The following is a 118,641-nucleotide window of genomic DNA, read 5'->3' on the forward strand; positions in this document are numbered from 1 at the left end:
GCGGCGACTCCCCTGGTTGCGACATCGACATCACCAGGAGGAGCTCGCCCAGATCCACTTCGGCAGCGGCCGCGCCATCAGCCCCGTCCCCGTCATCGCCGGCGGTCGGCGGCTCAACATCGGCACCGGCTGAACCCTTAGGCGAGAGGCCCGAGGAGGAACCCGAAGCGGCGACCACGGCGACTCTCCTGGTTGCGACATCGGCATAACCAGGAGGAGCTCGCCCAGATCCATTTCGGGCGGCGGCTGTGTCATCCGGGGCGGTGACGGCGAGGTTGGCCGCGGGATCCGGCTCCCAGGTGCGGCTCATCGAGCACAAGGTGTTCGCGCACCTCAGTGAGGAGGAGAAGAACCGCGACACCATGTCGTGGGTGCTCGACACCGGGGCGACGAATCACATGTCAGGTGCTCGAATGGCGTTCATGAAGTTGGACACGGCGGTGCGCGGATCCGTGAGCTTTGGAGACGGCTCGGTAGCGAACATCGAAGGCTGCGGGACAGTGCTGTTCAACTGCAAGAACGGGGAGCACCGCTCGTTCGCCGGCGTCTACTACATTCCCCGCCTCACGTCGAACATCATCAGTATCGGGCAGCTGGATGAGGCGGGGTACAAGATCAACATCGACGACGGCATCCTGAGGATCCGCGAACAGAGCCGGAGGCTACTGGCGCGGGTGCCACGCAGGCCGGATCGGCTGTACGTGCTCGACCTCAACGTTGCACGGCCGGTATGCCTCGCGGCCCGCGGCAAGGAGGAGGCTTGGCGCTGGCACGCACGGATGGGCCACGTCAACATGAGCGTGCTACGGAAGCTGGCGCGGGAGGAGATGGTGCGCGGCCTGCCACCGATCGAGCAGATGGACCAGCTGTGCGACGCTTGTCTCACCGGCAAGCAGCGGCGGAACTCGTTTCGGAGGTGGCGCGGTACCGGGCCGAGCGCACACTGGAGATCGTGCACGGCGACCTATGTGGGCCCATCTCACCGGCAACACCGAGCGGTGGGAGGTTCTTCCTGCTGCTTGTGGGCGACAAGAGCCGGTTCATGTGGCTGTCGGTGATGTCGACGAAGGATCAGGCGGCCGCGGCGATCAAGGCGTTCCAGGAACGTACAGAGGTGGAGTCTGGGCTGAAGCTGGGGGTGCTCCGGACTGATCGGGGTGGCGAATTCACCTTGGTTGAGTTCGCGGAGTACTGTGCGGCTGAAGGGGTGCGACGACAGCTCACTGCCCCCTACAGCCCACAGCAAAATGGAGTCATCTAGCGGCGAAATGGCACGGTGGTGGCGACGGCCCGTAGCATGCTCAAGGCGAAGGGGTTGCCGGGCTGGTTTTGGGGTGAAGCGGTGAACACCGCGGTCTACATCCTCAACCGGTGCCCGACCAAGACTGTGACGACATGACGCCATTCGAAGCTTGGTACGGGAAGAAGCCGGCGGTCCATCACCTGAAGACGTTCGGCTGCATCGCCTATGTGCGGAACACGACAGCACACCTCAAGAAGCTGGAGGATCGTGGGCGCAAGATGATCTTCGTCGGCTACGAGTGGGGAACCAAGCCGTACAGGGCCTATGATCCTATGACGCGTCGTGTCCACATCACCAGGGACGTGATCTTCGATGAGGAGGCGTAGTAGGACTGGTCCCATGGCGAGGAAGGCGGCACGGCAGCCGGGAACGTCGACGACACCTTCACCGTCGAGTTCACCACCAGGTACGCACTTGGTGAACAGGAGGAGATGCCGGGCGAGGAAGCAGCGACGCCGGGCACGCCCCCTGTTGCGACACCGGCCTGGCAGGATGGACCGAACGCGTCGCCGCCAAGAACGCCCCCTGCTGCGATGTCGACATCTTCGACCTCGACACCGCCTGTCCACTTCGTGATGCCTCCACCTCTCCAAGGCGATGAACTAGACACCGACCAAGACGACGATGTGCCGCTGCGGTTTCGTGAAATGGATGATGTCGTGGCGTCGGGATCATCGCCGGGCTATGCCGTTCGTGATCTTGGCGATGGTAGGTTACAGGCGGTGAGCGCGGAGGAACCTGCATCCTTGGCACAGGCACAGAAGGAGGTGTGCTGGCGCCGAGCGATGGAGAAGGAGTTACGGTCGATCGAGGAGAACCGCACGTGGACACTCACTGAGCTCCCACAAGGCCGGCGTGCCATTGGGCTCAAATGGGTGTTCAAGGTGAAGAGGGACGAGCACGGCGCGGTGGTGAGGCACAAGGCGCGGCTCGTCGTGAAGGGGTACGCACAGCGCCACGGCATCGACTACGATGAAGTCTTTGCACCGGTGGCGCGGATGGAGGCAGTGCGGCTGCTCCTGGCCCTAGCTGCACATGAGGGCTGGGAGGTTCACCATATGGACGTCAAGACGGCGTTCTTGAACGGTGATCTGCAAGAAGTGGTGTTCGTGGAACAGGCGCCAGGTTTATCCAAGCAGGGCAAGAACACAAGGTATACCGACTACACATTTACACAAAGCTTTATATGGTTTGCATCAAGCACCTCGCGCCTGGAATCAAAAGCTAGACGATAAGCTGGGTGTTCTTGGGTTCAAGAAATGTCCATCTGAGCATGCAATTTACTGTCGGGGTGTTGGTACTGAGAGGATGGTAGTGGGGGTCTATGTGGATGATTTGATTATCACAGGGGCTAGCTGCAATAGTATCAAGAAGTTCAAGACACAAATGACAGAAATATTCAAGATAAGTGATCTAGGATTACTCACCTACTATCTGGGCATTGAAGTAAAGCAAGGTGTAGAAGGAATCACTCTATCTCAAGGAAGCTATGCAGGTAAAATTCTGGAGAAGGCTGGCATGGTGGAGTGCAATGCTTGTGATGTTCCTATGCAAGCAAAGCTGAAATTGAGCAGGGACAGTAATTGGCCTCGAGTTGATGCTACAGGGTATAGAAGCTTGGTGGGAAGTTAGACATATTTGGTGAATACTCGACCTGATTTGGCCTTCTCGGTTGGGTATGTGAGTAGATTCATGGAGGAGCCATATGAGGATCATCTAGCAGCAATTAAACATATTCTAAGATATATTGCTGGTACTAGAGATTGGGGACTCAAATTTGCAAGGAAGAAGGGAGATCAACCTGCACTTATTGGGTTCAGTGACAGTGATCTTGCTGGAGATGTTGACAGCCGAAAGAGCACCACTGGTATCCTCTTTTTCCTTGGTAAAAGCCCTATCAGTTGGTAGTAAGGGAAACAAAAGGTTGTGGCATTGTCTAGTTGTGAAGCTGAGTACATAGCTGCTGCAACAGCTACCTGTCAGGGTGTATGGTTAGCACGGCTTTTATCTGAAATTTTGGATTCAGTGGTGATCAAACCGGTGCTTAGGGTGGATAACAAGTCCACGATTTCTCTTGTCAAAAATCCTGTGCATCATGACCGGAGTAAACACATCGATACAAGATTTCACCTGATCCGGGAATATGCACAAAATGGGCAGATTGAGGTGAGCTTCATCAGAACTGAAGAGCAGTTGGGAGATGTTCTAACAAAGCCCCTTTGCAAGATCAAGTTCCTGGAGCTCTGTACCAAGATCGGCCTTCAAGAGTGTAAATAGTAATCGTGCACAAGACTTAGGAGGAGATTTGTTGAATAATTCTTGTGCTCAGGTCATTCTGTAGTTAGTTAGCAGCACATGGCTGGTTGTTAGGCCATGCAGATTGTAGAGCTCTGACTCGCGCTGAGTTCGCGAAGGAGCGCGTCGTGTGCCACGTTCCAGGCGTTTGGGATGGCACTCGTCGATGAAGAGTGTGGCGTGCATGTCGGGGTCATGGACTCCAGTTGGTTGTTACGTTTCCTTTTATATATAAGCAATGATGAGAGGAGAAAAAGCTACTAAGATTTGCGGCACAAACAAGACCGTGTTCATCGTTCCAGTTCGCGTGAGTTGTGTGCGTTCTTGAGCTCGCCGGCGTCGCAGGCAACGACGTCTCTCCGGCGATCTCTGACAGTTTGGACTGAATATTTTTCAAATACCACCCTCATTTGGATCGCGATTAATAGTCGCGATCCGAATATTTATATATTACCCCTTCACATTTACGAATAAACCACTAAATTGGATCGTGATTAATAATCTCGATCCGATAGTTTTCACTTCACCCCTGACTATTTTCAGATAGCCCCTTGAGCGTGGTTCCCTTCATCTCCGCCCGTCCGCCGCCGCCCTCCACTCGGAATCGCGAAGCCTCGCCTCGGCCACCAGTCCCTGGCTCAATCCATAGCAGCATCCCCCACCAGGCCACCAATCTCACCACCCGCAGCAATATCGGAGGGCAGCACGCGGCTCGCCGCACCCGGGTCGCGCGGAGCGAGCCGCCGCAGGCCTCGATCTGACAGGCATGGCGGCAGCCGGGTATTGCGATTGTGATCGCGGTAGCCGGTCTGACAGGCATTTCAATTTCACCCAAGCAAGCAAGAACTCGAGCAGCACATGCTCGAGACGATTATTTTGGCTTCATGCAGGTGTGGATGTTCATGTTCTTTCAGAGAATCAGAGGTGAGGATGTTTTTGGCCATTCCGAGTGGAGGATCTTCAGTCTTTCTCCAAGAACTGCGCGGATGCTACGAAATTGTTGCGAGCGGAGCTGATCTGGTAGGCGGAAACTGTAGAGGATCTTCGGTCAGTGAAATCGCCGGCGAGCACCAGCCCAGACAATATCAGATGAGATGCGGAGCTTGGACTCTGCTTCTGTTCTTCCTTCCTGGCCGTCATTTTTTAACCGCACAAACCGTGCGAGTTTCTGCTGATACGGCAGAAAAATATAAGAATACGGTTCTGGCAGAAAAATATAAGAATACAGTTCTAGGAGGCTATAGGCAGGAAAAATAAATGAAAAAAACAGTCTTGCTCGGTTGGACTAGGACACCAATGCAGGTAGCACTCAACTCAAAACCGTCCAAACCGACCGATTAGATTGGGATCTCAATACAGCTGCACAACACTACTCGTCAATAGCAACCGAAATAAAAGCTTCAGTGCAGTACCCACCAACAATCTCATTCTTGTGTAGTCGTTGAAAACCTCCCGGCGTGATCTTGCGATGAAAAGGACCCAAGAGAAAGCAGACGGCACCACACCAAGAAGACCATCATCATGCGGGATCCTTCGCCGTAGTGCCGTTGCAACACGACACTTCATCTGACGGAGTGAAAACCCACTAGATCCGGACCCCATGCAGGCTGTCTTGCAGTCACCACCACGATAACACAACGCGCGGGGACGTCGCCACGCTCGCTGTTGGACTCCACCTCGCTCTCGTCGTCTCAAAGAAAAATCGCACGCCGGAGCTCGCCACAGTACTCCATATCACGGATCCGTCTCTAATATCACCATCAGAATGGAAGGTAAAGCTGCCCCGCTTCCAAGGTTCCCGTCGAACAGCCGAACCGTCACCGTAGGCCTACTAATGCCTCGTTGCTCCACCCGCGCATGTAGCCATCATCACCGAGGCAGTAACTGAAGAAGTCGCTTGCACCGTCTTTCGATGATGTACCACACTGGAGTAGCTCAGCAAAGCTGGGCCACCCATCGTAGTCCGCTGCAAACCAAGTCATCCATCATTGCTGTTGCTGCAAGCACCATCCTCCCATATAGTCCCATGCCGATAGTTGTGAAGCAACGCTGGCCGCCGTAATCCGCTGCACGTAAGCTCAGCAACCCCGTCAAGCTCACCATCCTGCACCATGCCGCCATGCGCCGCCAACGGCAGGGGCCTCCTATGGTCGTCGACACCAGCAATGCCACAAGCCGAATTGGTTCTTACAGAGACAACGTCTCCAAAAAAGGAAACGACGCTGATGCCGCCGTCGCTTGTTCAGAATTTGGACCGGGTTTTCACCTAGAGAAAACCCAGAGAATACCGTGCAGCAGTGATGGAGCTCCGGCTCCCGGCGGGGAGAGCGACACCCAAGGGCCGCCGCCATCGCCACCAACAAGATTGCCGGCAAGCCTTTCGCCGAAGCACACCATCCCCACTGCACGTCTCCAGCCCGGCATTCCAGGACCACGGAAGGAAGCCCTCCTGGTGCAGCGCCGCCGCCGTGCCCTCTCCCGCCGCGCGTAGACCCCCTCGGCTGCGCCACCACGACGCCTGACCGCGTCGGCGGCTGCTGCCGCGCACGGTCGTCACCGCCCGCAGCGACCCGACGAAACGAGCCGGCGCTGCCGGCCTCCTTCACCGTCGCCTGCACAGTCTCCTTCCTGACGCCGCACGGCCTCCTCGCCCCGCAACGGCCGCCGACGCGCAGCACCTTTGCGAGGTCGCAGCGCGCGCGCCCCGCGTCGGGCCGCGCCCTGCAGTCGTCGCCGCGCCTCCGCCTCCCGCTCCAGCTGGGCGCCGTCACGGCCGCGTCGTCACTCCTCGCCGCCAGCAGCCCGCCTGCCCCGTCGACGCCGCTCTGCCGCAACGCCTCGGCTACTGCGGCACTCCGCCGCCGGCTAAAAGCTCGACCGCCGCGCGCGCAGCCACCGGATCCGGCCGGCGCCGTGCCGGATCCGTGGCCCTCGGGCTCCGTCGCCGCGGGAGACAGCCCACGCCAGCGAGCACCCACTGGCGGCTGTGGCGGCCACATCCGCCCAGAATCGCCTGGGGAAGGGGAAGGAGCCCCGCCGCCACCTCCATTGCAAGCCGCACGGGCTTCCGGTGGCGAGAGGATGCAGCGGCGGAGGGGCGGCGGTTGGGGCTTCGGGGGCCGCCCGAGTTGCCTACGCGGGGCGACGCGGGGGCTCTACGGTATCGGTTGTTATTTTCCTGGCCGTCATGAAGGACAACGGAGCTGTGACTCTGTGCTGCGCGGACCTCCACGTCGTGCTCCGTGGAGGCTCCTGTCGCGGTGCTCACCTGGCGGGGCGGAACGCTGACAGCAAGTCGCCCATCATCCCTGCACGTGGACCTCCGGCGGCCTCGTCGCGCCATCGAAGCTGGTGGCCACGCCCGGCCCGGAGGCTCCCGTCTCCGTGCTCGCCTGGCGCGGCGGAAAGCCGCCCGTCACCCCTGCACGCCAGCCCGCGCCGCGCGTCTCTCCCTGCGCGGCGAGCCAGCGCGTTGCTGCTGAACGTGCAGATAGGCGATGTTGCTGATGTTGAACTTCCTCGCGAGATGGTCCTCGTGTAGACATTGCACACGTAACTTGCAGAGATTTCTGTCCTCAATGGCCAAAACCAAAAAGATTACAGTCTCGTATATGTCAGGGTTGTTGCCTCTAGAGCCTCGGAAAGCAGTCAATCTGAAGCTTGATTCCGCCATGCATGGCCAATCTGAAGTCTAAACCTGCAACACAATCCTCTGGTCTGGTTTCTATTTCAGAAAAGGAATGTCTGATGCCGCAACTGCAATGCTCCAATGCGCGAGACAATCTGGACTCTGAAGTCTGAACACGCAGAGCACTCTGCCTGTAAGAGCTGCCTGCTCTGATCCATCGAACCTGCGTCGCACGTGCACCAGGAGGCAGCCGACGCCGGTAAAGGCGGCGGCGAGGCACGAGCTCGCGGCCGTTCGCATCTGCATCTCCCGAACCGAAGCTCGGCACCTACATTTTCCTCTGGCTGTTCGCCGCACTAGAGCACGGGCACGTCGTTCAGCTTCGACGACGACATGAGTGAGCTAACCCAGGTGCTGCTGCGTCGTGCACCGGCGATGTCCACCAACTTCCTCCTCGCCTGTCGCCGGCGCTGACCATGTCATGCTGTCCACGGAGCACGACGTTGGAGATCCACGCAGCGCAGTCCAAGCTCCGGCTCCGCTGTCCTCCATGACGGCCCGGAAGAATCCGAAGCAGATACTTGTTACAGCATGCACTCTTACAGTTCATATGAGTAATATATTTCTTGCGGCTTGTTCTAACAAATTTGAAAAATGGTCAATGCATATGGGCGTTTTCTTATTTCATTTTTTAGTTAACATTATGGCCTATAAGTTGAAACTTACATTTTTAACCCAAACCAATCTGAGTTCCAAAAAAAACAAACAAACCAATCTGAACTACACGGTAAAATCACAAACCTGTACAGGCCACAGATCAGTTGGCCAAAAAAAAATTACGCAGCGCCCTGGTGTATGATCTCTCCAACCAAACCGCACAAGAGATCGCGTCCAAACCACGTATGCACACGAACAGTTCCACGAGCGGGCACGCGGATATCATTCCCCCTCGGCGTCGCGCTGCAGGAACCTGAGCACCTCGTCGGGCGGCACGCCGCGCCACACCCTCGGCCGCGCCGCGCCGTGGCCGAGCTTGGCGAAGCCGTGCGCCACCCGGTTCCCCGCCCGGCGCACGTGCGAGACGGTCATGTCGTCGAGCAGCGGCAGCAGATCCGCGATCTCCCCGCACAGCCTGCGGTCCTCCTCGGCGCGCACCCGTGCGCGGCTCCGCACGGCGTCGACCACCGCCTGGGCGTCGCCCTCGATCCAGACGCTGCGCCAGCCGTTGGCCACGGCCAGCTCGAGCCCGCGCCGGAGCGCGGCGAGCTCCGCCACGGAGCTCGTCGCCGTCCCGATCCGCTCCGCGTAGCCCAGCACGAACCCGCCCTCGTGGTCGCGGTACACGCCGCCGATGCTCGCGCGCCGGGACGCGCGCTTCGACGACCCGTCGAAGTTGAGCTTCAGCCGCCCCGCCTCGGGCTTCCTCCACGCGCTCGCCGACGGCGGCTCGACGCTTGGCGTTACCACCCCGCCGTCGTGCAGGCCCCGCCGCCCGCCGCCTCCTCCTCTCGGCGCTGCCGCCCGGCCGACGAGGCAGGCCGACAGAGGGTTGCACAGCAGCACCATGCCGCCGCCTAGAGGACAGTGCAACCGCAGCATTGTCGTCGTTCACCGGAAGGAGGACTCGCGCGCGATCCTGACGTGTATGTAGCCAGCAGTTTCCTTGAAGCGATCGCTCGCTTGTGAACGAAGCGTGGAGCTCCCTGACCGGCGAATGGCGAGGCGTGAAGAACAGGTCGATCGATCGGGGAAGAGAGATGGCACGGGCCGGGACGGAGCAAGCAACCGATCGACAGGTTTGCTTGTGTTTGAAATGGCTGGAGGCGCGCGGGAGGAAAGCATCTGCCGCCGGGCGGAAGGGGAGGTTGCCGAGAGGGGGTACATGTGCTTGCCGTGCCGCCGTTCCCCGAATTGCCAGCGCGGGAAGCAACCGTGCCGTCCGTTGCTTGCTGCCTCGGAATTGGAGAGCGCTTGCTTTGGGGCTCCTAAACCTAAAACCGAAGCTGACCACGCATGATCCATGCTCGCGGCGTGTTTGAATTTTTCCATTCCTGTGTAACCGCCTGGGGGAATATTCCGCGGCCGAGATAAGAGGAGTTCTTGCCGTGACGGCACGTGCCAATCTGCAATTAGCAGGTTTCGGATTTGTTTCATGTGGGGAGAGGGGATCGCAGTTCTTCTATTTTAGGGCAAAAGGCACCGGATGAAAAACCCCATTTCTAGCAGATTTCTGCAGAAGTAACAATAAGATCTTTTATCTTTATACTTATTTCTAAAAACGGACCGTTTCTTGACTTTGGTCCGTCCTGACATGTGGGTCCCGCTGTCAGTCAGATGCAACGCACAGCCCCGCGCTCCCTTTTTCGCCTCCGTGGCCTCAGCAGTGACGCCATCTCACGATCAGGGAGTATGACAGCAACGGATTATTATAAAAACGAATCCCAGACAATATCCGTCCCAAAAGCATATCTGTCGTGCTCCAAATCAACTGGAGGTAATTAACATGCCCCTCTACAGGCATCTTTGATCTGCACGCGAAGGAAAATTAGAATGGGAAACAAGGTTGCAGGGCACCCTGGGGATTCGGAGTGAAGTAGATCAAGGGGCAACTTGCACAGCGTGAGGAGCTCGACAGGGTACCTGACCGCGCCTCCATGGGACGAACATCAAGCTTGCGCCGGAAGAGACTGGTCACTGGATCCTAGGGGGGCCATCCAACTCTCGTCTGGCCGTCGCTGTCGATCGAGAGAAGGGGGGCAAGAACCGCCGCAGAAGAGTCGACACAGAGAAGCGCAGCGGCAACCTTGCGATGGCGGGGACCTCCGATGCGGCAGGGGAGAAGAAGACTGAAGACTTGTGGTGGAGGACCTCACTGGGGCGTCAGGGGTCGGGGCAGCGGAGCCATTGCGCCGGCGGGGGCCTCTGCGTCGCGAGAGGTCGTGGGTAGGGGAAGGTGCGGCAATGACGGAAGGAAAAACCGGCAACTGAACGGACAGAACGGTCTGATGACCCACGAATCCACGATCTATTCCGGGTGCTGGATGAACTGGATATAAGAGCCAGGCTCGCAGGAGCGCGTGGGCGTGGATTCGCTGGAGGCTGGAGATGGTCTGGTGCTGCTGCTTGGAGATGGGAGTGGATAGCAGAGAGTTAATCAGCACTGCAACAGAGATAAAGGTTGTGCAAAGAGACGCTTCTAGAGACGGGTAGACTGTGGACATGCTCTGATTTGAGTTTTATAGCAATTTGAGAGAGAAATAATAATAGCTATTAAACTTTATGCACTACAGAATAAACATTAATAAACTAAGTGTTGCACATTGCATAATTAGTAGTAGAAAATACTATCATTTAGATTTGAAACTATCAACTTGTTGGTTACAATATATATATGAATAAAATAGAGTTGAGTCTCGTGGCGCTCAAAACGGCCGCCACACCTGCGGCGGAAAAAGCGTGGCACGCCGTGGCGGGTTAGGCGGTACTCCAAACAGCCCCTTAAGAAAGCGTAGTTTCTTTTATTTATCCATTTCTCTTCCATTTAAATGCCCTTATTCAAATGCATCCATTAATTCACTGAGTTTATGAATTTGTAGCTTTCTGTAATTTGAAATGGTCGATTCAACATTTCCTTAAATCTATTCCAACTATTTTTTAACACATGTTCAACATTTTTATGTTCAAATGTTGAAATTGTAAACTCAAAACGTTGAACTTTTAAATTGAAAAGGTTGAAATGATACATTCAAAATGTTAACATTGTGAAACTCTTGGCTCAACGTTTCACAAAAACTAAATCAAAATTTTAAAATGATATTTTTTTTAAAAATGTTGACAAGTGTTGATACAATTGATTTTGAAAAACAAACAAAAATATACATATTGGATCTCATTTTGTTGAGTTTATTATGAGCATCACTATGCATCAAATGGTTCCAAAAACGGACGTAAGAATTAAGAGAAAAAGGTGTTTGAAGTTTCGCATTCAATCAAGATAGCTATGTACACCTGTTGTCTAGTTTTAATCCGCCACCAGTCCCTTCTCAGTTGGTTTGCGTAAATTTCCACTGACTATTTGACGGTCCTTAAGTATCAAATCCGACCGTCAACTCTTATATAAAATAATAGCATAACAATCATCAACATAGAAATAGGAGCTAATCCTAACAACTTCCATAAGCTTTGGTGAATTGTTGAATACAGATGACTATATATGCAAACAAGGAGAAAACACGCATAGAACATAGAAGAGCGCATAGAAGATTACATCCTACGTCACGCAAAGAAAGAAGAGCCCACTTAGCAGAGCAAACTGACTTATCAAGACAGCAAACATCGAGAATCAGGATATGGACCCACCTGCTAGCCTACCACGCGAAGGCGGTGCCAGGGCAGCCCCACTAGGGGTCGGCCGACCCCCTGGTTCGGCCGAACCTGGACGGGATCCCGACACCCCTAGCTTTGGCGGGAATATCTCCACCACCCTCCCTACGTCGGTTACCAATGTTTCCATGTATAACTCGCCTTGGAACCATCCTTGGAAGAGTATAAAAGGAGGAGAACCCCTCTCAATATACAACACAAGTGAAGGAGAATAGACCAGAGGGACTCCACCTTAGGCCTACTTCTATACCATTAGGATGGGGAGTATGTGAGGAGAAGGATGGAGAAGAGCGGGACGTGTCGACCCTCTTTCTACCTTGTATCTCCTCACGTACGAACCATTTAAGTAACTATCTGAGTTTATCTGTAGTGGTAAAGTTCTGTTTATTCTTTCGTTATTATTTGTTTACAGGTTCATCGTCCGTTCTTGTAGCGGATACTCTAGTAGTGGGCCCCTGGTAAAGATAGGTAACCCTTCGCAACGCTAGAGTAGTAATCGACAGCATAGACATGGTGTTTAGGTTTTAGATTGCCTTTGTTTGCTACGAGCACCACGGTGTTGCAGGGGTAGGCGCTAGGCAGTGACATCCCTGTCCATCATTTGAAGTCTCCCATGTTTGGGTTCAGAGTAGAGCTAATAGCCGGAGAGCCTTGGTAGACCAGGATCAAACCTGTGCCTGAAGTAAACCACACTACCCAAGACCATTATATCTCTTATTCATCAGGGTAAACTAGTTAGAAGACCTTTACACCTCCGTTTTCTGAGAAAATACTCTGAATACTCTCCGGAAGAAGTGTTACAACGGTATATCCGTACGCTCGCGAATTTATTTGTGAATGTTAAGAAATACCGACGCTCCCATGAGCTGACAGGTTGTCCTCGGAGCAGCGCACACGTTGTGGAGACGGAGCAAACAGGGGCTGCATAGAGTGCCTTCACTATCTGCCGTAGATCATGCCAGCACGAATCACGAACAATAGAAGATATGGAAGAAAAAAATCTTCCGGAAGATATAAATGATTGGCGGCCCGAAGTAGCTGAAGCAAGAATGGGACAGCCAACTTTGAGCCCATTTAATCTTTGCCATAACCAACATGCTGGGGGCTCCAGGTTCCTATTTCTGGTGTAGGGAGAGACTGATATGAATCAAGTCCTAGATGGAAAAGCCTAGATGGAGTCAGTGGAACAAGGGATCACATGTCAATGGTATAAATTGGACTAAACCAAAAATTAGAAATAGAAACGTTACGTGCTTAGAAATAGGTAAAGATGTGTCATTTCCTCCTGTGTGCGGAGTTGTTTTAAAGAGGCTCCGGGGTGGGATCGTGCACCTAGGAGTTGGGCTGATTTCTTCAGTGTGTGGCTCCCTTTAGGCTGTGCTGATTACGATCTGAAGCTATTTCAGTTCGCTATAGTCGCTTGGGCGCTTTGGGTGTGTAGAAATAAAATGGCTTCGAAAAGAAGTTTCCTTCATCGGCAGTTGATGTGATATACAAATCTGATATGCTCCTGCAGAAATGGGGGATCTTGCTGCGTGAGGAGGATCGAAGAAAGCTGGGAGAAAAAGAGAAGGCGTGGCGAGGTGGATGAAAGACTTTACGCTCAGGATGAGAGCAGGCTGCTGAAGAAACTTTTCTTTGATTTCTGTCTCTGTCGTTGAGGTGTAGTCTGTTCTGTTCAATGTTGTTCTGAGTTTGTTGTACCTCTCTAGTAAGCTGGCAACCCTAGCGGTGTGTAAACTTTATTTGCTTTCTGAAAAAGCAGGATGTGATCTACTTAAAAAAAGATAAAGATTTTAGGTAATATCTATTTTAGTTTCAATTAATGTTGTTCGGTTTCTTGTTTTTAGGGGATGGGCAGTACATAATTATATGGTAAGGTTCACTTGATACATCTAAATGATACCCACAGGCTTATTCGAGGCTAACTAGAGTCTTTCTTTATCTCATCTAAGGACTTTGTTCTTGCAAAAATATTTTTAGACAATAATGGATAAAAAACAATGGTTGCAGCTTTTACACTTACTGTGTGCAGAGTTTGTCAGCAAAAATCGGCAAGAAAATATGTTCCAGCATTTACTCTAAAAGATATTTTTTAGAATTTTATTTCCAAATACGGACAGGGATAAGAAAACACGGGTGCATGTACAACTCTTGAGATTCCCACTGACAAGGGCTAGCGCGAAACTAACTGTCCCGTAGATGGGATCGTGAGAAGCCATCAAAGCATGCACTGGTACTCGCACTCATCAGAAAGCCGGAATTCTCGGCCAAGGCCTGCAATGACGTCGGAACCGGCGGCACGTCCACGGCGACGACTCCCTCCAGCGCCTGTACCACCTGCTCCATCGTCGGCCGGCGCGCCTCGTCGTCCTGCACGCACCAGCAGGCCACCCTGCACGCGCGTTCCAGCTCCCGCGGGTCCACATCGCCGTGCAGCCGCTCGTCCAGCAGCCCGTCGAGCGCCTCCCCTTGGCTGACCTTCCTCGCGGCCACCAGCGGGAAGTACCCCGACAGCGACGGGTCCTGCTCCACGGCCGGCCAGCACCGCGCGTTCCTCCGGCCAGAGACGATCTCCAGCAGCACCATCCCGTAGCTGTACACGTCGGCCTTGGCGGTGATCGGCACGCCGGAGATCCACTCCGGCGCGAGGTACCCGATGGTGCCACGCACCGTGGTCAGGACCCTGCTGAAGTCCCTCGCCAGCAGCTTCGCGAGGCCGAAGTCGGCAACCTTGGGCACGAGATCCTTGTCGAGCAGGACGTTCTCTGGCTTGATGTCGCAGTGTATGATGCAGTCCCGGCACCCCTCGTGGAGGTACAGCAGGCCCCGTGCCGCGCCGAGCGCGATCTGGAACCTCGAGCGCCAGCTCAGTGCCGGCGCCGGCGCCGGCGCTCCCCCGAAGAGCACCTTGTCCAGCGAGCCGTTGGGCATGTGGTCGTAGACGAGCAGCCGCTCGCTGCCGTGGGAGGAGAAGCCGCGGAGGCGTACGAGGTTGACGTGCTGGATCACGCCGATGGTGCGCACCTCGTTCCGGAACTGCTTCTCCCCCACGCAGAGGCGGCCTTCGAGCTTCTTCACCGCGATGGCGACCTGGCCCCCGGGCAGTGTTCCCTTGTACACCGACCCGAAGCTGCCACCACCGAGCTTCTCCGAGAAGTTCTTGGTCGCCCTCCTCACGTCGCCGTACTTGAACGCCACAAGGTTGCCGCCTTCTGATGCTGCCTGCATGAATGTTATGGTCCTCTGCCGTTTCCTATACATCCTAACAACCACGGACACGATGACAGACAAGGCTAGGATCGACGCAACTGAGGCAATGGAGACGAAGACGATCGTTCTCTTACGGCCTTTCGAGGAGGGTACGTCCATGGCGGACACCCGGAGGTAAAGGTCATCCATGCCGGCCGTATCCTGGAAGCGCCGCTCCAAGTTGAGCAAGCTGTCGTACCACAGAGAGCAGTGACTGCCGTAAGAGTACGCGGTGCAGTTGCAGCTCCTCAAGCACGCCAACCTGCAGTCTCGAGCGCTGGATGCCCGTGCAGGCGATGGAGGATTTCTCGGCAGAGAAACACCTGGAGCCACCAAGAAGGCGTCTCCATCGCCCTCGCCGTCAACCGAGCTGCTGTTCGCGCCACCGTCGCACCGCAAGGGATTGTTCCGGCGGCAGCCCATCGAGTGATCTCCTAACTCCCAGTCCGCTACGGAGGAAGGCCGGAAGCCGGCGAGGCAGCTGCAGTAGGGCTCGCTGTTCTCGTTGCAGACGCCGAACTCGCCGCAGACGGCGTAGATGGCGCATCGGCTGTGCGGCTCCATCCAGATGATCTCCCACTCGTCGCGGGACTGCGCCCACATGATCTGCCTCACCTGGCCGGAGACGTCCAGGACTAACCTGGAGATCACCGTGGGGTCCTGCAGGGAGTAGCTGAAGTAGCTGGCGTTCGCGTCGGAGAAGAACATGAAGTCGTACTTGTCGTGCGATATCATCTCCGGGACCCCGGAGAACACACCGTTCTTCCACTCTCCGCTGCTCCAGAAAGTCACGGACCTGTTCCATTTTGCGAAGTACTGGCTGGTCCCGTTGGGGTCGATCCCCAAGGTGAACATGCCGGGAGCCGGGTCACCGGCGTTCTTCCACGAAACCAGCGCCTGCACTTCGCCGGTGATCTTGTTCATGCCGAGGCGGACTCCAGGGAGCCACGTGTCGGTCGGGTGCTCCACGCTCTGCCATAGGACCTCGCCGCTGCTCTCGCGCCAGAGCTTGAGGTTCCCGGTGTCCAAGATGACCGCCACGGCGGCGGCGCCGTTCGAGCTGCTGGCGGAGCTGACGTTCGAGGACCAGACGAGCTTGCCGGCTTCATTGATGAGCACGAGGTTGCCGTCCGCCGCCACGGCGAGCCGAGAGGACGCCGGGTCGGCGACCGGCGCGGCCCTGTTGGCGACCCATACGGGCGTGCGCTGCGACACGACCTGCTTGTACCAGATCCCCACGTAGTAGTTGCTGCCCCCACCAGCGGGACTGAAGAAGCCCAGCTCGAATTTGCGGCCTCTCGACACGACGGTCCGGTCACCGGAGATGGGGGAGCTGGCGGAGATGGTGTCCGACGCGAAGCACCACGCAGTACCGCCGCCGTGGATGGCCATGGCCATGACAAGCAGTAGCGCTGTCGAAGCCATTGGTGAGACTGGGACAAATGACGGAGGCAGCTATCAGTTATGCGTTGCTACTTGCTAGCAACTAGAGAGATAGTGGTTGGTGAATCGTGATCGATGCGTCGACGACTGCATACGAAGTCTTCACGGCAACGAACCAGATGACCATCAATCACATTGATGTCGCGCACTATTGTTATTGGAGCATTTTGACTGTCCATGATAGCATACAGTAGTGACCATTCAGGTCTGTGTTAGCAAGTGCTTCCTCCACTAGAATACTCCAAATTGTCCGCTTCGGCGCCGCAGCCTTTGCTTATTGTCCTTTGTCGCTAGCTAGGGTTGAAAATTAGTACGAGTCTCCTCTGCAGTTCTGTTGTGGGGCCCACACACTGATAGATCGAACTAACTATTAGTTCCTGAAAATTAATGGGAACGGGTGAGAAAAAGATTGGAGGGAGCGAGATTCAAAACAAAAAATGAAGACTAAAAACGTTGACAGTAGTCATGAACCGGAAAGACAGAAAATGCCAACATAATGATAACCACCGTTCATAAATCAAAAGTAAGCCACATGCAAACACATAATACACTTGACTCATAAAGACAATTTATGAGTAGTTCATAGTTTCATCAAAAAAAATAGGGCCTGTTTGGAACGGAGGAATCTAAAACAGAGGAAAGGAAAAAAAAAATGTAGGAAAGGGATACGAAGGAAGTATGAAAACAGAGGATAGGAAAAACGCAGAAAAGAATAGAAGAAGGTTTTTGGGACACAGGAATTGCTACCACAGGAGTTAAAAAACTGAGAATGACAAAAATAATATTACCACCTTAGATTAGTACTTAAAGACATGGAACGTGCATGTGTATGTTTAAGATTGACTGAGATTCTTACAGGTGGGGTCTTGATGCATGAACTCAGTCTTTCTATGTTCAGCACATACCATCGTTCTTATCCATTGCTAGCTTATCTCTCCACTTGTCTGTCGTCTTCATCCCGTAGTTCACTCCCAAGGGCCAAGGCTCCATTCAGATCCGTGATGTCCTCCCCGTCAAAGCAATAATGAGCGACCACAGCTAGGTACGCATGAGGCTTGGGGGAGCGAGCCACGACGGCCGAAACGCCACAAGCTGGACGCCGACACCGCCGGCGCCGATGACCGGAGACGGCAGCCTGCTCGTTGGCTCTTCTCGCTTTCCGCACCATGCACACGCCTCCCCGCTCTCTCTCTCTCTCGGCCGCGCGAGCACACCTCGGGCTTCCGCGAAAACTTTGGCCCAGAGTGGATGCAAAAATTCCTGCGTTTTGTGGTGCAAAGGAAACCTTTCCATAGGAACGGGGAGCTCCATTCCTTTGTTCCAAACGGCATATGACGTCACCAAAACACAGGTTCACCGATCCTTTGAAATTCCTTTGGAAATACTCCATTCCAAACAGGCCCTAAATTAGTCATAGATCTTGAACTTACTCTTATATAAATCGAACTAATTATGGTTATATCCTGACAGGGGGACAATAGCTATGAAAACGATCCAAATAAAGATTAGAATGGTTGTTTCCTTAAGAGTATCTCCAAAAATCTAGGTACGATCCTAGGAAAATTTGGAGTTTTAGAGCACTGTAAAAAATTAGAAAACCTGTTTTTTAGTGGAGTAAACCAACAGCCTCTCTAAATCTTGACTATCTATATTTAAAATGGTCCACGTCATCCATTTTCTCTTCCTCTTGGCCCGCACCGTCGCTATCTTTTCCGACGCCTCCGCCCCCTGCTCGGCCCGCACCGCTACTTCCTCCCGCTCAGCGTCGGCCGCCCCCGCGCCGCGGTGCTGCCTCGCACACCGTGGACACCCCGCCGCCGCTGCTCATCTGCTCATGGAGCCCGTGCATGGAGGCCTCCGCCCCACTTCCTCCCGCTCAGTGCTGACCGCCCCTCGTGCCGCGGCGCCGCCTCTTCCTCCCGCTCGCGCCCATGGACGCCCCGTTCGTCTGCTCGTGGAGCCCGCACATGGAGCCGCCGCCGCCCGCGCATGGAGGCGTCCCGGATGATGGAGCTGCGAACATTGGAAGAAAGCGCACGCACCATGATCAGCTGAGCGAGGCGAATCAATTTCTGTAACTTGTTGCACAAAATACTAAGTTTGATGGGGGCTTACCTAGGAGGTCGCGATGGCGGCCTACAGGCGGTTCGGGTTCGCCAGCGGCAAGCCTCTCCGGCGCAGAATTTTGGCCAGCCGGTGGGTGGATCATGTAGAGGAGGTCACGAGCTATCTCCGGGTGCAAGGAATGATTTCTACGGTTTGGTTGCGGTGTATTCGAAAAAGGGGCGGAGCTCTATTTCTGTCGCCAATGGCGGCCGTGGTGGTGAGCTGCCCTCACCTGCGCGTGCGGGAGGGCGGGATGGCGAGTCCGACTCGCTTGGCAACTTTGCTGAGGGAAGGGGAGCCTTTGCCAAGTCGGATAGCTTGGCGAGGAGGATGCCGAGGCCATTGAACGCTGATTTCAGCGATGCTTGGCGTGGAGATGCTCTAAGAATACGAAAATGAGTGGAATAAATATAGAAACCGGAATGGAACTGGATGGCGTCCGTTTTCACCTCCTACCCGTAGCAACGGTCATTGGGAATCAGCTTCCCGCCGAAAACCTTCACCTGTTGCCGAACCGGCAATGACCAAAACTTCTTCTAGATGTCTCTCTCTCCTTTTTTTTTTAGAAAGAAATTCTGGATCTTCTCTCGCTCCATGGCTTTTGTTGCTCGAGGCCATCATGCCTTTCTCTGAATCGCATAGCTGCCTGGCCACGAGTCACCCTGTGCTTTTCATGGAAGTTTGATTTCCTAAATTTCTCTCATCTGCTGATTGGGCAACCCACCACTTAAGCCAGCATGATCTTTTACTTCCTGGTGCTAAGCACAACTTGGAATCCATGCATGTCTCCAAATATAGGTTTCTTTTGGTAGGCCTCTACGCATCTCCGACTCCACTCGCATCCTCCTCCTACTGTAGCGCTATTTGCGTGTTGCTGTAGGGGCCGTTTGGTGTGGCTAAGCGCGTGTTTGGGAGAGCTTTACCTGGCTCCGGTTTCTTCTGATGAGCCGCTTTTCTCTCTCCTTCCCCCTCCCTCTCGCAGAGCCAGCAGGAACCAGTGGAGCTGCAAAGGAGCCAAAGCCAGGTGAAGCTCTTCCAAACGGACCACTGGCTTCAGCTTCGGCTTCACGGGCGTTGTAGCACACTGTTCATCGAAGCCCTTCCATCCGGCTTCACCTACAGTCACCATGAGGGAGTGAGAAGCCAGTAAATCCAGATTTCGGGGGCTTCACCCGGCTCAGCTACAGTCAACTACAGGGTCGCTACAGTCATGAAGCCGAAGCTGTCACAACCCATACCAAACGGGGCCTAGCTTTTGGGCTTCACCGGCTCCAATCTACGGTGACGCTACATTGCGTTAGCGCTATAGAGAACACATCAATATCTAAAACATCAAGAAAATCTTATTAAAATCCACCATCAAATACGACTTATTTCGTGATGTAGGTTCTAATAGAACGAGCTACAAAATTCTTACATTTGTAACGGAGGTGTGTCTCACTTTCTTCATTTTGCGAAGTTGAGAGGATTTGCATGTGTGATTGTGTGAACGTGTCGTTCCTTTGGAGAGGTGGAGTATCGAAATGGGCTGAATTCTTTGTGCGTGCGGCTCGCTAGGATTTCAGTTGGGCCGGAACAAATGCAGTAGCCGTCAATAAATAAACGGAATTTCTAAACATCCATCGGGTGATTTTTCATCAGATTTCACTCGGTTTTTGTATGGCTATCATTATTCACTGATTGGCGAAAATGGTGAAGCCATGGCGCATGGGTCTTTCTGTTATTTTTTAAGATAGGGTTCTAAACTCTAGTCATATGAGATGATTTAAATCTATGCACACAGATATTTGAACCATGGTTGCTAACTTAACTCTAAAATGAGCTAGCCAACCATGCTAGAGTCCGCTTGCGCCTCTTTATTATCAACGTCAGCCCACCATCCTACCAACACCAACCGACCCCGGCGTCGTCAATTGCACTGTTCCGACTCCATCGAACGCCTTCGTAATTACCCAACCGGCTGCTTTTCAGCACCGCTCGCTTCCCACTCCTAGCTACAGCGTCCGGTAGTCGGAGCTTCAAGCCCTCACCCGAGCCCAGCAGCTATTGCTGCTTTTGCTTCTCATCTCCTTCATTCTCGTCCAGCTGGGAAGGTATTACCTCTGAGAAACGTCTGTTTGTACGATTGTATCGCCATCGTCCATCGTTGCTATGCGCAACATCTGGGTCACGCTTGTCTGCACCTCCCGCTTCTTGTGAGGGCAAGTACAACAGTGCAGATAGCTGCTGTATTTTTATCACAAATAGACAGCTGAACAGACAGCTTGTACAATGTGTAGTCTATTTTGCTGTCTGCAGAGTAATTAATTCATCCTTTAACACACAAACTCATGATGATCTGGTGCATATTTGATCTTTGTAGCCATTTTGTTACATACACGAGACAACACACAATACATTCAAATAATTCGAGCTCTGCTGTTAGAGGCCAACTTTGAGGATGTGCTTGAAAGGAAAAATGTAGCCAAATGTCAGGTCTACAACTTTTATGTTGAGCGTTTTTTATGTTTACATGTGAAATTTGGAGATCCAAGGGCTGCAAGTTTCGGGTTCAGAGAGAGTGCAACTCAAATTCAGAAAATGCACACTAAGTCCGACGTATTCAGAGCCCTTTTTGAGCAAGATATAGGTTGAATTAAGCCATATGTCTGTAACAAAAATTGAAGAGGAATATGAATTCTACAAATCTCCTATTGGCCGATTTCAAAGTTCATACACAAATTTTGGAGATCTTTGGGGCTGAAGTCACGGGTTCAGAAAAGAAAGGAGCAGAACACATCAGAAAACAGGGCAGCTCGAGCTTATCCATGGCCGGCATCGTCAGTCGGTTCCCGTGTAAATTCAAAGCACTCCACGCATCCTGCATGCAGGAGGAAAACACACCAAGCACTAGCATGAGGTGGCCAATCCTGGGGCAGTGCTAATTCAAATAAAAACCACCGTGAGACAGTCATCTTCAACCTCCCGTCATTCTCCCCCTTTGCACGAGCTGTCTTCTCCGGTGAAATTCGCCGTGGTTGCTTGCTCTCCTTTAAATTCCTTGAACACACAGCCTCACCACACCATTAGCGACCCGTTTGAGTTGTTCCCGAGTTGAATCTACCATGGGAGCACCAAATTCCGATCATCTTCTTTCTCAGTCCGCCGCCGTTAAAAAAAAGGCAGTTCCGCCACAAGCAGGCAGGCCGCCGGAATTGACCTCCTAGAGAGGAAATTCCCCCAGCGCGCGGTGGATCCGAGCTTGCGGCGTCTCCCTGCAGCAGCTCCTACAACGGGCTCCGAGTCGTCGCTTCGGCCTCGGAGCACGCGCTCCGCCCGTAGACGAACGAGACGACAAGGGCGCGTTTACCGCAGTCGCAAAGGGGGCATTCTGCAAAATTTCATTGCATGTCTGCGGGTCTCGACGACCCGTTGTACTTGCCCTGAGCTCTCTCCATCCTCCGCCGTCCTTGGAATGTTCTGTTGCTCGTCGACACTACCCACCCTGCTGGGATTTGATGTAATTGCAATGTGGTGGATCGGCATGATGCATGCGTTCAGTGGGTGTTGGGACTAGTGTGGGGAATTCAACTGTTAGGATTTTGTTTACGCTTTCCGATGATGATTAGCTATGCAAGGAGAAATCCGATTTATTTGGTTGTTGCTTTTCGTTTTTTAAAAAAAAATAGGTCGTATCGGTTTATGTTTCTGTATTCAGTCTCCACTTTAGTCTGTCTGCTACGTTCAGTTCAGTACAGATTCATTGTTCAGTTTTGTGAATTTAACTTTCATTTATTCAGTCTCTCATTATTCAGATTTATGAGTTCTATTATCAGTTCAGTCTCTCTTCTATATTCAGTTCAGTCTCTCTTGTATATTCAGTTCAGTGAATATTTCCTTTTGCAATATAAAAATCTCTCTCTCTCTCTCTCTCTCTCTCACACACACACCCCCTTTTCATCCTAGATTTTCGTACTCGACTATATCTGAATTAAGGGTGTGTTCGTTTCCTGGGGTCTAAAGTTTAGATGGGTCACATCAAAGAGAATCTTGTCATTTAGAAGTGTTAAATAAAGTCTAATTACAAAACTAATTGCAGAACCCCAGTGCTAATTCGCGAGACGAATCTAATGAGGTATATTAGTCCATGATTAGCGGATAATTACTGTAGCATCACTGTGGCAAATTATGGATTAATTAGGCTCATTAAATTTGTCTCGCGAATTAGCACCCAGCTGTGAAAAAAGTTTTATAAACAGATTTTATTTAATACTTCTAAGTAGCAAGATTCTCTTTGATATGATAGGTCTAAAGTTTAGATGGTAGAAAACGAACGGGCCCTAAATTTTGGATACAGAGTCTCTCTTGTATGCTCGGTTTAGAGCAACTTCAAGAGCTTAGCGAAATCTCACTCTCTGTATTCCCATTTAGCTATCCATTTAGCCAAGATTCCCTCTCTATATTTCGGTACACTCCAACAGACTAGCCAAATCAGACTCTTCGTATACCTGACATGTGAGACCTCTCCTAAAGATCCTTATTTTTTTTCACCCAGCTCTATCCTAACTCCCTTCCTTTCCCTCTCTGCAGGTGGGACCGGGCCAAGGCAACAAAGCCAACCCACGGTTGCCGCCACCGCCAGGTACGGCGGCGGCTGCCGACGGGGCCGGCACCACCGCGAAGAGGAGGAAAGCGCGAACCCGGTGGGGTCCTTGGCCAGCACAGGTGAGCGGCGGAGGTAGAGGCGCGTGTGGGGAATGGTGTCGGCGGCCAGGGCCGCCGGCGAGGAGCTGTGGCGGGGCGGCGGAGGCGTGAGGGGACGCGGCGCAGCTCGGGAAGGTAGGAGAGGCGCTCGTCGGCGGCGGCGCGGGACGGCGGGAGCGAAGGGACAAGCGGTGGCAGTGGCATCGGCCAGGGGAGCGCGGGAGGGCGGGGCCAGGAGCGCGACGGAGGGAAGGAGCGGGGGGGGGGGGGGGGAGGGAGTGGCAGGACGGATGGGCTCGGTATAGTTGCCGAGCAAGTCTGACGGGAAAGCTAGCGGAATAGATTAGCGAGAAGGATATCGATGTTGTTGGATGATGTTGTTGGATCCGATTTTTGGTGGAGTTTCTTTTTCTTTTTAACTAACTTATCAAGAATATAGAGGCTCTTGGAGATGCTCTTAGTACATATTTTCTTTAACAAACTATGTCTCGCTGTCTCTTTTTTGCCTCCAACCTGTCCTGCTCCATTTGACCCTTAGGTCTGTCTTCCCTATATTTCATTTTCGTGGCTCTGTTTTGTTTGTTGTATTGGCGGGGAGGCCGGAGTCACGTGAATACTGAGCAATGGATCTGACAATGATGGAATTTTGAGTGATTTCTATCTATGTTTTCACTCAATTTTTACTTCGTTCATGTATGTTTCACATTTGGTTGAAAAAATTGGCTCCATCACTTAGTTTTTCCTTTTTCTTTTAGAATTGATTTGTCATTATCTCATTGGTCCAAAAGTGATTGATAACTGAGAACAAAATTACCCGCATGATTCGTAGTCACTTCCATAATAAATCTGCATGCAGGCAAGGGAATCGTAAGGCCCATATTATTCCATCTCACAAAAAAAATTAAAGGCCCATATTATCAAATGGGTCAAGATGTCAGTGCCTGCTGCAGCCCTTGGAGCTTGTCCTCCTCCTTCCAAGGAATCTAGTGCGGTCGTCTCGTCCGAGTCAGAAACTAATCCGGCGTTGCTCGAAAATAAAAAAGAAACTGATCAGCCAACGGACTCTTCCACGACCACCGGCCACTGGCATCTTCAACCCGGGCCTGCAGGAAAGCGCCGTGCGTCCCCGGCGTCACGCCGTCCACACCTCCCGGCAGCCAACGGCGAAAACATGTGGGGAAGCTGCTGCCCGGGGTCTCCCGGCCGGCCGGCCGGCCCGTCGCCGAGAGGGAAGGCTCTGTTTCCATCTTCTTTCTTCCAGGCAACGGGGCAAGCCTCCTGAAGCTTTGCGTGCCCAGGTCATGCCGGCCTTATCTTGGGAGAGTAGCTTCGAATGAACGAAACCGCTCCGTGATCGTTAATTCGTTAGCTTGTTCTATGAGCAAGTGTGCAGTACCAGCGGAGATCACCAGGCGATCCGTGGCCTTGAGGATAAGAACAGGCCGGCGACGCTGAACACTGCGCAGATCCACCAGATTTTTTTTTTTGGAAAGATGATGCAACAGATTTCAGATTCATTTCTCCCGGCATGCAGCCTGCAGTCACGCACTGACCTTGCTAGTCTCGATGCGAAAGCACACTGCTCTGCTGCCTTTCCCCGTCGCTACGAAGCATCTGCAGTTCTGCACGGCACTGGGACACTGACAGCAGCGGCATCGGCCAGTAGGAGCGGCACGCAGAGCGAGTTGCGCAGCGTCAGCTGCTACTGGTCAGGAGACATTTTGACCGCGACGTCACCAGTTCTCAGCATAGCCGCTCGAATTTTTTTTTAAAAAACGGCAGCAGCACGCCAGCCAGCACCGGCACACATGGCGACGGGCGGCACGTCGAGGGTCGGAAGAAGAAGAAGAAGAATCCGAGAAGCCGGGGCGCGCCCAGAATAATGGATGCGCGCAGCAGCTGTGCCCCCGCGGCCACCCGCACGGTGGGTGCGTGGAGCGGACAGCTCAGCCCATTGTCGCTGTCGTATCACCACCGGTTCCGATCTGACTCCCAGCCAATTTGCAGCGGAAACTGTTAAAGATCGGGCAACCGGGCGACCGGGCCTGCACGTGTGCACGGCATCGGATTGACCGGCCGGGTTTATTCAGATCTCAGGCCGTGTGGCAGGCTGTCAGTGCGACACCCCCTCTCTTTGCGGCTGTTTAGATTGCAAATTTTTTGCAACACGTACTGTAGCGCTTTCGTTTGTATTTGATAAATTTTATCTAATCATAAACTAACTACACTTAAAAGATTCGTCTCGTGATGTACAATTAAACTGTGCAATTAGTTATTTTTTACATATATTTACTGCTCCATGCATATGTCCTAAAATTGATGTGATGGAGAGAGAGTGTGAAAAGCTGGAATTTTAAAGATATCTAAATAAGGCCTTGGCCTCTTCAGCGCACTGCGCACACAGGGAATCGCCCGGCCCGGCGCGCGCGGATGCCCCCTGCGCCCCGCCCGCCGAAGCCGGCGGGGTGCCGTGCCGCCGCCGCGGCCGGCAGGGGAGCAGCGTGTCGAGGATCCCCGGCGCGGCACGCGGCACCCGGCACCCGCGCGCCTTGTTTTCGCGAGCTGGCTGCGACTCGGGTGGCTTCTTCTTCGTGCGGGCAGCTCAGCAGTGCGCCAATCATCGGGTTAGTTAATGGGAGCCCACCCATCGTTTGGTGGCCGTGGCATGGGCGCCGGAGGCGTGGCGGGGGCACATCAACGTGCTGCAAATGGCAACCATAAAAGAAGCTAGAGAAGAAGGAAGGTTGCAGCAGCTCGGCCGTGACCTGGCTGCAGTTCATGCCGGCCACATCGGCTAGCATAGCAGAGGCATCTACCCAAGAATCTGCCCTTTTTTTTGCCCAACGTTCTTACCAGCAAGTTGCAGAGGGATACAATGTTTACAGTACTCTATGAATCATGCGTTGGACGTGACAGATCCGAGGAGGACCCGACCCCCGAAGATTTTCCGATAAAAATCCCCCAACGATTTGTTACCGGGCCAGGCGAGGCGAGGCGCCCATCGGCCATCGCGCGTGCATCGGACGAGGCGAGCAGTGGCGAGACCGATCGCGCTGGTTCATGCACGGGTCTCTGTCAACTGTCATGGCGCCTTCCTCCCTGCGGCCCTGCCTGACTTGATGACCCCGCCGGCGGCCGGCCGGTCTCCGTCGGCGCTGCCCCGCGACGTGGCACCGCATCAGCCGGGCCACAGGAACCGTACGGCGAGGATCGGAGGAGAGGAAATGGCACTGTGGTTAGAGAGTCAAACTGGAAATTGGGCGCGAAGCTCACTAGCCCGGCAGCAGCCAAGTTGGATAGGGTAAGCGACAGACCAGGCACGGCAGCGGCCCGGCGCCGACGGCGACGGCGACGCCCAGGGTCCGGATGGAGTCGCCGGCGTGTGGATCGCGCGGTGTGATGTGAATTGTTCAGACTTCAGAGCCTGACGCTGACTTCCGTGCTGATCGGAGAGGCGTAGGCGAAGCATCCCCAGTTCAGCAGCCTGGAGAAGGCGTCGCTTTCGGCTGCCTTTCCCCGGGCCCTGTGCCGTACATACGCGCCCCCCTCGCCGCTTTTGAAGCTTCCGGCCACCTTTCCGGAAGCTCCCGCTCCAGCTTACACGCTCGCCAGCCGAAGAAAAAGAAAAAATGAAAAAAAAGAAAGAAAAGGCAGACGAAAAGCGCCTCCGACGCGGGGGGAGTTTCTGTCAAACGAAAGGGGCGGATCTGGGCTGGCTTTTTCGTTCCGTAGCCAGGACGTTCAGACCGAGTAAACTCACTGCGACGAAGCACTACTAGGTTGAACAATGAACTTGGCGCCCGTCCCATGCTCCTGCCGTGTTGAATTGGGCTCCATGGCTGCGGCTGCTCTGCTTTCGCTCGCTGACCCTGACTGACCGACCTCGGCGTCGGCGGCACAGCCGCACAGGCTGATTTTCTTACGATCCTACGCGTCCGGGCATGAGGTCAGCCGAAACTGTTGATGATGAGAAGACTTCGGGGGTCGCATCTCAGTCTATAATTCGTTAAGGAATTTTGTTTCCTTTTTTTCTGGCACAGTGGCGTCGCCAAGAAGGTTGGAAGAATTTCCTCTTTTGCGAGAAGCAGAGAGCTCCAAAGAGATGCAGAGAGCCAAGCAGCCAATGCAACTCTGTTGGAATGTAGTACGTGTGTGATGGTCAAAAGAGGAAGAAGCATGTTTGATCAATTCAGACTCCAGTTGGGAAGGAACAGATGCGTACACATGACATGGAATCCATCGACCGATCAGCCAGCAGTCCCTTCCTATCCAGCTATGAACAACGAAAACGAAGAAGAAGAAGAAGAAAAGCTCAGCAATTCCTATGCGCCTCGAGCAATCTCCAGCAGCCTAGCTGGTGAAGAGGAACTGGGAGGCCTGCGCCACGGCGTCGTCGAGCCACCTGCGGGGCCCGTCCATGAGCTCGGGGCTGAGGCGGAGCATGAGCACGCAGAACTCCATCTCGCTGAGCGCGCCGTCGCCGTCGAAGTCGCCCTCGGCGAGCATCCCGCGGAGGTCGTCGTCGGACATGGCGCCCAGGCCCAGCAGCGGCGCGCTGCGGCGGAGGCTGTCGAAGGTGATGAGCCCGCGGGCCGGGTCCATGAGCAGGCGGAACCCGCTCGCCAGCTCCCGCATCAGGCCCTCCTCGCCCAGCCGCTCCGCCATCACCGGCAGGTAGTCCTCGAACCCCACGGGCGCCGGCGCCGGCGCCGTGCCCGCCTGCTGCTGCTGCTGCTGCTGCATCTGCCTCCGCTGCGACGCCATGGTCGTGCGATTGAAGCTGCGGGAGGTGGTCTCTGCGCGGGTGCTGCTGCTGAGTGCTGATCGGTTGGAGAGGAGGATGGCGAGGGAAGCGAGCGATGGATGGATGGTGGAGTGGGGTGGGGAAGGGGGAGGAATAAATAGGCGGGGGAAGGGGACGGGAGGGGAGCTGGCTGGGCTTCAGGGAAGGTGCCGAGGCCACGCGGGAAGGCAGCTGGACTGGGGGAGGGGGGGTGGGGGGGTCACGTGTGCGCTGCGGATCGGGCGAGCGATCGATTCGGTTCGCCCCGGTTGGTTGGTTGGGTTCCTTCGCGCGGGTTGGGTTGGCTTTGGCTTGGATGACGAGAGGGGCAAGGCAGACACCGACCGACCGGGACAGGACAGGTTGGCTTGGGGCTGGCGCGGGCTGGCTGGCTGGCTGCGGGCTGGACGGAGCGCGCGCGCGCCTTCCTGCGCGCTTCGGCTGCCGCGGGTGGGTCGCGTCGCCGTGTGATGGATGGATGCGCGCGCGCTGCGCGTCACGGCGTTGCGTGGCCACGGACGGTGACCGGCCGGTCGGTGGTCTCCCGCGGCGACGGTTTTCTCACCGTACGGCGGAGGCTGCGCGGATCCGGGCCGTCCGTCGGAGGAACTCCCGATCCGAGCGTTGTCCTGCCTTCACGATGATTGGATCACTCCGGTAACTAGGGGCGGTGATCATGTCTCTGCCCTCTCTTTACAATCCAATTTGATCCTTATACATTTTATTTTTAATTTAAAATTAAATAAAATTAAAGCTCGACTCTTAAATTATTTAGGCTAAAATTTGAAGTTCTCTATCCACCTACGCTAACTGTCGCGGATGGGAGGATGAGCTCCGTCACAAGCGAAATGTTATCACGAAATGTTCGGTGCTGGTACGTGATTAAATGACTGATGCCTCCACCGAGAAATGTTCAGTACTGGTACGTGATTAGATGATAGATGCCTCCATCAAAAAATGGATCAGATCGAGTAGGTGATTAGATGACTGATACCTCCTGTTATCACAAAATGCTGGGTACTGGTTCGTGATTAGATTACTTAACGCCTCCACCAAGAGCTGGATCAGATCGAGTAGGTGAAACGGGAGGGAAGGTCACTACCACTGGCTCTGAACGGCGGATTATCTTAACGTCTCGTGAACCGCGCCCGCCCGTCCTACTTATCTATAAGAAGTTTCCTGCCCGACTTTATCTGGCGCCTGCGTGCCAGTCGCGTGTCGCCGGATCAGACGGCAGCGCTGCAGCAGCATCTGTACCAGACTAAGTACCACTGACTTTCAGACACAAATTTCCACCGAAGCTTCAGTCAGAACTCCGAATCCATACGAAGAAACCTAAGCTTTCAAAAAAAAGAAAAAGAAACACGAAGCAACCTCACCGGCGCCCGCCCCGGCGGTAGAGTATGAAAACTCTGAGCCCGCTCTGTCCAGTCCAAGTGTCCACCTCGCTGCCCTTTCCGCACGAGGATCTCGTACGGCTCCGCCCCCAAAATAGCTTTGGAGCTCCGAAGCTTGGGCGCCCCCTTTTTGGGTTTTTCCACCTCTTTTGCTGGCGAGCGGCATGGTCCGTGGGGACGGAGCGTCAGCTTCCATCGTCGTCCGGGTCCGGCTGCCCTTTTCCCCCGTCTGCTCGGTCTCCACATTTTCCATGCCTTCTTCCTGCGCGGTTGGCGGTTGCCTCTCCTCTCCTGCCGGGTGATTGGCCGTCCGTCCGTCCGCCGCCCGCCGCGTCCCTTTCACATCGGAGACCAGCATGGGGGCATGGGCGCATGGCGACGCGGGCGCCCCGATGGCGACGCCCACGTCCGTCCGCCACCCATTTGGCACGAGTGGACGGCGTGTAGTGTAGTGTGAGCAGACGACCTGGCACTGGGAAAGCAGAGCGGAGGGGTGCCGATGCGCAATGCCAAGCTGGGACAAAAGGTGTCCGGCGAGGCATGTGTCCGGTGCCGTTGTGGAGTGAAATTACGGCGGATCTTGCGGCTCCTCGGAGGGTTTTACTTGCGAGCACAAAGACGGGTGCTGTACATGTTAGTTGGTGCAGGGAACTTCTGGGGAGGGGACCATTCACCAGTTCTGTCCTGGATGCTGCAAAGCCAAGCTGGTTGGTGCCCTGAAAACCATGCTGGGCTTTACCTTCACTTGTCCAACGCCTGCAAGGTTCTTGGAGAGTTTCGCTGTAGTTTCAGCACTGGGATAGACAATAGAGAGAAACAGTACCACTAGCATGCTGGCTGCATGAACACAGAGGATGCACTGTTTGGGCACTGCAATTCACGATCCCATTGGTTTCTGCAATATCAATGTGGAACAAGCATAGCGACACATTCAACAGTGTCGTTGAAGGTCGCACAAATGGCAGTTATATACATTGAGAATGATCACAATCTATCTACTGTAGCATGTATGCGTGTACAAATGGTGCCTGCGTAATGTACACCACCACACCTAACCAATGGCCATCGTAGAATCTCGCTGCCAGGCAGGCTGACCCCCAAATGGTCTACTACATTATAGCCGTCTTCTGGGTCTGGGCCAAGACCTGGCTGAACCACTCGACGGACGCCTTGGGTATCCTCGTCAGGTTGTTGTTGTAGTCGACGTAGTAGAGGCCAAACCGCACCGTGTACCCAGAGTTCCACTCCCAGTTGTCGAGCAGTGACCACACGAAGTAACCGTGGACGTTGCAGCCTTCCTTCCTGGAGTGGTTCAGATTGAAGAGTGGTTGAGTGAGAAGAATACCAGGTGCTTAATATATAATTTATAATCATACAAACATTGGTGATGGCAGTGTTGGCTGTTCCAGTCGGATGGATGTATGCGCATGGAAGTGGAACTTCACCTTATAGCATCTAGGAGGTTTGACATGTAGTCGTTGTGGTACTGTATCCGTTTATAATCCTGCAGAACACTCTCCAGTCTCGAGAATGGGAGGTTCGATTCATCCATGCCTGCCATATAAACACCTGTTGTGTTAGGGGATTTATTGAGGCAGAAACTCTTATCGGCTGCTAGTAGAATCTTTTCAGCCACCTACCGTTTTCAGTAACGATCACAGGCGGATTCCCATACTTTTCTTTGATGTGCTTCATCAGCTTGAACATGCCCCAGGGAACTATGTGCAGCCATCTTGATGCTGCCTGGAAGTTGATAAACACAGCTGTCGATCAAACATTTGATGACTAGTACAGAAGAAGAAAACTAGACTTTGAACGATTCTGAATAAACTGCTGAGGAAATTGTACCGTTTCTCCTATTTTCTTTCCATGCCTGTATGCTGTCATAGTGAATGCAAAGGAGAATTCAGTAATAATGAAAATAGGAAAAAAAAAGTGCTGAATCGCTTTGTTAAACAAGACTAACCAGTTGGTATGACGGCAGCGTCGGTTGAAGCATCATTCATTATAAGTTTCCTGATCCGCATTCTGTCGTTCCTAGCATACAATGTGGTATAGTGGTTTATGCCCACAAAATCTAGCGAACCCGATACTAACTTTGAAGCCTGAGTTGAAAACTGAGGCAGCCTGTCGCCTGCAAGTTTCTGCATAGAAGGAGGATAGTGGCCAAACATTAAGGGATCCAGGAACCTGTAGTGACACTTGCAAAAATTCATAATTAATATTATGAACAACAGCTATGTACTACAGTTATAGGAATTGAATTGATGTGGTTATATCAAGATGGTGACAGATGTATCACCATCCAAGCTCAAAGTCCATTGCTCGTGCTGCTGCCTCTGTGTCCTCATCGACATCTGACAATGGTTCATACCACTTTGAATCAAGTGCGATTCCAATGAGACCTCCTTGTTCATTCTGCAAGAAATACATAAACAATTCATGGATTTTACTACTAGATACATCTCTTGGCTATGTGTTTATAGTAAATTACCTTGAAACGCTGCTTGTAAGTATGAAAAGCACCAGTATGTGCTAAGAGTATGTTGTGAGCGACAATATATGGTTCAGTTGATGATTCGCCCTCCCTACAGAACATATGCGCCAGAATGGAACATCTCCCAGGTGCTTGGATGCCAAGATCATATCCTTCAATCGCAAAATTATGGGGCTCATTAAAAGTGATCCAGTGTTTCACTCTATCTCCAAATTCCTTGAAGCATGTAGAGGCATAGTGAACAAAATCATCCCTGCATAATTTAGCTGCCAAACATCAGCAAAGCCACTTTTCCTGAATTTAGTTTGATGCTATATAGATGGTGTAAGCAATGGTTTCCTTAAAACGAAGATGATATAATAGTATTGCATACACGATTTGGGAGTGTAACCATCCACCATATCTGTCTTCTAGTGCTTGCGGAAGGTCCCAGTGAAAAAGTGTTACATATGGTTGTATACCTGGCCCACAAATGTAGAGGGAAAAAAAAGACAATCACAAACTAAAAAGTTGGCAACAATTCACGTTTGAGGTACTGAAATTTAGAAGAAATACCTTTGTCTAGCAGAGCATCTATGAGGCTGTTATAGTAATTCAATCCTTCTACATTAGGTTCACCAGTTCCATCTAGCAAGAAAAATCATAAACTATTTAGTTCTTAGTGGAAAAAGAAATAAAATATTTTACAAAGAAATTACTTATTACATACTTGGAAAGATACGGGACCATGAGATAGAGAACCGGTACGCATCCATGCCAATGTCCTTCATCAAGTCCACATCTTCCTGCCAGTCAGTGTTGATTTGTCATTTCTGGAGTTTTTCAGTGTAACTGATGTTCTTACTCAGTTAACAACCTAGTCATAGAAGTTAAACTAATTTGAGGAAAATAGTAAAATTTTGATCTCTGTAAACCTTCTTGTTGATGCAAATGGCACCTCATACTCAGGAAACCTCTTCTCATTATCCTATTTTTTGCAGCAGCATGCCAGAGAAGTGGACTAGAAGTTTGTTTTTTGTGTTTGGTAACTAACCTAAGGAAGCAATTACTAGAACAAGCTGAAGCCAGGATAATTATGTCAAATAACAAATATAATGATTATTACAGACATGAAAGGAACAAGATACAAGAAAATGCATGCATGATTTCAATTTTTACAAATTTAAAATTGCCAGAAGATGGCCAAATGAAAGGTAGCCAACCTTTCGCACAAATGCCAAGAGTTCATGTATGAAGGGATTTACTCATGCTTGAAAAGAAATTTCAAGCTTTCGTTGAACAATTGTATGAATTAAATCAAACAAAATCAAATAGAAGATAGCAAAGAAATATCTCAATCATTGCCAATTTACCTTGTAACGATGGTAGTGATCAACAGCAACATCTGCATTGCTGAAATCTATCACCCGTCCTGCAAAACATATGCTCTGGAGTCACAATTCTGGACAGATTTAGCATCTCATTACTGCACTTTTTGCAACAAATCCTCATTATCACACCAGGTCGTCTTGTGATAGTATCCCATATTGTAGGTCCACGTTGACCCTCGTTGACAGCGCCTTCATACTGGTAACGTATTGGTCAGAGTCAGACATCAAACTAAGAGCACATCAGTTGAAATCAAAAAGATAGCAGCTGTGAACCTGGTAAGCTGAAGAAGCCGTGCCAAATACAAAACCTGGAGGGAAGTCTGCTCTCCTTAGAGCTTCAGCACAAACCGTGAAGCTGATAAGGATATGAACCAGTGTCAGGACACCCATGGTGTTTCCTTCAGTTTGTTGCACTAACTAGTAGTGTTCTTATTCTATGATAGGTACTAGATAGGATCATATGATATTTATAAACCTTGTTCAGTTGGTGAAGCGTGGGAAGCAACTGAAGGCTGAGCTTCACATGTCTTGGAAGCCCTTTCAGTTTCAACGCGCGCCTCTACTAAGTGACTCTTGTGGAGGCCACAGGGTGCAAAATCTCTATCACAGTGGACATTTAATCAGCAAGGGAAGGAATGAAATGTCCAGCTCCGAAAACCTGTCAAAAAAGGTCCACATCTGAAGTATCGCAAGAAAGCAGAGCTTTGCTTGGGTGCAAAAATTTCATACAGATTGGGGATTGCACATCACTCCAGCATTCATGGTCATGGATAATATATGCACCCAGTACCTTAAAAAGTTGCAGTTAGAGAGGATGGCTAAACCCTTATCATTTAGCCACATGAAGTGAAGGCCTTATTATTAGATAGTGCATTTTCTTACAAAATTATCACAGCACCAAGTATCAATTATAATTCATATTATGGACATGTCTACGACGAAACTATCGCAATTATCCTGAAAAAACACACCTTTACTTATCCATTTTGTTTGGTAGTGCCACATAAAAACAAAACTTTGTGTCATGATTTGCAACATGACGTCAACGTGTGTGGTGAATACAAAAGGAGAAAGAAAAAAGAAATACAAGATTCTTAACCAGGATAAGCGACAATTTGTGCTGAGATTTGCACAGTCACATGCTTATCCCATGGGGAACGTTATTGGATTGCTTGCACGGCAGGATCATTTCTGGATTCAATTTAATAATTCCAAATTTCAATGGTAGTTGGATGAAAGCGATAGGACATAGGTGCGCTTTGGTGATTATGATCCAGAAGGCAGCTTGGACAGGGCCAACTGCACAAGAATATATTGCACGTGTTGGCCATGAAGATCTGTCATGGATATTCAATGATTCAAGTATTTAGAAAAAAGCACATAGGTACGAGAAATGAGGAGTCACAGAAACACGTATTGACTTTGAGGGGTCAAACGTAGGCTAGTTTGCAAAATATGCCCAATGTCTCTGAACATTTGACAAAAGCTTCCAACTTGCAACCATTATTCGCACTAGAGAAATCCGATTGACATCATCTCAAAAAGAAGAAATTCGATTGACGTCTCACCTTTGCCTCGGTGTAGAATGGGTCCTGAAGCTGTAAAAGTGCAAACCTTTGATGTCACCGCCATCCACCAACAACACCCTCCCTCCACCGCCCAAAGCTATCACTGCAACGCGACCCTTTTTTTACACAACAGAAAAGTGGAAAACGATGCGGGAATTGCAACCTTCCCATTTGCCTCATGCTTAGGCGCAGCATTGGCATCGGCAACTCAGCAGTTTCACAAGATCCAGGTGGAGTGGAGTAGGGGGGTCGCTTGCCTTGGCAACCGTCGCGTGGCTTGCGCGCCTCGGCGCTCGCGTGGGGGATCTGGAGGCGGGCAGGACACGCCTCTCCCAGCTAAGCATCTTGCGTGGGATCGGGTGGCGTGCGAGGAGACGGGGGGAGAGAGAGAGACCGCCGCCGCCGCCCCCGTCCTGATGCAGTGATGCTGACTTCGACGCGCGCGGCGTGCCGGCGTGCGTAGCGTAGCCGAGGTCACAACAGACTCACCTCAAAGTCGCAGGGAAGAAGATGACGAGCAGTCCATGGGCCTGGCTGATGGATAACCAGGCTTCTTCTAGGCCCATCTACGCCTTACCTGAGGCCTGGCCCGTTTAGTGTCGAGGCCCATGTATAAAGCAACCCACCAGCGTCGGAAGATAGAAGGGCGTGTTATCCTGTTCGGGAACTCGAAGAAGGCGTTCGTTATCCTCTGCGGTTTGGGGTGAGCGAGTCGAGTGAGAGGGAGGGACGGCGAGGATGGCTGGGATGGCGGCGCTGCAGGGCGCCATGGCGTCCCTCTCCGTCTCCGCGCCCGGCGCGGCGAGCACAAGCAGCTTCTGGGGCAACCGGCTCGCTACCTACTCCGCGCCGCAGCCTGGGGTTCGTTGCTGCTGCCTCCCAACTCCGTTCCTCTTTGCTGCTCCAATGTTTCGGCAAATTACTAGCTGTTTCAGGTAGATTAAGTCTGGAGTAGCCGAGTATCGTTGGCGAGCACAGTCGGATACTGTTGTTCTTGTTCTTGGGACATTCCGGCTTACATTGTGAATTAGAGATTTAGAGCTCGTCTATTGCATTGAGACGGAAAATTAGCAGCATTTTGCTTTGTTCAGTGCGCATTTCAAGGTTGACAAACTAATACTATTAGTCTGACTAAAATTTTAGATCACTGCGTTGAATTTCCTTTTGCTTCCAAGGTTTTTTTTGGTTTACTTGTTGAATGTAAGCTTAAATGGTAGGGTCCGAGTAGCCCAAGCTAAACAGATTAGCCGATTGAGACCGAACTGGTTAAGTAGAAAATTTCCTTTGTTACTGGTACTCAGGTATTGTATGGATTCCTTTTTTGTATTTACTACTGCATGTGGGTTCGTTACTGCTAGTATAGAGTATGTTGTGTGTGTCGAATGGGGTTAAGTGTTGTTCCAGCACTCTGGATTTAGTATGCTAACTGAGGAGACTATCCATTCAAAACAAAAGTGAGGAAATTATGCTGTCTCTGATGGGCCACGTTTTAGTTTATATGCGTATGCCTTTTTGTTTTTTGCTGTGCCAAAATATGGTCAGGATCGAGGGCAGTCTTTTCATGCTTACTCCTTGTATTTTTCTTGTATGTAATTTGGCATGGATTGGTTTTCTTTCCCATATGCTGGCACACATCACATATTACTGACCAAGAACAAATTTAAGTGCTAAAAAGGTTTATTATGAGCATATCGTTGGCTGTATTTGATCCATTTATTCTTTTCAAAAGTTTATTGTGGGCATAGTATTGATTGCATTTGAGACATGCATTCTTTTCTATGTTATCTTTAGTATGTCTTACCTCTTCAAATGTTGTACATAACCTTCAGTTGCCCACTTGCTTGAAGTGTAATTCCCAACTGATAAGAAATGGAGGAGGTTAGGCCTTATTCTCTTAACCAGCAAAAGGAAGGGAAAAAAAGATAATATAGGTTAAGTAATCTCTGTTGAAAAAGTGACAGAACTAGTGTATTTAAGTGATAGCTTATACTTATTTCTGCTCAAAGAAACATACATAAAAGAGCAGCCCATAGTCATGTAGTGTCTTGATCAGACATTGATGAACACCACAGCCATTGTGTTTGATTCATGGCATATCTCAAAAAGCATCTGATTAGTATCTCTTTTATTTGAAATGAAATATATTGTGTTATTTTCATGTGGAGCTCTGACACTCTGTATGTGCTTAATACGCAGATAAGATTTATGGTCAAGACATGCCCAATTGAAATGAGAGTGAGTAAAAAAAGGATTAGTCCAAGTTTCTGAACATCTGGTGCTTTTTTGTCTGACGTTAAATGTCATCAGATTTCCCTTTCCACTGCAGCTTAAGAGATGGGAGCGAAAGAAGTGCAAACCAAACAGCCTTCCCGTGCTTCACAAGATGCATGTTAGGATTGGGGACACCGTACAAGTCATCGCAGGCCGTGAGAAAGGTAAGGTTGGAGAAGTTACACGACTCTTCAAGCACAACAGCACTGTGATCGTGAAGGACCTGAACTTGAAGTCGAAGCACAAGAAAGGCACGGGAGATGAGCCGGGTGAAATCGTCATGGTCAGCAAATATTTCTATTGAGCTTCTTTCGGGCCTCTTCATATATCTTGCATAATTCTTTAGGTGCCTGATTGCTATCTCCTGATTAATCTTGAATTTCTTCTGACCAGATTGAAGGCCCCATTCATAGCTCGAATGTGATGCTCTACTCGAAGGAGAAGAGTGTGGCAAGCAGGGTCGGCCACAAGTTCCTCGAGGACGGGACCAAGGTCCGGTACCTGATCAAGACCGGGGAAGTCATCGACAGTGTTGAGAAGTGGGTGAAGGTGTTCAAGGAAGGAGATTCCGAGTAACAATGTTATTATTAGGATGGAAAGCCTGCACACGCTCTGAACCCTGGCTGCTTCCTTCTTGCATGCCGAAATGAGTCTGTTTATTCTTCTGTGTATGTTGTTGCTCACATCCTTAGCTCCAGGTTATTTTTTCCCTGTATAAATTATACAATTATATGAGTCGTATGACCAATTTTGGCAAACCTGATGTGCTCATCTGGCTGGTAGCGTAGCTGGAGCGATGAAACCTGTCGTCCCTTTTTTTTTTCTGACGATGCATATGGGAGTAGTACTTCTCTGGAGACTGGAGGAGCTCGTCCTCGTCGATCGGATACCAGAAAGAGCTACTGCTCTAAACCGGTAGGCGTGCGTCACCCGGCATGGCTCGGCGTCGACGGCGAGCCGGGCGGCACTGTGCAGCGACGTGCTGGGCGGCTCGCTATGCAGGGTCGGAGACAACGACGACGAGGGCCTCGCGTCCGCGTCGGCCTCGCCGGGCGCCGCGCTCCCTGTTCCTACCTGCCGGTGAGGTTGGTGAATGGTGCGGCGGATCCAACCAGCTTCCGTTGCTGCACTTGACCGAGCCAGCATGGTAGACGAGTGGGGCTAGGCCCACACGTCAGTGACCCAACCGCAGACCACCGCACCGCGCCCCGGAGCCCAATCCAGTCTGGCCGCCGCCGCATCGATTGGCCAGCCCTGCCGAGCCCACAAGCTTGTGCCCGTTTGCAGGCCTAATAATCTGGGCCCAGTGACACAATTTCTGACTCGTGCCGCCTAGCGCCCCGGACTCCGGGAAGTGCTTCCCCGGCCAAACCGCCGGCTGCAGTGAAAACGAGTGCACGTGCCCAGAAACCAAACAGCAACGTCGTTTTCTCCCGGAGACGACACGCCGGCCGGCCGGCGACCCTGGAATCCAAAGCGGTCGCCAGCGTACACCTGCGCGGCTGCGCCGCCCGGTCTAGCGCGAACGCCTCGTGATCTCATCGCCTCGCGCCGCCGGGACCCGCCCGCGCATCAGCTAGCTAGCCTCACGGTCCGTTTGGTTGATCCGTGGATTCCTAAGAATCTGATTTCTGCTGTCAGCTGTGGAAAATCAGCTGTGAACTGTCGGCTGTGGAAAAGTTGAAAACCGTTTGGCTGAAACTGCTGCCAGCTGTGGATTTTTGGTACAATTGTCTGTTATACCCCTGTTATGTCCCTGAGTTTAGTTTTAATGTTTATATGTATTCATTAGCAGTGAAGTATTAATATATATTCTTATTAATTAAAATAAGGTATATTTAATAATATATAAAAAATAGTTAATAAAATAAATGTACCCATATAATTAGTTCAATTACAGAATGGTAATATATAGTTAATATAAAATATAGATAGTTTACAATATAATTAGTTCACGTAGTTTCATATGAAAGATATAAAGTGGAGTACAATCAATGATTATGTAACCAAAGCATTCGCTATGTTGTCACGAATGGTATTCATAGAAATCTCATTCTCCTCCTCAAGAACAACATCATCATCTTGAACTTGAACTACTTGTTGCCCTTCATTAGCATCCTCATCCTCATCCACAGGCATGTAGTCTTCATTTTCATCACATTTCTCAAAATCATCATTTCTTAGTTATCATGATATCAGCATGCGACAAAGAGCGGTTACTGCAAAAGCCACATCAATTAAATCATACTTCTATTTCCTGCGCAGGGCGTTGCTGGATTACACATAAATACTCCTTGTTACTTAGAGCAATTTGATTGCACAATCAAAGGTTAGTAGATTAAGACGCTTTCAACATTTCTAAATTTGATTTCGATCTTTGTGGCTTGTTTCTTGATGTCATGTGTAATTGCCCATAGACAGAATGGGTTTTTTTCCTTCTTACTTCGTAACATCCAATTTTTAGATACGGAATATCAACTTAATCCTTTTAGAGATACTGCTAAATATACAAAGATAAGCACAATACTTTTGCAGGCTACTTCATTATAATCTTGATCACATTTTTTGTTGTTTCCTTTTTCATCTCTAATCATTTATTGTAGGTCCACAGGCCACTTGTATCAGGTACAATGTTGGCAAAGTTTATTGTGCCTTGATGATGTAAAATCTATGTGTTCATTTGTGCTCATTGTGGCTACGGCTCCAGCTGCCCAAACAATAGGCACAGTAGATTTTGCTTGCTGGCAGCTGCAACCATGAAGATAGCAGGTCACACCTATCATGACTCATATGAGATGGTGATAAGTTTGGCTGTGTATGGGCAAACCTCGAAGGCCATGATTTCGTATTTGTCATTGTTAGCCTTTTTAACTTATGATATTGTTAACACTCGCACAATAAGCATCATGAAACTGAGACTAATTCCCTTTTTTATTTGTTACTGCCAGGCATACATTCCAACCATTGTTCTCAAGCATCCAAGAAAAATCCACCCAACACCTCAAACTGACACCGAGGCCTTAAGCACAGCATAAAGTCGTAAAGTATAGCGATCAAAGTAATGCAGTGGTAAAATCAGCAGCGTCCAGCAGTGCAAACCTCTTGACGACGAAGAGCGACCCTTCCACAGGCTTCCTGCTCTGCTAGCAAACACATGCGCGCACAAATCAGGGGGTCGGAATTGCAACGGAGGAAGGGGAAGAAGCTACAAGTTGGAGGAAGGGGATCGGATCGATTACCTTGCGAAGACTCTCTTCCCGATCGGACCGATTGTGGGGCGGCATCGCGCGGGGGGGGGGGGGGCGCGAGCGGGGCAGGGGTGTCGGGGCGGCGGGGCAAGGGGGTCCGGGCGGGGCGGCGCGAGCGGGGAGGGGGCGGGGCGGCGCGAGCGGGGCAGGGAGGTCGGGGCGGCGCGAACGGGGAGGGGGCGGGGCGGCGCGAGCGGGGCAGGGGGGTCGGGGCGGGGCTGCGCGAGCGGGGAGGGGGCGGGGCGGCGGGGCGGGGTGGGGAGAGCGGGGAGCAGGGCGGGGCGGCGGAGAGGGGGTCGGGGCGGGGCGGCGGGGAACCCTAGCGCAGCTCGGGAACGAGCTCGGAAAGAAAGAAACGCGAACCGGTACGTGTAAGCGGTGGCATGGCGGGTAAATTTCACCAAAACGCGGTGAAATCGGGGTCGGGGCCGATTCCGCGTGTGAACTGGGCAACGCACCCGCGTTACGAGAATAGCTGCGCCGGTGCAATCCCTTTGGTTCGAATTTTTGCGTTCTAGACGCGAATCTGACGTGAAATGCCCAACCAAACGGACCCTCAGCCCGGCCGGCGGCCGTACCGGGCACGGGCGCGTGGCACGCACCGTGCCGTGGCGTACGCACCGTGCCGCGGGTCTCGGCGGAGGCCACGTCCGGGGTCGCCGGCCGCCCGCGGCTAGCTATTGCCTGCCGGTGGCGGCGAGGGCTGGTCGGTCGGTTGGTTGGTGCTGCGTGGCGTGCGGTCGCCGCCATGCTCGTGAGTGCGGGAGGCAGTATCGCGAGGGGCGGGTCCGGCCGCCGGCCTGCACGTGGACTTGCACCCAAACCGAGGCGCCACGTTCATCCACGACACAAAAGCGAGGATCAGGCTGATGATGCCTGATGGATACGTCTTCGATCTGTGTGTGATCTGAAGATAAACTCTGCGATGATGCCAGTGGTCGATCGATCGAATCGTCAGTGGCAGTTTAGTCTTGTCGCCGTCCTTTCTTACCCAGGATACATTGCTGCTGGCGTCGTGTCAGGACTCGACGATCATGTTACTGAACTGGCTGTGCGTGTCCTGTATCTTGTCTGCTTGCGCCATGTGAAGCCAACAATCCGTGTCCCGGGCACGCTCATGATCCCCTGAAACCACAAGTAGAATGGCAACAACCACCGACGAGCCGTGTGCCCGCACACACACGTAAACTTTGCACGTATATGGCACAAGCCTAGCGTAGACACGAAGGCTTGCTGTGTTGTCTATAGCTTTCGACAGCACACGCTTCCATTTCCTTCGAGAGGCATCGATCAGTGCCGTCATCTATCGTTCGCCGCTCAGCACGGCTACTAGCCAGCAGCCGAGAGGGTTCGAGAGGGGCCGATGGGCAGCGTCGGCGGCTGGCCGGAGGAGGAGGAGGAGCAGGCCGCCGCCGGCAGCGATCCTCCTCCGGCTGTGTGCGTGACGGGGTCCACCGGCTACGTCGGCTCCTGGCTCGTCCGCACGCTGCTGCGGCGAGGCTACCGCGTCCACGCCACCGCCAGGGACACAGGTACGCGACGCGAGCATGCGTGGAGTTGTTTGCTATCTCTATCTACTACCTGGTGTTGAGCGGAGTAGCTGACCATGGCGAGGTGCCGGCGGCCGGTGCTCGTGTCATCAGGCAAGGCGTGGCGGGTGCTCGCCGCCGTGGAAGGGGGCGACCGGCTCCGGGTGTTCCGGGCGGACATGGGCGAGGTCGGGAGCTTCGACGCCGCCGCCACGGGATGCGTGGCGCTCTTCCATGTCGCGGCCTCCATGGAGTTCCACGTATCACCAGGCCAGGACAACGTTGGTGAGCAGTCATGTACTATAGCTGATGACTCCCTCCGTTCTGCTCATAGTGTTCCTTTAGTAAACTTGCCTTTGCCACTCCCTTGGAAAAACTGCATGTGGTTTTGATGAGTGAGCACGCACTTTTTCTTAACACGGTTAAAAGTTGAAACAGAAATTTTACCTTCATAATTTTTTTTACCACGTATGAAGTTACTGTTCGTTAGAACGCGCTTTTTTTGGACTTTAACTAGCACCCTGGCACTGACACGGTCACACCTCTGCTATCCCTGACTGATGTCGAAGAGGAGCGCGTGAGGTCAAGTGTGCTGGAGCCGGCGACGAGGGGCACCATCAACGTGCTGCGGTCCTGCGTCCGCGCGGGGACCGTGCGCCGGGTCGTCTTCACGTCCTCCGTCAGCACGCTGACGGCGGCGGGCGCGGAGGGCCGGCGGGAGGCGGTCGTCGACGAGTCCTGCCTTAGGGACCTCGCCGACGTCTGGCGCACCAAGCCCGTCGGCTGGGTGAGTTCGTTGTAGACTTCAGTTCCTGCAGCTTTCAGTTTCAGCACACATGTTTGTTACCATTGTTTTCTGAAGTCTAGCTTCTGACCTATCCCGTTTCTTGCAGATCTACATCCTGTCCAAGCGACTGACAGAGGAGGCGGCGTTCAGGTTTGCACGGGAGAACGGCCTCCATCTCGTGTCAGTCATCCTGCCGACGGTTGCAGGCCCGTTCCTGACGCCAAGTGTTCCAACGAGCATCCAGCTTCTGCTGTCACCCATAACAGGTAATCGAACAAATCGTTGACAAGTTTATCTACACCAACAGGCCTTCTAATTTACCAGACCTTTTCTTTCTGAACATTTCTGTCTGACACTGTGTTGTTGTTGTTGCAGGTGATCCCAAGCTCTACTCGCTGCTGGCCTCCGTGCACGCGAGGTTCGGGTGCGTCCCGCTGGCGCACGTCCAGGACGCCTGCGACGCGCACGTCTTCCTCATGGAGTCGCCGCGCGCCGAGGGGCGGTACCTGTGCGCCGCCGGCGGCCACCCGATGGCCGACGTCGAGCGGCTCCTGGCCGCGCGCTACCCTCCCTTCAAACCACCGGAGAGGCACGTCTCCGCCTCGATCGTCGCTAGATTTCTTTCAGGTTTCCGATCGATCAGCTGCTGCGTGCTGAGTTGCTGACGGGTGGTGTGATCTTTGGCGACTCGTGATGGTGCAGGTTGAGCAGAGATTTCGACGCCTCGTCGGCGGCGGCGATGTCGTCCAAGAGGCTGCTGGACCTTGGTTTCAGGTTCGAGCGTGGTGTGGCGGACATCGTGGCAGACAGTGTCGCGCAGTGCCTCGACCATGGATTCCTGGAGCACCCTGAGACCTGAATGGGAGCTGCAACGAGACCTGAATGGGAGGCAAGGCCAGGATGGATGGTTGGGCTGGGGCATGGGATACTACTCGATCGCATTGGGTATAAAGGCATCCAAATTGAGAACATGTCAAATATGTTCGAAGCGTATGAATTTCGCGGAAAACCGTTCATTTAATGTTAAGGTTTTTGTCGTGCTTTTCGGATTATGGAAACGTCAAGCCGTTAATGAACTAGCTAAGGATGAAGAGAACATGTCTTTTTGTTTGCGAGTGTCTGAACTGAACCCCATGAAATCAGAAGCTCGTGTCCACGTCTAGGCCAACATATTACCAATTGAGAGCATATTGCTCTTGATTTGCACTGCAACGTCTACAATAGGTTCTACATCAACTTTAGAAGCATCCATGGAGATCAGTTTCTCGTTGGTTTCATTAGCTAAATGTAGTGATCATGTTCTAGGCTAAGATCATCTATTGAGTTCTTATTTATCTCTGCAGTTTTTGATCTAACACTTTCTTCATAGGCATGCTTCACGGGGTAGGACTAGAGGTGGTAAAGGATCTTAAAATTTAGCCTAAATAATCTAAGTGCCGGACCCTTTTAGACTGGGCTTTAATCATATATAATTTTGAGCTAAAAATATATAAGGATCAAGTTGGACTATGAGAGACCACTAGGGCTATGATCCGTTACCACCCCTAGATAGAACGCATGCATGAGAATGCCTCGGAGCCTCTTCCTAGCGATCACATCGCACTCCATGTGGATGAATCCATTCTCGTCCCATACACATTGATGGCCACGGCGGGTGATGAAACCTTAACACAGGAGCTTTGCCTGCCCTTGTACGGGGTAGGGGACCCTAGCCCCCCACCCCATGAAGCCCCCCAATATATTCTGACCATGGATGAAGAGGAGAATGAAGAGAAAAGGAAGAAGAAGAAAAAGAGAGAAGAAGGGGATGCCGCCATTATTCCTGATGTAGTGGAAAGTCTTGGTTGCATAGCCGCCATTGCAGCCGAGGTTATCGGCGTCATAGTCAACCATCCGCTGCTCTCGTAGTGAGGTCAAGTTCTTCATCTTGATGGCATTGAGCCATTGATGCTCGCTACTGTTGTGGTCCTTCAAAGGCCTAGCAGCAGCCACAATCCGGGCTCTAGTCCTTCGCATCCATCACGTACAACATACCACTATCATACCCTCTCACTGTAGTCCACTATTGCTAGGAGGTCATACATGTTGATGGTGTCATGAAGTGGCGGAGCTCAGTATAGGCTATACTGGGCTCCGGCCCCTTTGCCCACCAAAATTTATTGAAGACCTCATATGTTGCAGTCCATCCAAATCAAGTGTCTAGCTAATTTAGGGTACAAGCTGCCATCCAGAAGCAAATTCAACACCCCCCCCTTGCTCCCTCTATATTTTTTTCACGCTGCGCCACTGATATCATGTGTCACACGCTTTGATGCTTCCCGCCATCCAAAATGAGGTGAAGCAGTGTAACCATAGAGCTATATAGGCGCAGCGAGTCTCATCATCAACCATATCGCCGAAGCGATTGAGGCTCTATTTGTAGGATATGTCGGTTGATTGAATTGGTGGATGAGACACGCGTTCTCCTTGAACACGTTAAACCACCAGGTCTTCTCGTAGAGGTCCTGTATCCGTGGAGGCCTGGCACTTGCCGCCATCACATTGGTTAGCAGGATGGCCACGACTTGCATGGCCATGGTCATTGCATGTACAAGTGCGGCTCCCGACATTATAACCTTTGCAATGGTAGTTCTTTGAGTGTCCTAAGAATATTTGTGACTGGCTTCAGGGATATCTGGTCTCTGTATACACGCTGCAACCAGCAAGATCACCAGACCGTGAAGATGTGGTGGAATCTAACCATGAGATCAATCATGATTATAATCCTTTGGATCAGAAGCCTCATGAGAAAAATATTTATGGATATGTCACGGTCGGCAGATTTCTAACTATTGAAGTTCAATGCCTTATCTTATCATGTGTTTGGTTTATGGATCAAGTGGGTGGGTTGGATTCATCCTAATTTTCTGGATCGGGATGAACCTCCCATTTCGTGTCTGGGGTAGTGGAACGGGTCCATTCCAATTTTTTGTTTAGTTGGAGTGATTGAAAGGGATGGAATGGATGCTATTCTAACATCGTTAGAAATAGTTACTCGTGGGATCCATACGTCACTCTCTAACTCCTTTTTTTCCCCGTGCCTTATCTTCTTCCTTGGTTCCTCTGCCCCAGTCGGCTCTGCTACTCCCCGCATGTTGTCCCCGCGCCGCGCGAGTCATGCCATCCGCCGTCCCCTGGGCCGTGCGCGGCCCCGCCTTGACGTCGGCCGCCGCGTCCATACCACGCCGCGCCAGCCACTGGCCGCGCAGCTCCGACTCCGCCTGACCGGCGTCGGCCTCCACCGCCCGCCACCGCATCGGCTTGCTCCGCCCGCCCCACGCTGGCTTGCTCCGCCTGCCCCCACCGAACCTCGGCTTCGCCCGTCCCGCACCGGTGCCGACCGCCCCTGCCCGAGCGAGACGGAACCGTGACGGCGTCCAAATGGGTTGGGATGGTCCGCTCGATTTGGGCGGACCAATCCGATCTGCATCTGAGAGGAATATTTCCATACAGGTTAGATACAATTCACTAAGCTTCAAATCAAATGTGGATCCAACTGGATCAAACTCGTCCCAACCCAGTCAGTTGAACCAAGCCGAAAACCATTATTATTCTTACTTATGAGTTTGCTAATTTCAAGAGCATATGTGGTTTTGGTGGCGACCGTGTGCTGCTCGTGCTTTGTTCAGCTGCTGATGCGTGGTCTGATCTTTGGTCACTCGTGAATCGTGATGACGCAGGTTGAGCAGAGATCTCGACGCCTCGGGCTTGTCGGGGGTTTCGTCCAAGAGGCTGCTAACTAGACATGGTGAAGAACAGTGTCGCGTTATGTCCTAGCCATGGATTCGTTGTCTCCCGGAGCACCCTGACGACCTGCAGACTGCAGTCTGGTTGGTTTCAGCAGATAGGAAGGTTGGACACTAAACCCTAAACCATAAATTCTGAACCCTAACTCGAGGATGGTTGGGCAGATAGTGTGGTGTTCGCATCTAGCTTCCGGGCTCGCCGTCGTTCCCGTCAGAAAAAAAAGGATGGTTGGGCTGACCGAGGAATGGGATACTAGCTGGGCCTAACGGCCCTATTTTGAGTGTGTGGGCTTGTTATGGTCAAATTTAACATGTTTTTTTGAAAGGCAAATTTAACATGTTGAGGCTCTCTGAAGCGCATGAAATTTGTGAGGACCATTCATTCATTCATTTAGTGTTGGGCTTTATCATACTTCTCAATTTATTGGGAACTTCCCCCCTTTTTAACTGTGAGAGAAATAGCTACAAAAATAAAGAGAACATGCCTTTATGTTTGTGTGTGTCCGAAGCGTATGAATTTTGTGGGGAACCGTTCATTTGATGTTAGGGTTCTTTTGTGCCTTTTCCATTTATTGAACTTTCCACGTTTTAGATACGTTAGAGAAATAGCTAAAAAAATAGAGAGAACGTGCATTTTGCGTGTGTGGGTGCGTTGGAATAGTATGGAATTCGCGGGAAACTGATCATTTAATGTTAGCGTTCTTCTGTACTTTTCGATTCGATTTATGGAACTTTCCGCGTTTTAGATCCGTTAGAGAGTAGCTACGAAACAAAGAAAACATGTCTCTTGGTTTTGCACATGCATGCTCGCCATATCCAAATTTGGAACGCGCCAAATTTGAAAAATTTCGCGGAAAACGATCTCCCGAGTTAGTCATGGAAAAATTGCCGCATTTCAAACTGACAAAGAAAGGGTGGGTGACAAGAAAACTGTCTAGTGCCCTCCAATCTTTGAAACTGGTGTGCTACTCACTGGTCACTGCTGGAAGGTACAAAACAGAATGTACACCAGATCGATCGATGAACTAACAATGAACTAAAATATAACTTTAATTGATGATCAAATTAAAATATAGGATGAAGCTAAATCTTATGCTTTGCTTCTCTATGATATGATGGCTATACCCAGCCGCAAGATCTAAGCTTTACATATGACCACGAAGCACGGGAGGAGAGCGCTCGGGTTGAGCAGGTAGAGCCCCTCGATGCTCGAGTCGGCGCCGACCTGGCCGGCTACCGAGTCGAACCCCGGCTGCCCGGCGGCGTCCTGAGGGTTCTCCAGCGGGCGGCGGATCCTCCCCGCGACCGCCCGGCACACGATCAGCGCGTGCGTCACGCCGCCGGCTCCAGCCTCGCCGCCGGCGGCGGCGTTGGTTTCTTGTAGGCACTCCAGGGCGCGCTTGCTCGTGGACGTGGTGAACACGCCGACGCCGACGCCGTCCGCCCTGTTCTCCCTCGTAGCCGAGAAGCCGTGCCGGATGATGCGGCAGACGTTGCACGCGCCCGACGCGCAGACGCTGTGCGAGCCGCCGGCGCCGAGGGGGCAGGAGACGGTGGTGCCGTGGAACTGGAGCAGCTCGTTGCCGTCGGCGATGCAGCGGGGGTGCTTGTTGGGCTGCTGAGCCGCCCTGGCCTTCACCTCCTCCATGTACTCCTTGAACCGGTCCACCGACCTGTCCATGTTGTGGACCTTGACGACCCTCTCGACGCGATCCATCGCGACCTGGGGATTCGGCCACCCGACCTTATATATGAGCTCCACCACCTTGCTCGCCGTGTCGCCGTCCACCAGCTCGGTGACTGCAAGAACAACCGCCGGAGGCATGAAATGTAGCACGGCTTCGTTTCGATTCCTGAATCCTGATGCGTGGATCATCCCGGAGAAAATACGGAGGACGCGGTGGCGCTTACCGGCGTGGTAGACGAGGTGATGCGATTCCAGAGCGTCGTTGCTGGAGAAGAGGCCGCCGCAGCGATCGCACTGGACGCCGACACCACAGGAGGCCCAGGCGGGAACGGGCGACCCCAGGTCGCCGTTGCCGGCGCCTGCTTCGCGGCGGAGCCGGAGCGGCGACACCTCGCGCGGGGAACTCCTCCGGGAGAGACGGCTGGTGCTGCACCGCATCAGGAGCGGGCTGAGCGGCGCCGCGCCGCCGATGGCCCAGGCGGCGAGCCCCGGGGCTTCCCCGGCGCCGGCCCGGAGGTCGCGGCCGGAGCCGGCAGGAGCCCCGGCGGCGAGCAGCACGTCTTGCGTCAACGCGTTGAGGACGTCGCTACTCTCGATCGACCTCGGGCTGTCGCAGCGGCTGGGCACGGCCGCCGGCGCCCGGCGCCGGCTGCCGCCGTACTGGCTGTGGATCACGTCCCGCAGGTTGGAGATGGAGCGCGAGCAACCCGACCTCGGCGGCGGCGGCGGCAGGAACGACCTCTTGATCCCCCTGGCGCTGCCGCCGCGCGAGTCCTCCCGCTTGATCACGTCGCAGGACTCCCGCGACTTGCAGCTCAGGGTCTTCTTGAGCGACTTCCACCACAGCATGGCCATCTTCCTCTCCGACCTCCTCCTCCTCCTCCGCTTCCACTCCTTCTCGGCGGATCCCCAGATTCGGGAGCGCCTCGCTGGATGGCCGGATTGCTGCCGAGAGGCGCCGCTATTTATTGGCCAAAACATAGCATGCATTCAATGCAAATCAAATCTCAGGGTCTCGCAACAATTAATGGTTGTGCGTCTGCCAAAGATTCACCAGCAAAGATCAAGAGAGGAGATCGAAGAACCTGAGGAAGCAAACCATGGGTCCAAGCAGAGGAGGAGGTCCTCGCACCGGCACATGCAGATGCAGCCAGAGGCAATGGTAACTGAATGGAGTAATGGAGTGAGGAGGGGGCGTCGCGGCCGACGGAGATTTTCCTCGCTGCCGAGCATGGAGCACCCGCCGCCGCCGCAGGGACCGGGAGGCAGAAGCGGCCGAACAGATCGCCACCAAACGGGCTGCGGCGGCCGGGAATCTTTGGCGCTCGGTACAATGCACAGTGGCTAGTCTTTGAGCAGAAATTTTAAAAAAAAATCACACTGGTCAGTCCAGTAACGGTTGCTATAGATTTTATTTTTCTAAAAAAAAGATATGGAGTAGACTGCAGTGTGGAATGCAGAAATGTGCATTCTCAAGATGATATCCTGCGATGTCGACCGAAGCGTATCCCTAGGATACCGTCGAAGGGGTGAGTGACGTGATGCTTCCGCTGTTGTTCTCCAGGCCAGGGCTCATGCTTCATTGGCATGCTAGCAAAGCCATGGGAGACCTCTCAGGAATCAGGATTCCCTACATCAGGCTAGTGTTGTAGGTACACACTTCTTGGGCAAATTTAGGGTGAAAACTACAGTGAGAACTAAGGGTGCTTTAAGTTCGATACCGGCACAAAACATAAAAAATTGTGTCCGAAAGTCGGTTTCCATTATTTGTTGTGTTGTCGATATACGTCGTAATGGAAGTTGGTTCTATGCTATCTATTTTCAATGTTTGTTGTATTGTAAGTTGGTTTCTGTTGTCTGTTGCCGATGCATATCGTAACGGAAAGCCAGTTTATATGTTATCTATTTTCAATATTTGTCGGAATTGGAGTTGGTTTCCATTTTTGTCTATTTCTATAATTATCATAAGGAAGTCGGTTCCTATGTTGTCTAATTCATAACTCCGTTACTGAAGCAGGTTGGTTCGTATTTTGTATATTTATACTGTCTATCATAGCAGAATGTGTACCTCCTCTGATGCATGCCGTAACTAAAGCTTGTTCCTACATGCCAGTTTCGATATCTATCATATCCCATATAAGAGGAATCTAATGCAACGAGCAAACAATCAGAGTATTATGACTTATGAGTTATGAGTCATCACCTAAAACTAAAATTTAGCACGCTCTTGTTTTGTAATCTAGTTTTGGCTTATAAAGGACACAAAAATGGAAACATAATTCGACCTGGTACAACGCTAGAAATACAAAAAAGCCAATGCTTGGTGCTTTTGTTCTAGCCTGATAGTTGCTCAAGTACTCAAATTTAGGCTCCTTTATCAGTTCGTGGTCATAATGCAAAAATGGAGTTTGCTTAAGGTTTGGAGTGTTGGAGCCTAGCTTTCACCCATTAACTAAAGCAAGGTGATTCCACTTCTATCTCATCAGGATTTCTTATGGGTTTCCTCTTATGCAGGGGTGGATTTAACACCCCCGCCTCCCCCCCCCCCCCAACTATCCAAAGAAAACTTTATTGGAGGCAAAGGGGAAGGAGGAGGAGGAGAGAGGGAAAGAAGAAAAGAGAAAAAAAGAGTAGAGTTGGAGGGAGGAGTGAGCCCCCTATATCCCAAATTTTCCTCCACCGCTAGTCTTACGTGACTTTCCATTCCAGGGCGAGGCCGAGAGACCCCTAGTATATGGTTAATAATGCGACTAATAGTTTCACTATTTATTTCTCATAAGGGAATTTGACTTAATTGGTGATTCTGATGAGCACCAATTTTAAATTTTTCCATGTGCCTAACCCAAGATATTGCAATGACAACATAACTGCTATCGATTTGTATAAGCAGGAAGTAGACTTTCAATGATCCATCATTGGACATTGCAATAGGAGCAACGCTATACAGTGGGCCAACATTTGATGCCACGTCAACAGCATGCACAACTTTGCCGGGCTGCTGGCCCTTTTCTCGCACGCTGGAGGGGAGCAGCACAATTTAGCCCATCGAACCAGGCCTGTGAATGGTTCTGGCCCACTAAAGCCCAGTTCAGATTGGATAAACAGAGTCGAGATGCGGACATTTGTCATCGGTGTGGTCCCCATCCAGGGACACACGTCATTGCCATGGCCCAGCGGCCAGCCAGTGCTCGCTTCCAGAAGCAGCCGCGAGCTTCCACCGCCTTCCTCCCCATGCTTTTTCTCGAACGACGATCAGACCATCACAGCGAGCGAGAGAGAGAGAGAGAGAGAGGAGGAGGAGGAGGAGGAGGGGACGACGGCGACGATGAGGGGTTGGCGAGAGGAGGTGGTGGCGCTGTCGCTGCGCGGGTACGGCTACGGCAACGAGGAGGACGACCGGCCGGAGAAGCCGCGCCGGTACGGAGTGACGGAGATGCGGAGCCCCTTCTACTCCTTCCGCCCCGCCAACCAGGCCCTCCAGGTTCGCTGCCGATTCACACCCGTCCCCTATTTCGCGGCGTCCTGGTCCTGTGCTCTTCTCCAATCCGTTTGGTATTGGGTTGCGCCGAGCTGGTTTGGACGTATTTTGGTTTGATTTTGAGCGCGATTCAGCTTTGGCCTGCCCCCCGAACGCGAATTTGCGACATGCACGAATCGTGGCGGAAATGCTTGCCTGTTTCAAATTGAAGCCCCGTTTGATGATTAATTCGTCACGAGATTAGATTCCTGCTGTTTAGGTTGAAACCGTATGAGTGATTTCAGACCTTCAGTATGTGGTCGCCATGGGTGTAGCCAATTCGAACTGAATCAGCCAATCGATGCTGATTGTTGAGCTGGATGTCTGAATTAGCCGATTCATGCTGATTGGTAGAATACTATTTTATTATCCGGAGCATCTATGTTTTCACTGTGTGATAAAAGCGTGTTTTACTCATTGGGATTTTTGTAAAGCGGAATTTGATACCCAACTGAAAAAAGAGAAAATACGGGGAACGTTTAATGAAATTTAAATGTAGTGGATAAGGAACTTAGGAAAAATCAGTAACCGTTCTCGGAAAGAAGATCCATAGCTCGTTTATTGGTTATCAAATGAGTGGTGATGTGTTTTGCTTCTTTTCTCCATCCTAACCATTTCTGACAGCACATTTTGAGGCCTAACTTTTTGTTTTTCATTTCAGGAAATATTGGATTCTCTTGGTCCTTTTGTTGACGGTTTGAAGTTCTCTGGGGGATGCCATAGTTTGATGGGAAAAGAATTGGTTAGAGAGATTACTGATTTAGCACACAAACATGACATATACGTGAGCACAGGTGACTGGGCAGAGCATCTTTTACGTCAAGGACCCTCTTCTTTCAAGCAATATGTGGCGGTATGTGGGTCTGGTACGGTTTTATAATTTCGTAGCTATGTGGCAGACATATGTAAAACTTGGAGTTGTACATAACATGAGCATTCCATTCCATCTCAGGAATGCAAGGCCTTAGGGTTTGACACAATTGAGCTGAATGCTGGATCTCTCAAGCTCCCTGAAGATGCTCTCCTGAGATTGGTCCGCCTCATCAAGAGTAGCGGTCTGAGGGCAAAGCCACTGTTTTCCGTGAAGTTTGACAGTTCTGATATTCCTGCATCTGGTGGTAGGGCATTTGGGGCGTACATAGCTCCAGTCAAGGAGCGGAGCTCAGGTAAAGTAATGTACTAGTCGTTTCATATCATTACTGAATGATGTTTGCACGGAGCCACAATTCTATCAAGCAACAATTTTTACTAACTGCCTATGATATATTGGTCAGTGAACACTAGGTCATTTGTACCTTGTAAATGAGCCATTTGCCACACTAGGTTATTACCACCTTGCACGCTATGCCTGCATTTTCATTCTAAATCCGCATGTCTAAATCGCACCACACTACTATATTTACAAAACCGATGTTTGTGGCACATATTGCAGAAAGAATTGAAGATGTTGATCTGCTGATTAGGAGGGCAGAGAGATGCTTGGAAGCAGGGGCAGATATGATCATGATAGATGCTGATGACGTTTGCCAGCGCGCTGACTCCCTGAGGGCAGACATCGTTGCAAAGATAGTAGGCCGGCTCGGTCTCGAGAAGACCATGTTCGAAGCTTCAAACCCCAGCACCTCCGAGTGGTTCGTCAAACGATACGGCCCAAGGGTACTGAATCTCTTCCCCCTAAAAACCTGAATGGCTGAATCTTAGCAATGCTGATGAGACTATTTCTTGTCAATGCTCTCTGTTCATTCACCATTTGATCCCAAAGTTTTTTGACATGTATCGGTCTGGGAATGTAGGTGAATCTCTTCGTTGACCACTCGGACGTGATGAATCTGGAGCGCCTGCGGGGGTTCAACATGTGCAGAAGCGACCCTTCCTCCCGTTTCGCCTCACCATTCTTCCTGTTGTAAACGAGCTTTTCCTGAAACCCGGAGCTGAGATGGTTCTCTAGCTCCGCGCCTCTGGCCGCGCAGCTTGTTATGGCCTCAGCCCTCAGAGTAACTACCAGCGAGCAATGCGCTAGCACCTGTTGTGTTATGAATAACCGCTGTAATAATTGGCTCTGTATATAGTACTGTATCGACGTTTGTGTTCATTGCAGTTGTTGCACCAGATTGTGTTCGAGTTGCTATGTTAGTCCATGTGTGTGCAGTTGCGCGCATGCGAAACGCCGGAATTTTCAGGATCTTCAACAGTTCTCTGGGTGTAAAACAGTTTCTCCTCCGGACTGGGCCCAGCCCAAGGTGCCAAATGGGTCCAGTTGCTTTCCTCTTTCTACTTGCTCAAGCACCCCCCCCCCCACCCCCACAACAAAAAACACTAGTTGTTCTCGATAAATCTGTTCTACATACTGGGTTGTTAACTTCTTATGGTTGCAAGCTGCCACAAAATTTAAGCAAACGTTAATGAACTGGTGAGATATCACCGTTATTTAAGACTCGAAGCAGAATCAGTTTTGTTGAGGCAACCGGGTCATTTGCCAATCAGGTCAGGAACTAAGGATGCAGGGAACAAAGTTTCAAAGAGGTAAGGAAATGCTCTTTCTGGAGAAAAGAATTTGAGCACCACAGGCAAAATATAGTACATGCAACTTGCATCTGAAATATGTGATGTTTTTTATATGTCTATCACTAGAAATTTCCCAGATGAACAGCGGAAGGGTACTCAGATTGTTATGCCATGTTGAAGTTCAATTTGGGTCTCTATACCTGCCTATAGCATCCCGGCCTCTCAATAGGCTTTACAGTATATTAGAACATTCGGCGCGATGCACGCTCTATCATATGCTCGAATAAATATAAATAATATAAATTTCAAGAAAAATTATTTTCATATTGAATAGGATCACAATCACCAAATACAATATATTAAGCCTCATTGTTCCACCACGAATGGTATTGAAGTTACACTTGTACAAAAAATATAACATTATAATTTGCTTCTTCCTGAAAATAAATTAGAACGAAAAAGAAACAGAACTGCTATTGCCTGCCCAAAAGATCAACCAAGGCTACCTTCCCCAAAGTATTTGATTGCCAAAGACCCTTCTACTTTATCTTGCTTAAAATATGTGGCTTTGAGAAAGGAAAAAAGAATAAATGATAAGAATTGCACTTGCTGACTATATTGCTAGATATCATACTATCATAGATGTGCTTATATCCAATGTTTATGATTTAAGCTCCACTAAATTTGCAGTAGAATAGTAATTAATTTCTAAGCATTATGGGTAATCACCTATTCTATCTGGATGTAGAACTGTACATAACCCAATCCTATTATAACCTCTTTGGGCAAGAAAAGTAGAGGCCGGGCTAATTTTATGAAGCTCGGGGATTAAAAAACTGATTTGTAACATGGTTTGATCTGATCCAAACCTAAGCATCATAAGTCCATAACTCAAATTCTAATTCGGAGGGAATAAGGATATATTTTTTTATGGCTTCAATCACTGCTTAGTACTAAGAAAAACATGTTGAGAAGAAGAAATAGAAAAACAAAAGTGTATCCTTATAGTTCTCTCTTTGTTTTATAATATAAAATGAAATATAATCATGTATTGCTTAAATCATGCTTGTTTTGCATTGTTGAACAAAAGGAAGTAACAGTAGATAGATAAGGAACTAGCTCTAAACTAGACTGAGTAGATAGATAAGGAACTGAGGTACAGGTGGCAATCGAGGGGCGCCGCTCCGTGATACTGGCTGCTGCAGCCGCAACCGCCGCGCCCATCAACGGCACCGGCGCTGCCATAGCGGACCCCGACTACGCTCTGCCTCACCCGACGGCGGCACTCAGCTCAACGCGGGGGCCGAGAGCGCACCAACCTAGGTGTCCTCGCTCCTCGATGGCCAGGCGGGGCAGTGGCGTCCGGCGGCGTGCTCCGCGTGGCTCGACAGCTAGATGAAACTGCTGCCAGCGGCGTGGCCACGCGAGGTTGTAGCCCAGCGAAGCGGAAGCAGGGCACGCAAGGCTGAGGGGGGAGGGGGGTAGACAGATGGCATCTAGCGGGGCCCTCGCAGCTCGGCGTGAGAGGCTGAGGCTGAGCTCAACGGAGGGCTCTACACCGGAGCAGCAGGATGAAGCTTCAACGGAGGGCGTGGCTGCCGAGCGCGGTGAGGACGATGAAGCTTCGATGGAGGGCGTGTGGCTACCGAGCGCGGTGAGGATGACGGCGCCAGGATAGCTTCTCGCTCCTAGCAGCAGCATCCATGGCTCACAGGACATCTGCACGGCACACAACGCTTGGTTGGTCTGTACCTCTCCTGACGTTTGGTTCGCTAGCTACAGGCAGGGCCACAATAGACTTGGGCCACCACTCAGCGCCGAAGATGCACTGAGAGAGGACAAGTGCGTGCTACCGTCAGTCTATTGGTCAGGGAGTGGGCGAGACAAGGTTCTGTGCTCAGCGTCTCTATCCACCCACCACAATTCATCTATCCCACCCACCACAATTCATCATCTGCTATTTTTCGCTAGCATATGGGGCTATAATATACTTATTCCACTTTTCTCGCTTCCAACAAGAGAGAGAGCTGTGATGAAGGAAAAAAGAGTTGCAGGCCACTGCGATAAATGCCAACGCCTCTAGGTGGAGAGGAGAGTGTGCATCAGCATTCATTGGTGCTAGCGCTGATCAACAGGCGTCGATCCTATTCTTACGCGTGAAGCACGGAGGAAGCAGCAAAACGGAGTAGGTTTTAATCAACCTGATACAACTACAATGTGCCCTCGAGGTAGGTTAATCAATAATCAATCCCAACATTTTCATTTTGTCTACAAAACACGTGTCAACCAGACCGTTGTAGACGAGGACAGTCTTCAACTGCAGCTATGGCTTGGGAAACACCAAACCCTAATCAATGTTTCCCAGCTGTTATTCAACTGTTGTTCAACTGTACAGGTTGTAACAGTTATTCAACTGTTATTCTGTACAGGTTTACCTTCATCACACATTTGTTTTAATTTCCCTTTCACAAGGGGTCACTGAACGAAAAATTAGCTCACAACCATGTTAAAAGCCAAATCCGATGAAGATATGATTAAAACTTGTATGCCTGTGGCAGAATGAAATACTTGAATTTTTCCTGGGAATGGTAGGCAAATAAGATGCAAGGTTTAAAGGAAAATTTTGCCATCTGCAGCAAATAAGGCTATTAACGAAATGTGATACCAGGCTCAGATAAGTTTCAGCTTTATCTGTCATGAATTCTCAGAAGCAGACCTGGCGTTTTAAGCTGAAAGGATGTATCATCACTGCCAACTCAATTGTACCGCAGGTCTTAGATTGTGCATCAGCCAGCATCCAAAATTGCTTAACAAGAAAAGCAAAATTAAAACAGCAAAACAATATATTGGAGGGAGATCACTAGTTGCTCAATGGTGGCAATAAGGTTAATTGGTTCGATTCTGCCAGCAACTGTCCTCAATACCTTCAGAAGAGGAAGCTTGCTTGTCCTCATCGCAACACTACCCTCCAATGCAGAAACAAATCTAACAAAAAAGAACTTCAAAAAGAACAATTTTGGAGAGTGCCCAGAAGATGAAACAGAATTCATACAGCTCAGTTCAGCAAGATAATCTACAGATCAATCCCAATGTACAGAGATAGACATTTAATATCACTCCCAAATAGTCAAATCTGATCAAACTAACTGCCAACAATGCCGGCCATCATGTTCATGCAAATGGGAAGCAAAGTAAAGTAGTGATCAACACACCGTCCTAGTTCATAAGAAATATCAACAGAAATAGTTGCAAAAATATCATCATATGCCATGATCCAACACCAACAACACTGTAGTAAAATAATCTGTAAATTACTAAATTTCACTCATTAAAACAAAATGGGTCAGAAAACAAGTTGTTAAAACATAAGTAGGCAAATGTGTCAGATTATAGTATTCTCAGCACCCTTATGAAGGAATCAGACAGGGATAACTGTATTTTACTTGTGTTATCATCATCCACATCTATATCAGACCACAGAAATAGAATAAAAAAGAAAAAATAATGGAGGAATCTACCAGATCTTCCTATTCAATATGAAAGAACTATCATGATACACCACAATCAACCAGATTGGGCGCTTTCACTTTCAATGTTTCCAATCATTTAGATCCCACAAAAAGCATGGGAAATTGATCAATTTTACATCTGAATGAATATATGCAGCCTTTCCAGGATTAGATTGGCACCAATAAAGCCACCAATCAGGATATGAAAAAATAGCATGTCGCATCCGAGCCATTATACCAAGAGGAACAAAATCATCCTCCAGAATTGGTAATGGACGCATCTAACAAAAAGAATAATGGATACAGACCTATATCTAAAGATGATTAAGACACTGGTGACTAAGATTTGAGTTCAGACAGCCAAGGGTTTGGTCTTCAACTACTACCATAAAGTAGAGTATCAGAAACTCTAGTCCAAAACACAATAGTTCATCATCACTCAAAATCTCGGGACAACTATCACATCAGAAAGCAAATAACAATCTAAGTAAACAATAAAAAGGTTGAGTGAGAATTCAGAGCTCAGACAGCCAAGGGTTTGGTCATCAAATACTACAGAGGCAGTATCAGAAACTCTAGTCCACAAAAAATACTCATCACTGCTCCCATCTCAAATCAACAAATCTAACCACAAAAAAGACAATAATATAATCTGTGATAGAGCTTGGAATAAATAAAGAATAAAGCAGGGGTTATGTACGCCTTGGGCTTTCAGGGACACATTATTTACGGGAGAGATGTATATTGGGCTTTGGCTATCTTGGTGGATAGACCTGTGCTATTTGTTGAGCTGAATTCCCAAGGATTCCTGCAGGCTGTGTCAATTTTGTTGCAAGGAACAAAGCAAAATAGGTCCACGGTTGAAACACACAGGAGTAGACAATCTCGGGCTGTTATTTAACTCCCATCTCACGGTAACAAAGAGACGAAGCTGATGACAACACACACTCTCCGAGTTTTTCAGCCTCCACGCAAATCAGAAAGCACTTGCGCGTGGATAGTTAAACTCGGCACAGAACACAGCATATCATTGTTTGGGCGGCAGATCAATTAAACTAGAAGATTAAACCAAACGCATTTAGACATAGCATCTAGGACCTCAGCATTGCCCGATGTTGTCATTCGAGTGCAGGGCTCCAAGTAGGTTCTTCCTGACAAGCAGGAACTTGGAGCCGATTGCAGCCTCCAAACATTGGGCGATTTCATCAGTGGCCAATTGTATGCCATGTTCATATTGATGCATAAATTAATTATTCTAAAGTGAGCATGAATGTGCACAAACACTAGAGAGATCAAGGCTCAGATACGTATCAGCTTTATCTGTCATGAATTCTCAGAAGCAGAACTGGCGTTGTAAGCTGAAAGGTTGTATCATCACTGCCAAATCTACATGAGAAAAAATGACACCAATGCAGAAAACAACTAAGACAACGGAAATGTTATTGATTACTGGATGGCTCATATTAAGATATTCAACCATTATTTTTCCCTTTGCTTCACTGTTACATCAGAAGCGCGGGTAATGTCAAATCACTGCCATCAATCAAACAAAAACACTGCCGTCAATCAAATGAAAACAGCAAAGAAAGTTCATAAGAGATGAACTGTTATGAATATCTGTATCCATTGCTTTGACACAAACCAATGACAGGATTTGTCATAGCCTGCAACACTGAATGGCATGGTGGATCTAGCACAGGCATTGGGGCTTCCTTCTTCAAGGTAGTAATCCGACAAGCCCGGGGTTAGCACCGTGCAGAAAACGATCTAGATCATCAAAACAAAAAACGAGACTAAAACAGGCAAGAGACTAAATAGAGAGGGGCAAAACTGTGGTCAAGCAACAATCATATTGCCTACTGGAGTCATGGCAACTGAAACGATTTCTTGACGCGTCGATCTATCCCCTCTTTGCATGGGCGGCGCCGCACAAAAGAGTTCGTGCCCCCGCCGGTATGAACAAGAGAGGACCACAGTAAGTTACAGATCGAAATGATGCAAAACAACTGAGAGAAAGATAAAAGGGACACGGCAACGAGAAACAGACTGCAGGACGGACGACGAGCAGGCGACGATGGGAGCGGCGGCGGCGGGCTGGTTCTTGGAACCCTAGAATGAGAGGAGGGGATCGGTTGGTGTTTATAGCCTCCGTGGCGGCTAAGAGAGTAGGGCGAGCCGAACTCGGGCGAGCCTATCACCTCAAGCTCGAGCTCGAGCCGAAGTTGAACGAGCCTGTAACCTCAGGCTCGATCCCGAGCCGAGGCTGCGATCAGTCCAAGCCTACAGCCAGGCTCGAGCTCAGATCTACACAAGCTCGCAGGGGCTAATCTCCTACGCTCGTTTACTTGCGGACCTTTTTCATTTTAGACATGAGAGTTTTTTCAACCTCAAGAGTTGAAACAAATAAAAGCGGCTATTACAAGCAAAGTACTTGGATTCCCTTGTAATTTTAAGGATGTTTGATGCATGCAATCAAATGATCTCTGCAGCCTTAGAAGAGGAAAGGGAACTCATGTTATTAGCTGCCAATAGGTGTGGTTGGTAGAAATATGGTCATGACACGGGGAGATCAACAGCAAAGTGGAGGGCAACAAGATGTGGCGAGAGAGATGCTCGATGGTGAAGATGCAAAAAGAAACGGTGATGAGTAGAAGTGCGGCGCGTGAGGAGAGCGGCGATGGCGAGCCACTCTCACCAATAACGGATAGCATCCCTGTGGGGATGAGCATATGGCTAGGACAATCAATTTGTATTAGCGAATGAACAGATGCTACAGCTGTACCTAGACGAGAGGCTTCAAAAAATATTGTATTGACGAAGTGATCATGCTCATACTAGTCACTACTCATGGTTGGTGGTGCCGCACTGCCTCACCGCGCCGCCAACTGCCCTTTTATTTCGCTTCTTTCTCGCTCCATACCATTCCCTAACCATTATAGTTAGGACATCTCGCTCTTGATACCCTGTCCGCCACCGTCCATTGCCAGTTGCCGCTATTGGTTTGACTCGCAACCTATAAAATTCTAAGCTCTAATGAGAGCTCACAAAGAGGTGGCGAGAAAACTAGCTTGATGCAAGCCATGGTGAGGGGGAGGAAGATGAGAGGGCAATGAGTGACACCATGAGATTCTTTTTTCAAAAGAAAAAACAAAGTTTGAAGATAGCATGAGATTTGTACGAATCTGGTTATATTGAGCACCGTGGTTTCACTTAGCATGATGAACTCGTTCGGAAGAGATTTTATTTTTCAAATTTTCAAGTCAATCGAACATTCCATCATTTCGGCTCTCAGAAAGGTGGACTCCAATTCCTTCACGGGCGCGATGCAGTTTCTTTAATGGGCCGAACGAATCTGGGTCTGGACCGTCTGGTCCATCGGCCTTTACGAGTCCACAAGCTGCTCGGCTTGGCATCTCGCGGACTCTCTCGGACCTTTTCTCCTCCCCTGTCTCCGCCGCCGCCCTCACCGTCTCTCGGAGCCCTACCCCTCTTCTCGCCGGAGCCCCTCACATGGACCGGCAACCCCAGGACTACGCGGCGGCGGCCATGGCGTACGCGCAGGCGCAGCAACCACCGCCCCCGCAGTACGGCGGCTACCATCCGCAGGCGCCGCCGCAGTACCCGCCCCACCCTTACGGCGCTCCGCTCCCGCAGTACCCGCCCGCGCCCTACGCGCGTCCCATGCCGCCGGCCTACTCGCACCTACCGCCGCACCAGCAGCCGCCTCCCCCGTACGCGGCGCACCCGCCGCCGCATGTCATGTCCACGCCCTCCCCGCCGCCGCACCATCCCTACATGCACCCGCCGCCGTTCGAATCCGCTCCGCCGCCGGCCGCGCCCCCCGCTGATCCGGAGCTCCAGAAGCGCATCGACAAGCTCGTCGAATACATCGGCAAGAACGGGCCGGAATTCGAGGCCATGATCCGCGACAAGCAGCACGACAACCCGGACTACGCCTTCGTCTTCGGCGGGGAAGGCCACGCCTACTACAGGTACATGCTCTGGCTCTTGCCGCGCCCGCCGGTGCCGGCGCCGTACCCGCCGGGGTCGATGCATATGATGCCGCCGATGGGTCCTATGATGAGGGGGCCGCCGATTCACCAGCCGGGGTACCCGCCATTCTATGACCAGCACCAGCAGTTTGCTGCTTCTCACGGCCATGGGGAGTATGAGGCTGCAGCGCAACCGTTCAAGGGACTATCCGGGCCACTACCCACTGATGTTGCTGCTGAGCTGCAAGATGTGCTTAGCAATCTTAATGGCACCAAGGAATCAATAAAGGGAGCAAAGTCATGGTTTATGCAAAGGTTACCATTTGCGCCGGCTCTGGCTGAAGCTCTTAGGGAGAGAGTATTTACCTTGGAGGATACGGAGCGTCAGCTGCACATAATATTCCTGGTGAACGACATTCTTTTCGAAAGGTATGGCTCCATTTTACTTCTACGTTTTTAATAGAATTCCTTATGCCTTGTCATTTTAAGTTTAGTTCTTTCATTGATTGGGTGTCCTGTATTCATTTTGATGAGTATGAGCAATAATCCTCTAGCAGTTATGTGACTGGTTCACGATGTTTTTGTCAATCAGCAGATTGTTTTGACATCTTGTCAACAATAGCGCAGCAACATAGAGAGTGACCTTTTCATGTTTCCAGCATCTATACTATATTTCTCATCTTGGTCACTCACCAAATTAGGGGTATTTGGTGCTACCATAGTTCGGCCTAATTTATCTCAAAGATGTGTAATTTTCAAAGACCAACATCTGAACAATGTAGGCATGCTTTTTTTTAAAAAAAATACCTAATTTTATCAGTACAGAATCAATGCAAATAAAAAACTGTCATGTGCTTTGTACGTAGTTGGAAGAAAGATCGTATACCTATTTATTTAGGATCCTTTTCTCATAGAAAAAAAATTGTTTCTACAACGCTGAAATAACACCATTTTAGAAATATACCATCGATCCCATCCAATACACTTTAATACAATCAAAAGATTGTGTTGTCCAGGATTTACCACTCTGTTACCTTTTTCAATCCATATCCTGTTTCATCTCGTGTATCCTACCTTCTTCGGTGAGTCACAGCCTCATTTGGCTTTGCTTCCCTTCTCCCAAATCATGAATTCAATTTGGATAGGGAGGAGTTTAATACCATGCAGATCTGCGTCAAGGTTAGGTATTTGGACAAGTTAGAGATTGATTTGGGGGGCCACAATTTGGGCAATAGAAGATCGTTCCAATTTGGGCAGAGGCATGCTGCAGGCACGGATGCTTCTGGTGGAGGTGAGTTGGGCTGCGGCGATTTTTGGCGGAGGCAGGCTGGGGTTCAGCAGCTTGCGCCAGAGACGGAGGTGAATTATGTCTACATCTACAAGGGAGAAGATGGACGAGAGCTGCGTTGAAGTTTCTCCCGGCCGGTGCCCCTGCCTGTCCTGGCTACCGATGCAACTGCCGCTGACCATCAACCAGAACCCAAATGCAAAAGATGATGAGGAACAATTCAATCCAGTTTGTTCTCAGTAATGCACAATAACAACTCCTTCCCGTTGTATGCCGATATGAGAATTCTACAAACAATTGGAGAAGTCTTCACCACGCAAACACTAACACCAGCAGTAGGCTTCAAGTGGAGCAAGCTGAGGAGGTGGTGAACAGATCAGCTCCACAGCTTGAAGCAGAGGGCCGGGCTGGGGCAAAGAGTGAGGGAGACGTGCTGCAGTGGAGAGCAAAGCGGCAGGCCGGCAGCTACGGGCCTACGGCGATGAGTACTGCAGGGATCTTTTGATGCATTAAAGTGTACCATGTGGGTTTGGTGGTATGGTATATTTCTAAAGCGGTGTTCTTTTGGTCATAGAACCAATTTTTCCTGTCTCATATGAAGATGATAGGGGACTCCTGAATTCTTTACGCATTTTTTGGCCCATTAGAAACTGTGCAGTGCTACAAACACATGGCAAATAGCATCTGGTAATGTCTTGTAATAACATGAGGGATATGGGATAAATTTGATTTCTAGACATTGGCGCATTGCGACAGGAGGGTCCGTATGGGAAAATAAGAAAATTTGAGGATATATCAATATGAACTTATGCGATATAAGTGCACTGATGTACCATGATATTGAGTATGGATCAAACTAAATAGATTGGAAATCACTTTGGATTCTGTTTGGTTACGTTTTTTAACACCTGCTCTGGAGAACTTGCTGAGGCATGACCCTTGAGAGATCTAATCTCGCTTCTGAGAATTTCATAGTGCACGTCATAACTATATTTAATGTACTGCTCTACATGCTGCAGCTTACAAAGACGAACTAATATTCGGGACCTTGACAACGAGGCTATTGCTTTTAAATCTGTGCTGGGTTCCATGCTTGCAAGGATTTACAATAATCCACAGAGCAAAGATGACAGCCAGACTCGTGTCGAGAAAATCCTGCAGTTCTGGGGTTCAAAGGAAGTTTATGACCAGGAAACCATTGCTAACTTTGAAAGAGAGATGAAAGGTGGGTTGGCATATCCTTTGCCACCGCGACATGTTTCACCAGATCCCTCTACCTTTTCAGGTATCTCCTTTCTCTTCCTCCTCAACTACCTCTACTTCTTCCATTCTATCTAGGTACTTAACCTTTTTGGGGGTTGTATCTGACGGTATAAGGATGCTTGTTTTTTGTATTGAGTACTTAACCTGTTTTTCAGGTGATTACCATTTTTCTTGTTTTGATTCAGTAACTCTTAAATTTGATCATGATATGTTGATTCCAGAAACTTTTTGGGCAATCTCTGAACTGCACTAGCTGCTATATGTTGTGGCCACTATTTATAGGATTCATAGTTTCTAGATTTCATTCTCTGAAAAATATCTGGGCCACCATCAGGTTAAACCATTTTGTTGTTTAATTCTATGACGTTACAACATGTTTTCGCAATATCCTTTAAGATGTAATTGCCTGGACATTTTGCTCGGTTGCAGGCTTGCAGCAATCCTAAACGATTATAGGTGCTTTTGCAGGATCAGTGCCGGTGCCCTCAAAATGGTCCTCGGAACCTCCAGAGAAGGAAAAGGCAATCCATCCTATCTCTGGTCCACTTCAATCTGGACCCTCTGCACAATTTTCAGCAAATCAACTCCCAGCAGGTGTTTATCCTCCTGTAGGTCAAACTACTTATCCAGGATCTTTACCAGTGCAACCATCTTTGATTCCCTCTGCGATTCCTCAAAGCACTGCTGCTCCTTCAAATGATTCAAATCCACCTCCTTATCCACTCTTCCCACCTGGCCTGATTCCTGGAATGGTTCGGAAGATGCAGATTGGAAGTGGAGTGCCATACTCTCCCTTGAGCCCACTTGACATCCCCACAGTCATCCCTCCATCGACTGTTCCAGAGTCTGAGATCCTTGAGCGTGTATCAAAGTTCTTCAGCGAGATTGGGGAGGTAAACCCATCAGAAGGTCCGATGAGGCAGAGCGAGCGCGATGATTACGATGACTATGAGAGGGAACTTCCTGCTCGAAAGGGAGGGGCATGTATTCCTCCCCCGCCTAACCTGCTTGTAAACCCTGAGACAGGGATGCGTGCTGATGGTAGCGTTGAGAGCAAACCGGGGTCCAGCGGCCGGTTGGGTCTGGGAGCTTCTGCTGATCCCAACGAGGTGAGCCAGTATGATGATGTCTATTCTTCATACCGCAAGCAGAGGAGCACCACATACCATTCTTCCATCACTGCTCGCTCCACATCAAGGTGAAAGCTGCAAGACTGCAACCCTTCCCATTTTCCCAACTTTTGCCTCACGATGTAGGTGACGATGTAATGCTGTATGGTTCTCTTGTTACTGCGCGATGCAACTTTGTGCTTTCACAGCAAATGTGTCAGTCTCTCTGATAAATCTAAATGCAATGCTCTAGAGATCAGCAGTTTGCCTGTCCTACAGCTGGAAGGACTTGTTTTCGAGAAATCGACATGTAGTTTGCCAGTTGCAAATTATGCATTCTCCAGATATATCTACGTAACCTGACCTGCTGTTGCGCGTTGTTTTCGAGAAATCGACTCCGTGGTTGGCGAAGAGATAAATAATTTTACTTTGGTTATTGTTTCAACTTTTCACATGTTTCTTGTCTGTGCCGAACTGTCTGCTGCATCACTATAACAGGAACAAAATACTTGAAATCGACCGCAATGGGTAGTTAACGGTACAAGCAGAATATTCCATCTGCCTGAAATAAAACCTTTGATTTTAGAGAAGTTAACGAAGTAATCAACAAAATTGCCCACAATTATGGAGGCGCGGAAGCAAGCTACTACAATTTTTTTTTCGAGAAAGGGAATCTGCACAATGTGTTTCATGAATAAATCTTCTGCACCAATGTCACAGGATTCAACAATTTTTCATTTCATTTTCTACAATATAACAGTTGCAACATATAGTCAACTGAGTGTCCTAGGAGTAGCCTTTCCAAAGTAACTAAGCACTCACTTGACGAAGGACTACTGTACTTTACATTAACAAGAAAGAACTCTGAAAAGATACCAATACAATTGATTAAATTACACTGAACATAAATAAAATCATGCACACAGTCATACTGAACACGAGAACAAGATAAAAACGGAATGCTACACAGCACTGTCCACCCAAAGTTTCCTGGTAATTTTCTTCCACTAGAAGGCTGAGGAGTCCACTTCCTTTGGTGTTAAAGCTCTACTCCACTATCCAGCAGTTCCCCTCTTGGCATAATCTTACAATATCGTAGAACAGCTGAACTGGACTGGCTGTCACCAAAAAATGCAAAACAGAACGAGAACCAGCAAGATGCAGCATGTAAGGAAGCCATTAGGCACAATCTGTAATGTACAGAAACAAGCCTAAATTCTATCATCATAGGGCACGGATAATAAATAAAGACAACACTAGAAGAGACAAGTGGAACAATGGTAGGCAAATACCACAAGAGAACATATTGAATTTGCATGATTGCAGCAGACATCCAAGGAAGGATTTAGCAGCACTAGCTCTCAAGCCTGGCAGGGCGAAAACTCTTGGGCGGCAACTGAGAATGTAGAGAAACAAGCCTTGATTTTACTGCAATGCACAAATAGCAAAAAAGTACTGATGCAAGACAATTTGAACAATGTTCTAAAACATGAAATGCAAGGTGGGAAAATAAACAAGGCTCAGACATCCAAGGAAGGAACTAACAGCACTAGCTCTCAAGCCTGGCAGGGCGAAAGCTCTTAGGCGGCTACTGCGAATGTTGAGAAACAAGCCTTAGCTGTGTCATCATCACCACATAAAAACAAAAGGGTAGGAATAGAAGTGTAAATGTAATCACAGAAACCGGCTCTGTGGACAGATAGAGTGGCCATCCCCAGGTTCCTATCAAAATGTGAAACATTGAAACAACTCCTTTTAGGCCTAATCATAGCATCACCGGTTAATGCTCAAAGCTACCATTGACGTGGCATCAGGCCCATGAGACTGGCAAACAATGCACAAAGCTACAAAATAAAATAAAAGATAGTTTTATACAATCCCTCAGAGACCCGATTTAAATCACACACCACATCTGAATCAAACATCTGCAGATGGGAACTCCACTCCAGACCAAACCACAAAGGTTATGCTCTAAGGATGGACACCTGCAGATGAGAGAAACGGCACTTCCTATCGGTAGGTCTCAGGATCATCACTGGGAATAGTATAGCACAACTGTAAATGTATAATAAAAAACACCGATGGGTGTTAAATAAAAGGGGCTTTGGAAAAGGGGCTTTGGCGTGCCAATGGTAATTTTACCCCTCCGTTTTGCATTGTGCGATTTTGCCCTCGCTTTTTTGAAAATGAAGTTCCAGTTTACACCTATTTTGTTAGAAGTTAAAAGGTGTTACATTTGTAGCAAAAAGACAGAAATGCCTTATGTGATTTTACTTCTTTTGACATCGAGCACTCCTAGATATGCCTATGTCAAAAAAAAGGATAATTTCCAAAAGGCGAGGGCAAAATCACAAAAAGCAAAAAGGAGGCGGCACACAAAACAGGGGCAAAAACGCCAAAGCCCTTGAATAAAATGCAACACGATCACAATAGCATAACTAAAACTGGAAACAGGATGAAATAGACAGAAACATGGAAAAAATATAGATTGTATCAAATCCAAGTAATGGTTAAGCCTCAGTAAGCCAGGCAATTGTCGTCACAAGTAAATCTGACGGTAATTCCAGATGTAGAGCTAATCCTCATAGGCTTCTGTTGTTATATTCATGTCAACTGATATGTAATGGTAGTAAGGATAAATGTCATCTTATAAAATGCTAAAAAAGGTTAAAAAGACGAGAAAACTGTGAAAAGAAATTTCAAAAGGCCATACCAAAATGAGTCATTTAGTATCATCAGAAAAGAATTGACTTCTCATCCACAGCGGAAACGCTGTGTCAGAAGGTGTCCTAAGATTGTTTCGAGGTTTCATCCTCTGATACACAGGAATGGGTAGGATGGCTTCAGATGCAAAGATGGCTGCTTCACTCACACAGCTGAAGCCTGTCTCAAATCAAGTTACTTCAAAACAATAATAAATTAGATACGATACCTAGTTACTCAATGGTGGCAATAGGTTTATTTGTTCGATTCTGCCCTCAAGCGTCCTCAATGTCTTCAGAAGAGGGAGCTTGTTTGCCCTCTTCAAAACAAACTCCTCCATCCAATACAAACATAAAATTAAACTGGCAATTAACTGAAGACGATAGATTTCAGATGGCTCGGTTCAGCGGGATAATCGGCATACAGATCAATCTCGATTTTCAGAGATAGACATGTGATTTGGTCTGTTGAGCTTGAATATTTCCGAGTCGTCACAGCCATCTCATTCAAATCTGTTCATCCAACCACAGAAGCAACAATAAAGGTACCATAAAGCAAATGCGCTGCAAAGTACATCCATGATAAAACGACCTCAGACCGTCCTAGTTCATGAGAAATATCAACAGATATCAGGCAAATATTTACCTATTCTGCAACAATCAGGTCATCAAAGGCCAAGATCCAACAAAAGAACTTCGTATACTAAAATAAAGACCGGAATGAAAGGGAAAACACGTGTCAGATTAAAGTATTCTCAGCACCCTTTCGAAGGAATCAGACAGGGATAACTGTATTTTACTTGTGTTATCATCATTCACAACTCAAATCAGACTCCAGAAACAGGAAAAGGAAAAATAAATAAATTTGAGGGATCTATCAGATCTTCCTATTCAATATGAAAGAATTGTCATGGTACGCCACAATCAAACAGATAAGGCGTTGTCCCTTTCGAAGTTTCGCATCCTTTAGATCCCACAAACCTAAGAAATAAAACCAAATTCACATGTGATTGAATTTATGTGGCCTTTCCAGGATCGGATTGGCACCAAAAACGCCACCGATCAGGATATAACCACAAGAATCGAATGTCGCGTCCGAGCCATTATACCGAGAGAAACGAAATAATCCTCCAGAATTGGTAATGGACGCATCTAGCTAGAAGAATTAGAAGACAAACCTAATCTAAACTCTAAAGACGACAACGCTATAGCTGATTTGCGAGATTTGAGTTCAGACAGCCAAGGGTTTGGTCTTCAGCTACTACCACGATGTAGCAGTATCAGAAACTCTAGTCCAAAACACAGTTGTTCATCACAACTCGAAATCTCGAATCAACAATTGCAACAGGAAGTAAAACAACATAGATAGACTAAGAAAAATAAAACGATTGATAAGAGAGATTTGGGAGCTCAGACAGCCAAGGGTTTGGTCGTCAAATACTACCGAGGTAATATCGGAAACTCTAGTCCACAAAAATTGCTCATCACCGCCCCAATCTCAAATCAACCGTTGCCGCCACAAAAAGGAAAAAGGAAATCTAACCCACAGTACAGCTTGAATCGAATCGAAGAGGAAATAAAGTGCGTCGCCGACCTAACGCGAAGCACTAGCGGCGGCGGCGGATGGCAACCCTAGGGTGATACAGAGAGGCCGGGTCTGCCTTAATTTATAGCCTGCATGGCGGCGACGGGATGTTGGGAGTGCGGGCAGGAAGAAAACCTAGAAACCCTGGGCTTTCTGGGCCTTATTATGCACCGAAGGAGAGAATGCTATTTGGGACTTGGGCTTTACTTGGTGGATAGGACCTGGGCTATTCGTTCAACCAAAACAAAGATTGTCCCACAAAGATTTCATAAAGGAAAAAGTTATTTTTACCTGGACAATAAAATCATTTGTCTGGACTCCTTCAACTCACGATACCAACACATGACCTCCCTAGCTGATTTCTTCCAGTTATTTTGCTCTTTTTCTTTTATATTTTATTTTGCTGAATTTTAAAAAAATTATAGTAAATCAAAAAACATCATAAAATAGAAAATCCAATTTTGTTGGACTTCACTTGAGTAGATCTATGAAGTAAACATATTATATGATATAATTTAGTAAAATAATTTTATTGTACTTTTAGATGTATAATTTTTATAATTAATTCATAACTACAGTTCCGTGATCTAATTATGGTAAAATTTTTATGGTAGGCTAATCATTATATGCTTGAGCTGTAGTAGAAAATTTATGCTTATTGGATCATGTATGCTTGAGACAACCGAAGAATCTCTAATATAGCTTGGAATTTAGTTGCTCAAGCAAAAATGATCAAATGAGCATGAACCTTTTACTACAGCTCAAGCATATAATTATTAGCCTACCATAAAAATTTTACCATAGTTGGACCACGAAAAATCTCACCATAATTGGACCACGAAAACTCGGAATCCCAAGATTTGTGTTAAAAAACTAACCGCTCGTTCGATGATTATGTTACTTTGATCAAACTTAGGATAATTTGACTTAAAACAAAGTTAAAAGAACACTTTATAGGATGGAAGGAGTAAGTTTGTTGCGAGTAATAAAGTAAATACATGCTGAAGATTAAAAGCTTGAACTAGAATTTTCAGGTCCCATTGCCGTAACAAATAACATCATTTCACCATGTACAGAAGATCTTACATATGGCCAGATGGGTTTTATTTATGTCCCAATATGAGACTCGGTTGTACAGATGTAATGAATTACACGATAAATACAAAGCCCAAAACCCTTGTTGCTGAAGGTACGCTACTCCTAACTCATGTCCATCTCTTCTGTTCAGGTGTCACGGTTCAAAGGGAATATTAAAGACATTGCTTGATAATTACACGCTGTCGCAAGAACTCTAAACAAACAAACCAGGCTGCGACTATGAGATAGCATCAGTAGCATTCCTACTGCTGGGCAAATGAAGCGGCTCATCAACCATGCTTACAATTGGAGTTTCCTGCTCTTGCTGAGCAGCCTGTGGAGACTCTCCAGCTGGGATGTTGATTCCAGCAAAACCAACAAGTACAGCAGCAGCTCCAACATAGCTCAGTAGATGCGGGGCATGACCAGTGAGCGTGTCCACAATGGCAGCAATTGGGACTTGAATTGTGAGGCCAGCCGTAGCGACTGTAGTTGTTGTGAGAAGGACCGCTTTCGCCCACAGGTAGTCGCTCAAAACATTGTCTAACAAACCTGCAAAGAATGTCACATATCATAAGTTAGCAGCAATTCATTTCTCAGTCTACAGATCACTTTCCTTTAGCTATTCCCATATATTATTGCAACAGCATACAAACACGATGTACTATTATCACTCATGTTACGAATGAGCACCTGATGCATCTGACAGTATTTCTTCTTAATATAATGATGCGCAGTTCTCCTGCGCGTTCAAGAGAAAAAAAATGCATCTGACAGTAAAAAAAAAAGAAGCTTCATGAATAAAGAGCAAACCTACCTTTTCCGACAATAAGACCAACTTGCTCCCATGTCAGCCTGTGGAACGGCTCCAGCTTGGCAAAATTCAACACCAACGCAACAGGGAGGAAAAACAACATATTAAACAGTCCAAGGAACCCCAGGAACTGAGCCATACTCACTTGGCCTTCACCTTCCTTCTCATCAGGCAATTTTTTTCTTATCAAGGTGATATATATAGCATAACAACCAGCAGAAAAAATAGAAAGGAAATCTCCGAGAAGAGGGTTTGTGGCAATAGCATTAACCGTGCTACTTGAATCAGCCAGGCTAACAATTATTGTTCCTCCCATGCAGAGAAGCACACTGACTAGCTTCAACCATGTGAATGTTTCTCCAAGAAATACTAATGCAACCAAGAAAGTGAAGAGGCTTGACGTGGTGCTCAGGATCGTGTTTGACTGCAAATCCAGAGAAACAGGAGAATATTATAGACCTGACTAATGACAGGACAAAAGTAGGGGTGAGACTTGGTGCCCCTAAGGGTATCCACCGATCCTCTATAGTTCAATTATTTGTACTAGTTTTCCAGAATATTTAGCCCTTAGGCACCAATTTGCACCCCTAAACTCAAAAGTATATGTCAACATGGAAGTAGCATGCAATTATTTCTAGAAACACTTACCGTAACAGTGGTGTATCTTAGAGACAGGTTGAATGTTAGCTGGGCAAGGAACCAAAAAGGGCAGACTACCATGCTGACTTTGGCTACACGAGCGCGCGTCCAGCGTCCTTTTGCATCCAATCCTTTGCTGCAATCTGCAACATTAAGTTTTGTCTGGGCAGGGAAGCTTGCATCTGGAATTGAAGTGTCTTCAGGTGACCTTGTTTGTGATTGATCCGAGGCTGCATTGATCTCATGTCCACCACTTTGGAGAAGATTCACACTCTCCAGATCTGCAGGCTGCTGCAGGCTTTCAGCATTCTTGCATTTCAACTTTGTCCAAAAGTTGCTGACAGAATCCTCAAAGTACCGGGCAACCTCGATTATGGGAATGTAGACAACAAACAGCGAGTTACATATGTAGGTGATCAAGAACGGCGAAACACCACCATCAACAACAGACTGCACAATGTAGCTAGCGGCAATCCATATGCTCGCCACAGCAACAATGTAAATCAACCCGAGGTACCATCTCCATGTATCTGTGCTCGTCATTTTTGTCCACCTGCTGATGATGCTTCTGCTGCCATCAACACCCTCCAAACTTCCTGTTAACAATAAGTTTAACATTAGGCACCAGACTACACACCAATTTGCTAAGGCTTCGGGACTTCTGTTATATAGAGAAAACGGACACTTGGAGGAAGAAGGAACAAATATTTTCCGTTCGGACAATTAGGCACAAACAAACTACTCTATAAGCTTGCATATTCCCGCTTATGTCCCAATACTAGTAACAGATTGCTCTTCTTTTTCTTTTCTGAGGGCAATAACAGTTTGCTTGTTTTGCGGCAAGTGGTGTGCCCAATTCGCCCATTGCAAACCAAGGAGCGGTTCCTAACTAGGAAACCCAACCCACGGTCTTTAGAACCCCAAGCACGACTGTCTTCCAACAGCGATAACGAATGAGAAGACGAGCGAAGCACGCAAAACCCCCCATTGTAGCATCGGAATCAGCAAATTCGTTGGACATAATCCGCACCCGAGTATGACGAACTCGCTGGTAATAAAAGGAGCACGGAATTTGGCAGAAAGGATATGGCGAGAGCCGAATGACCTGGCGCGGAGGCCGAATCCTGCTGGGAGGACGAGCCCATGGATCCGATCTCAATGGACACCGCCACCTCGCCGACCAAAACCCGGATCCCGGTTCCTCCCGCCCGCTCTGTGCCCCTCTCGGCCGCCCCTCCTCAGCGAGCCACGCACCGCGACATCCGCGTGGCAGCTACGGGGATGCGCACGCAAACCAACGCCCCCCCTGCGGCCGGGGGCACAACTCCGGCGTGGGCGCGTGGCGACGGGTGGCCTTAGCGGGTTCCTGGCCGACGGGGCGCGCGTGAAGGAGAGACGAGCCCGCGCCCGCTTCCACGGGGACGCTGCAGTGCGCGGGGAGGCTCGGACGCAGCGGCGGCGGCCTGGCGTTGGTGCGGTCGGGAGCGGCGGTGGCCGGCGAGTTCGGGGGGAACTCGCAGGCGCACGCGGATGCGGAGGTCAGGAGGTGGGGTGCGGCCGTGCGGGTGGCCGTGGGCGTCCGTCCCCGGTCGGTTGGTTGGTGCGGGCTCGGTCGCCTCTTCTTCGTGCTGTGGGCCCCGGTGTCAGTGTCAGCCGCCCGGCCTAACTATCATCTTTTTTCCCTTCTTAACAAAAATATTTAATTGATGGACTCGTGGAACACGTGATTTTCCCTCTTGTCGCGTGATGGTGACGGAGAATATGGCCTGTCAAGAATTAGGTGGGTGTCCACAAGTATACACCCAATATCTGTACACTACAAATGGTCAAATAATACACAGTTCCAAAGCTTAGCTTCCTCTTAAGGCATTCAAGCATTCAACGCAACCATTTCTCAATCAATTTCTCGACGATCAAAATGCAAGTTAATGTGGGGTGCACGAATTGCTCCTTCATGTACAAAATGTAAGGCTCCCGTTTGGAGGACTAAAATAAGAGAACTCGGATATTTGATAATAGACTAAATATAAACTAAGTGTGAACTAATCAATGCTAATAGATTCTACCTACCAATTAGCCATAATCAATACAATTAGATTAGCAATTAGTCCTAATTAGTCTATGCCAAATTTAAGGATAAAAATAAGTCCTCGGGTCCAAGCGGGACCTAAATCTTGGGGCTCTTGTCCGGAGATCTCGTCTATCTCACTATTTATTACATCACTAAAGTCTATATTATGTCGAAATGGGAAATAAGAAATACGACTACATGCTTCATCATCAAACACATAGTTGTAGGAACTTATATCCACGTGGACGAGTTCCATGGCGCATCCACGTTATGCTGATGCGCAAATTGTATAAGTTCGGGTACCAACAAGCAGCGAGATTCTGAATTTTAGTAAGAGTAAAATGCACCTTGATTCCTAAATTTATAAGGGTGTATCATTCATATCCGTCAACTCCGAAAGTATATTTCTGAATCCATAAACTTGAAAGGATGTGTCATTTAGGTCCGTCGACTCCGAAACTGTATTTCTGGATCCACAAATTTTTTAAATTATTTATTATAGGTCCATATGTATCCACGTGTGAACGTAATACTGATATGACACACTGGCTGTATATCTCCCATCTCATTTATCTCTCTTTTCTCTCAATCTCTCCGATCCAACCCCGCACGGGCCGTCATGCCATCGGTGCCGCTCTTTGGCCCACCCACCACGTCGACTAATGCGTCCACCGCATAACCGGACATAGCGCGTACCATCGCCATCACTGACGTGACCCTAGCCACCATAGCGGGAGGTGCCCGAGCGGCAGCCTTAGGCGGTCCCAGCAAGTGGCAAAATTGATAAGCGAACTGCCGACCAAGAGGGAGAAGAGGGAGGTGGTACGGTGGAGAAGAAAACTAAGACCACAACGTCAATTCTCATCGTAATCCATCTCGACAGTTTCAGAAAGGTACAGTCGACGTGCCATGTTAGCATTACGTGAATACGTATGCAACTGCGATGAACAATTTTAAAAGTTTATAGACCTAAAAATGTATTTTCGAAGTTAACGAACCTAAACAACACACTTTTATCTATATAAATGACACATCCTTACGAATTTAATTAAGGACCGCCGGTACATTTTTTTAATAATGCTGTGCAGTTCCAGATTTCGCCAAGGTCGGTCCGGTGCTCTGCTAGCATCCTGTCCATCATCTGCTCTACGCATATGCATTTGCAACAGCGATCACGTACTGTCAAGAGCAGTGTCAGTCAAGTCAATCCCGTTCCAGAATCGTGGCAAAATGGACAAAAGACACGGTCTGAATGACAGAACGTCCCACTTTTTTATTTTCACCGCCATGTATATCAATCACTGAAATAACTTACAGTTGCAGGAATAACAAGAACAAAATGCGTACATGACATAGTTACAGTTACAGCTGAAAACAGAAACTAAAAAAAAAATCACCCCAATGAACAGCACAAAGGAAACAAAAGAATACAATTAGAAAAAAAAAACCGAACGTGCAGACACCACAATCCATGTATCCACCACCGGTATCCCAAGCATCTCCGAAGAAATCGAACCATTTCTCCGGGGTCCCCAATGTCGCCCTAGTGCTTGTTGACGACGGCGCAGTGCTTCCTGATCTCGCCCTCGGAGCCGGTCTTCACCTCGATGGCGCCCATCTTCACCATGGACGCCGCGAACACCTGGAAGAACAGCACGGGCGGCCCGTTCACCACGCTGAGGATGTCGGCCTTGGCCGCCGCGTTGGTGATCAGCGCCGCGTCCGACTGGAACAGGCCCCGCCGCTTGAGCACGCCCCGGTAGTAGCTCAGGTCGAAGGTCCGGAAGCTGCCCGGGTCCATCTCCACGATGGTGGTGTTGTCCGTCGGCGTCGGGCACTTGGTCCGCCGCAGGTTCGCCGCGTACGCCGGATCCAGCGACGGGTCGGCATCGCCGGGGCCGCCGCGGCCGGTGAAGTTGTAGAGGCGCTCGCTGAAGGAGTTGCAGTGCCCGATGCCGATTGTGTGAGCCCCTGCATAGCATTAGCATGAGTGATCGGTCATCAGCGGATGGCAGGTGAGTTGCAACCACAATATTCAGATAGCAAACACAGATTAGCACGTCACAGCAGTAATTCAGTGACAGTTGCAAGATGGCTAAGAATTTGGAGGAAATTTTATATTCAGCGTAGAGTTTTCGAAATTACTCCGTGGACTGAGTGACACAAATACAATAGGTTCAGAACCATCTCTGCAGTTGCCAACTAGCTAGGAATGTCAAGTATGCACATGATGCTATGAATGCAACAACATCAACCTACACCTACTTCACATTCAGAAGTTTCTGTCCTAGGAAAAGGACTATCTTAGAACAATCATGTTGGAAGTTTTCACACTAAAAGAATTGATAATGCATCCTACTAATCTTATAGATGCTTTGGAACAAACTGATTTCTATGGTAGTTAGCAGCAGCGTTCAGGACAGGTTGCCCGTTAATATCAGGACAGGCATGAGTAGCTACAAGTACGTTAATATATATATATATATATATATATATATATATATATATATATATATATATATATAAGATCTATTGTGCCCGTCGGTGACACAGACCAGTCAAAGCGACATTGTAGTCTTTAGATGATGTCCTCATCACATGATGAATTGATGAGTGTACATATATTCAGATTCCAACCTTGAACACAAGCCATCCATCCTGTTTTAGCAAGATGACATGCATGCTCTGAAGAATGATATGTAAGGTAAGCCTGGGGTTTAGGCGGTCAGTTTCATTTCTTTCAGTTATCTTAGTAATTTTTTTAGTCAAATTTATTCTTTTAATTTAGTATAGCATGGTAGAATCGCAGTGCTTTCAGTCTGGGGAGTTGTCTGTATGCGTTCCATACCCATCACTGTGATACTGAGTCATTTTCCAGCTACCAACCTCCAGCTACATAGACAGGACAAAACCATCATTTAGATGTTAACTACCATGTCTCTTCCCGACGACTAAGCGCAGCTGTGCTATTCACGGCACCGAACCGAAGACGGGAGATGAACAGACTGGTCGTTGTCCAGTTTAAATGCCTCCTTTTCTGTTGGCTGGATTCATTCTAGAACAGATTGGTTTGCGCATGCTGATTGCTGAACTTTAGCCTTTTATGTTTAAATTTGACTGACAGAACCTTTGGTCTGTTTTGGGTAGATAGATCTGACTGGCAAATGATGCCAACAGTCATGTAGTGGTAGGTAATCAAGGCATGCTGTCTGTGCATGTTCAGGTGTCTGTCCAATCCGGCCATGACATGGAACTAACTGCTGCTAAAATATTGTTCTAGGCTCCTACTGTTTGTTCAATGTACACATGACAGTGCTGCTAAAGAAGTGCTGAGAATGAGTGGGTAGGAGCGTGTCTGCGTGTGCTAGCTGCCGGCTCAACACATAATCAACAAGCTCAAGCTACCTCTGTTGTTTCTAGTAGTCACCTAGTACAATCACACAGCTTATGCCAGCCTGAGCAAACGTGTTCTCGAAACAAATGATGATCCACTCGGCAAATGTAACATCACTCTGTGTGTCGGTGCCGTTGGGATCCGCACGTTCGAACGGATCACTACAAAGTAACCGACATAGTACACTCTAATCAGCCCTGTCACTGTTCGTGTAATGAATTGGCAGGTGAAAAGAATCTTACTGTTTGTTTGTTTGTTTTACCAAATTGTTGAACTTGTCAGGTGAAAAGAAAGCAGTGTAACTGAGCTCTGGATGGCGGTGGCAATGGAGGCATGAGCGAGGAGGGGTTTAGGTTTTCGGTTACCTGAGAGCCAGACGAGGTCGGCGAGGTTGAGGCTCTTGTTCTGGAAGGACTGGAGGAGCTCGGTGAAGTTCATGGTGGGCGCGGGGATCTGGTCCAGCGCCTCCTGCTTGATGGACACCGTGCCGTCGCGCCGCCCCGTCGGCACGCTCCAGAACGGCCCGCCCTGCAGCACCCTCAGCGTGTCAGCGAGCGAGCTAGCTGGCGCGCGGCATGGCCATGTGGGCGGCGGCGAATGCTTCGGTGGACGGTGGGTGGGCGGGGCGGGTACTCACGGTGACGACGACGGAGTCGCGGGCGGCGAGCGCGAGGATGTCGGCGCAGGAGACGACGCCGGGGCACTCCTTCTCGACGATCGCCTTGATGCGGTCGATGAAGCCGAAGCTGCGCAGCGTCAGGTTGGGCGCCGCGTCCTTCTCCGCCTCGTTCCCGCCCGTCGCGTTGAGCAGCACCGACGCGTCGCAGCCCTGCAGGGATGGATCAAGGCGCACGCATTGGCCGCCATCAGCTCGCAGGAAGAAGAAGCAGAGCTCGCCGGCGGGCGCACGCTACGGCTACGTACCCTGACGAAGCAATCGTGGAAGTGGGTGCGGAGGAGGGTGGCGGCGATGCCTGGTACGCGGGGGATGTGCTCCATCACGTAGTCCTTGATGATCTTCTCCGCCGGCGGGCAGCTGTGCGCGTAGAACCCCTCCATCAGCTGCGCCCGCGCGCCGCCGGCAAGGACGGCGACCACCAGCAGCAGCGCCGCCAGCGCAATTCTCGCCATCTCGCTCCGATCACTCGCCGGCGCTGTGCTCCGCTGCTTTCGAGGCTCTATTGACTAGTGGCTGGCAGCTGCCTGCTCGCCTCTGACTGTCGCCTCGAGCTGGTACAGGATTCCGAGAGCCGGGTTCCGGGCTATATATACACACGGTAACAGCGAGGCACGCGCCGCGGCGGCGGCACAAGTGGTTAGTGGGGTTTGGTTGCCGCGGCCCCGCGCATCTATTTGTTACCCCGACGAGCCGGTAGCGAGGAGGCCGACGCGGTCGCCGGACCGCGCCGGGCCGAACTACCGGCGTGCTGGTCGGTAGAGGCAAGCGAGCTCCCAGCCTCCCCGGTTGGACGCAGCCGACGTGCTCACTCGCGGCTACTGGTCCGGTGCGCGCTGCCGCCGGACCGAACGCGCGCTGCTGCGCAAATGGAGGACCGGGCCACGTCGGGGTCGGCGTGGTCGGCCGGTCGCCGGGGCGGCGCGCTCCAAGTGTCACCCGTCAAGCGTAGGTGGCGTACGCGTCAGACCACCCGATAGTTTTTGGCTTCTGCAACTGCCGCCCCTGCCGACGGCGTACAATACGCCAACTTGGCACTCGTCGTCTGAAAAATTCAGAAGTTCAGTAGACCCGGGTCCAAAATGCCTCCGAATGCAGAATCGGGATCGAGGAAGAGCCACCGTCTTTTGCCCTCCGTATCCCAGTGTGCTGATTGGTGAAGGAAATCACGCCGAGGCAGCCGGTGGAGCCCGTCACAAGCTCGTACCTTTCCTTTACGCTTTCGAGCTCCTGCTCTTTTTTCTGCACACACGATTCCACTCAGCGCGAGGAGACAGGGGAGCAGAGTACAGAACAAGCTCCCACATGAACGCACGATAAAGCTGTATCATATCAGGCTATCAGCCCAGCCGGGCGGGAAATCTGTGAGCAACTGGACTGTGCACTCTGCATCTTCCGGTACCCTGTCCTCGTACCTTCAGACCGCCGCATCACGCTGTGCACTCGCACTCTGCACGTACCAGATCGTGCCTGCTGATGCTAACAGCACATTCTTCGTCAGATCTCGGGGCAACATCAGGTTACTTGCCAGCAGCAGGCCAGCAGCTCTGGTTCAGCATGGCACGCCTGTGATCATTTGTCAGGACGGGTTCTGCAGAGGTCGAGGACGTGCCCCATGATGGTAGCCTCCTGGTAGCTCACGCGTGGCTGCCAGGAATCGGGTCGGCTGCAGGAGAAGAGAGGAGAGGCACGTAAATACGTAACTCCTCCCCAAGGCCCGTGCTGCTGTTCCTGTCCAGTGTCCAAGAAGCTAGCTTCATCAGTTCCTTTAGCTTTCTTTTCCGTTACAGATGGCACTGTTCGTGCCCATACTCCCGGCCGGACTACTGAATGAATGAATAGTCCCGATCGCCTCCAAAAGGCGCCGGGTGGTTCTCGCGTGCCACCGCTCACCGGACCCCCGTGTTTCTAGCTCCTGAGTCCCTGGCAACACTCGGCCAGCTCCTGGTCCTTGTCTCTCTCTCGTCGCGCTCACCGACGGCCTCGGCTGATGCCGCTGGCGCCTAGCAATCCTGATACGCTGGCCGGTTCTTGTCACAGAGAGCAGGTTCAGCAGCATCACAGCATCGTATTCTGCCGCGACATTTTGATTCGTATTCTTGGCGACAAAATGGATAAATGCGAGCAGACAAGCGCCGATCATATCAGCTGATCATAATTCTTTCTTTTGCGCCCAAAATTCAGCATCGCGTTGCAGTTTTCACGTGCTCCAATGCTCCATGGCTGATGTGAGACAAAGTAGGTGAGCCGAGGGCTTCAGTCACGGAGGGGAAAGATCAGGGCCAAGCCCATCAAAAGCTGCAGTGGCCTCGCCTCGCACGCATTCCTCTTCCTCATATCTTCTTTCCCCTCCCTGCTAGAGTGCCTAGTCCCTAGCTAGTACAGCCTGCAGATTTATTTCTTTCAACTTTGCTCGTAGTACGAAGATCTGAAGATCTACTGGAATGACTTGTGACCAGGACCATCATCAAAATGGTGTCAATGTTGTGGGATACAAGCAATGCCAACCTAGGAAGTGTAGGCTTGTGTTCCGCTGAGGTCTCCTCCAACAAGTAGCAGCTGGTATCTGATGACATGGTGGAGAGAGAAATCATAAAAGGTGCTGCGCTAGCTGTAATTTCGCCGGCTAGTTTGGCAGAACAATAAGAGAGGGGGCACTGAGATTAAGAAGTGCTGGGAATATCTTTTGCTTTTTTTTACTCAGATGGATCTCCACCTCAGCCGGCGATTTCACTGAGCCTGTTGGAGGAGGCCTGATGATCGATCAGCCTAGCTACAAGCTGATGCAAGTTCATTTTGCAATGCCTCTCAGCAGCTCTGGACAGGTTAGTGCAGGACCAGCCTACAAAATCCTGATTGCTCTCAAGAACAGAATCAGCTGATTAGTAGGGTACACCATATGGACCATGATGGGAATAGTGTGCATGCATATGCTCATCACTCATACTAGCCAGTGCAACACCTTTTTAGGCAGTGGCTGTTCATGCAGCTTTGTGCCCATGACACCCTGTCATGGGAAGCCATAATCAAGACTAGCGAATTAACTGGTGTGTGTTGCTCAAGAAGTCTTCATGCTACCCAGCTCAAGATGTTAGCAGACAGTTGTCCTGAATGAGAGAATTATTGAGGTGGATATAATACACCAGCAACGCCTAAAAACTGTGCGGTAATCGACCCGCTTCCGTTTGTTCTTATGTTCATAAGTGAGATACCATTTTGTCATGACCCCTTTTGTTAAGGACACTGTTGCAACTGACGTGTTTTTGTGTCTGTACTTTGTGGCCAATAGAATGGCAATCTTTCTTCAGAAGCACCTTACTCTCCCTTCACTTGGACCAAGACGGAAATGCAAGCTTGCCGGACACCAGAATACCAGATAAACAATGCGTGATCATGCACGAACAACTCTTTAAAGAATTGGAATTTGGGAGTACAAAGCGAGTCGGGTTTTTGAATGCAGCTAATAATTTGCAGTATCACGTCTCACTCATTTTCCCCCAACTCCAGCCAATACATTCAGATACAACTGACTTCATGCCGTAAGTTCGTTGCGCCGTCTAATCAGATAGGTTAAGCACAAGTATAGTTTTGCTCTGTTAGCCACATCATTTTAAATAACAAAAGTAAGTGGGGTTATGAGATGAGCACACGACTAGAACCAGTTACCTAACTGAGCTCAGCTCGATGCATCCCCCAGCTCTTAGTGACAGCTAATCGACAATAAGCTCAAGACCTTGCAGGCTGTGAAACCTCTTAAAACATTTGCAGAATTGTAGATGCAATAAGCCAATCACCGTAGCATCTCTAGCTTTCTTGACTGGGGCCTTGTTTAAATCCCTTCAAAATTCCAACTTTTTACACTCTCTCCCCATCACATCAATTTTGGGACACATGCATGGAGCAGTAAATGTATGTAAAAAAAATAACTAATTGCACAGTTTAATTGTACATCACGAGATAAATCTTTTAAGCCTAGTTAGTCCATGATTAGATAAAATTTGTCAAATACAAACAAAAGCGCTACAGTAGCAAAAGTGCCAAAAGTTATAAAAAGTTGCAATCTAAACAGGCCCTGGTACCACATGAGGATCACTTGCAAGGGCAAACAAGCTCAGGCTCAAGAGAGCTCAGGAACAGGCACATCTCTAGGCTCTTTTCATTAAAAAAACAGATCTAGGCTACAGCACAGCTTCAGAGTGACTGTCCCTGTGCAAAGATGACCAGGAAGGGTTAGCGTCTGAGACACATGCCCTTTTTTCATGGGCAAATCATGCCCTTGGAAATGACCTAGACATTTGCATCTCTGTCAGAGGTAGGTTGTCAACGACACCCCTCGCTTTCAGGCTGTGTGGGGGCCCAACCGTAATGATAGGTGGTAATAGAGCCATGTTCAGCAAATCAGCATCCAGCATTTTGCTATATTAATCCTATAGTAGCTGCGGATATAAACATTTTTTTTTCAAATTTAGCCTACGATTCATTCAAAGATTCTCTCTGTTTTCTGTTTTTGTTTTACGAGTTCAGAGATTCTTTGTGAAGGCTAAGTGATTGATGAAGATATTTTCTCCATCCAAAAGAAAAGTGTAACCAGTGAAGAGACCCATTCCATCCAGTAACAACTAGCTTCACCGAGAAACTGAAAGGGGCTTGCAAAGAAGCGAACAAAAAGGGACAAAAAGCAACCGATAATTCCATTAAAAGTGGCTGGTGATGATGACCACTAGGCGTTGCATTGCATGCAGTGCCTGCCAGCCATTAGACCACGATGGGTGTTCGTGAACTCTAGCCATTGTCGTCTCGTCCCTGCCGATCCGTCTTCCCTTAATAATCTCTATCCATATCAAGCTCGTTAATTTCATCTCTTAAAGACGATTCCTTCGCTAATAGCGTGGCTACAGTAGCTGCCGCCGTCATACCCATTGTTAATCTGTCATCACATGGGGTAAGTGGTGGATTGGTTGTTCATGTGACGCCCGCCCACACGAACTAGCACCCGCTTGCCGCGGGGTGATAGCACTGTGCATGCCTCTGAGCAGAAGACGACGACGTTGAGAACGAAGGCAAGCACTGCAGCATTGGTGATGAAGCTTTGAGACGCTTTCATCAGTCGGTTGCGACGTTGCTGTCCGCCGTCGCTGTCGTCAAGCACACCCGGATCTGGCCCCAACGACGACGAACCTGCAGGGCAGCTGGGAGCTGGGCATTGCTAGGATGGTTTGATCGAGGGTCACGACCAGACTAGACCCACGCATCCTTGGGGCTTTGACCATGGTGGCTCCTCCTTTGACTCTAACCTCTGCCTAGTTTCACTCCAGTCACTTCTTCCTTTTTACTTATTTGAAAGTGGTCACTTCTTCCTTTTTACTTATTTGAAAGTGGGCTCCCTACTCACCTCAGGTAGTACTTATTAACATAGTCCTAACTCAACTGCCATCATTGCAATGTCTGGTATCATTTCAAATAGGCTCGCTATCTATCTTAATTCTTCCCACTTTCACGCTTTCGAACTACTGCCACCTTACCTGAGCACTGTGACGCAGTCGGTCAAGTATTGATTTTCAGCTAGTATATCAAGGACCTATGAGAACTGAAAAGAAAAAAACTAGGCAAAGGAATTCTCAAAGTTCATTGAGTCAAGGGAGGACCATTCGTGGGGTTCGTGGAAGAGTTGGGTTCGATTCCCTTTATACGCGACGTGGCGAAAAAGACCGATTCAACGAAATATGCCATCCGTTTTCTTTTGAATCTTGTATACCAATTTATATCCAATAATGTTTTTGGAGTCGGTGTAAGGAGCTAGAACCCAAGTTTGATTTTGGGCTAGGTCGCTGTTGGATGCAAATTGCAAGCATGGCGTGGGAAATTGGGAGATGCTAGCTACAAGAAAGTCGTTGGGGGCAGGCTTGGCGCGTCGTTCGCTTCTGGGTTGGTGCGTATTCAAGGCACGGCGTACGCATGTCGCCGTGCGGCCTGGGCTACGGGCCTACGGACTACGGCCTGCGTGCTTTTCGTCGTCGTGGACACCGTTTCAAATGAGCCCAGCCCAAAACTGAGCAAAGCCACCCTGCGCGGCCCAAGAAAGAATGTAAGCTGGGCCGATCCGGGTTTGCGTGCCCGGCCTGCATGCAGCAGGGTGGATGCCGGGCCGGCCGCGCAACGTGCAGCCAGCGCCCAGCGGTTTGACGGCGCCCGCCCACACGCGGGACGCGTCGCGTCGGCCGGTGGCTCCGCCGAAACAGAGGCTTCGCCTGCGATCCAGTCCAGTCCAGCCCCGCGCGCGCGGACCGCCACGCCCGTCGCGGACGGTTCGCTCGCGCCCCGCCGCCGCCCGGCCGGTTAACCCGCGTACACAGCTCACCGCCACCCCACCGCTCGCGGCCGCGGGGGGTCGTCAAGACCCTTCCTCTTGTGCATTGCGGCTGGGTTCCGCCCGTGCCGTCGCCTGGGGGACCGCGCCACCGATACGGGACGCGACGATCGCCACAGGGCGCGTTGCGACGCCGGCGCCGGGGGAAATGGACGTGACGTTCGCGACGCCGCGGGGCCGGGAGTTCACCCTGGAGGTGTGGTACTTCGCGACGGTGCGGGAGGTGAAGGAGGCGGTCCGCGCGCGCGAGGGCGTCCCCGTGGGCTCCCAGCGCCTCTTCCTCGCCGGGCGGGAGCTCGACGACGACGCGCGCGACGCCGCGCACTACGGCGTCCTCCAGGGCTCCCGCGTCCTCCTCCTCCTCCCCGACGACGCGACGCCCCCCTCCGCCGCCGCCGCACCCGCGGCCGTCCGCGTCGCTATCTCGGCCCCCGCGATCGGCCGCGGCGTCGCGCTCGACCTCCGCGCGCCCGACACCGTGGCGCGCCTCAAGGAGCTCCTCCAGGACCGCACCGACGGCGCGCTGCCCGCGGCGAGGACGGCGCTGTTCTACGGCAAGGCGGAGATGGAGGACGCCAAGGCGCTGGCGGACTACGACCCTCCGGCGGACAGTATGATGGAGGTGTGCGCCGTCGTGCGCCAGCCCCCCGCAGCGGCGGCGGCGGCGGGCGGCGGCAACGGGGCCAGGACCAACCAGCAGCGGATCGCCGTCAAGGTGAAGTTCGGCGCGAGGGCGGTGGCGCTGGAGGTGGGCGCCACGGACGTGGTCCGGGACCTGCGCAAGGAGGTGGAGAGGCTGCGCCTCCCCGTGCGCGACGGCGGCGGCGGCTACTTCTTCGTGTACAAGCAGAACGTCATGGACGAGGACCGCACACTGCGGTGGCACGAGGTCAAGAACGGCGACACCATCGAGATCTTCAACGGCACCGTCACCGGCGGCGCCTGACGGTATGCGATCAGATCGTGGGGTTTAACGAAGGGTATAGGGTTTCGCTTCGTCTGCAATCCTGCATTGAGGTTCCAGAGTTTTGTTGCTTCAGGTTCAGGGTGGCCTTTCTTCAGTTCCGATTTAGCTCGTCTTCAGTGCATTGCTGACAGTGATGGAACAATGCAGTATAATAGTATATTGGGAATTTGGTACTCGACCATAGTGCATTGGGAATTTGGGATCTCAGCCTTTCAGAGTTTTGTCCTTCAGTTTCGTTTTGGCTAGTATTCAGGGCATGGCTGCCTGACGGCGATGGAACGATGGTATTATGCTACAGTTCTATGCAAACGACTGTAAAGAAAATTGAAATTTTTGGCAAATAACAATCCCCATCTCTTGCTGATAATGTGTGCATATCATAGAGTTTGGACTTTCTGTCAACAACTTTAGCACATCTTCATGCAAGGGGTTGTCATGGTTCTGCGGACATGTTTGGCAGTTCAGTGGTTCTGATCAACTCCTCAAGAAATGCACCATTGTTTATCCATGTGGAATACTCCGGCATGTTAACTGGCTGCGATTGTTCCTGGTCATTACTAGTGTGATAGTAATGTACTATGGCGCCAACAATTTGATTTTGATGCAGTACTATATAATCTGAAAACGTGTTGCTACATCTGCAAAATGGCTACAAAATTTGGAGCACATGACATTTTGGGCACCATAGCTTCAATGAATTCATAGCTGCAACCAATCTACCTGTTCAAGAAACAAAAAAAATCTTCCAAATAATCTGGAGATAGCAAGGATCAAAAGGAGATCGGCAATCTTAACCTGCCTTGACAACCACGCCGTATGCAACAACCAGGCAGCACAAATGACATCTGGGAAAATTTAAAATGATAGTTCCTATAAACACTACATTAATCTGAAATATATGATGAATCTAAAACCAGAGCACCAGCATAACCAAATGAAGAATGACCCAAAATGAAGTTGCGATCAAGGAAGCAGCATACTTGCAAAACCAGTAACATCACGACACAAGCAGAACTGCAAAAGCAACGCACCAGGAGGAAATTAATGCTTCCACTTCACAAACATGAATAAACCATATAATAATGACGACTCATCCAGAAGACAAGATTACCACAGTAACTTCAGGGCTCACTTATTCATTGCATAGTTCAACCAAACTGCTGCACAGCAGCAAGTGTTCACAAAACACAACCAGACGACATGACTCACATCAGACAGGCACGACAAGGACACGACCACAGGACACCAAGACAATCTCCATTGGAGAGACAAGGCAGGCACCAGACTTGTGAGCCCAGGGACAACAGCAGCTCCATGGCCCAAGACTTACTGTCCACCACGGAGACGGAGCACCAGGTGGAGGGTGGACTCCTTCTGGATGTTGTAGTCCGCCAGGGTGCGACCATCCTCAAGCTGCTTGCCAGCAAAGATCAGACGCTGCTGGTCCGGGGGGATGCCCTCCTTGTCCTGGATCTTGGCCTTCACGTTGTCGATGGTGTCAGAAGACTCCACCTCCAGTGTGATGGTCTTGCCGGTGAGGGTCTTGACAAAGATCTGCATGCCACCACGCAGGCGGAGCACCAGGTGGAGGGTGGACTCCTTCTGGATGTTGTAGTCCGCCAGGGTGCGGCCATCCTCAAGCTGCTTGCCAGCAAAGATCAGACGCTGCTGGTCCGGGGGGATGCCCTCCTTGTCCTGGATCTTGGCCTTCACGTTGTCGATGGTGTCAGAAGACTCCACCTCCAGTGTGATGGTCTTGCCGGTGAGGGTCTTGACAAAGATCTGCATGCCACCACGCAGGCGGAGCACCAGGTGGAGGGTGGACTCCTTCTGGATGTTGTAGTCCGCCAGGGTGCGGCCGTCCTCAAGCTGCTTGCCAGCAAAGATCAGACGCTGCTGGTCCGGGGGGATGCCCTCCTTGTCCTGGATCTTGGCCTTCACGTTGTCGATGGTGTCAGAAGACTCCACCTCCAGTGTGATGGTCTTGCCGGTGAGGGTCTTGACAAAGATCTGCATGCCACCACGCAGGCGGAGCACCAGGTGGAGGGTGGACTCCTTCTGGATGTTGTAGTCCGCCAGGGTGCGGCCATCCTCAAGCTGCTTGCCAGCAAAGATCAGACGCTGCTGGTCCGGGGGGATGCCCTCCTTGTCCTGGATCTTCGCCTTGACATTGTCGATGGTGTCAGAAGACTCCACCTCCAGGGTGATGGTCTTGCCGGTGAGGGTCTTCACAAAGATCTGCATACCACCACGCAGGCGGAGCACCAGGTGGAGGGTGGACTCCTTCTGGATGTTGTAGTCCGCCAGGGTGCGGCCATCCTCAAGCTGCTTGCCAGCAAAGATCAGACGCTGCTGGTCCGGGGGGATGCCCTCCTTGTCCTGGATCTTCGCCTTGACATTGTCGATGGTGTCAGAAGACTCCACCTCCAGGGTGATGGTCTTGCCGGTGAGGGTCTTCACAAAGATCTGCATACCACCACGCAGGCGGAGCACCAGGTGGAGGGTGGACTCCTTCTGGATGTTGTAGTCCGCCAGGGTGCGGCCATCCTCAAGCTGCTTGCCAGCAAAGATCAGACGCTGCTGGTCCGGGGGGATGCCCTCCTTGTCCTGGATCTTCGCCTTGACATTGTCGATGGTGTCAGAAGACTCCACCTCCAGGGTGATGGTCTTGCCGGTGAGGGTCTTCACAAAGATCTGCATACCACCACGCAGGCGGAGCACCAGGTGGAGGGTGGACTCCTTCTGGATGTTGTAATCAGCCAGGGTGCGGCCATCCTCAAGCTGCTTGCCAGCGAAGATCAGACGCTGCTGGTCCGGTGGGATGCCCTCCTTGTCCTGGATCTTCGCCTTGACATTGTCGATGGTGTCAGAAGACTCCACCTCCAAGGTGATGGTCTTGCCGGTGAGGGTCTTAACAAAGATCTGCATCTGCAAACATTAAGGAACAGAAGAGAGTTAAACCACCGTAAGCATCCAGCTAGACACAGAACATTGCAACATTGAAAATGATTAGCTCTGAACAAAAGAGAATGAACATCTCACGGCTCATCATCCTATATTAACAGGATAGGCTAACTAAATTTAAAACAAATCATACTAAAAAACTTTACAGGACACATAATATTGTGATATTGAAACAGATCAATTCTGAACAAGAGAATACATTAACATCTCATGAAGATTCTATGTTCAATAGGACAGAAAACTACATTTGAAGCAAATCAACACTGAAGTAAGCTGAACTACATTTATCATTAAACTACCATTTAAAATTTTGACAATCATATGATGTGGCCTAAAACACAGACAAACAGATACACACTGAAGCAAGGAACCAGTTAAGAAAATTTGCATCAATATCTGCATGAGCCATGCCATAGATTAACAATTAACTAATTAATTCCACACCTAGATCAACAATGAATTAACTAATTCTACAACAATCGGTGATCATCATCAGGTGACCAAAAGTTGTACAAATCTAGATGAAGCTACCAAGATTAAACAGCAATCGAACCAACAATCTAACCCAACAGGTATCACAAACCATGGGGTGATCCAACATGAAGAACAGCCTAATCAATTAAGTCTGGCCACGAGCATACCAACAGTCCGGAGAAATTTCAGATGAACTACCATGTCAAATTTTGACAACACTGGCCTAACTGGATACAACAATCCAGAGAAACTGATAAAGAAGCAGTAACTCAGTATACTCTACAATTTAGACAGTAAGGAGCCAAGGAAGAAATTGTGCAGCTATATCTACATCAGCTATGCTTTCGACAATGAAATAATTAATTCCACACCAATCGGTGATCATTATCAGGCTATGATCAAAAGTAATCAATGTAGAAAGAGCTACCAAATACTAAACAGCAAGGCTGTTCCTCTGCAAAGCACCGCCTAGATGAATCGTACCAGCAATCTAACCCAACATACAGGAAATCAGGCATCCAACATATATATATAAAAAAAACTAATCCTATCCGGCCGCTCGATCACAGGCATGCCAACAGCAGCCGAACCCTAGAGGCAAATTGAACGCCCAACACGAATCTACACCAAACTACCTCATCACGCCCCGCAGATCCACACATCTACCCGAGAATCGACGACAAATCGAACGCAAGCAGGAAAAGGGAACGATTCAGAACCAAATCAAACCCTAAACTAGATCGACGACGAACACGAGCAGGGAGAGCACGCGAGAAACGAGATAGATCGGAAGGGGATCGAGGACTCGCATACCTTGAGAGGATCGGGGGAGACCTCTTCGCTTCGATTGCAATCGCTCGGGAGAATTTCTCGACGGGTTGGGGACTGGATGAGGAAGAGGTGAGGGAGGGGTGCTATTTATACGCGGGGGAGGGCCGCAGGAGGGAGGAAGCGTCCCGTGAGGTTACGCCATTGATGTGGGGCCCAGCAGCGAGAGGCTCTCGTGGAATCCGTCCCCACCGCGCAATTTCTCCGGAAAACGCCAGCGGCCGCCGCGGAGATATCGAGGATGGTGACGCCGTTTGCCTCCTGCGGTTGGTGGCCGTTAATGGCTGGACGGAAGATTAACGTCGTTATGGTGATGCTTCAATCATGCATGATCTCTTTGTTTTTAACAACGGCGCACACGTATGCGTTTCTATATTAGAAATACAAGACTATAACTTTAAAAGATTATAATCAGGTAAAAGAAAGAGAAACTAAAAAAAAGCAACTAACAACTGGCATGTCCCTGGAAGGTTATGCATGACCTGCTTCTAACAAAAGCGATTTTACATGATATTTCTTTTTAAAGCCTCTATGTAAGATAAATTTACGGAGCAGACCATTTACCTCTCGATCTTTTGCCCTTAATAAAAAAAATATAGTACTGTATCATAAATTACGTTTAAGAGCTAGAGGCTTTCAAGAATGAAATTACTAGATACGCTTGGCAACAACGCCAAGATATGGTAGAGAGTAATGGTGAACGTGATTGTAAACTTCCAAAATCATCTTTTTTGTGTGTTATATTTTTTCTTTAAATCAGGAAACAAATGATAACACCATAAATGGACACGGCATTGGAGTTATCAATACATTAGAATCGAGTTTATCGTAAATATAAGAAATTACATTTGTCCCAACTAAAAATTATGGAGCACAATAACGATATCAAAAGGTCCCTTTCTCAAGTCTAGGGCCGTGAGAAAAACAACTATACAATGTTAAGACCTTAAATCTTACCACAAGTGGAAATGTTGTTTGAAAGCTATTGTTATCCTTTCAATTAGGTCGTGCCCAGATGATCCCCTATTGAATTCGGAAGTTGAATTACTTAATTAGGCTTTAGGGATAATTGTTACGTATTAAAAAGTAATGGAAGGAAAGTTGACCAACGATTTTGATATGCTCACCACTCATTCATTGGCGGGTATGCACGATGGAGCTAGTAATCCGAACTCGACCGGAAAATCTTGACAAAAATCTAACATGTCGGCCTCCTTCAGCGTCTGGCCCAGCTAACCTTTGCTGAAGAAGAAACGAAACTAGCTCGGCGTGTCCTCGCCGGCAAACGCCCCGTTTGGACGACGTGATCTGAACGGCGAGTGAGCGACGGAGGAAGACGTTGGACCTGCTCGCAAGTCGCAAACATCCATCCGTTGTGCTCCTGTGGTCCTCCATCTTTGCCGCCCTTGTGGACGTGGCTTTCGTCCATGGATTTTTTTTATTTTCATCTTATTTATTTACTTATATAAACAAAAGCCGTATGATTGGACCTGAACTTTCGTAGCAGTGCCATTTCTCAGTGACATGAATCGAATAAAAAAGAGGTCGCTTTAGGAGGCAACGCGATCTTCTTTATCAGAGAAGATGCTCTGGTTTTGCAAAGGCGGTTTCCTTCTTATCCGCTGCGTGGTTTCTCCTCCTCCGCAGCCACAAGCAAAGCAAAGAATCTTTAATTTTCTTCCAGCAGCATCCATCTCTCCGGTCGTCGTCTTGCTTGCGCTAGAGGGCTTCCTTCCCCTGCTGGAAGGAAGACACGGGCACGGCTCGCTTTGCGCTCCGGCGCCAACTGCGCGCGCTGGGTTCAGTTGATCTGTCGACGAGCTGAACGATGCCGTGCCAAAGGGCGAACGCAAAGGCTCCCTTGGTTCAGCGGGCTCGCGCGGAAGGAGTTCTTGCAGGGCGATGGTGTCTGAACGGACACGCCAGCTTGAACTGTCATCCATGGTGACAAGGAATTCCATGGTGGTTGCCCAAGGTCGGTTGGGAAAGAAAAAAAAAAGGAAATCATGGACATGGAGGCGGTTTGTGCATGAAGGATGAAGCCAACAACACATTACATAGCAAGATGCCTCCGGCCGCGTTCCATTGGGCTTGCTAACGACGTTCCATATCGTGGTTGATGTCTCCGGTTGCGTTTCAGCTGGAACGAAGCAGGCAAATGGAGCCCCTTTATTTGTGTGTGCGTGGACTCTGAAGGTGTTTGCCCAGCTGCCATTGCGAAGGACTCCATGATGATCCTAGTAGTCAAATAATGTACCCAACCACCCAGCAGCAAGAACTCTGATTCTTCAGGCCAGCTGCAGAACGACGCAACCTTTTTTGAGCACCCGGGGTTCTGCAGGCCAGAGCTGCACAATGACGACGCACCATTCTAAGCAGGCGCAATCTCATCCACATACCCAAACAAATGGCATTACGCATGTAACTCGACGGAGAGCAGGGCTTTTCAGCAATATCACGATATCTGCCATAGAAAAATAATTGTTCGAAGAAATGGCTCCGTTCCAAAATCCCACCAGGATTGCCCAGAGGCCCAGCCCAAGCCAACCTGGTGCCCATGGCGTGCTTGGAATTTGGGTCATTGGGTGGGCCTAATGCCGCAAGCAGGCAGGCTTTCAGGATTAAACCAGCCCAAGCATTTTAAAGGTTCTTCCTTGTTGGATTTACAGCCAAGAACAGAATTTACAGCGCATGAAGTTGCTGGATGTGGTGTTTATTCGGTCGATTTGGCATTGCTTACTGATTCTGAGAGAAGAAACCATAAAAGGCCATATCGCCGGCATGAGCCGCCTGATTTCCTGGTTCAACTGCTACATTTAATCCTTATGAAGCCTGAAGCCATCAGGAAAGAGAATGAATCTGAGGATAATAAAGCAACTACCCTAGCCTTCAAGAACAACGCCGAAGATCTGAAGTTTATTCTTCTTCTTTGTGGTGAGTATATAAGAGCCAACAAAAAGTGATCTTAATAAGCCAAATTTAGAGGAGTGGAACCAAAGGAATACGTTGCTGATGTTGAGCTTACAGCTTAAAAATAAAATTTGGATTTGGTACAGAAATGACCACAAGACTTATTTTTTTAAAAAAACATACATTTAACAGAAAATCCACTTAAAGATGGAAAACTTTCTATCTGATATATTAAAAAGTAGATTTTGATGGGCAACAATTTAGTGGAGTGAAACCAAAGGAACTGATCACTGACGCTGAACTTTCAGCTAAAAATTGTACCCCCTGACCAGAGAAATCAAAGTTTGTACTTACATATTTAGCAGCTACTAATCTACTTAGAGGGTGTTTGGTTCCAAGGAATAAACTTTAGTCCCTATCACATCAATGTTTGGTTACTAATTGGAGTATTAAATATAGACTAATTGCACAGATGGAAACTAATTCGCGAGACGAATCTATTAAGCATAATTACTCCATGATTTGAGTAAATATGTGCTAATGATGGATTAATTAGGCTTAATAGATTCGTCTCATGAATTAGCCTCTATCTATGTAATTAGTTTTATAATTACCTCATATTTAGTCTTTCTAATTAGTATCCAAAGATTCGATGTAACAAGCACTAAACTTTAGTCCGCGGAACCAAACACCCTTAAACATGGAAAGCATTGCACTAGATGCTACTCGAAATGATTGGACCTGACCAAGTACACAGCTTGCTGCTATCATCTTTTACTGTTCCAGGTTTATGTCCTCCAGTAAAACCACCAAACATTTGCCGCTGTAAATCGTGCTGATTAAAAGTCTAGGACCATCAGACCCCATGCATTGACACATGACGGATTTGAGCCGCCATGCATCCAGCCTTTAAAGCTCATCTCTATCAAGAGATCGTGCTGCTGGTGCAATCTACATCAAGAAAACCAAAACCGGCGGACAGTATCAATGCATTGCTTAGATAGTTTCCAGCATGAGATCGGGCATGAAGTAGATCCAGCGATTCTTCATGTAAAATCTGAATATTTACCACATATGTAGGTTCAAGTCAGCTCTCGATTTCAGTGATTTGGTGGAGTGTCCTGTCCTAACTCTGAAAACTTTTTGAAAATTTAGCTCAGCAACCTTTTTCAAAAAATTGGGGTCTGAAAAGTTTCAGATGTTAGCTGCTAGGTTAAGTGTGTAGAGGAGAAAGCGTACACTTAAGACTTACTTAAGTTCACTCATGTGAGAAAGTGGCTGTGCAACCGGTGTTTTGCACCGGTGAACACACAACCATCCAGATCTTGAACATACAGACACGGCTATCTCGTTTTTCAAAAAGATCATCTTGCAACTGTGCAAAGCATTAGTAGTTGCTAACGAGAAGAAATTAAGGAGGACAGTAACACATGAAGCTCGAGGTACACAGCTACAGCACGGCCTGCGACGACTAGACACCTATCTCAAGAAATGGCCGTAGAGAGTGGAAGAGGAAACACCACCTACTCTGCGATCATCTTTATTTAAGGAGGTCTGTGCTGTCCATATAGAAGGTTCAGATCTCTTCCCATCTCATTCGATCTCACCACCTTTCCCTTCTCTACTCGCTTCATTTTCTGAACCAAGATTTCTGTGGAGATACCGAAAGCTCCGGTTGCCCTCTCTCTTTTTGCAGTATTTTTCATCCAGAACTTCAGAAGTAGTGGAGGTTTTGTGGTGGAACGAGGAGGATCGCCGACAAGTAGTTTCGCTTGTTCGTAGCCAAGGAAGCTTGCAACCTAGGTACACATAGCCTTGAAGGTACAGCTACTTTTTCTCTGTTCTGATTTTGATCTCTATTGCATGGTTCTGAAAATCACCTGGTACTTGGCTTGATATGTGTGAGCATTGCCTTCAGCATTCTGAGCTTGCCTGCGGTTTCAGAACAAACCTCTGTTTTTGTTGGGACGGAAGGCCTCGCCAATGGCGATGACGATAAAGGGCATCTTCAGAGGGTTGAAGATCATCGCTCAAATATTTAGTAAGAGCCATTCGTCCATCTTATATACCCCACTCCCGGAAAGAAATAAAGATACTAATAGTATGCGGTTGATGAACTGTGGATCTGCTCATCAAGGACTGATGCAAGCTTGGATCTCTGTGGCTTCCAGCAGTGCAGAGGGAGCATGAGATCGAGATCGGGTACCCTACGGACGTGAGGTATGTGTCGCACATAGGGTTCGGCGCTAGCGGCTCCTGTCCAAGCTGGGTAAGGATCACTTCTTGATCTTGACTCCTGTAAATCTGTAATTCTTCGAGAGAAAGAAAACATCGTCTTGGCAACGTTACCCATTGGTTCTGAATTTTCTGTCCGGTCGTTCTATCTAAGCAGATGAGTGAATTCAGAGTAGAGGAGGTAGCGGCGGCAGCTGGAGGAGGAGCATCCGTAAGCTCTGCTGCACAGTCGAGGCAGGCCTCCTGGGCTTCCCTAGGCAAGTAGCTCTCCCTCATTTTACCTTTGGTTTACAACGGAGACTCTCTCCATGAATCGTGAGGTCAGTCCGTACCACGAGTCCACGATCCAGATGGAAGATGGGGTGATCGATTTCTTGTGGCAGTAGTAGACTCTCTGCTCTTGCCACGTGCCGTTTGTCTGCGTTTTCGCATTGCCAGCCTAGAGAATCCTCGCATGGTTTAAGTTTCAGTAGAGAAAAATTAGGATTCAGGTAGGTTTTTTTTAGCAACTCGCCAAAATCTTATTGATCATGAACGGAGTATGAGGTACAATGCCCAAAGGCGGATCAAAGAACCAAATATGACGACCTAGACCCTTATACAACGATGATCTAGCCAAGCTGTGGGCATCCAAATTTGATTCACGGTGTTCATGAATAAATCGGACGGACAGAAAATCCTTCGCCGTCACCTTTATCTCTTGGACAATCCGGCCATAAGACCTCATCGCCTCTCCCTTAATGCTTCTGACGACGTTGGAACAATTGCTTGCTAGCACCAGGCAGCGAATAAGCAAATCCTTCGCCAATGCCAAACCCTCCCTGCACGCCAGCGCCTCCAGCGTCTCGGGGTCCATGGCATCTCCCAAAACCACCGCTGGGGCTTCCCCAGGAAAGCCCCCAAAGAATTACTAGCAACTGCAGCGACCGAAACACATCAAAGTGTATTTGCTCCCCTTAGTGAGTTTTGGTGTTGATAATATGTATAATTAAGGATTTAATGAGTTTATCGAAATTATGGATAGGTTAGGATCCAATAAAAAGAAAAAGAGTAAGAAAAGATGCCAATTTACTTGATAAACGGTGTTGAAGCATGAAAGAACTATTATTAATTTCTATTTTGAATTTGATTATAGGAAACGCCGTACTAGGGATACGAATGAATAGCTTGAAGATGTCAAAGTGCTTAATTGAGATGCTAACTATCCAGGAGAGACACAAATCACTTACTTGTGCATTTAATTTTTCTCATTATTTAAGTGAGTGTCGGAAGTTCCGACACCTGTTGTAAGTTGCCAGCTTCTTCCGACGGGGGTCTTGGCCAGCTGATTTAATAGGGTCCGAAGTTCCGACAATCACGTAACCAGTATACTAATGGTTAGTTTTTAGAATTCGGGTATTTATATCTCCCCAGCCTCTCCTTTATTTAGTGTTGACTCTCCACCAACACAACATCTCATAGAGCTTCAAATCTTTCTCCCCAATCCCTTCAAGAACTAATCCTTAATCCTTCTCCCAATCCCTCCAAGAACTAATCTTTGAGTTGATTTGAGTTAGGACTTGGGTGAGAGAAAGATTAAGGTGTGAGGCTTGAGCATTTGAGTAAGAAGGCAGTCATGTTCATCTCAAAAACACTTGAAGCATATTCATCCATCAATTCGCGTTTGTTACTCTTGACTTGCTTCTAAACGGTTCGGCGTCGCTCGGTTGAGCGTCCTCTCGTGTGTGCGCGTCTCGGAAAGTTTGTATTACCCATCCTTTGTGAATTTTATAGCAAGTGGCTCAATGCTTGATTAAGATAGAAAAAGGAATAATGTAAGATCATGCTCTTTGTGAGTTTCTCAACGGAGACGTAGCTTCCTGATGAACTTCGGCAATAAATCTTTTGTATCTTGTGATTATTGTATTTATTTAATTTCTTGTTGATCTAGAGTTTATTCTGTGCCGATCTATATACTCAAGTTGTTGTGCTTGCAGAAGTCTCCTAGTATTATTACGCAACTTTTGATTCAGCCAGATTCTACAGTTTTAAATTTAATTTTGAATTTCATATAAAGACTTTCTTTTTTATCGGAAGTTCCGGTCATGTGTCGGAAGTTTCGATGTATTAGTCGGAAATTCCGATAAATTTAACCGCTGCGAATTTTTTTAAAAATTTTCAGATATACTATTCACCTTCACCAAATCCTTTTCAAACTGTTGGACAATGCTCGTCTACATTGATCTTCGTCACGCCCTCTGGGCGAGGCAGCCACCGAGGAGCGACAGGTTCTGAAATGAAATTCTCTATGAACAGTGAGTTGAGAGAGGCCGAGAGAGCTCTGACACAAGCTTTCGTGAATCACTTTCCTTCTCGGCCAAACTGCGACCAGCCCACCAGCCCACGGCCACCAGCCCACCACCCATCAGTTCCCCTGATCGGCCTCACTCCACCCGCACGACACGACCATTTCGGCTCGGCCCGCGCGGCGGAAGTAACGGAACGGGCTCCCCCACTCCACAGCCTCCATTCCGCCGCTCGGCCCGTTACGGGTTATTCTGGGCCATTTGGGTTCGGCCCTGGCCATCTTCTTCCGTGTGTTGCGTTCGGCCCACTGAGCGAGACTACACTCGCTGGCTCGCTGCGCCCGTGCTGCAGCTCAGCACCTGCCGCGCCATGTTTTTTTTTTCCCGTCGCACGCGTTCTTCGGCGACTGACTCGCGTTGCTGTGTCTGCTGCAGACTTCGAGCCACCGGCAGGCGGCGTGCTGCCGCCGGCAGAGGTCTCCACCACCGGCAGCTCCGACGCTGCCACCGCCGGCATCCCAAGTGGCGCCCGGAAGAAGCCGACGGCGAGGCCGAAGAAAGCCCGGGCGCCATCGCCCGGCTCGTCGGCGAGGTCGTCCTCGTGGCGCTCCAGGGGCTCGTTCGCCACCGCCTGCAGCGACTCCGGTGATCTGCGTCCCGCCGGCCTGCGAGCCGCCTGATCGGTATCGCGGCAGAGCCGCAGAGGGCGCCTCCGCGATCACCGTACTTGTACATGCTCTTGACACGGTTTGTCGCTTGCAACGTTTTCTTGGCTTTGATCTGTTTGGTTTCGGGGCGTGGTATGATTGTATGAAGATGGAGCCGAGTTCAGTTTCGTCAGAAAAGGACAGGAACAGAGTGAAAGAGGAGAGCAATAGACCGCATTCATGCGTTCCCGTCGCTTGCTGAATGGTCCTGGTTGCTGAATGATGGACTGTCGGTAGGCAAGTGAAGAACACGTCAAGCCGGCCACTTCGTCGATTCTGTGTTTCTGTTCGGACTGACAAGTATGTGTGTGGCCTGATAGCATCACAAGAGCAGGTCAGTGCTGGAGACAAAACCACTAGCCTCTTCAGGGATTTTGACCTGAACAAACTCTTGGGACACTTGTGTCTGAATTCCCCCTGCGCTTCATTGTCAGATGCCCCAAGAGTCTTGTTTTCCATGGCCGGTCACGTGTGGCAACCGGCGAGAAAGGTCCTCGGCCACCAGCCCTCCCGTGGCTCCGCGTGCAGGCATGGCCGCAGGTTGAGCTTGCTTTCGTCGCAGCCAGGTCAAGTCTCGAATAACTTCGCCAGCACGGTCGCGAAAGCACACCCTCTGAACGCAAGAAAGTTCAGAGCCGTTCTCTGAAAAAAGATTGTTATCGTCTCGCACTGTACGTCTGACCTGTCGACCGATGAAGCGATGAGCTCAAATTCCTCTTTTGCTCTTTCGTTTTTATCGTTTCCCTGGATCGATTCGATTGGACGGATCAATGCGAGCGTTCAGGCTGGCCTGGAACTTTCCAGCGACGCTGGCCGCTTGACCGGGGCGTCAGGCCCCGGCGGCTTGCCATGTGTGCATGGATAGCACCGGCCGGATAGGCACGGGTCGCGCACGCCCCTCCGACAGCGACGCCGGCCGGCTGGCTACGTACCGGGACCGGGCCACGGAGGAGCCGTCGTCGTCGCCGTCGACACTCGTCAGAGCACCCGCGGTGCACGGTGGCGCGTGCGAGGTGCCGTTGCGATGAGCGCGCACCGACAGACAGCTCGGGCGACGTGGCCGCGCACGCGTGACTGGAGCGAGACCGGCGCGACGCGATGGCCGCCGGGGCGGAGCCGACGCGGCCGTGGGTCCTGGCCGGGGACACTCGTCGTCGCCGGGGGCAGGCACCCGGTGCGCCCGGCGGCGGCGGTGCGGCGCGACGGGATGCGATGCGGAGCACAAGCCCAGCCCGGATCCATCGCTGATCACGTGGAGAGCGCAGTGTCGCGAGGTAACTTGGCTCCACCCTCCAGGTGGTTAACCGGTGAAAGCAACGAACCTGACACCGTGTAAAGCCCGCGGCGTGCAGACCGGAAACGAGGTGCTACAAATACGGGTCGTCCCCTGCGCCCTAGATGGTCAAGTCACCCCTCGACACCTCCAGAGTCCAAGTGCGCAGGCAGCACTCGTGTCGCGTCTCTTCTCCCCGAGCTCCCGTCGATCGACGGAGCACCGCGAGTCGCAAAGCGAGGGCTAGCTGAAGCGCGTTCCAGCCATGGCGGGATCGTTGGGCCTGGGGCTCGCCTGCTTCGCGCTCGTGGTCGCGGCGGCCAGCGCGACGCAGTTCCGCGTCGGCGGCCAGAGAGGCTGGAGCGTGCCGGACGCCGGCTTCGAGCCCTACAACACCTGGGCTGGGAGGCTCCGGTTCCAGATCGGCGACCAGCTCCGTAAGCGCTCCTCCTTCCTCGTCTTCTTCCTCCGCGAGATCACGTGCTGCCATGACGCGTGACCGACCGATCGTGCGTGCTGATCCTGATCGTGCCTGTACGTGCAGTGTTCGTGTACCCCAAGGAGACGGACTCGGTGCTCCTGGTGGAGCCCGCGGCGTACAACGCGTGCAACACCTCGTCGTACCTCCAGAAGTTCGACGACGGCAACACGGTGTTCACGCTCGACCGCTCGGGCCCCTTCTTCTTCATCAGCGGCAACGAGGCCAGCTGCCGGGCCAACGAGAAGCTCATCGTCGTCGTCCTCGCCGACCGCACCGGCGCGCGCACCCCGCCGGGGGCCCCGCCCATGATGTCTCCGCCGTCCCCCGCGCCTCTGCCGAGCCCGTCCTCGCCGCCTCCCGCGGCCGCGCCTGCGCTGAGCCCCTCGTCGCCGCCACCCTCAGGCGCCGCCCCTCTGCCGGCGCCCGCGGCCACCCCGACCTCGCCGCCGTCCCCGGCGGCCTCGGCTCCCGGACCTGCTCCCGCCACCACCCCGGGCTCGCCGCCGGAGCCCATGGCCCCGTCGCCGTCCACAACCCCGGGAGGTGGCGCGTCGCAGCCGCCGTCCGCTTCCGCCAACGCGCCGGGCGCCGAGGGCAACGCCACGCCGCCTCCGCCTTCCGCCAGCGACGCGAACACGAACGCCGCCGCTCTGGTAGTCGCAGGCTTCGTCGGCTCGCTCGGCGTCATCATCGGCTACGCCATGCTTGCTGCCTGAAACGATCTTGCTACGAGGCGTTCTTTTGTGCAGTAGTGTAATTCGAGTGGGATAACTTACATTGTGAAGAGGATCATGATCATTTGTATTTGAATTTGTTCTCACGTTTGTGGAATAATAGAGACGCGCACGATTGTGTTTGCTTGCATACTTGTCTCGATTTTGAAATGCTCAATAAGTAGTGCTGCGTGGCGGATGGTAGGCAGGCAAACATCCACATCTTCACATCTTTAGAAACTAATTCTGGACACACATTAGCACACCGTCACGGCACCACCTCGAGCTTAGTCAGCACATGACCATTAAAAGGTCGATGCTGAAACTCGCATTCAGAAAGTATTTTCTGATCAGCACCAAGCAAAACCATGCCATTGACATCCAACAGGTACATTACTAACACACGGTTCTAGAGTGCAAACACGTTTTAGCATAAATATGGCAAGTCAATTCCTCAACCAAAATATCATCCATGCAACATCACAGGTTCGACTAACGGTAAATGATCCTCAACTTAGAGCAAAATTAAAGCTCCTCTTGACAAGCATAGGAACAGCAACACTACCCAGAGAGGACTAGTTTCTTCATGGCCTGTGCCACGAGATGGCAAATAGCCAGGAGAAGACGCCTACAGCCTCCTTCCCCTCCTACCACCCTTTCTGCGAGTGCTGTCAGTGGGAACCGGGGTAACATCCTCTGCACGTAACATAAATGTTGCCATCAGCGTACAGAAATAACACAACATTCTGCAAGACAACTGACCAAACTACATCAGAGACAAAGTGTTTGCAAGATATTAAAATTCTTACCAATGCGCCCGATTTTCATGCCAGAACGAGCAAGAGCCCTGAGAGCAGACTGAGCACCAGGCCCAGGAGTCTTGGTCTTGTTGCCTCCAGTGGCACGAAGCTTAATGTGCAGCGCAGTGATACCAAGCTCCTGAAGACAAAAGACCAACTCACAAATTAATTATCTGGATACAGCAACTATAACATCATCCTAATAAGCTACAAGTTAATTAAGCAGAAATAATCTTTGGATATACAGACGGATATCAATGAGATGCCAAATAATAAATCAATGAGACTGACTGTAGCAGAACCTCATATAAAATTCTTGACCTCATCACACATACCTTGCAACGAGCTGCAACATCTTGAGCTGCAAGCATAGCAGCATAAGGTGATGATTCATCACGATCAGCCTTGACCTTCATGCCACCTACATGGTTTAGCACACCATGGTTACAACTAAATACAATTACCAACTTTGACCATCATGGACTGAGGAGAAGGATAGTACCAGTGATCCGAACCAGAGTTTCCCTCCCAGACAAATCAGTGACATGCTGCATATTACAACAGCACACAATTAAACTTGGGAAGCAAATGAAAGGTCCGTACACAGGTAAAACATACAATACTTACAATGAAGGTGTCGTTGAAGGATGCAAAGATGTGAGCAACACCAAAGACATACTCTCCTTCACGGACAGTGGGGCCAAGGGTGACATTCTCCTCCTTGGGCTCCCTGGTCTTCCTCCTCGACTGCAAACATATACTACTATCAGATGACACTTAACTTATAATACCTGCATTAACTAAATAATTGGGCACAAGACAGTAGCATAAATATACAACAGAACAATTCTACAATACACAATGAGCTAACCTGAGCTGAGAACAATCCTAACGATTCTACATTGTTAGGGCTGTAAGTCGATCAAAATACCATACTAGTTGGGCACAAGCCAGTAGCATAAATAGCTTGCATCACAGTGCACGATGGATTGACAATAAGAGAAAAACTACATTTAGCTAAAACAGCTACAAGCGATTCAATAGCGACTTGGTCTCAGTCTACGAATCAAGCCAACCATTTCAAGACCAAACAAGACTATCACGGTGTATCCTGCTGAACATATAGATTTTCAAAGTTAGAAAGCAATTCAACCAAAGCAATCAGCAGCTCTACTCTTAGTTGCTAACAAGCAGGTTTTAGCCATGTCAATACTTCAACGGTTTTAACAGCATATATCAATATTGCATTTGGCAGCTAAACTTCTCTCAAAACACTGATACAGTATGATTAGATTCGCATAAATAATGCCCAAGCACATCACTGCAGTCTTCAACTCAGGAGTACTAACTACAGTCAGCTACTAATTCAGCGAAAGTCTAATCTCGATTGTGATTTACCAGTCCAGCACACAAATCCAAAGCTCCAACCAACAAATTTTCCAGCCAAATCTATATGCTCTTAGTCACCCATCTCGAAACTTCCCCCACCACTACCAGTCTACCACGCTTGCACCTAGATCCGCTTACGAGCCTTAGCCAGACGCGAAGAGAGTAGCTTACCATGGTTGCGTGGAGCGACGGGTGACCGGAGCCGAGCGCCTGGTGTCAAGATCGAGCACGCCGCCGCTGCCTACGCCGCCGCCGAAACTTCAGAGGGGCGTAGAATGAGGGGTGCGCGCTTATATACGATGCCGCAGCCCACTAGGGTTTTAGTGCCACCCTTGCTCAACGCAAATTCCTCTTTTGCCCTCGCCCCTCTGCAGCTGCAGGTGGGCCCTGCTTCTTACACTAGGCCCGGACCGGTAATTTGGTGGCTTTAACTCCTAACGGGCCGAACTTTTAGGCTAAGCGGGCTGCTGGATTAGAATGCAGCCCATTTGGTATCGTCGCCTTCCCCATCGCCTCTGCTTGGACTTGAGCAGTGGGGAAGAATAGAAGCAGCTGTCGTCTCTTCCCGGGATCGGACGCACTCAGCTTGCAAAGGGGTAGGAGGCGAGGTCGATCGGTGAGCGCGTCTACTCCTATCTATCTCCTGCGTTGTCGTGATCTGAGGATTTGTGGGAGGGTGTATCTTGCTGAGTGATTTGATGAATCTGACTCATTTTTCTGTTCTTTGAAGCGAGGAGGAGAGACGAGAGAAGAGAAGAGGGGGACGAGGGGGAAGATGAGCGAAGAGAGGCCAGTGCCGCGGCGGGAGAGCCCGTGGGGTTTGCCGGAGGGCGACACGAGGCAGCCCAAGGCACACCGCTGCAACGACCGCGCCGAGGACGTCGTCCAGGTCCGCTCCCTCTCTAGTCATTTCTCGTATGTTGCTACTAGCGGTTTGCCCATTGTGCTGATGAACAAGGATTGTCACAGCTCATTAGTCATAACTATCTGAACGAGCAGACGATAATTTTTTGCCAGTTTAGTGATGTGTCCAGCGATGTATCCCCAATACCTGCTTGCTGCCATCTACCAATTTTGGTTGTGCCAGCTTAGTGTCACTCGATTTGCATCAGGCTGGCACTGCATTGTTCAGTGAATGCTTCACAGCCATCACGTCTTAAAATTCCAATTTAATCCCATATCTAAGCATTGAACATGTCTTCCTGGAATGTTTGTCGCACAATGTTGCCTGCTCATAGGCCCCAGAAGAAACCATGATTCAACAACCTTTAATCATGATTGTTTCTGCTTCGCACTGTTTTTATGCTTTCGTTGTCTGCAGCCCCAATTTAAATCCGTAAAGCATGGTTAAGAATGGACAATGAGCCAACCTGATTAATATGCATGCTTCCTTGATGGAATTGATCCCATATCTAAGCCTAAGTGCACATTTTGGAATGGTGTAGAATTTAGAAACCATCCTGATGCTTTCCTGTTTCTCTTTAAGCCCTGAAAAAAGTAGGTACTGATAACATCATGAAACAAGGTGATAAGCCTGTTTGCTTCTGCTTATTTCATCATCTTGGGCTGCTGTTGCCCAGGTGCCTTTGGAGCTGTTGCTGGCGGGCTGCTGCAGTCGAAGCTGCAGCCAGCAGCCCAGCACTACCGAAACAATGCCTACGAATCATTTGTTGCTGTCTACTGTCATTACAATGACATGGTGGCTGTGCTATATGCTGATGCTGAACCTGCCAGCATCCAGAATCCTACCACCATTTGGGATTGGTAGTGAGCAGTGATCAGTCATAGCCACTTATTGCATGTTTTCAATATAAGATTGAAGCCACTGGCTTTGTTTTTCATGATTTTTACAGCATTAGGTCAAAAGCTGCATTGTTAAGTCTAAAATTCTTCAGTGTACATATGCTGAATACATTGATTTTTTTCAATTATTTTTGCAGGCTGTCTTTGAAGGGAATCCATTCAAGACAGTTCCGGGTCCATTCAAGCTTTTCTGGCAATGCATGCGATCGAAACCTGGGTATGTGTACCATCATTTGTGTGTACCATCATTTGTGTGTTTGATGCTTTTGGCATATCTTATCTGATGTGCGAATCTGTGATACGATGGAAGACATTGTTGGATAGTTCTAATGCATTAAGCTCTAAATTGATTGATAATAGAAATAGGCAAGCTCTGATTGAGGGGAATCCAAACTAGCATGTACAGACTAAAGTTTAGTTACTGATAAGGTGGACCACTTTATCCTGTTTATGTCCTTACTGTTTATTTATCGAGGAGTTTGTGCCACTGCGGAGATTGCTTATGAAGAGTAATCTCTACAGGAGGCAAGATTTTGGTGGTTTGCAACATTTTTATGTAGCAGCAATATTCTCAATTCCGTCACGCAGTTACTTGATCGTACGAATTAGCTTATAAGGTTGTTTTTGGCAATCTTGTAGAATTTATGTAAACCTGTTCTCCATTGATGTGAATCCCCAAAGTTTATGGGGTGACTGCTCGTGTAGTTCTTGGACTGGCTGTGCCATCAGTTAGCTAGTTTCTCTCAGAGACCGGCTTACTTCCACATGTGATGTTGCATCTTTCTGGAAGTTGGTTCTGTTAGTTGCTTAGGTTGCTTGGATCGGGTGTGTCCTTTGATGCATTGGATAGCTGTGAAATCGGGCACATGTCTAGTCAACATCAGTGTGAACGTCTCAGCCTGGTTAGTCATTTTGCCAAGTTTAAACAAGCCAAGGCTTGAGCAGCTAGAGATTAAATGGCACTAAAATGAACAACAAATATATTTTTCTACTATGCCACAAATTGAAAAGGGTGTAAAAAACCCTACTATCCGTTCCTATAAAAAAGAGTAACATACTTCAGGAAGATGTACCCGGACACCAACTTACTGAGGACTTTGTTTGAAGCATGCAGCTCATGATAATCCACCCAGGAGAACTAGTAACTAACTGTTTGACTCGGTTGGGAAAGCGTTCGGTTCACAACTTAGGCCTGCCAAATTTTTCCTGAGGAGCTAGGTCCCACACGCCATAAGCTCATGGAGTTGTGGCAAGATGTCTTAGGCACGTAAACTTTGTTACCCAAGACACAATCTAAGTTATGGTGAGCTTTCCATCACCACAAGCTAGGCAAGAAAGTGGTAACACCAGGCAATCTTTGGGCATGAACATGATACAAATAGGCCCTAGATTCCTCCAAAAATCTATTTCAACACTGAAAATTTGCAATGGATACTATGACCCTGAAGATTGTCCCTTTAGCTAGCGTCATCAGTTGTTGACATATGGACCTGTGGTTTGCAGGGAGGAACCAACGGAGCCCTATACTTACCTGCAGCTGGATCCTCCGAGAAGGGTGGAAGTCAATCTGGAACAACCGGCATCCGAGTCTTGAACAAGCGTGCCTAGTCTATCTCGTACGAATTTTCCATCGCCTTTCAAGCAGCAGCTTTTTCCTCATAGGGTTCATATCATGTAACCACAAAGCTGCTTATGTTTGGATGTTTATAATCTAATAAACCCTGACCCACAGAGCTGCCTTTCCATGCTGCGAACTCATTGAAATCGCTGTTTCTTATGCAAGAACTGTGCTTTTTTTGTACTGAAATGCGACGTGCTGGTCCAGTTCACTTGAGCACCCAGAGCGAAGTGCCTTGCTCCGTTCTCATGTTCACTCTCTGACAGACCCAACAAAATATGGCCTCTGAAGGAGAATGCCGTATGGTCACTATCTCTATGTTCGTACTTCACACTGTTACATGTGTACAGTTGCGTATGAATGGTGATTGATTCCTACACTTTTCCAGATGGGTGGGCGGTTTCAGACAATGTGTAAAGTGCAGGCGCACTGATGAACTGCTCCTTGGCATTACCTCCCTGTACTGCCGCTCTGCCGGCCATTTTGCGCGAGAATTCGTTCTTGCAGCTGCAGCAAGTTGTGATGGGGGCGGCAGGTTGTCGAGAATTCATAACGAGCTGCCGATCCGAATCTTTATACTGAAAGCGATAAAAAGGTACACAAGTTAAGTTGGGGTAACCAGCTTGCAAGCAAAACGGTAAAAAGGGAAACTAGTCCTGTTACAGCAAAGCAAGTATCAGATCTCGCCAATGTCAGAAATACAAGCTATGCTTGGACTAAACTCCAGCGCCCAGATCTTGAGACGGTCCACCACCTCCTTCATCTTGTCTTGATCAGTAGTAGCCTTCAGGAGCGGCCGCCATTTCTGCATAAACGCAACGCCCAGATGAATTACCTGTATAGCATGGTTAGGAAGTTGGTGCTCAATTGCCATTTTATTCCGGGTAATCCAAAGCGCCCATGCCAGACCCGCGAACGAAACAATGGCAAACCGTTTCGGCATCCCACAATCCCTAGTAATCCATCGGCCTCTCCAATCTTCCCAGGAAGATGGGAGGCCTCCCCAGCCTAGGGCATCCGGAACCCCGCACCAGATGGATCAGGAATCTAGCAAGCGAACATCTAAAAAGAATGTGATTAACATCCTCGCGCCTCCCACACAGGCAGCAGAGTTGGCTCCCTCGCCACCCCGCAATTTCAGCGCAGACGCCGTTTGAAGTCTATCATGCTCGACCTGCCATAGGAAGATTTTTATCTTCATGCTTGATTTTCCACGAGTTGTCCCCTTCTTTCATCGAGATCCCCCAGTTGGATATAAAGGAGTACAATGACTTAGTAGAGAAGGTTTTGGGGTTATCTAATGCCCAGATCACCTCGTCACGTTCTCCATCCATCAGAGAGTTTGGTAGCAAAGATCTGAGCTCATGTCACAGGCCCCCTTCCCTGTCATCTAGGCTTCTTCTGAACTCAACAGCCCAGTCACCATCCTCCCATTTTGCCGCAAGTCGTGAGTGTGGAAATTTGCACATGTTGAATAGCTGCAGGAACTGGATTCCTAGTGGAGTATCTCCTATCCATACATCATCCCAGAAGCCGGCACTACTGCCCCCTTTGGTTTTGTAAATAGCACCCCATTTGAAGAGGTGTTTCACTTTGTGCAGAATTTGCCAAAATTGTGAGATACCTCTGCTTTTTGAGGACAAAAACTTCCATCCGGCATATATTTCGCTTGCAATATTTAGAACCAGGTGTCATCAGAGCCTTTCTCGATCTTCCAGATCCACTTGACCAGCAGACATTCATTCATGGTTTCTGTGTTGGTCATCCCCAAGCCGCCAAGCTCTTTTGGCCTACAGATAGTATCCATCTTGGCCATGTGACATTTAAACACTTCACTAGCCCCCCTAGCCCCCTGCCAGAAGAAATTGCTTCTCAGCTGGTCCACCTGTTTATGGATAGTTTTAGGAAGGAGATAGAAACCCATGGTGTAGGTCGGTAGGCTAGATAAGCAGGTGTTTGTTAGAATTAATTTGCCTCCCGAGGAGAGGTTTCTACCCTTCAAGGGTCCAGTCGTTTCCTCATCTTATCCAACAACCCAGTGAAAGCTTGCACTCCCAATCTACCATCAGAGACTGGGAGCCAGTCCCCAAGTCTGCAGTTCAGCATATTAGCTAGTCTATCTTTCTCCTGCTGATCTGCACCAAAAACGTAGACATCGCTTTTGTGGAAATTTATCTTCAGGCCAGAGAGCCATTCGAAGCAATATAGAATCAACTTAAGATTTAGGATGGACTTCTCAGAGCCGTCCACCATGATTATTGTGTCGTCAGCATATTGGATATGTGAAATCCCCCCGGAGTCAACTCATCCACAACACCAGTAATGTGGCCCTTAGAAACTGCTTTATCGAGCATAGCGCTAAGTGCATCCGCAAACCCCCCCCCCCCCCCCCCCCCCCCCGCGGGACAGTCTGCTTATCCACCCGGGAACCCCATCCCCCACATGACCTCTTCCAGGAAGCCTCATTTGACTTTGTTGTACGCTTTCTCAAAGTCTATCTTCAGAATGACCCCTCTCCTCTTTGAGCTCTTGAGTTCATGAATCACTTCACGTAGGATCACCACACCTTCCAGAATGTTTCTGCCCTTGATAAAGCCGGTCTGATTTGTGCCTATGATCTTATGGGCCAGAGGGGAAAGTCTGTTAGTCAATACTTTGGTCTGGTGATCTGTTAGTCAATACTTTGGTTTGGTGATCCCTTTGTAATCCACATTGACGAGACAAATAGGCCTGTACTGTTTTATATTGTTCGCCTCCTTAATCTTGGGTACTAAAGAAATGATTCCATAATTCATCCTTCTAATGTCAAGATCCCCTTTGTGAAAATCTTTAAACAAGGCCATGTAATCATCCTTGATTGTTGGCCGAAAGGATTTAAGGAAGTGAGCTCCAAAGCCATTAGGCCCGGGAGCAGAGGCATTTTTCATACTGAAAATGGCCGTTTTAATCTCTTCCTCAAGGAAATTCTGAGTCAGGGAGGCCCCCTCCTCTCCTGAAACGCGTGGTCTATCTGCCCAAAAGGTGTTAGACAACCTCAGGCCCTCCTAGGAGCCAGCACCAAAGAGATTTTTGTAGAAATTGGTGACATGGGCAGCAATGTCAGGCTGACCACTAATTTCTCCCCGATCTCCCTCTAGTGATCTGATAAAGTTTTTCCTTCGCCTGCCATTTGCAAATTGATGGAAAAACTGAGTGTTTGAATCCCCTTTCAGCACCCAGGTTTCGTTTCCCATCTGCTGCCAATGAATCTCCTCCATTTGGTAGATTCTTTCAAGCTGGCCCTCAGTCTCATATCTAGTTCTCCATTCCTCAGGAGATAGGGCCCTTGTATCCAGCAGACTATCTAGTTGTGCCAGGTCCAGCATCCGATCAGATTTTTCCTTGGCCAGGTCCCCATCGTGCTTGATGTTCCACCCTTTCAGGTATTGGCGTAGGAAACACAGGCTCCCATGCATGCCATGCATCCATTGCCTTGCAACCTTCTGGTCTTCTAGCAGCACTTTGCTCCCATTTTTCAGTGACAAGAGAATTGAAATCAGGCCTCAAAGTCCACTTGTTTTCAAAAAAGAAATACTTGGGTCTAGGGGCACCATGCTCCCCAGAATCCAAGATGATGTGTGAGTGATCAGAGCCTACTCTTGTTAAACTCCAAGCATTGCAAAGAGGATATCTGTCTTCCCAGATAACAGACATTAGGAATCTATCAAGGGTGACCAGAGTAGGCCGAGATTGTTTGTTGTGTGTTTCGGACCTTCCTCACCACCTCCCTAAGTTGGTGTCTCCCAATAAAGTTGTTGAACTCTTCCATCAGAGCATGATTGTAGTTTTCTTAACTTTTCTCCCCCTCAGTTCTAATTAAGTTGAAGTCGCCTCCCAGTACCAAGGGTGACGAGGAGACGAGGAGCTGCTGCAACAAGTATCCAGCTCTTCCAAGAATGCAGCAGATTGATCATGGTGTGCAGGTCCATAGACAATCACACACTCCCACCTGAAGTTGGGACAGTCTATCTCTAATGGTTGCTGAGATGCAGAAGTCCCTAATACAGTGGTTTTCCAGCTCTAAGGAGTCTACCCTGACACCTAGCAAGATACCACCAGACCTTCCTTTTGCAGGCAGCCAGGTCCAAATGAAATTTAGCCCCCTGCTAATTCATTCAGATCCTGGTCAGAAAAATCCCTTTTCACTGTCTCCTGCTAATTCATTCAGACCTTCCTTCTGCTGGAGACATCGCTAGCACGCATCGACCTCGGCTCCATGGCTGTGAATTCCCGTTAGCATGGTCACTGCTGCCCGGAATTGGTGCTCCATCCAGCCAGTTGCACATGCTTGCGCGGTCCTCTGCTTCTGTTCACAAGTCGCAACTTTTGGCCAACTACACATGTATAAACGACGATGCTGGGTTCCCACACTGGTCAGTACACTGACGGATATGGTGTGCAGACAGGACAGGTACACTCATAAAAACTGCTACTGAACCTTGTGATCACTCGCCATTTACCTCCGTGTACCGCAGAAGCCTCCGCCTCTCGCCTCTTGCTTCACCACGTCTCCTTCCCTGCCCCGCGCCCCCAACCCACATTTTGCTTGAACTCGTAGCGAGAGACGAAAACGAGCCCCAGTAGGCAGTAGCAGTAGGAGTACTTGTTTCCGCAAGATTCTGGCCAGGAGCCCAGGACCAGGTAGGCCATCTCGGATCTGGCCATGGGCCAAGCACGCGTCAAGAAAAGCACGCATCCACACCACAGCACCCATCGCGAGCTGCAGATTGGAGCTGCGGCGGCGGCAGGGTAACCGCGGCACGATCTTCCGCGCTGGAACCCTCGCCGCCGCTCCCTTGCGGTAGCGGCCTAGCGCGCTGCGCGCCCCGACCTCGGACCCGCTGGCGGAGGCCGGTCGGGACCTTCATCCTGTGACGTGGACAGCGACCGAACGCGGCGTGCGCGCGCGCGGCATGGCTCGACGATGCCCGTGTCGCGCTGAACACTCAGGCAGGCCGCCAGCAACAGCATCCCGCGACCGCCCGGTGCTTCTCCAGGCTCCGACCGGCATGTCCGCGCGCCTCCCTCCCTGTCGCCGTCCCCACCGTCCCCGGGCGGCCCTCGCCGCGCGCAAGCGCCCATCCGCCACCACCGTTGACCCGCCGCGCGGGCGCCCGTCACCGTTGACTCCCCGTCGTCTCCCCGGCGCCACCGCCAACCCTCGGTGCCAATCTCCGCGTGACCGCATTGATCGGGCATTAACACGCCTTCCCCGGCGACGTTAACAGCCAACGGGATACTACATTGATTACGCTGATCGGCGGATGGCTCCTCGGCGGATCGTTCACGGGCGACCCATCATCAGCCGTGCGTCCACCTGACACGACGCGCTCGCGGTTGGTCCGTCGCCGCGCCGCTCGTGTACCGCCTCATGGTTGGTGCGACGCGCCCGTCGCGGGCACGCACGCCAACCTCGGCACGGCACGACGACCGCACCGGCTGCTGGCTCATAAAATCATAGTCACTCCGTGAACAGTGATCCGTCGATGCATCCGTCCCGGCCGGGCTTCTAGATGGTCTCGGCCTCCCTCCCAGCGGTGGTCCTCCTGGGTCCCACCGTATCAAAGCGTGTCGTCCCAGGTCACGGCACACGCGCCTTTTTTTTTCCCATCTAACGGTGCGTCGCGCGATTCATGTCACGCGCGCACTGTAGCGCCCATTTTCCTAACCTCGACGACCGTTCGATCAGGAGGGGACGGTCCACCAATCGAGGTGCGCGCCGGCGCCGGCGGCCGGCGGTGTCGCCGCCGGCTGCGGGCACGAGCACAGGACCGGGCGCCTATACCGGCCCAACCGCCCGAGGCACTTGCTAGTTGCTACCCGGCTGCGCCGAACAGTGTAGCTAGCTAGCTTCGTTGCTAGCTAGGCGGCGGTGGTTGGCCGGTTGCTTTCCCCGGCTGCGCGACACGCCGGTCACTGAGGCGACGGGGCACTCGCGGCGGCGGCGGCGTTCGGCTAGGACGTCCCTGTCACGCGTCGACATTCCACGGGCATGAGCGGCGAAGTCTGATAGATATATACTCATGGCAAAAGTCGCATCGACATAGATGTGCTTGGGAAGTTTGGTTCAGTACAAGTGCTGACGGTTTTGGAAGTGGCGGCGCGCGGCTGCCCTTGAGTATACGTGACGGCGCGCTCGGCACGGTGGCACGCAGCACGTGTCCGCGTGCCGTGCGTTGGCGCCGGGACCTGCCCGGCCAACCGGCGCCCGCCACCCCCGGCGCGGCGCGCGGCGACGACGAGGCCGTCAGCGACAGCCGGGGCCGCCTGCCGCCGCGGGGCCCTGCATGCTCGCCCGGCCGGAGCCAGGAGGGCAAGGAGCCAGGGACGACGACGACGGAGCGCTGGCCGCGACGCCTGGACTCTCGAGCCAGGGACGCTCGAGCCGGCATGGCCTGGCCTGGCCTACATGTGTTGACGCGCCAATGTAACTGCCAGTACGAGCCGGCCTAGCTGTAGGCTGTAGCTCGGTCCATGGTGACAGCAGTGAGCACGCGCGGTGACTACGCACTGCTGCCGTGGTACCGCATGGCAGTAAGAAATCAACTGACAACCAACCTCGACCAGATCGACCCCGCGGCCGGCCGGCGAGCCGGTCAAGATCGGCCACGGGCGCGCGACATTAACCCCGCGCTGCCCGTCGTGGATCGCTGTGCGGACCGCGGCCGCGGCCGGGACGATCGAGCACCGGAGTTACTCCGGTGGCCCAGGGGGTAGCTCGGTTCCTGACCTAGCCATTTCACGTACGCCCTGCGCGCTGCGCTGCACCTGCGCTGCAGGCCTGCCATGGCGGCCATGAGCCCTTGCCGTGCGCGGTCGCTCACTAGCTGGACAAAAATTCCAGCCATCCAGGCAGTATCTGTCGGATCGATCTGCACACATTCTAGAACGATGCAGCAGCGTGACCACTTGGCCAGCCAGTAGATCAGGATCGAACGCAAGCGAGATCTGATGCGAGATGTGGCTGTGGCTGTGGCTGCGAGTCGCCCCCCCCCCCCCCCAACCCCCAAAGTGAAAAAAAAGAGAGAGATCGGATGCAGGTAGAGGGAGGGGACGGATCCCATCCATTTATTGGTTGGGCCATGGTTACTGCTGGTATCTTTGGAGGAGCTAGTAGCTGAGCCCGTGGATCAAGAACAGAGACAGGTAGAGCCGTAGAGGGACGGGTTATTGAATGTGCGCATGTGAACCCGGTTCTTCTTCCTCGCTGCACTGCCGATCGCAGTAAAGAAGGTTGGTTGCCATGGCGCGCTGGCGTCGCAGCGGCAGGCGGCAGCGGCGGGCAAGTTTTCAAACCGGCCTGACACACCAGCCGGCCGCTCTTTCATCGCCTGGCCCGGCGCTTACTCCCAGGTCTCGCTCACGGCGGGCCACGGGTTGAAGAAGGGTCGCCCAACTACTGTTGGACTCGCACCCTTTTGCGTTGTCTTCTCATCATACACTATCCTGCAAGGGAGTCGTCTCTACAGCTGCGTTTCTGACTTCCGGTGTCTATGCTGAGAGACACGGCATGATTGGCATCCGTGTTTGTGTTGATGGCATAGTACCATGCAGCACTGTGCTGTTTGTTTCCGTATTCGCTTAGAACCTCAAACAGATAGTAATTATAAGATTCTGAAAGAGGAAGGACATGGATCTCACAACAGTTTTGCAGATCGTTTCATTAAAAAAAAACAGTTTTGCAGATCAAAATTCAACTGGAAGTTGGAGCCAAACACGGTCTGGTTCTGAAACGCATGCTGGGCTGCTGGCGATCGTATGTGTACTTTTATTTTGAAACCACAAGCTTTCAGCAGCCACTGCATCCAATCACGCGATGCAAATCGCCCCCGCGGCGACAGATCAGCTGGCGGCGTCGCCGTGGATCGGGGAGCCGAACACAATCCGCGGCGGCGCGAAGGGTTCCATCGATGGGCGGCGGCGGCGGCCGTGGCCATGCAGCTGATCGAGCCGGTGACAAACAGGCCGGGCCCTTATGACAGAGACTAGAGAGGTTCAGGAAACCCAGGCCATGTTTAGATTGCAAATTTGTATAACATTTGGAACTTTTTGCTACTGTAGCGTTTTCGTTTGTATTTGACAAATTTTATCTAATCATGGTCTAACTAGGCTTAAAAGATTCGTCTCGTGATGTACAATTAAACTGTGCAATTAGTTATTTTTTTTACATACATTTACTGCTTCATGCATGTGTCCTAAAATTGATGTGATGGAGAGAGAGTGTAAAAATTATAATATTTGGAAGCGATCTAAACGGGGGCCCAATGCTATAATTAGGTCCCGTTTGGGGCAATTGGCGCATTTGATCTTTTCTTTTGGCATCGACCCACTGTGGACGGGTGCCCTTGGCCCTGCCCTGAACATTAGCACCTGTACCATCAGCACTCGCTGCTTCTGCTATCAAATTTGCATTCATGCAGCAGACGGTGACCAGCCAACACACGCCCCAATTTGCCAAAGGGATCCGAGAAAACCACCAAAAGAGCTCGATGTTTCCAAGACCGGCAGATCAGAACTGCCCCAAAAAGGACACTCATTTCCATTACAGGCTGCACGGGTCAGGAGAGGAGGTTGATGGACACGGTTATTTTTGGACGTCATGACAACCAATACATATGAGCAGATCGAGCATTTATAGTAGTAGTAGTACGTACATCTTTGGATCAAATCGAGAAAGAAAAAAAGAACTCTAAAAAAATAGTAACCCATACTAGAACAGAGGCACGCTAGGAAAAAAAAGAATTTATGATAGCATCGTGCTTGCACATCCATCCATCCGTCCGTCCGTCGACCAACCAACAGCTAGGATCGATCCGCCGCCCACCGTGGAGGATTTATACCGCGGCCGCACCAAATTTAACCCCCCGCCGTAATTACCGACCCGTGCCGCACCAACGCGCCGCGGCAGCACACGTTCACGCACGTGGCGGATTCAAGAGCGCCGCCCGGCGTTACGCCGACGCCGCGGCAGCGGCGGACGCCCGCTCGACGATGGCGGCGCGGAGCGAGTTCTTCATGACGACGGTGAAGGCGAAGGTCTCGGTGGGGTCGGGCGGGCCCTCGCCGGCGGGGGGCACCCACCGGAACTCGCGCACCATGTTGGCGAGCATGAGCTGGATGTGGAGCACGCCGAGCGTGGCGGCGGGGCAGATGCGGCGCCCCGCTCCGAAGGGCATCATGCGGAGCGCGCGGGTGCCGGTGATGTCGGTGTCGAAGCCCTCGCCGCCCTCGAGGAACCGCTCGGGGCGCCACGCCCCCGGGTCCGGCCACGTCGCCGGGTTCTCCGTCACCCACGCCGTGTAGAACTCCACGCTGGCGTCCGCCGGCACGCGGTAGCCGCCCAGCTCCGTGTCCCGCGTCGCCGCGTGGGACAGCACGAAGTGGCTCGGCGGGTGCCGCCGGAACGTCTCCTTCACCACCGCCTGCAACCACCCGCCGCCGGCCGGGGAGGCAAGAAAACATGGAACGCACGCGTGTGAGTGAACGAACAACCATCGCTTTCAGTTTCAGTTAGACTGAAGAATCTTGCTTGTTGTCAGACCCTACCCTACCACCACAGTGATCGACCGACCTACTAGCAGATCAAGAACGTCACTTTCATGACAGATTAGCACTACTAGTGTCATCTCTTCTAGAAGCATTGATTATTCGGACAGCAGCAAGTTATTAGTGCCACCTCATCGTGGTCCGAATTCCAGCCTGAACTGTCTGAAATTAGTAGCCGCTCGCACATTTGTTCGGAAGTCAGAATCAAGCGGCACGGGATATCATGCGAGACATCAGATTTAAGATGCTCCCTCCCATCACTGACTTCAGTTGCTGACGGATGAGCCGATGGAATTATGCAGCCAGCTATCATTGTCCTCTGCGTGCGTGCCTGTCCTTCAGATGAAGGCAAAGTGAAGTGTCCTGGTACCAATCCAGTTTGGCACCAAGGTTTTCATGTGCACAAACAGTCCAATTTCCTTTAGCTTCTTGTCAGGAAAAGGTTTAATCCCTTCAGAATTCCTTCGCAGTAGCCAGTAATGGGAATTTGTACAGCTAGCTAGCTAGCTAGAGGTTATCAATTACTACATTATATGTAGTTCTTTCAAGTGAAGTCCTTTCTAGGAAAGCTGAAAGAATTCCGTATTATGGTGTGATAATTATTTCTGCCAATTCATATTGGATCAACGGATTATTCTAGGTAGAGAGTGGATTGGTGATTACCTGCAGGTAGGGCATGGCCTCGACGTCGGCCTCGGTGATCCGGGCGGTCTTGCCGACCTTGCCGACGACCTCGTCGTAGAGGCGCTCCTGGGCGGCGGGGTCGAGGACGAGGTGCATCATGGCCCACTCCAGCGCGGTGGCGCTGGTGTCGGTGCCGGCGCTCATGACCTCGGAGCAGAGCGTGACGAGCTCCTCTTCGCCGAGGCGCTTCCCGCGGCCGGGTGGCTCGAGGTCGAAGAGCGAGTCCACGTACGCCTCGCCGGGCCCGCTCATCATCTCGACGCCGGCGGCCGCCGCCTTCTTGGCGCCGTCGCGGAGGAACTCCCGGCGCGCGCGCACGAGCGGCACGAGGCAGTCGAGCTGGCGGCGGCGCAGGTGGCGGGCCTCGGTGAGCTGCTTCCTGAAGAGCGGCGTGAGGAGGGGCAGGAAGTCCGGGAGCTTGGGCATGGTCATCATCATGACGTCCTTAAGCACCTCCTCGATCTCCCGGATGAGGTCGTCGGGGATCTTGGCGCCGAAGCAGATGCAGATGAGGATGCTGCAGATGGTGAGGCGGCAGTTGGCCATCATGCGCACGGCGCCGGTGGCGGCGAACTCGGCGCGGAGGCGGCGCAGGTGGGCGTTGACGGCCCACTCCCGGATCCAGGAGAAGGCCTTGACCCGGTGCGGCGACACGATCTCGGCGACGAAGTTGCGGCGGAGCGCGCGCCAGAGCGGGCCGTAGGGCGCGGAGTTGACGGTGCACTTGCCGACGCTGAAGAGGAGTCGGGTGGGGCTGTCCTCGGGGCGGCTGGCGAACATGGGGCCCTGCTTGACGAGCGCCTCGTGGATGAGGTCCGCGGAGGTGACGACGATGAGGGTGCGCTGCCCCATGCGCATGGTGAAGATGGGCCCGTACTTCTCGCGCAGGTCGCGCACCACGTACATGAAGGGCCGCCGCTGCAGGATCACCTGGAAGAGGTTCCCCACCACCGGCCACCCCGGCGGCCCCGGCGGGAGGCCGTCCACGCCGCCGGTCTTGGAGCACCGCCGCCACCACATCGCCGCCAGCGCCACCGCCAGCACCACCAGCAGCACGTCGTTCACGTCCATCGTCTCTCGGTCGACGGTCGTCTCCCCTCTAGCTAGCTCCGGCCACCTCTTCTTCTTCACTCTCTCTCTCTCTCTCTCTAATTGGTGGCTGCTGCTTGCTGCTACCACCGCAGCAGCCAGAGACGAACCAGCTGTCAGTGTGGGTGTGTACACTGCTCCTGCTGAGCTGAGCGAGTGAGCAATGGCAGTGGGGGATAGTGGGTGGCGGGGCGCTATATAGCGGAGGAGCGAGGACGGAGGGCTCGTACCGTGGCGGCGTAAATGCGCGCCATCTACCATCAGAAAGGGGGCCATGAATGCTCCAGCGTGTTATTGAATGCGGGCTTGTGAGGGCTCGGAGCCGGAGAAAAGAAAAACCAGCAGCGGCAGCAGCACCAGCTCGCCGCCTAGCCTGGCCACCATGGCCGCCCGCCCCTTGACATCTACTAGAAGCAGAGGCCTGCAGGCTCCTTAATGGCGCGCGCCAGTGCCACGAGCCCGGTGCGGTTGGGGAGACGACGACGATGACGAGGACGCGGACGCGGGTAGTAGTGAGCGGCCAGTACTGACGACGGACCGGCGAGCGAGGACGCAAGTGAAGTGGCCTCCGTGCCGGACCCGGCCGGGACGGTTGGTTGGGTCGGGTCGGTTGCACCGGCCGGCCGGGTCGCGCGCGGGCACGAGGGCTCGCGCCCGCGCCCCGCCGTGACCGATCGATCTTTATGTTTGAGGGGGACGCCAGCCGGGACGGAACGGCCTCCCACCATTGCGGCGTTAGAGGCGGCAGGCCGAATCGGTTAGCACGTACGCCAAGAAGAAGAAGAGGCAGAAGCATCGTGATCGCTATCGGAAGGCCCTGGCAACATTCGGTTACGATCCGATGGAGACTTGGGGGATTTGATGGCGAAAGCTCAGTTTTGGATCGGAGGTGCTTCGCCTTCCTCTCTGCTGGGTGTGGGTGTTTGCAGGTCCGCCGAAAGGTTCCTTTTGCTTGGTGTCGTGGAGCTTCTTCTAGAACAAAACATGCGTACACATAACAGATGCCAGCCTTTTTTAGGGCTCCCTACATTTTGCGATGCCCAAATTCTTGGAGTTGCTGATACATCTGGCAATCGCCGGTGGGTGAGGAATGGCCTAAGTAGGAGTTTCAGACAACCATAGTTTCATATGTCCCTCTCTGCCTCTGAAAATATGATACATCTGAAAATGATAGTTGGAGCCCAAATTCGGATGTCCATCTACTAAATAAATGATAGGTCGAGGGTGTAAACTGAATTTTTTTCTAAATAAATATCTGTGTCATATTTTTTTAATAAATTCAAGAAAATATGAGCATTGTGCTAAGCTTGAGC

The 118,641-nt window shown here is 50.3% G+C and overlaps 16 protein-coding genes, 2 long non-coding RNA genes, 24 other non-coding genes and 1 pseudogene across 48 annotated transcripts; 7 read left to right on the top strand and 36 right to left on the bottom strand.

The window, feature by feature from the left end:
- Positions 1–13,684: 13,684 nt before the first annotated feature.
- On the bottom strand, positions 13,685–16,518 carry LOC112888618 (G-type lectin S-receptor-like serine/threonine-protein kinase At2g19130). Its single transcript, XM_025954883.1, has one exon. It carries the CDS (start codon positions 16,284–16,286, stop codon positions 13,797–13,799), a length of 2,490 nt encoding a protein of 829 aa, XP_025810668.1. The 5' UTR covers positions 16,287–16,518; the 3' UTR covers positions 13,685–13,796.
- Positions 16,519–27,246: 10,728 nt separating this feature from the next.
- LOC112888630 (calcium-binding protein PBP1-like) lies at positions 27,247–27,967 on the bottom strand. The gene has a single exon (XM_025954900.1). It carries the CDS (start codon positions 27,855–27,857, stop codon positions 27,444–27,446), a length of 414 nt encoding a protein of 137 aa, XP_025810685.1. The 5' UTR covers positions 27,858–27,967; the 3' UTR covers positions 27,247–27,443.
- A 2,168-nt stretch (positions 27,968–30,135) lies between these two features.
- On the bottom strand, positions 30,136–33,592 carry LOC112888621 (beta-glucosidase 25). 2 transcript variants are annotated; one of them, XM_025954889.1, is made up of 13 exons: positions 33,414–33,591; positions 33,270–33,336; positions 33,123–33,181; positions 32,480–32,555; positions 32,326–32,397; positions 32,144–32,231; positions 31,768–32,023; positions 31,576–31,691; positions 31,240–31,463; positions 31,122–31,153; positions 30,914–31,016; positions 30,719–30,827; positions 30,136–30,575 (listed from the first exon to the last, which is right to left on the bottom strand). In XM_025954889.1, the coding sequence occupies exons 1-13, from the start codon at positions 33,528–33,530 to the stop codon at positions 30,383–30,385; spliced, it is 1,512 nt and encodes a 503-aa protein (XP_025810674.1). In that variant the 5' UTR covers positions 33,531–33,591; the 3' UTR covers positions 30,136–30,382. The 2 variants fall into 2 exon arrangements, 1 of the variants encoding a protein (XP_025810674.1); XR_003227866.1 differs by having other exon boundaries at positions 30,436–30,575; positions 30,654–30,827; positions 33,414–33,592.
- A 1,754-nt stretch (positions 33,593–35,346) lies between these two features.
- LOC112888628 (50S ribosomal protein L24, chloroplastic) lies at positions 35,347–37,737 on the top strand. The gene is made up of 4 exons (XM_025954898.1): positions 35,347–35,569; positions 36,905–36,943; positions 37,035–37,262; positions 37,373–37,737. The coding sequence occupies exons 1-4, from the start codon at positions 35,447–35,449 to the stop codon at positions 37,553–37,555; spliced, it is 573 nt and encodes a 190-aa protein (XP_025810683.1). The 5' UTR covers positions 35,347–35,446; the 3' UTR covers positions 37,556–37,737.
- Positions 37,738–41,419: 3,682 nt separating this feature from the next.
- Positions 41,420–43,595, top strand: LOC112888623 (putative anthocyanidin reductase). 2 transcript variants are annotated; one of them, XM_025954891.1, is made up of 6 exons: positions 41,420–41,759; positions 41,871–42,041; positions 42,326–42,543; positions 42,650–42,809; positions 42,919–43,132; positions 43,246–43,595. In XM_025954891.1, exons 1-6 carry the CDS (start codon positions 41,591–41,593, stop codon positions 43,400–43,402), a joined length of 1,089 nt encoding a protein of 362 aa, XP_025810676.1. In that variant the 5' UTR covers positions 41,420–41,590; the 3' UTR covers positions 43,403–43,595. The 2 variants fall into 2 exon arrangements, with proteins under 2 accessions (XP_025810676.1, XP_025810677.1); XM_025954892.1 differs by having other exon boundaries at positions 41,623–41,759; positions 41,828–42,041.
- Positions 43,596–47,291: 3,696 nt separating this feature from the next.
- LOC112889103 lies at positions 47,292–48,765 on the bottom strand (the record flags this gene model as incomplete). Its single annotated transcript, XM_025955593.1, has 2 exons — positions 47,292–48,128; positions 48,240–48,765. Coding segments are annotated over 2 exons (1,188 nt in total), but the record flags the coding sequence as incomplete, so codon positions are not given.
- Positions 48,766–51,260: 2,495 nt separating this feature from the next.
- LOC112888625 (protein HEAT-STRESS-ASSOCIATED 32) lies at positions 51,261–53,723 on the top strand. The gene is made up of 5 exons (XM_025954894.1): positions 51,261–51,496; positions 52,194–52,385; positions 52,485–52,698; positions 52,965–53,188; positions 53,326–53,723. Exons 1-5 carry the CDS (start codon positions 51,341–51,343, stop codon positions 53,437–53,439), a joined length of 900 nt encoding a protein of 299 aa, XP_025810679.1. The 5' UTR covers positions 51,261–51,340; the 3' UTR covers positions 53,440–53,723.
- A 2,977-nt stretch (positions 53,724–56,700) lies between these two features.
- LOC112891299 lies at positions 56,701–56,794 on the bottom strand. The gene has a single exon (XR_003228519.1). It is a non-coding gene; the product is annotated as a small nucleolar RNA Z223 (small nucleolar RNA).
- A 107-nt stretch (positions 56,795–56,901) lies between these two features.
- Positions 56,902–57,001, bottom strand: LOC112891269. The gene has a single exon (XR_003228491.1). It is a non-coding gene; the product is annotated as a small nucleolar RNA R30/Z108 (small nucleolar RNA).
- A 411-nt stretch (positions 57,002–57,412) lies between these two features.
- On the bottom strand, positions 57,413–57,503 carry LOC112891303. The gene has a single exon (XR_003228523.1). It is a non-coding gene; the product is annotated as a small nucleolar RNA R38 (small nucleolar RNA).
- Positions 57,504–57,691: 188 nt separating this feature from the next.
- On the bottom strand, positions 57,692–57,816 carry LOC112891242. The gene has a single exon (XR_003228469.1). It is a non-coding gene; the product is annotated as a small nucleolar RNA snoR80 (small nucleolar RNA).
- A 74-nt stretch (positions 57,817–57,890) lies between these two features.
- LOC112891223 lies at positions 57,891–57,991 on the bottom strand. Its single transcript, XR_003228452.1, has one exon. It is a non-coding gene; the product is annotated as a small nucleolar RNA Z157/R69/R10 (small nucleolar RNA).
- A 69-nt stretch (positions 57,992–58,060) lies between these two features.
- LOC112891224 lies at positions 58,061–58,155 on the bottom strand. Its single transcript, XR_003228453.1, has one exon. It is a non-coding gene; the product is annotated as a small nucleolar RNA Z157/R69/R10 (small nucleolar RNA).
- Positions 58,156–58,426: 271 nt separating this feature from the next.
- On the bottom strand, positions 58,427–58,531 carry LOC112891239. Its single transcript, XR_003228467.1, has one exon. It is a non-coding gene; the product is annotated as a small nucleolar RNA snoR97 (small nucleolar RNA).
- A 111-nt stretch (positions 58,532–58,642) lies between these two features.
- Positions 58,643–58,759, bottom strand: LOC112891302. Its single transcript, XR_003228522.1, has one exon. It is a non-coding gene; the product is annotated as a small nucleolar RNA Z278 (small nucleolar RNA).
- A 79-nt stretch (positions 58,760–58,838) lies between these two features.
- Positions 58,839–58,932, bottom strand: LOC112891298. The gene has a single exon (XR_003228518.1). It is a non-coding gene; the product is annotated as a small nucleolar RNA Z223 (small nucleolar RNA).
- A 68-nt stretch (positions 58,933–59,000) lies between these two features.
- Positions 59,001–59,085, bottom strand: LOC112891248. The gene has a single exon (XR_003228474.1). It is a non-coding gene; the product is annotated as a small nucleolar RNA U36a (small nucleolar RNA).
- Positions 59,010–59,661, bottom strand: LOC112888633. The gene is made up of 2 exons (XR_003227870.1): positions 59,407–59,661; positions 59,010–59,313 (listed from the first exon to the last, which is right to left on the bottom strand). It is a non-coding gene; the product is annotated as an uncharacterized LOC112888633 (long non-coding RNA).
- Positions 59,162–59,305, bottom strand: LOC112891252. Its single transcript, XR_003228478.1, has one exon. It is a non-coding gene; the product is annotated as a small nucleolar RNA snoR134 (small nucleolar RNA).
- LOC112891244 lies at positions 59,377–59,504 on the bottom strand. The gene has a single exon (XR_003228471.1). It is a non-coding gene; the product is annotated as a small nucleolar RNA snoR111 (small nucleolar RNA).
- A 1,270-nt stretch (positions 59,662–60,931) lies between the features above and the next one.
- On the top strand, positions 60,932–65,556 carry LOC112888619 (calcium homeostasis endoplasmic reticulum protein). 2 transcript variants are annotated; one of them, XM_025954884.1, is made up of 3 exons: positions 60,932–61,967; positions 63,846–64,111; positions 64,546–65,556. In XM_025954884.1, the coding sequence occupies exons 1-3, from the start codon at positions 61,057–61,059 to the stop codon at positions 65,289–65,291; spliced, it is 1,923 nt and encodes a 640-aa protein (XP_025810669.1). In that variant the 5' UTR covers positions 60,932–61,056; the 3' UTR covers positions 65,292–65,556. The 2 variants fall into 2 exon arrangements, with proteins under 2 accessions (XP_025810669.1, XP_025810670.1); XM_025954885.1 differs by having other exon boundaries at positions 60,934–61,967; positions 64,558–65,556.
- A 360-nt stretch (positions 65,557–65,916) lies between these two features.
- Positions 65,917–69,555, bottom strand: LOC112888631. 3 transcript variants are annotated; one of them, XR_003227868.1, is made up of 3 exons: positions 69,495–69,555; positions 68,547–68,603; positions 65,917–68,413 (listed from the first exon to the last, which is right to left on the bottom strand). It is a non-coding gene; the product is annotated as an uncharacterized LOC112888631 (long non-coding RNA). The 3 variants fall into 3 exon arrangements; XR_003227867.1 differs by having other exon boundaries at positions 65,917–68,603; positions 69,495–69,532; XR_003227869.1 differs by lacking the exon at positions 68,547–68,603 and having other exon boundaries at positions 69,495–69,527.
- LOC112891266 lies at positions 66,520–66,631 on the bottom strand (annotated as a pseudogene).
- On the bottom strand, positions 66,715–66,833 carry LOC112891265. The gene has a single exon (XR_003228488.1). It is a non-coding gene; the product is annotated as a small nucleolar RNA SNORD14 (small nucleolar RNA).
- LOC112891245 lies at positions 66,865–67,015 on the bottom strand. The gene has a single exon (XR_003228472.1). It is a non-coding gene; the product is annotated as a small nucleolar RNA snoR2/U65 (small nucleolar RNA).
- Positions 67,075–67,240, bottom strand: LOC112891227. Its single transcript, XR_003228455.1, has one exon. It is a non-coding gene; the product is annotated as a small nucleolar RNA Z112 (small nucleolar RNA).
- On the bottom strand, positions 67,708–67,790 carry LOC112891236. Its single transcript, XR_003228464.1, has one exon. It is a non-coding gene; the product is annotated as a small nucleolar RNA snoR77Y (small nucleolar RNA).
- On the bottom strand, positions 67,927–68,021 carry LOC112891229. The gene has a single exon (XR_003228457.1). It is a non-coding gene; the product is annotated as a small nucleolar RNA snoR31/Z110/Z27 (small nucleolar RNA).
- LOC112891271 lies at positions 68,135–68,233 on the bottom strand. Its single transcript, XR_003228493.1, has one exon. It is a non-coding gene; the product is annotated as a small nucleolar RNA R30/Z108 (small nucleolar RNA).
- Positions 68,294–68,403, bottom strand: LOC112891235. The gene has a single exon (XR_003228463.1). It is a non-coding gene; the product is annotated as a small nucleolar RNA Z107/R87 (small nucleolar RNA).
- On the bottom strand, positions 68,491–68,576 carry LOC112891237. Its single transcript, XR_003228465.1, has one exon. It is a non-coding gene; the product is annotated as a small nucleolar RNA snoR20a (small nucleolar RNA).
- On the bottom strand, positions 68,633–68,723 carry LOC112891304. Its single transcript, XR_003228524.1, has one exon. It is a non-coding gene; the product is annotated as a small nucleolar RNA R38 (small nucleolar RNA).
- LOC112891240 lies at positions 68,913–69,041 on the bottom strand. The gene has a single exon (XR_003228468.1). It is a non-coding gene; the product is annotated as a small nucleolar RNA snoR80 (small nucleolar RNA).
- Positions 69,124–69,225, bottom strand: LOC112891221. The gene has a single exon (XR_003228450.1). It is a non-coding gene; the product is annotated as a small nucleolar RNA Z157/R69/R10 (small nucleolar RNA).
- Positions 69,303–69,396, bottom strand: LOC112891226. The gene has a single exon (XR_003228454.1). It is a non-coding gene; the product is annotated as a small nucleolar RNA Z157/R69/R10 (small nucleolar RNA).
- A 970-nt stretch (positions 69,556–70,525) lies between the features above and the next one.
- Positions 70,526–73,610, bottom strand: LOC112888622 (uncharacterized vacuolar membrane protein YML018C). The gene is made up of 4 exons (XM_025954890.1): positions 73,121–73,610; positions 72,025–72,611; positions 71,380–71,800; positions 70,526–71,114 (listed from the first exon to the last, which is right to left on the bottom strand). Exons 1-4 carry the CDS (start codon positions 73,158–73,160, stop codon positions 70,801–70,803), a joined length of 1,362 nt encoding a protein of 453 aa, XP_025810675.1. The 5' UTR covers positions 73,161–73,610; the 3' UTR covers positions 70,526–70,800.
- A 1,729-nt stretch (positions 73,611–75,339) lies between these two features.
- Positions 75,340–78,728, bottom strand: LOC112888624 (peroxidase 3). Its single transcript, XM_025954893.1, has 4 exons — positions 78,405–78,728; positions 78,118–78,309; positions 77,846–78,008; positions 75,340–76,057 (listed from the first exon to the last, which is right to left on the bottom strand). The coding sequence occupies exons 1-4, from the start codon at positions 78,609–78,611 to the stop codon at positions 75,630–75,632; spliced, it is 990 nt and encodes a 329-aa protein (XP_025810678.1). The 5' UTR covers positions 78,612–78,728; the 3' UTR covers positions 75,340–75,629.
- A 5,886-nt stretch (positions 78,729–84,614) lies between these two features.
- Positions 84,615–85,655, top strand: LOC112888627 (polyubiquitin 11-like). The gene has a single exon (XM_025954897.1). It carries the CDS (start codon positions 84,672–84,674, stop codon positions 85,467–85,469), a length of 798 nt encoding a protein of 265 aa, XP_025810682.1. The 5' UTR covers positions 84,615–84,671; the 3' UTR covers positions 85,470–85,655.
- Positions 85,656–86,597: 942 nt separating this feature from the next.
- Positions 86,598–89,870, bottom strand: LOC112888620 (polyubiquitin). Of its 2 annotated transcripts, XM_025954887.1 has the most exons (3): positions 89,742–89,870; positions 87,072–88,418; positions 86,598–86,843 (listed from the first exon to the last, which is right to left on the bottom strand). In XM_025954887.1, exons 2-3 carry the CDS (start codon positions 88,416–88,418, stop codon positions 86,817–86,819), a joined length of 1,374 nt encoding a protein of 457 aa, XP_025810672.1. In that variant the 5' UTR covers positions 89,742–89,870; the 3' UTR covers positions 86,598–86,816. The 2 variants fall into 2 exon arrangements, with proteins under 2 accessions (XP_025810672.1, XP_025810671.1); XM_025954886.1 differs by having other exon boundaries at positions 86,598–88,418.
- Positions 89,871–99,285: 9,415 nt separating this feature from the next.
- LOC112888626 (early nodulin-like protein 1) lies at positions 99,286–100,513 on the top strand. Its single transcript, XM_025954896.1, has 2 exons — positions 99,286–99,603; positions 99,711–100,513. Exons 1-2 carry the CDS (start codon positions 99,432–99,434, stop codon positions 100,361–100,363), a joined length of 825 nt encoding a protein of 274 aa, XP_025810681.1. The 5' UTR covers positions 99,286–99,431; the 3' UTR covers positions 100,364–100,513.
- A 221-nt stretch (positions 100,514–100,734) lies between these two features.
- Positions 100,735–102,857, bottom strand: LOC112888629 (40S ribosomal protein S14). Its single transcript, XM_025954899.1, has 6 exons — positions 102,721–102,857; positions 101,788–101,907; positions 101,663–101,708; positions 101,496–101,581; positions 101,170–101,299; positions 100,735–101,056 (listed from the first exon to the last, which is right to left on the bottom strand). The coding sequence occupies exons 1-6, from the start codon at positions 102,721–102,723 to the stop codon at positions 100,989–100,991; spliced, it is 453 nt and encodes a 150-aa protein (XP_025810684.1). The 5' UTR covers positions 102,724–102,857; the 3' UTR covers positions 100,735–100,988.
- Positions 102,858–103,021: 164 nt separating this feature from the next.
- Positions 103,022–106,189, top strand: LOC112889675. Its single transcript, XM_025956424.1, has 4 exons — positions 103,022–103,165; positions 103,280–103,438; positions 104,490–104,569; positions 105,856–106,189. Exons 2-4 carry the CDS (start codon positions 103,325–103,327, stop codon positions 105,944–105,946), a joined length of 285 nt encoding a protein of 94 aa, XP_025812209.1. The 5' UTR covers positions 103,022–103,165; positions 103,280–103,324; the 3' UTR covers positions 105,947–106,189.
- An 8,419-nt stretch (positions 106,190–114,608) lies between these two features.
- Positions 114,609–117,506, bottom strand: LOC112889710 (cytochrome P450 77A3). Its single transcript, XM_025956465.1, has 2 exons — positions 116,219–117,506; positions 114,609–115,431 (listed from the first exon to the last, which is right to left on the bottom strand). The coding sequence occupies exons 1-2, from the start codon at positions 117,308–117,310 to the stop codon at positions 114,961–114,963; spliced, it is 1,563 nt and encodes a 520-aa protein (XP_025812250.1). The 5' UTR covers positions 117,311–117,506; the 3' UTR covers positions 114,609–114,960.
- Positions 117,507–118,641: the final 1,135 nt, after the last annotated feature.

This window comes from Panicum hallii, chromosome 4, assembly GCF_002211085.1.
Source record: "Panicum hallii strain FIL2 chromosome 4, PHallii_v3.1, whole genome shotgun sequence".
Taxonomy (NCBI): domain Eukaryota; kingdom Viridiplantae; phylum Streptophyta; class Magnoliopsida; order Poales; family Poaceae; genus Panicum; species Panicum hallii.

What these genes read in the sequence shown, in the direction of transcription:
- LOC112888619 (XM_025954884.1), top strand. Translation starts at nt 61,057, where the DNA reads ATGGACCGGCAACCCCAGGACTACGCGGCGGCGGCCATGGCGTACGCG. An exon ending in AACGACATTCTTTTCGAAAG is followed by an intron (nt 61,968 to 63,845) that starts GTATGGCTCCAT and finishes TACATGCTGCAG; the next exon opens with CTTACAAAGACGAACTAATA. An exon ending in AGATCCCTCTACCTTTTCAG is followed by an intron (nt 64,112 to 64,545) that starts GTATCTCCTTTC and finishes AAACGATTATAG; the next exon opens with GTGCTTTTGCAGGATCAGTG.
- LOC112889675 (XM_025956424.1), top strand. Translation starts at nt 103,325, where the DNA reads ATGAGCGAAGAGAGGCCAGTGCCGCGGCGGGAGAGCCCGTGGGGTTTG. An exon ending in GCGCCGAGGACGTCGTCCAG is followed by an intron (nt 103,439 to 104,489) that starts GTCCGCTCCCTC and finishes TTATTTTTGCAG; the next exon opens with GCTGTCTTTGAAGGGAATCC. An exon ending in TGCATGCGATCGAAACCTGG is followed by an intron (nt 104,570 to 105,855) that starts GTATGTGTACCA and finishes TGTGGTTTGCAG; the next exon opens with GGAGGAACCAACGGAGCCCT.
- LOC112888628 (XM_025954898.1), top strand. Translation starts at nt 35,447, where the DNA reads ATGGCTGGGATGGCGGCGCTGCAGGGCGCCATGGCGTCCCTCTCCGTC. An exon ending in CATGCCCAATTGAAATGAGA is followed by an intron (nt 36,944 to 37,034) that starts GTGAGTAAAAAA and finishes TTTCCACTGCAG; the next exon opens with CTTAAGAGATGGGAGCGAAA. An exon ending in AGCCGGGTGAAATCGTCATG is followed by an intron (nt 37,263 to 37,372) that starts GTCAGCAAATAT and finishes TCTTCTGACCAG; the next exon opens with ATTGAAGGCCCCATTCATAG.
- LOC112889710 (XM_025956465.1), bottom strand. Translation starts at nt 117,310, where the DNA reads ATGGACGTGAACGACGTGCTGCTGGTGGTGCTGGCGGTGGCGCTGGCG. An exon ending in AGGCCATGCCCTACCTGCAG is followed by an intron (nt 115,432 to 116,218) that starts GTAATCACCAAT and finishes GGGTGGTTGCAG; the next exon opens with GCGGTGGTGAAGGAGACGTT.
- LOC112888624 (XM_025954893.1), bottom strand. Translation starts at nt 78,611, where the DNA reads ATGGCGAGAATTGCGCTGGCGGCGCTGCTGCTGGTGGTCGCCGTCCTT. An exon ending in TCCACGATTGCTTCGTCAGG is followed by an intron (nt 78,310 to 78,404) that starts GTACGTAGCCGT and finishes CCATCCCTGCAG; the next exon opens with GGCTGCGACGCGTCGGTGCT. An exon ending in GCGACTCCGTCGTCGTCACC is followed by an intron (nt 78,009 to 78,117) that starts GTGAGTACCCGC and finishes AGGGTGCTGCAG; the next exon opens with GGCGGGCCGTTCTGGAGCGT.
- LOC112888627 (XM_025954897.1), top strand. Translation starts at nt 84,672, where the DNA reads ATGGACGTGACGTTCGCGACGCCGCGGGGCCGGGAGTTCACCCTGGAG.
- LOC112888630 (XM_025954900.1), bottom strand. Translation starts at nt 27,857, where the DNA reads ATGGCGTCGCAGCGGAGGCAGATGCAGCAGCAGCAGCAGCAGCAGGCG.
- LOC112888629 (XM_025954899.1), bottom strand. An exon ending in AACTCTGGTTCGGATCACTG is followed by an intron (nt 101,582 to 101,662) that starts GTACTATCCTTC and finishes TAAACCATGTAG; the next exon opens with GTGGCATGAAGGTCAAGGCT. An exon ending in CATGAAAATCGGGCGCATTG is followed by an intron (nt 101,057 to 101,169) that starts GTAAGAATTTTA and finishes TGTTACGTGCAG; the next exon opens with AGGATGTTACCCCGGTTCCC.
- LOC112888622 (XM_025954890.1), bottom strand. Translation starts at nt 73,160, where the DNA reads ATGGGCTCGTCCTCCCAGCAGGATTCGGCCTCCGCGCCAG. An exon ending in TAAGATACACCACTGTTACG is followed by an intron (nt 71,801 to 72,024) that starts GTAAGTGTTTCT and finishes CTGGATTTGCAG; the next exon opens with TCAAACACGATCCTGAGCAC. An exon ending in TGGTCTTATTGTCGGAAAAG is followed by an intron (nt 71,115 to 71,379) that starts GTAGGTTTGCTC and finishes CATTCTTTGCAG; the next exon opens with GTTTGTTAGACAATGTTTTG.
- LOC112888623 (XM_025954891.1), top strand. Translation starts at nt 41,591, where the DNA reads ATGGGCAGCGTCGGCGGCTGGCCGGAGGAGGAGGAGGAGCAGGCCGCC. An exon ending in CGCCACCGCCAGGGACACAG is followed by an intron (nt 41,760 to 41,870) that starts GTACGCGACGCG and finishes TCGTGTCATCAG; the next exon opens with GCAAGGCGTGGCGGGTGCTC. An exon ending in TCTGCTGTCACCCATAACAG is followed by an intron (nt 42,810 to 42,918) that starts GTAATCGAACAA and finishes TTGTTGTTGCAG; the next exon opens with GTGATCCCAAGCTCTACTCG.
- LOC112888626 (XM_025954896.1), top strand. Translation starts at nt 99,432, where the DNA reads ATGGCGGGATCGTTGGGCCTGGGGCTCGCCTGCTTCGCGCTCGTGGTC. An exon ending in CCAGATCGGCGACCAGCTCC is followed by an intron (nt 99,604 to 99,710) that starts GTAAGCGCTCCT and finishes CTGTACGTGCAG; the next exon opens with TGTTCGTGTACCCCAAGGAG.
- LOC112888618 (XM_025954883.1), bottom strand. Translation starts at nt 16,286, where the DNA reads ATGGCTTCGACAGCGCTACTGCTTGTCATGGCCATGGCCATCCACGGC.
- LOC112888621 (XM_025954889.1), bottom strand. Translation starts at nt 33,530, where the DNA reads ATGGGTGTCCTGACACTGGTTCATATCCTTATCAGCTTCACGGTTTGT. An exon ending in TACTATCACAAGACGACCTG is followed by an intron (nt 33,182 to 33,269) that starts GTGTGATAATGA and finishes TATGTTTTGCAG; the next exon opens with GACGGGTGATAGATTTCAGC. An exon ending in ATGGACTTTGAGCTTGGATG is followed by an intron (nt 31,464 to 31,575) that starts GTGATACATCTG and finishes GTGTCACTACAG; the next exon opens with GTTCCTGGATCCCTTAATGT.
- LOC112888620 (XM_025954886.1), bottom strand. Translation starts at nt 88,418, where the DNA reads ATGCAGATCTTTGTTAAGACCCTCACCGGCAAGACCATCACCTTGGAG.
- LOC112888625 (XM_025954894.1), top strand. Translation starts at nt 51,341, where the DNA reads ATGAGGGGTTGGCGAGAGGAGGTGGTGGCGCTGTCGCTGCGCGGGTAC. An exon ending in CCGCCAACCAGGCCCTCCAG is followed by an intron (nt 51,497 to 52,193) that starts GTTCGCTGCCGA and finishes TTTTCATTTCAG; the next exon opens with GAAATATTGGATTCTCTTGG. An exon ending in AGTCAAGGAGCGGAGCTCAG is followed by an intron (nt 52,699 to 52,964) that starts GTAAAGTAATGT and finishes CACATATTGCAG; the next exon opens with AAAGAATTGAAGATGTTGAT.